Source organism: Cervus elaphus, chromosome 8 (genome assembly GCF_910594005.1).
Source record: "Cervus elaphus chromosome 8, mCerEla1.1, whole genome shotgun sequence".
Classification (NCBI taxonomy): domain Eukaryota; kingdom Metazoa; phylum Chordata; class Mammalia; order Artiodactyla; family Cervidae; genus Cervus; species Cervus elaphus.
This window is the reverse complement of record NC_057822.1, coordinates 37,541,389-37,663,284: the sequence shown is the minus strand read 5'-3', so window position 1 is coordinate 37,663,284 and position 121,896 is coordinate 37,541,389. Positions and strand designations below refer to the sequence as shown.

Below are 121,896 nucleotides of genomic sequence, written 5' to 3'. Positions count from 1 at the left end.
CACTAGGAACAATAAAAAGGATAGGAGTGAACTTTTTTTAGATATGTAGAATTAGAAATAAAAGTTATCTATTTCTAGTATTTTAGAGCTGTCCAGTCATTAGTAAGGCTCAGTGGTAAAGAATCCATCTGCCAATGCTGGAAACCCAGGAGACCTGGGTCCTATCCCTGGGTGGGGAAGATCCCTTGGAGGAGGAAATGGTAACCCGCTCCAGTATTCTTGTTTGGGAAATCCCATGGCCAGAGGCGCCTAACAGGCTGCAGTCCACGGGGTCCTAAAGACCTGGACATGACTGAGGCACTGGGCACGCAGTCATTAGCAATTTACGTTTTAAAAGCAAACTCCGTTTTCACTTCGACATTCAAATGAAAGCCAGTGGTGACAAGTCAGACGCTCATTGTCAAAAGGACATGAGCCAATTTGTGTTTCATCTATGGGAATCATTCTTTCCAAATTGTATCAGATGCTGGGAGACGATATTCTTCAATTCAATGTCTGTGAAGCAGTCTCTGGCATCTTGACGATTATGCCTCTAAGAAAAACAAAAAGGCTGTCTCAAACGAAGGTGTTTACACACAGAAAAATATTAAAGAATATTAGTATTTTTTAATGCCTGGATCCAAAAATATAAAGATCCCAAAAATTTTTGACCTAGAGATTTCTGTTGGAGTAGAATCTCTCCCCGCCCCCGCGCCCAGAGGCACGGTATTAGTACAGTGGTTAAAGAGAAGGCAATCAGAACTTCAGAGGTGCAGGTACTGGTCAGCTTAGAGTCGTCGATGGGGAATGCACCTGGCCTCCGAAACCTTTAACCACGCTGTTTGGGTCTCAGCGGCTGGTGGTCAGCCGGCGTCTGCACAGGAGGGGAAGTTCGGACACTCCCCAACGACCCAGGGTACCCCTAGAGACAGGGCATCGGAACGTGGGACAGTGGAGGCGGGCAGAGACACTGTGAGCTGCGGGCGGCGGCAGCGGCGCTCCGGAGCCGTCGCCCTCGGGTTCCCCTGGGCTGCGGGACAGACAGACTCGGAGAGGAGCGCAAGCGCCTTCCCGCCGCTCCAGCAGCCGCGCGGGGGGCGCGCGCGCGTCCACCCGGCGCGGGGCCAGCGAGTCAAGGCCGGGACTCGAGCAGCTCAGCCTGGAAGTACCGACCAAGGCGCGAGCCTCCGAGAGGCAAGACCCAACCCCAAACGCACGCGGCGCGGACAGCCTGGTCCAGGGCTTCCCGGCCGGTAGCCTCGAACCCGACTCCCGGTTGCGCCGCGTTCCCAGTCACAAGTTTGCCTCGCGCCGGCCAAGTTGCGAGTGTGGAGCTTATCCCGGGCTCCGGGAAGAATGTTCCTGCTCCTCGCTCGGGCTGGTCTGGGTATGGCCGGGCCAGGGGCCTCGCTGTATTTCTGGGGGTGGCTGTTGCTCGGCTGCTGCATTCTCGCCGGAGCCCAGGTAAGAGCCCGGGCCCCGAGGCACCTGCCTCGCGGAGCCACCCGCCGGAACCCGGCGTTAGGGCCGAACGCCGGGACTTGGCTGAGACCAAGGTGCGCGCATCCTTACACACCCAGGCACTAACGCACACAGAGGCAGACAGACAGACAGACACACACAGAGGTGCACTCGGCAAGTTTGACAGGCATTTAGTGGAGCTGCAGAGGTATGTTTCAGGCGAATGATGTCTTGGGGTGGTATTCCGACCAGCATCTTGGCATCTGCTAAGTAAGAGGATATTTCGGAACCACGACTTTCTGGATCAGTAGAGTGAGGTTGAGACGTGAGGAACTTTTCTTACTGTTAGACTTCTTGGTTCCCCGTTTAATTACATTATTTTTTGTCTGCTGGCAATTTACTGTCCGTTTTGAGAACTTAAATTTCTAGGATTGTTTGTGACCACTGTCTGAAAGGATAGCAGGATCTCGCTAATACAGAATCATGCATCATTAAAGCGAGGAAACTAGATAGAAAAATATACGTAACTTGTTAAAGCTGAGTTGTTCATTTTTAGAATAAGTGGCAATTGTCATTTTCGGACGGCTAGTATCCTTCAGAGATTTTCTGGGTGATCTTTCACAAAGGAGCCTCTCTAATGTGCATCTAAAGTCATAATTCATCCTCACATTGTTTTGAATCAAATAAAATGTAGGATTTACACTCAGGTTTTCAGATGAGCTAGAAAGAGATGCTTGTAGTGTTGAGTGGAATGCAGTTTAAGAGCCCTGAGACTGAATGACTGAAACCAACGTTATTTCTCTCTTTTGTTCGGAAGGGGGCGCATTTTGACCGTCAAATAAAGCCCCAATTAGTTGTTTTTGTTTTTGTTTTTTAAATTCTTTCCCCGTGAGAAAATTAAGGCATTAATTTATGCGCTGATACTGTCTAAACTTAATACTATGTTCTTGGCTTTCAAACGGCCAGTTTAAATTTCAGTTATTCTAAACGTGCAGTGTTTTGTTTTTTTTTTTTGCCCTGCTGATATGACCAGGATCGTTCATGTGAAGTAAATCTGTTAAAAAAAAAAAAAAAATCAAACGAGGTACATTGTCATTGAGCAATAAGATAGTCAATGAATGCTCAAAAGTAGAGTATGCTTGAACCTGAAAAATTTCACCAAGGTAACAAAAAGAATGTGAAAGAATGGAAAAAATTAAGAATTTGGTGACAGTGATAGAACTCGGGTGATCTCTAATGTTTCTGTCTCATAAGGTATTTGAATACTGTGCTTGAAAACGCAGCTTCTTTATATAAGGGCCAAATGACCTCTAACCATTTTTTTTATTCAACTTTCCAGATTACTTTTTCTAAGGAAATGGAGAGACATTGTTTAACACAACAAAAGAAAAAATCACTATGCTATCATGGGAAGGATGTTTCCTTTTAGCTTTAGAAAAATCAGGACATTGAACACTTTTTCTATAATTTTAAGTCAAAGTTTCTCAACATACTGGGCCATGTAAGTCTTTGTCATGGGAGCTGACTTGTCCTTTGTAGGATATTTAGTAGAGTCTCTGTACTCTTTACACTAGATCCAGTAGCAACCCCCTACCCCTGCCTGGCTGTGACAACCGAAAATGTCTCCAGATACTGCCCATGGTCCTTTGGGAGACAGAATCGCTTCTGGTTGAGACCCGTTGCTTAACAATGATTTCCATTTATGTTTATAGACTGAGTTATGTAAAATGACAGTTTGTGATAATATTTACATTTTTGGCACTTTAAACAAAATCTGAAGGTTACATTAAAGAGATTTGCCTAGACACATTGACATCTTGTTTGGTCTTCAGTTTCTTCATTCCCAGCCAAGACTTATATTTAAAAGTTTTAATATATTGATAGAACAACAGAGGGAACTCATCTAAGCAGAATTAGCTTGTGGCTTGTGTATAATAAATGTTTAGTATCTGGCAAACCCTGGATCGCATTACAAAAGAGATAACACAGGCCAATTTTTCAACTGTTTTGAATAACTCTGTGGTCTTTAGTTGGTGAGGTTACCCCCCACCCCTCCTTTCGCTCAGATCAGTTCAGAGGCCAGGAATTCATGCATCCAGCGTGATTGCAGGGCCCAGCAATAAATTTCCCAGTCAGATTTTCACGTGGTAATGAGGACAACTGTATTAATGTCTGTAGTTTTTCTTTACTGTTAGTGAATCCTCTGGGAAATAGAGGTTTATTGGAGGGTGATGCCTGAGAAGGATAACAGGGTGAGGAAGCAGGGTTGCACAAGAAGAGCCTCAGACTGGGATGCAAGCCTGACAAAGTCTTGGCCAACCCCATGGAGAAGTAGTAAGCAGTTTGGAATCCCCTGTGACAATTAGCACGGTGCCTTTGGGTGGTGGCTTTTCCGTAAGGTACCACCTTTGGAGTGGTATCACTCCATTGACTGAGGTAATTTGTATTTCTTTCATTCCAAGAAAACCTGTCTTTTTTGAGCCCGTAGGGAACTCAAGTCTCTAATTATTTACTCCCGTTTTAATTTTTAAAATGTCATTCTATTCTAAGGGGCAGAGGTGGCTGCTCTGGGTACGAATTATGCAGTGGAACGCACATCTGGTCACAAAGCTGGAGAGAAGAGAGCTGCTGGCAAAGCATATATCTAAAAGAGTTGGGTGTTTCTAGAACTCTCCTGTCTTAGTAACTGACAAACAGAATTCAATAAACATATTCTTTTAATCCTTTAACTGCAACTTTTTATCACTATATGAATGGAAGAGTATTATATCTTTAAAGGTCAGAGTCTTGAGAATGGGCTATCTTATATATTAATATTTTAAGTTGTAGGCAGCATTCTTTCACAAAAGGTGCAGAGCCAGCTTGACTAAGCACAGGCAACAGAGCACAGAGGTTAAAGAAAAAGAAACAGACCCACTATGGAGTTAGATGTGTTCTTCCCTATTACAAATGATCATTTGCACAGGAAACATTGCTAAAATGTATTTTTCTAAATATACTGCTTTGTTTTGGATGTAGTTGTTGCTTTTGGAGTAACAGACACTGAATATGAAAACTGCTCTTTTGGTTTAAGTACACTGTGATTTTTAATGTCCCTTTATGGTAAAGAACACGTGTTTCTATAACACAGGTGGAAGAAAAAACAATATAAAAGATGAACATTTTCTTACTTTCACTTGGTGAAATAAGTAATGATCAATTTAACAGATCATCAGTTAGCACATGCTAATCAAACTTACCTCCTGGTTAAACTGGCCACATTTTTTTTAGAACAAAATTATCTTTAGAAGCTGTAGTTTACATGATGATTATGTTCCTGAAAATGTTATCCCTGTAAAAAGGCTACATCTGTGCAAAAGGAAACAAAAGTAAATGTGTTCAGGTAAAAACAGTACACAGTGTGATTTGAAATGTTCATGTTTAATAATTGAGGTCAGATTTCTCTGAATCAAATTTATAGTTCTAAAACTTGGTCATAGGTTACCCAGTGTTTTCTGGGATTAAAGTAAAAGAAAGTAACTATTGAATTGGAAAAACAGCCAGGAAAAACAAAACAAAAAATCAAAACAATTTGAATGGTGCCTGACTGTTGTTTCTAGAGAATATTGGAAGAAATCAGATTTTCCTCCCTGCCCACTCAGGTGACTCATCTCTTTCCATTTTGTTCTCCCTTTTTGATAAGTGAGATTTTATGGCAAACTTTTAGTGTAGCTGCCTTTAACTCACAATCTGCATTGTGTCAGTCTATTAGCTGAATTTGGAGAAGGAAATGGCAACTCACTCCAGTACTCTTGTCTGGAAAATCCCATGGATGGGGGAGCCTGGTAGGCTGCAGTCCATGGGGTCGCAAAGAGTCGGACACGACTGAGTGACTTCACTATATTAACTATTAGCTAAATTATGGTGTGTATTCCAACCCCCAAAATTAGTTTTGATTATTTTCTCCTTTCACATTAAAATAAATGTGGGTTGTTTACTCGCTAAGTTGTATCCGACTCTTTGCAACCCCATGGATTTTGCTCATCAGACTCCTCTGTCCATGGGATTTCCCAGGCAAGAATACTGGAGTGGGTTGCCATTTCCTTCTCCAGGGGATCTTCCAGGCCCCAGGGTCAAACTTGTGTCTCTTGTGTTGGCAGGCAGATTCTTTACCACTAAGCCACAGGGAAGCCCATGAATACTATGCAGAAATATTTAAGACTATATACCTATTTACTGATCTACTCTGTATTACCTGATTTCAAGTTTTATTACAAAACTACAGCAATCAAAACTGCAGAATTCTGGCATAAAAACACATAGACCAATGGAGCAGAATCAAGAGCCCAGAAATAACTCTTTGACAAGAGAGCCTTGAATACCTACTGGGGAAAGGACTGTCTCCTCAATAAATGGTGTTAGGAAAACTGGGTAAACAGATGAGTAAAATTAGACCCCCATTTTATACTACTCACAAAAATTAACTCCAAATGGATTAATGACTTAAATTTAAGACTCTAAACTTACTAGAAGAAAACAGGGGTAAAGTTTCTTGACATTGATCTTGGCAGTTATTTTTTGGATATAATATCAAAATGCAAGCAACAAAACAGAAAATAAACAACTGGGATGACCTCAATCTAAAAAGCTTCTCTACAGCAAAAGAAATAATAGGTACATGAAAAGATTCTCAACATCACTAATAATGAGGGCAGTGTACCTCAAAAATCACAATGAGGTATCCACTTGCCTCACACTTGTTAGAATGGCTATCATCAAAAAGACAAGAGATAAGTTTTGGAGAGGATGAGGAGAAAAGGGAACGCTTGTGCACTATTGGTGGGAATGTAAATTCGTACAACCACTCTGGAAAAAGTATAAGTTCCTCAAAAAATAAAAAATAGAACTACTGTATGATTTAGCAGTCTCACTTCTGGATAATACCCAAAGGGAATGAAATCACTATCTCATAGTTTAGGTATCTGTACCCTCCTGTTTATTGCAGCATTGTCTACAATTGCCAAGACTTGGGAACAACCTAAGTGTCGTGAAGGGATGAACGAATAAAGAAAATGTGATGCACACACAGCGGAATATGATCCATCCATAAAGACGAGGGAAATCTTGCCTTTTGTGCAACATGGATTGACTTTAAGGCCATTATTCTTAGTGAAATAAGTAAGAGAAAGACAAATACTCTATGTCCTCATTTGTATGGAACCTAAAAAGGATGAACTCAGAGAGTAGAATAGTGGCAGCCAAGCCTTGGAGAGTGGGGGAAATGAGGGGACGTTGGTCAAAGGGTTTAAACTTCTAGCTATAAGGTGACTGAGATCTGCGGATCTAGTGTATAATATGGTGACTATAATTAACAGTACTTTATTATATACTCAAAAATTGTTGAGAGAGTAGATCTTAAATGTTATCATCACACACACGTTAAAGGTAATTATGTGGTGGGGGGAAGGAGGTGTTAGCTAATCTTATTGTGGTAGTCATTTCACAATATGTAAATGTATCAAATCACTACATAGTACACTGTAAACTTAATTTATGTTGTCTGTAAGTAATATCTCAATAAAACTGGAGGAAAAAAGGCAAAAATTAACTAGAAACCATTTGAAGTAACTCTCTTATTTCATAGATGAGTAAACCAAAACCCCCAAACATGGAATGATTTGCCCAGTTTCACTGGTAATTTTTCAGTGGAGCTAAACAGAATCTTCTAGTCCATTTCTCCTTTTTATGTGCCATAATTGACATATTGTAAGAGGACTAATGAAATGCTGGGTCTTTGTAACATTCCAGGAAAATTTCAATATGTTTATTATTTTTTCTGATTATGTTACATCTAATAGGGTTACCTAATTAAAATTTCTATAGCTTTTTAATTTATAAAAAATGGTTTTTTTTTTTCTTTAGGCTAAGCAGGTAAAATATGATTATTCTAAAATCTTATACATTGATGGATTTTGAATTTTGATTCAGATAAAGAACTACTTCTTTAGAACTAGTTCTATAAAGAACTATATCAAGGTAGCTTGATATCAAAGTAATTTTTAATTGTATTAGAAGGTGAAATAATGAAAGATTGTATCATGGCTTAAAAAAAATAGTGGTGCATTTTTCTCTGTTTGTATTTTGTTCATATCTACAGCTGGATTCTGATGGCACCATCACTATAGAGGAGCAGATTGTCCTTGTGCTGAAAGCTAAAGTACAGTGTGAACGCAACATCACAGCCCAGCTCCAGGAAGGAGGTAAAGATGCTGAAGAAACTGTTCCCCATGTGTCCCACCCAAATCCTCACAAAGATTGCAAACCTCCTCCTTATTGAGTAGTAGGGAGTTTCTCATCAGTCATTCCATGTTTGTGTGTGGAGAGGTGTGTGGCAGAATAATGCTATTTTCATCTATTTCACCATCATCTCTTCCACCATCATCTCTTCCCTCCCTGTGGATGAGTGACTTGCCTGGTTTGTGAGTTTGGGAATAGACCAGGCATGTATATGTCTCTTCCTCAGACATGTCTTTGGGATCTGTCTGTTTGCAGAGAGCACGCATATTGTTTTGCCCTTGACTGTGCAGTAAGCTTCAAGGAGCAGGCTAAGTACTTGTGGTTATCATCTGCAGTTTTAGATAGTATGTAAAATTCAAAGGAGTCAATAGGCAAGCCAACTGATGCATATCTAGACTATGTTCTCCAAAAACTTTCTTCTCAATAAAGTGATTATTTTACCTTCATCTGCAGACTCCTTATGTAATTTTTCAATTAGTTCCAAGTAGTAAGCTATAAAAACAAAGCTACAAAAGTGCTGACAAGTTTGTGGTATTGTTGGTGGTCTCAGGCGTCTCTACCGTTGCAGCTGGGGACCTGTGGCTTGTGTTCCTTGGGGTCTGGTGGTCACTCAAATTTCTCATTAGGGCCATTGGATAAAGTCATTTATTGAATTGAGTAGTATGAAAATTACAATGTTGTACATAGGGAAATGCCTTGTCTTGATAGTTGAATGTATTCAAAGACATTTTTTAAAAACAGAGAGGTGTTGTTTACCGAGTTGCCTAAATCTGTATGCAGTAGATGATGTCCTTAAAGCTGTGCTTTAAAAAAGTTGTGTTTGATTTCTCAGTTGGTTATGATCAGAGAATGTGGTCTGCATGATATTAATTTTCAAAAATGTGCTGAGACTTACTTGCTTCTATGGGGGTCAGTTTTGATAAATGTTTCATGTGGTCTTCAAAAGAATGTGTACTGTTCAGTTTCTGAGCACAGTATTTTATAGTATCCACTGCTGCTGCTGCTGCTAAGTCACTTCAGTCGTGTCTGATTCTGTGCGACCCCATAGACGGCAGCCCACCAGGCTCCCCCGTCCCTGGGATTCTCCAGGCAAGAACACTGGAGTGGGTTGCCATTTCCCTCTCCAATGCATGAAAGTGAAAAGTGAAAGTGAAGTTGCTCAGTCGTGTCTGACTCTTAGCGACCCCGTGGACTGCAGCCTACCAGGCTCCCCCATCCATGGGATTTTCCAGGCAAGAGTACTGGAGTGGGGTGCCATTGCCTTCTCCATAGTATCCACTAGGTTAAGATTATTGGTTGTGTGGCTCATGTATTCTGCTATGATTTCTCATCTATTTGACTTATTCTTTTTCTGATATATATATCTTAAAATAGCCTACAATGATGATGAATTTTTTGCTTTGTATATTTAGAAAATATGTTATTGGGTATATGCAAATTGAGAAGTGTTATATTTCCTGGTAAATCAAACCTTCCATTGATATGAAGCATCTTTCTTTGTTTCTAGTTTACTTTTGCTTTATATGATAACTAAATACTAAAATTATTATATTAAGATAATGATATTTAATAAATAACTTAGTTCTTTCTCTCTTGTTTGATATTTGCCTTGCACTTACTTTCCCATCCTTAAAAATCTTTAATTATGGTACAATGCACATAATATTAAATTAATCATCTTAAATATTTTAAGCATACAGCTCAGTAATGTTAAGTATATTCACATTGTTATGTTAAACCAATAGCCAGAAATTTTTCATTTTGCGAAACTAACACTCTAACTCCATTAAGCAATTCCTTATCTTTTCCTATTTATTTATTAAACTTCTCTGTGTGCTTATATTTTGGGAGTTTCATTTATAAACAAGACACAGGTGGAATTTTTCTTGTTATCCATTTTTATAGACTTTGTCTATAATTAAAGAATTTAGCCAATTGCATTAATTATGATTATGAATACACTGTATTTGAATTTACCATCTATTTGGGCTTTTCATTTTACCAGCTCTTCCTATGGTTCCTTTTACTCTCTACTTTCACCTTCTGTTGGCTTCTTTTGAATTGATTGAGACTTTTTTCCTTATTTCATCCTCCCTCCCCCTACTAGTTTGGAAGGTATATGTTATATTTAATTCTTTAGTGATTAGCCTAGAATTTTTCTTTTTTTGTTGTTGTTGTTTATTTATTTATTTATTTATTTATTTTTGTCATACATTGATATGAATCAGCCATAGATTTACACGTATTCCCCATCCCGATCCCCCCTCCCACCTCCCTCTCCACCCTATTCCTCTGGGTCTTCCCAGTGCACCAGGCCCGAGCACTTGTCTCATGCATCCCACCTGGGCTGGTAATCTGTTTCACCATAAATAGTATACATGCTGTTCTTTTGAAATATCCCACCCTCACATTCTCCCACAGAGTTCAAAAGTCTGTTCTGTATTTCTGTGTCTCTTTTTCCATTTTGCATATAGGGTTATCGTTACCATCTTTCTAAATTCCATATATATGTGTTAGTATGCTGTAATGTTCTTTATCTTTCTGGCTTACTTCACTCTGTATAAGGGGTTCCAGTTTCATCCATCTTATTAGGACTGATTCAAATGAATTCTTTTAAACGGCTGAGTAATATTCCATGGTGTATATGTACCACAGCTTCCTTATCCATTCATCTGCTGATGGGCATCTAGGTTGCTTCCATGTCCTGGCTATTATAAACAGTGCTGCGATGAACATTGGGGTGCATGTGTCTCTTTCAGATCTGGTTTCCTCAGTGTGTATGCCCAGAAGTGGGATTGCTGGGTCATATGGAAGTTCTATTTCCAGTTTTTTAAGAAATCTCCACACTGTTTTCCATAGCGGCTGTACTAGTTTGCATTCCCACCAACAGTGTAAGAGGGTTCCCTTTTCTCCACACCCTCTCCGCAAACACTAACGAGTATGAAAGAGGAAATTAATAGTAACACAATAATAGTGAGAGACTTTAATACCCCACTCACAACTATGGATAGATCAACTAAACAGAAAATTAACAAGGAAACACAAACCTTAAATGACACAATGGACCAGCTAGACCTAATTGATATCTATAGGACATTTCACCCCAAAACAATCAACTTCACCTTTTTCTCAAGTGCACACGGAACCTTCTCCAGAATAGATCACATCCTGGGCCATAAATCTGGTCTTGGAAAATTCAAAAAAATTGAAATCATTCCAGTCATCTTTTCTGACCACAGTGCAGTAAGATTAGATCTCAATTACAGGAAAAAAATTGTTAAAAATTCAAACATATGGAGGCTAAATAACACGCTTCTGAATAACCAACAAATCATAGAAGAAATCAAAAAAGAAGTCAAAATATGTATAGAAATGAATGAAAATGAAAACACAACAACCCAAAACCTATGGGACACTGTAAAAGCAGTGCTAAGGGGAAGGTTCATAGCATTACAGGCTTACATCGAGAAACAAGAAAAAAGCCAAATAAATAACCTAACTCTACACCTAAAGCAATTAGAGAAGGAAGAAATGAAGAACCCCAGGGTTAGCAGAAGGAAAGAAATCTTAAAAATCAGGGCAGAAATAAATGCAAAAGAAACTAAAGAGACCATAGCAAAAATCAACAAAGCTAAAAGCTGGTTTTTTGAATTTTTCATGTTATATTAAAGAAAGTTTAAAGTTACCAAAGACTTCCCTGGTGGCTCAGACGGTAAAGCGTCTGTCTATAATGAAGGAGACCTGGGTTTGATCCCTGGGTTGGGAAGATCTCCTGGAGAAGGAAATGGCAACCCACTCCAGTATTCTTGCCTGGAAAATCCCATGGATGGAGGAGGCTGGTAGGCTACAGTCCATGGGGTCACGAAGAGTCGGACACGACTGAGCGACTTCACTTTCACTTTAAAGTTATCAATAACTTCCCCCTATCAAATAGTGTAAGCGTTTTGAAATACCTTAACTGCTTCCAAATTATATGCTGTTATCATACAGTTTTATATTAAGTGTAAGTTTGTATAATTTTTCTTCTTCCTAAAATACATCTTTTTAAGAGATTTCCTTACACTGGAATCTAGTTATAGTGATATTATAAGTAGTATCACTACTTCTGGACTTCTCCAGTGGTTCAGCGGTAAAGAATCCACTGGCAGTGTGGGAGATGCAAGAGATGCAGGTTTGATCCTTGGGTCAGGAAGATCCCCTGGAGGAGGGCATGGCAGCCCACTCCGGTATTCTTGCTGGGAAAATCCTGAGGCCAAAGGAGCCTGGCGGGCTACAGTCCCCAGGACTGCAAAGAGTCGGACACGACTGGAGCGACTGAGCACGCATGCATACACAGTGAACTCTGTATTTTTATTTGTTTGACAAGGTATTAATTTCAATCTCAATCTTCAGAGATATTTTTTCTGGGCTAATGACCTTTGGATGAGAATTATTTACTTTTAGCTCCTAAAGATTTTATTTTTCCACTGTAGCTTCCATTGTTATTGTTGGAAAATTTTGTTGGTCATTCATTTTTCTTATGAGCTCCTTTTCAGAGTTTCTGTTTGAGTTTGATGTTCTGCAATTTCATTCTATGTCTAGGTATGGGTTCACTTGATTTCCAGAATCTAAGGGTCTGTGTCTTTTTTCAGTGGTGGGGATGTCTTGTTATTTTGTCTTTGAAAATTTGCTCTTCCTCCTTTTCCTATTTTCTCCTTCTGCAGCTTTAAGTAGATAAATGAGGGAGCTTCTCCCATTACCCTTTGTATCTTCGTGTCTTGCATGTTTTCCTTTTCTTTGTTTTTCTACTGCTGTTTTGGTAATTTCTTCAAATATATTTTCCAATTCATCAACTATTTTTTGAGCTATGTCTAAAGGCTCTTTAATCCATCCATTAAGTTAATTTTTATTATTCTATTTTTCAGTTTTGAAGTCTATTTAATTTTGATAGTTTTTTTAATCTTAAATATAATTTTAATCTCTTTCTTGTTTTCTCACTAGACCTATTTTATATTCTGCATTTGATATTAAGATAACCACAGACTTTGCTTGTCAATACTGACTACCACACATGGGGGCTTATTTCCTTGTGTGTCTAATGACTTATGATAAAGGATTTATGAGATCCTCATTTAATATCCATTCTTCTAGAGAAAATTTCTGTTTTCTGCAAGATGCCTAGTAGAACTATTGATCTAACTGCACTTTAAACTAAGACCATATATTAGACTACACCAAAGTGTGAGCTTGTGGTTAGAAATTTTCAAAGAACAATCTTTTTCTTACTGTCACCTGTTTAAATATAGCCAGCAGTGAAACAGCCAGTCTCTTTCTAAAGGATGCTTTTGTTTTTTGTTCACCCACTAAGTGATTCATCTTTTGGGAATCCTAACCTTACAAAGGAGTTTTCGGCATAGCTTCCTACTTCATCAGGTTTCAGACTAATTTTTGTTTTATCAGAATACCATCAAAATCCAAATTTTTAGCCAACAAGTCAGTAGAGGCCTCTATTGTAAGCCTCAATGTGGTGATTGCTGATCCTGTGGAATATTTTCTGGCCTCATATTTTTTAATTTGTAGCCGTAAACAATATTTTAAAAAAATTTAAGTGGAGGAAAATTGCTTTACAGTGTTGTGTTGGTTTTTGCCATACAACAACACAAATCAGTCATATATATATGTATCCCCCCCTCCCTCTTGAGCCTCCCTCCCTAAGCCATGTTTTAAGCAAGAACGTTTTTATATTAATTCAGCCTTTGTAGATATCTTGGACTAGGAAAGAGTTTTCTGAATGGCTAGGCTAATAATGTCAGGAAAGGGAATCACTAGTGTTATCTTTAAAGAACACTGACCCTGATGTCTCAGACATTTAGGTCTACTAATGAGGGGCAACACTGCCGTGAAGGTATTTATAAAGATTGCTATCTATGAGAGTTAAATGAATTATCTTTTATGAAGTCTCATGAAATTTTGAGCTGGAATATGTCTTAGAAATTATCTAGTCTAACATTATTATCTTTAGTGTCCCTTTAACAGTTCAACAAATATGTGCATACAGTGTGTTCCTTCTGTAGTGAGCACTGGTAAAAATGAATCCGATTCTATCCTTACTCCTTGGAAATGATTATCTAATAGTATAGGAAGTAGACAGCCCTCAGATGGTGTCTAAGTTTAACAACAGAAGTATCATAGTCTTAATGACTGTGGCTTTGTGGTAGAGTCTGAAGTCAGGCAGGTTGATTCCTCCAGTTCCATTCTTCTTTCTCAAGATTACTTTGGCTATTCAAGGTTTTTTGTATTTCCATACAAATTGTGAAATTATTTGTTCTAGTTCTGTGAAAAATATCATTGGTAGCTTGATAGGGATTGCATTGAATCTATAGATTGGCATACACACTGAGGAAACCAGATCTGAAAGAGACACATGCACCCCAATGTTCATCGCAGCACTGTTTATAATAGCCAGGACATGGAAGCAACCTAGATGCCCATCAGCAGATGAATGGATAAGGAAGCTGTGGTACATATACACCATGGAATATTACTCAGCCATTAAAAAGAATTCATTTGAATCAGTTCTAATGAGATGGATGAAACTGGAGCCCATTATACAGAGTGAAGTAAGCCAGAAAGATAAAGAACATTACAGCATACTAACACATATATATGGAATTTAGAAAGATGGTAATGATAACCCTATATGCAAAATAGAAAAAGAGACAGATGTACAGAACAGACTTTTGGACTCTGTGGGAGAAGGCGATGGTGGGATGTTTCAAGAGAACAGCATGAACATTATCTATAGTGAAATAGATCACCAGCCCAGGTTGGATGCATGAGACAAGTGCCCGGGCCTGGTGCACTGGGAAGACCCAGAGGAATCGGGTGGAGAGGGAGGTGGGAGGGGGGATCGGGATGGGGAATACATGTAACTCCATGGCTGATTCATGTCAATGTATGACAAAACCCACTGCAATGTTGTGAAATGGTTGGCCTCCAACTAATAAAAATAAATGAAAAAAAAAAAAAAGAAGTATCACAGTTGTGGAACCACTGAAAAAAGGCATCTTAATTCATCACAGAGGAATCAGAGAAAGCTTTATGGACAAGTAAAGGAGTAGGAATTAGATGTGTAAAGGAGGAAGTAAAAAGACATTCCATGTAGACAGAATAAGGTCGGTAAAGACAAGCAACTGGGAATCAGTAACACATCATGATAGTTAAACATAAAAAGAGTAAATGATCTAGATGTAAACTTTATAACATCTAAAATTTGTGAAGCTGTAACTCATGTGAAACATGTAGAGGTATAAATATTAAGAGAAAAGACATGCTCTTTGAGATCTTTCTCTATAAAATATGCTAGAATTAAATCTGGGCAAATTGGTCTACTTTCAATGAAAAATGTCTAATTGTATGTAAATTGATCCAACATTTCTTCTCCTACAACTGTAAAAAGATAAATGACATTTTGAATCCACTATCTTATTTAAGAAGTTTTCATTTTAAAATTCTCTTAAATTGAGAGATGTATATCAAAATATTTAGGAGTGAGCTGTTATACTGTCTGCACCTTACTTTAAAATACCACAGTGAAAAAAAAAAAAAAAACCAAAAAATAAAATAAAATACCACAGTGAAAAATAACTTAGATGAAATAAATTTGATAAAATATTACCAACTGTAAATTTTAAATACTGAGTATATGATAGCCTCTGTTTTATTTCTGTAAAAATTTTTATAATAAAAAGGAAGTAAAAATTTTCCTCTTTTCTATGAAAGAAAGAAAAGAAAATGTAAAAATATCTAGTTTTAAAACTATTTAAGTATTTAAAAACAAACCCCCAAATATTATGATCCCAGGTTTATTTTACAGTTGTATGGTCATATTATGCTATGGAAACTGTAGAACTGAAAAGAGTCAAAGTCCGATTCTCCAAATTTTAGAATGCTTTGTGTAAATATGGTTTGCCAAGTTTCACTAATGATCAGTTCCTCCTGGCACACACAAAAGGTTGCACAGAATGTAATTAATGGTGTTAATTTATAAAAGGACTTTGGTGACTCATTAGGCAATTAATTAGTTTCTTGCAATAATGAAAGTATTTACTCATACAGATTGTGAAATGTTGATCAAAGAGAAGATGCTAATTAAGATCTCTGTGTATTATCTGTATGAGGGCATGGCTTTCCCAGTCTTCTCAACCTTTTGTGAATATTGATTATTCTCTTTGTCAAATAGCCAGCAGAGAAATTATTACAATCTACAGAAACATTATTTTGGGGGAGTGTTGGTTTTCTCAGTTTTGGAGTATATCTCTGTGTGTATGTGTGTGGGAAGGTTTTTTTTTTTAAGAGAAATACTATTTTATTTTTAAAAATGTAAAAAAAATGAAGTATAGTTAATCTACAATGTTGTGTTAGTTTCAGGTTTATAGCAGAGTGATTCAGTTATACCTATCTGTATGTATATTTACATTATAAGTTTCCATTACAGGTTATTATAAGATATTGAGTATAAGTTTCCTGTACTATTCAAAAAGACCTAGTTGTTTACCTATTTTATATATAATAGTGTGTATATGTTAATTTCAAACTCCTAATTTATCTCTCCCTCACATCTCCTTTGATAACCATAAATTTGTTTTCTGTGTCAGGGAGTATATTTCTGTTTTGTAAATAAGTTCATTTGTATCATTTGTTTAGATTCCACACAGAAGTGATATCATATAATATTTGTCTTTCTCTGTTTGACTTATTTCACTTACTATGATCATCTCTGGGTCCATCCATGTTATTGCAAATGGCATTGTTTTATACTTTTTATAGCTGAGTACTATACCAGTGTATATATCTATATAGGTACCACAACTTTATCCATTCATTTGTTGGTGGTCATTTAGGTTGCTTCCATGTCTTGGCTTTTATAAATACTGCTGCTGTGAATATTGGGGTGCATATGTCTTTTCCAATTAGAGATTTTTTCATATTCTTTTCCATTGTAGTTTATCACAGGATATTGAATATAGTTCCTTGTGCTATACAGTTGGACCTTGTTGTATATCTATTCTGTATATACCAGTTTGCCTCTGCTAATCCCAAATGTCCAATGCACCCCTCCCTCATCCCCCTTTTCCTTTAGCAGCCGCAGGTCTATTCTCCATGTCTGAGTCTGTTCCTGTAGTATAGGTAATTTCTTTTGTGTCGTATTTTAGATTGTGTAATATAAGTGGTGTTACATGGTATTTGTCTTTCTCTTTCTGACTTACTTCACTTGGTATGATAATCTCTAGGTTGTTGCAAATGGCATTATTTCATTCTATTTTATGGTTACATAGTATTTCATTACACACATGCACACACACACACATATATACATACACACATATGTGTGTGTGTATATATATATATATATATATATATATATATGGGTTTCCCTTACTTCACTTAGTATGATAATCTCTAGGTTGTTGCAAATGGCATTATTTCATTCTATTTTATGGTTAAATAGTATTCCATTACAGACTTGCACACACACATATACATATATGTGTATGTGTGTATATACACACACACACACACACACATATATATATATATGGGTTTCCCTTGTAGCTCAGTCGGTAAAGAATCTGCCTGCAATGCAGGAGACCCTGGGTCAGGAAGATCCCCTGGAGAAAGAAATGGCAACCCACTCCAGTATTTTCACCTGGAGAATCCCATGACAGAAGAGTCTGGCAGGCTATAGTCCGTGGGGTCACAAGAGTCAGACAGGACTTAGCGACCAAACCACCACCATACATATATATATGCCACATTGTCTTTATCCATTCATCTGTTGATTGTAGCCGTGTAGATTGCTCTGATGTCCTGGCTATTGTAAGTAGTGCTGCTATGAACATACGGATGCATGTAAGTTTCTGAAATATAATTATCTGGATATATGCCCAGGAGTGGGATTGCTAGATCAAAAGGCAACTCTATTTTTATTATTTTGAGGAAAATCCATACTGTTTTACATAGTGGTTGCACCAGCTTACATTTCTAACAGTGTAGGAGGGTTCCCTCTATTCCACACCTTCTCTAGCATTTATTATTTGTAGATTTTTAAAATGATGGCCATTCTGACTGGTCTGAGGTGGTACTTTGTTGTAGTTTTGATTTGCATTTCTCTAATAATTAGTGATAATGAGCATCTTTTCATGTGCCTGCTGGCTATCCGTGTGTCTTCTGTGGGGAAATGTCTATTTAGAGCTTCTGCTCATTTAAAAAAATTATTTATTTACTTGTTGGGTCTTGGTTGCGGCATGTAGGATAGCTCCTTGACCAGGAATTGAACCTGGGCGTCCTGCTTTGGGAGCATGAAATCTTAGCCTCTGGACCACCAGGCAAGTCCCTTTCCTCATGTTTTGATTGGATTGCTGTTTTCTGGCATTAAGCTGTATGAGCTATTTGTATATTTGGGATGGCATGAAGCTCCAATACTTTGGTCACCTTTTATGAAGAACCAAATCATTGAAAAAGACCTTGATGCTGGGATAGATTGAAGGCAAAAGGAGAAGGGGATTGCAGAGGATGAGATGGTTACATAGCATCACATTTTCAATGGACATGAATTTAAGCAAACTCCAGGAGACATTGTAGGACAGAGGAGCCTGGCATCCTGCAGTCCATGGAGTGGCAAAGAGTCAGACACGACTTAGTGACTGAACACCAACAACAACCTTTTAGGGGACCAAAAACTATCCCTTTTAAAGCATGAGCAAAATAGCAACAGTTTTCTCTATTGCAGCTTAAAAACTGCATAATTATAGAATAAATTGATCATTGATTCAGACTTCTATGAAGACCTTAGTTCATCACATGACCAACTCTTGGAAAATTTCATGTGATATTGAAGCACACATTTTGAAGGACAACTAGTTACAAGAACAAAAGAATATGTGTCTGGGTCCATTTTATGTAGACTACATGACAGATATTTGGGAAAGTATTGGTTTCAGAAAAATAAGAATACATGACTTATTAAATAGAAAGTAAATGTATGGGAAACCACATTGAATGCTATCAAGACAGAAAAATATTCAGGACAAAATTGATGCTTTTGAACTGTGGTGTTGGAGAAGACTCTTAAGAGTCCTTTGACTAGCAAGGAGATCCAACCAGTCCATCCTAAAGGAAATCAGTCCTGAATATTCTTTGGAAGGACTGGTGCTGAAGCTGAAACTCCAATACTTTGGCCACCTGATGTGAAGAATTGACTCATTTGAAAAGACCCTGATGCTGGGAAAGATTGAAGGCAGGAGGAGAAGGGGACGACAGAGGATAAGATGGTTGAATGGCATCACCAACTCAATGGACATGAGTTTGAGTAAACTCAGGGAGTTGGTGATGGACAGGGAGACCTGGTGTGCTGCAGTCCATGGGGTCGCAAACAGTTGGACACGACTGAGCAACTGAACTGAACTGACTGAGCGACTGAACTGAACTGAAGCTGGTGGAAGAGATTGATTCATTATACTTTATTTAAGAAGAAAGATAAACAAAAAGTAGGTCATGGTGGAAAGAAGCAGGTAAAGCCATGTACCAAATATGGGAGCCACTGTGATGAGTTCCATGGTTACTAGCAGTATGTAAATCCAAGCTTTTGTTATGAGAGCAAAGTGAGGCTGTTTCCAAGAAAACATTCTCTTCTGCGAGAACAGTGTGGGTGAGGGAAGATATTATCATTTTCTTATTGCTTCAGCCATCCACAGAACAAATCAAGTATTTATTTTCATGTGATATGGTGGACATTAGCAAGTCAACCTCAGGTTCACACTGAATTCTTTGCTGTAGATACTGGTGTTTCTACTAGGTTCTGTTATGCTGAGTATTCAAAACCAAACAAACAACTTGGCACAATGAACACTCTGTGTGTGTGTGTCTGTGCGCTCAATATATCCGACTGTTTGTGACCCCAGGGACTGTAGCCATGGACTAGATGGTTGTAGATCGCATGGGCTGTAGCCACGGACTATAGCACAATTACACTCACCTCACACACTGGCAAAATAATGCTCAAAATTCCCCATGCTAGTCTTCAACAGTATATGAACTGAGAACTTCCAGATATTTAAGCTGTATTTAGAAAAGGCAGAGGAACCAGAGATCAAATAGCCAACATCTGCTGGATCATAGAAAAAGCAAGAGAATTCCAGAAAAACATCTGCTTTTCTTCATTGACTATGCTAAAGTCTTTGACTGTGTGGATTACAACAAACTGTGGAAAATTCTTAAAGAGATAGGAATACCAGACCACCTTACCTGCCGTCCAAGAAATCTGTATGCAGGTCAAGATGCAGCAGTTGGAACTGCATATGGAACAATGGACTGGTTCCAAATCGGGAAAGAGTACGTCAAGGTTGTATATTTTCCTGCTTATTTAACTTCTATGCAGGGTACATCATGCAAAATGCCAGGCTGGATGCAGCACAGGCTGGATTCAAGATTGCCAGGAGAAATATCAATAACCTCAGATATGCAGATGACACCACCCTTATGGCAGAAAGTGAAGAGGAACTAAAGAGCCTCTTGAGGAAAGTGAAAGAGGAGAGTGAAAAAACTGACTTAAAACTCAACACTCAAAAAACGAAGATCATGGCATCTGGTCCCCTCACTTCATGGCAAATAGATGGGGAAACAATGGAAGCAGTGAGAGACTTTATTTTCTTGGGCTCCAAAATCACTGCAGATGGTGACTGCGGCCATGGAAGTAAAAGACACATGCTCCTTGGAACAAAAGCTGTGACAAACCTAGACAGCATATTAAAAAGCAGAGACATTACTTTGCTGACAAAGGTCTGTCTAGTCAAAGCTATGGTTTTTCTAGTAGTCATGCATGGATGTGAGGGTTGGACCATTAAGAAAGCTGAGCACTGAAGGCTTGATGATTTTGAACTGTGGTGTTGGAGAAGACTGTTGAAAGTCTGTTGGACTGCAAGGAGATCAAACCAGTCAATCCTAAAGGACCTCAACCCTGAATATTCATTGAAAGGACTGATGTTGAAGCTGAAGCTCCAATACTTGGGCCATCTGATGCGAAGAACTGACTCACTGAAAAAGACCCTGATGCTGGGAAAGATTGAAGGCAGGAGGAGAAGGGAAAGACAGAGGATGAGATAGCTGGATGGCATCACTGACTCAATGGACATGAGTTTGCACAAGCTTCAGGAGTTGGTGATGGGCAGGGAAGCCTGGCGTGCTGCAGTCCTTGGGGTTGCAAAGATTCCGACACGACTGAGTGACTGAACTGAACTGAATTGGACTTTAGCCCACCAGGCTCTTCTGTCCGTGGGATTTCCAAGCAAAATTACTGAAGCAAGTTGTCATTTTTTCCTCCAGGGGATCTTCCCAACCCAGGGATTAAACCTGCATCTTGCATCTCCTGCATTGACAGGCAGCTTCTTTACCACGCTGCCACCTTAGAACAAAATTCTCAACCACAGTTAGTGTAATTGGTAACTAAAAGATTGAGAGCTATAATGGTACCTATGGTAGCAGAAATAATGTCCCCTCAAAGATATGCAAACCCTAATATCTGGTGTTCTGCCTGTGTATGTTATGTAACAAGGCAAAGCGGCATTGCAAATGGAATTAAGGTTGTCAACCTTAAAATAGGAAAATTAGCCTGGATTATTTGGATGGGACTAATGTAAATATATGGATTCTTAAAAGTGGAAGACAAAGGCAAAATAGTTGGTAAGAGAAAAGCAGAGTGGAGGAGAGATTGGAAACATGAGAAAGACTTGACCTCCCTTGTTGACTTTGAAGACAGAGGAAGGGGGCCATGAACCAAGGAATGCAAGTGGCTTCCAGAAGTTGGGAACAACCCTCAGTAACAGCCAGGAAGGAAATGAGAATCTTAGTCATCATTGCAAGGAACTAAATTCTACTAGCAACTGGAATGAGTAAGGAAATGGGTTTTTAACCCTGCCTAGTCCTTGATTCAGGTTTATGAGTCTCTAAGCAGGGGTCTGGCTGAGCTCACCAGACTTCTGACACACAGAAATAGTGAGATAATAAGCTTGGGTTATTTCAAGCTGTAAGTTTGTGGTAATTTGTTATAGTAACAAGGGAAAATGAACACAGAAATCGTCAAAAGTCTCTTTTGGGGAAGTTTGAATATGACCTGGCTGATGGGCTCTCTTCTTGGAAGTTTTATGCACAACGAATGGAGGAGAGTCCTGAAAAACCCAGAAAAGCAAAGGCGTGTAACAGAATTCCCCACCCTCAAGGTCCTTAAATCCTATGGTTTAAGAAAATTATAATAAATTAAAATTTGATAGTGGAAGAAAAAAGAGAGCTCAAGTGAAAAACATGGCATGAAAGTGGGATAAGGAGTGTAGTCTGGGATGGGAGGATGAGGGATAAGCCAGAGATGAGAGCAGATCCTGTGGGGCTTTTAGACATTGAAGAGACTTGGCTTTTCCTCAGAGTGAGATGGGAAGCCTTTGGGCTATTGCATGAGGAGAACAAGAATGGAATCAGGAAGACCAGTTGGGGGCCATTGCAATAATTAAGACTGGAGTTGTGGTGGCATGGACTGGGGGTGGGGGGTGGGTGTCAGTCGAGGTTGTGAGAAGTAATAGGGTTCTGGATTCATCTGGAGGAGAGTAGAGTTCATGAGAATTTTGTCTGAGATGATTGTTAGACTCAAATAAATTACAAATTATTTGTAAAAAGGCAAACCCCGATCTTGGAGCTTATCTGTGAAGTTCAATCTTTTTCATGTGTCATATTTTTCAACAGTAATTTGAAAAACCTAGGGTAAAAAAATGTAGCTACAACTATGACAGAATTTTACTAAAGGAAATTGTTCTCAATGAATTTTGATGTTTCTTACATATTCATTGCTATGATTCATATATATTAGAATCACTAAATAGTTTTAATTTATGGAAATCAAATATTTCTAGCAATGGGCCTTTGATGAGGCTAGGTGGATGAATTTTGAGATGTTTACATCGTATGTCCATCACATTCTAGTTTACAAAACTACCAGTTTGCTTTACATTTTGCTATAGGCAGTGACTTGAAATTTTGTATTTTGAATGCATTGACTCTCTGGTTCTAGCTGCATTTTTGTTTATCTGTTTTTTAATTTTTTCCTTATCAGAAGGAAACTGTTTTCCAGAATGGGATGGACTCATCTGTTGGCCTAGAGGAACAGTGGGGAAAATGTTGGCTGTCCCGTGTCCTCCTTATATTTACGACTTCAATCATAAAGGTATTTAATTTTTTGTGAAATGATTCATTTGGAATAGAAACTTCCTTTTTTAAAAATAATAGACTCTACAAGAACTGAGCAATCTCAGTGTTTTTCTTCACATCTTCACAGGAGTTGCTTTCCGACACTGTAACCCCAATGGAACATGGGATTTTATGCACAGTTTAAATAAAACATGGTCTAATTATTCAGACTGCCTTCGCTTTCTGCAACCAGATATCAACATAGGAAAGGTAATTATTTTTGTATTTTTGAGCCCCTAAAGGAAAACGAAATGTTTTAATGCAATTCTTGATTACCAACCACTGTACAAAAAACTCTTATATTATCTGACACAAATATTGAAAAAGATAAAAGCAAGGTTGAAAGCTTTTCAGATACCTGGTTAAGGAAAAATCTAGGACCTGAAACATTTTGGTATTTTCTTTTGGTTAGATTTACCTGGCTGAGGTATATGTATGTATACTTATGAATATGTGTCACTTATATTACATTATGTTTATATTACATTATATGATGTTATATTATGTGTAAAAATCCAAATAGGTAGTCAGCAACATAATTCATGATTTTTTTCTTGGTTACTTATGAATAGCAACATCTTGTCTCACTATATGTTCCTGGAGTAACTTTAAACTGTAGAGATGGGTTTTTCATCTCATAAGATTTGCCAGTAGGTGATTTTATCAGTGTAGGAAAAATTAAGAGTATGTAGAGTTAAAGAGGAGTAAGGGGGTGTCTTATAGATCTTCTCACATAATACCTTAATTGTACACATGTGTGTCAACTTAGAACCAGAGATGAAGGGTTGATCCAAGTGACTCAGCTCAGAGCAGGGTCCTGGTCTCCACATTCTTTATCAGTGCTATTTCTGATATGGTAATCACATGTAAACTTCAGAAACTTCTAGATAGTTACTTTTAGGTTTTATATGGTAGATAGATTAAAAGTCATGCTTAAATTCCTATCACTGAAACCTCCTCTATAAAATGCATGATGCTATAGGGATGAGCATAAGTTCACCATAGTCATATGATGGTAGGGGTGAACATAAATTGAAGTATAAATGATTTTATGAGACCCCTGAGAACAGTCATAATACATAACTCTCCTAACAGCAGACATTTTTCTTTATGCTTGGTGATCTTTTTTGGTTGTGGGGGAGGAGGAACAGTGGCAGGAGAACTGGTGAGTTGGAAAGTTCCTTGTTTGATTAGGTATTAATAGTCAGGACTTCTTTCCTTAATTTTTTCTCTAACACAAAACCCTACCACCTTAAGGACTCTTTAGTAAGTTGCTAAAAGACTTCAGTTTAGTATTTCGTTTATGAGATGCTTCTTAGATAAAATTAGTTGTTTATGTTACAGTGGAGCCAAAGCCAAGTTAATGTAAAACACTTTAAAATAATTTCAATTTCATTGAAATAGATAAACATTCACAATGTTTAGTGTTCTGTGTTATAAATTTGTGGATTAAATGACAAATTCAAGTCTTTCATAGCTTTTAAATGGCATTAAATTATATCATGATTTAATTTACATTGAACTCTAATATTACAATCATTCTTTTTGACTGCTCTGTGTTCCAAGAATCAAAATATCTAAGGATGGTAAAATATCCAAAATAAATACTATTTTATATGAATATTAGTTAAAATTTAACTGAAAATTTTGATTAATTTTATTCAGTTCAGTTCAGTTGCTCAGTCGTGTCCGACTCTTTGCGACCCCATGAACTGCAGCACGCCAGGACTCCCTGTCTATCACCAACTCCCGGAGTTTACTCAAACTCATGTCCATTGAATCGGTGATGCCATCCAGCCATCTTATCCTCTGTCGTCCGCTTCTCCTCCTGCCCACAATCCCTCCCAGCATCAGGGTCTTTTCCAATGAGTCAACTCTTCCCATGAGGTGGCCAAAGTATTGGAGTTTCAGCTTCAGCATCAGTCCTTCCAATGAACACCCAGGACTGATCTCCTTTAAGATGGACTGGTTGGATCTCCTTGCAGTCCAAGGGACTCTCAAGAGTCTTCTCCAACACCACAGTTCAAAAGCATCAATTCTTTGGCGCTCAGCTTTCTTCACAGTCCAACTCTCATATCCCTACATGACCACTGGAAAAACCGTAGTCTTGACTAGATGGGCCTTTGTTGCCAAAGTAATGTCTCTGCTTTTTAATATGCTATCTAGGTTGGTCATAACTTTCCTTCCAAGGAGTAAGTGTCTTTTGAATTTCATGGCTGCAATCACCATCTGCAGTGATTTTGGAGCCCAAAAAAATAAAGTTAGCCACTGTTTCCACTGTTTCCCCATCTATTTGACATGAAGTGATGGGACTAGATGCCATGATCTTAGTTTTCTGAATGTTGAGCTTTAAGCCAAATTTTTCACTCTCCTCTTTCACTTTCATCAAGAGGCTTTTTAGTTCCTCTTCACTTTCTGCCATAAGGGTGGTGTCATCTGCCTATCTGAGGTTATTGATATTTCTCCCGGCAATCTCGATTCCAGCCTGTGCTGCTTCCAGCCCAGTGCTTCTCATGATGTACTCTGCATATAAGTTAAATAAGCAGGGTGACAATATACAGCCTTGATGTACTCCTTTTCCTATTTGGAACCAGTCTGTTGTTCCATGTCCAGTTCTGACTGTTGCTTCCTGACCTGCATATAGGTTTTTCAAGAGTTGGGTCAGGTGGTCTGGTATTCCCATCTCTTTCAGAATTTTCCACAGTTTATTGTGATCCACACAGTCAAAGGCTTTGGCATAGTCAATAAAGCAGAAGTAGATGTTTTTCTGAACTCTCTTGCTTTTTTGATGATCCAGCAGATGTTGGCAATTTGATCTCTATTTCCTCTGCCTTTTCTAAAACCAGCTAGAATATCTGGAAGTTCATGGTTCATGTATTGCTGAAGCCTGGCTTGGAGAATTTTGAGCATTACTTTACTAGCGTGTGAGATGAGTACAATTCTGTGGTAGTTTGAGCATTCTTTGGGCTTGCCTTTCTTTGGGATTGGAATGAAAACAGACCTTTTCCAGTCTTGTGGCCACTGCTGAGTTTTCCAAATTTGCTGGCATATTGAGTGCAGCACTTTCACAGCATCATCTTTCAGGATTTGAAATAGCTCAACGGGAATTCCATCACCTCCACTAGCTTTGTTCATAGTGGTGCTTTCTAAGGCCCACCTGACTTCACATTCCAGGATGTCTGGCTGTAGGTAAATGATCACACCATTGTGATTATCTGGGTCATGAAGATCTTTTTTTGTACAGTTCTTCTGTGTATTCTTGCCACCTCTTCTTAATCTCTTCTGCTTCTGTTAGGTCCATACCATTTCTGTCCTTTATCGAACCCATCTTTGCATCAAATGTTCCCTTGGTATCTCTGATTTTCTTTTTATTTTTCTTTTTATTTTTTTCCATTTATTTTTATTAGTTGGAGGCTAATTACTTTACAATATTATAGTGGTTTTTGCCACACGTTGACATGAATCAGCCATGGATTTACATGTGTTCCCCATCCTGGAGAGATCTCTAGTCTTTCCCATTCTGTTGTTTTCCTCTATTTCTTTGCATTGATCGCTGAGGAAGGCTTTCTTATCTCTCCTTGCTATTCTTTGGAACTCTGCATTCAAATGGGAATATCTTTCCTTTTTTCCTTTGCTTTTTGCTTCTCTTCTTTTCACAGCTATTTGTAAGGCCTCCTCAGACAACCATTTTGCCTCTTTGCATTTCTTTTCCTTGGGGATGGTCTTGATCCCTGTCTCCTGTACAGTGTCACGAACCTCCGTCCATAGTTCATCAGGCGCTCTGTTTATCAGATCTAGTCCCTTAAATCTATTTCTCACTTCCACTGTATAGTCATAAGGGATTTGATTTAGGGCATACCTGAATGGTCTAGTGGTTTTCCCTACTTTCCTCAATTTAAGTCTGAATTTGGCAATAAGGAGTTCATTTTGTTAGTCATAAGTAATTTTATCTCCTTAATTAAAAGTATAGAGTATTTTCTGTTGTTTACAACCCTTAAGTAGTAATTAGAGAAACTTAAGAAATGTAAAAAATCTTTTAATAAGAAAACTGGATAGCTCCTAAAGTTTTGATATACTGTAGGGCAAAGTTATATTACTTATATATGAGATATTAATTATTGATGGTTGTAATCAGAATTTTTCTCTGCAGCTTAGAAAACCTTCAATTTTTCTAAGGTTTTTAGGTTTTATGGACAAAAACCCATATAATGGCCGCTAGAGCCTGCTGGTGTTAAGATCCCATCATCTTCAGTTCAGTTCAGTCTCTCAGTCGTGTCCGACTCTTTGCGACCCCATGGACTGCAGCACGCCAGGACTCTCTGTCCATCACCAACTCCCGGAGTCCCCCCAAACCCATGTCCATCGAGTGGTGATGCCATCCAGCCATCTTATCCTCTGTCGTCCCCTTCTCCTCCTGCCCACAATCCCTCCCAGCATCAGGGTCTTTTCCAATGAGTCAACTCTTCCCATGAGGTGGCCAAAGTATTGAAGTTTCAGCTTCAGCATCAGTCCTTCCAATGAACACCCAGGACTGATCTCCTTTAAGATGGACTGGTTGGATCTCCTTGCAGTCCAAGGGACTCTCAAGAGTCTTCTCCAACACCACAGTTCAAAAGCATCAATTCTTTGGCGCTCAGCTTTCTTCACAGTCCAACTCTCACATCTACATGACCACTGGAAAAACCATAGTCTTGACTAGATGGACCTTTGTTGGCAAAGTAATGTCTCTGCTTTTTAATATGCTATCTAGGTTGGTCATAACTTTGTTTCCAAGGAGTAAGCGTCTTTTAATTTCATGGCTGCAATCACCATCTGCAGTGATTTTGGAGCCCTCAAAAATAAAGTCTGACACTGTTTCCACTGTTTCCCCATCTATTTGACACGAAGTGATGGGACTAGATGCCATGATCTTAGTTTTCTGAATGTTGAGCTTTAAGCCAACTTTTTCACTCTCCTCTTTCACCTTCATCAAGAGGCTTTTTAGTTCCTCTTCACTTTCTGCCATAAGGGTGGTGTCATCTGCCTATTTGAGGTTATTGATATTTCTCCCGGCAATCTTGATTCCAGCTTGTGCTTCTTCCAGCCCAGTGCTTCTCATGATGTACTCTGCATATAAGTTAAATAAGCAGGGTGACTCCCCTTTGGCCTCCAACGGGCCTTTTCTGCACATATGTGGTCCAGGAGGTCTCCCAACTTCCGGAAACGAGAACTATGTGGTCTGTGGAAGGTCCAGCCCCCTCCCATAATTGCCCCTCTATTCTTGTCTTTGGGCTTCCCTGGTGGCTCAGATGGTAAAGCGTCTGCCTGCAATGTGGGAGACCCGGGTTCAATCCCTGGGTTGGGAAGATACCCTGGAGAAGGAAATGGCAACCCACTCCAGTACTCGTGCCTGGAAAATTCCATGGACAGAGGAGCCTGGTAGGCTACAGTCCATGGGGTCGCAAAGAGTCGGACATGACTGAGCGACTTCACTTTCACTTTCACTTTCATTCTTGTCTTAGAGTTTTGGTCAATAGAAAATGAATCTCCAATTTGCTTTACCTGGTGGGAGGGGGGTGCCCATCTGCCTCCTGCCTCAATATTACATGCTTCAGTTCCAACTCTTCTTTTACTTACAGTGCCCATAATGTAATAAAAAATTACAAAGTAGGGACCCCAAATCTAGAGTAAAAACAAAGCAGAAAAAATAGATGATCTAGATGTTGTAATTTCCAGGTAATGACTCATAAATATGTTAGCTGATTTAGTGAAAAAAGTGCATAAACAGATGGGAAAACTGACAAAGAAATGAAAACTTAAAAAAAAAGGAAATTCTAGAATTGAAGTATTCAATTCTAAATGAAGAATTTATTTGATATGCTCAATAGAATACTGGACACAGCATGATAAACATCAGTGAACTTGAAAAGAAGGCTACAGAAATTTTCCAAGTGAAACATTAGGAGAAAAAATAAATTTAATAAACAGAACTGTCTGAGACTGTGAGATGATATGTAATTGCCTAAGATATGTGAAATTAGGGGTAAGAAGAGAGGGAAAGAATAGGACAAATAAATATTTCAGAAGGCAATGGCCGGTAATTTTATAAAGTGGGTGAAATAAATCAATCACAGGTCCCAGGTATTCAGAAAACCCTAAGCAGATTAAATAAAAAGAAAGCCATACTTTGACAGATCATAGTTAAAATGCTATAAATCAAGGTAAGAAGAAAATCTTAAAAGCAATGAGAGGAAAAGGGCACATGATATTCAGGAGAACATAAACTAAAAGGATGCTTGTCTTTTAGTTAAACAGTAGAGGCCTGGATACAATGGAATGGCATTCTAAAAGTGATAATATGCATTAAGATAAAGGGAAATAATGATTTTTTCAGACAGAAAAAAATCTGAGAGAATTCATCTTTATCAGACTTCTGCATAAGAAATGCTCAAAAAAATTCTCTAGATGGGAGAGAAATATATCAGATGGAAGCAAAGATTGACAGGAAAGAATGAGGAGTACCAAAATAGATACATATGTGGATAAAAATGACAGACTAAAATAATAAGCAGAACTATATACCTATCCTTATTTATTGCTATGTTTACATCCATCTTTATATCTATAATTTAAGTCATTTAAAAGTCTGCTGACTGCTTAAAGCAAACACAATAACCTCTCATTAGGGTTTATAAATTATGTAGAACAAAATCTAGATGTGACAAAGACTAGGGGAGCAAAATTAGGTACATAATTGTAAATATCTGTTTATATGGTGAAATAGTTCAATATTATTAAATGTAGGTCTGATAACTTCAAGATGCATAACCAAGTCTCTATAGTAACTGCTAAAAGAAAACACAAGTGAAATACTAATAAATACCTGATTAAGTTCCCCATCCCCCAACCCCCAATAAAAGGTAAGGAAGTAGGTACAGAGGCTCAGAGAAAAGATAGACATATAGAATGCAAATAACCTATATGTTAGATCTAAACCCAGTCACAGCAATGATTGTATTTGAGGTCAGTGAACTAAACATTTCTCCTAAAAGGCAGAGATTGTTAGAATGGATAATAAAAGTATGGCTTAACTGTATGTTGTCTTTGAGAAATGTAGACATCAAGACAAAGAGCATTACCAAGACAGCAATATTTAAAATTATGAAGAATCAATTTACCAAGAGGAAATAATCCTAAATATACATGTGTTTAGGAGCTTCAAAGGCTTCCCTGATGGCTTGCTGCTGCTGCTAAGTCACGTCAGTTGTGTCCGACTCTGTGCGACCCCATAGACGGCCCACCAGGCTCCCGTCCCTGGGACTCTCCAGGCAAGAACACTGGAGGGGGGTGCCAGATGGCTTAGATGGTGATAAATAATCTACTTACAATGCAGGAGATCCAGAACTTGATCCCTGGGTCTGGAAGATCCCCTTGAGGAGGGAATGTCTACCCACTCTGGTATTCTTGACTGAAGAATCCCATGGATAGAGGAGCCTGGCGGGCTACAGTCTGTGGGTTTGCAAAGAGTCAGACACGACTGAGCGACTTTCACTTCACTTTACTTCAGTCACAATAACTGAAAAATTCATATTCTTTTAAAGTAGTTACCAAAGTTTACCAAGATAGAACATATGCTGGGGTATAAAACAAGTTTCAGTAAATCTCAAGATTAAAATCACACAGGCTATGTATGTTCTCTGACCACAAAAGAATCAATAGAAAATCAACTAAAATATGTAGAGAGGTGGGGCTTTCTCTGTCATCAGCACCAGGGAGCCTTGGGATGGCAAGGCTGGCGCGCTTCCCGTGGGAGACGACATTGACCTGAGTGACGTGGAGCTGGGTGACCTGAGAAGGATGAGTTGTGAGAGGCTCTGCAAAGACTTCAGCTTTCTTTTCTTGGGAGCTCATTTTCCTGCAGTGAAGGAACGTCCTTTCCAGTCCGAGGAACCTACCAGTGGCCTTTTTAACCGAGAAGTAACCCTTGACTGGTCATTTGAAAACACTGCAACAGTGAACTTTTGCGTCTCAAGAAAACAATGAAAAATTCTATGAATTGTCGTAGCCAGTGAAATGAGTTGTATCCTGTCAAGTAATATTTTGAAGGAAACTGATGGGCTGTTGAAGCATTTTTCCCTCCCTCTGACTTGCTGCTTGGATGTTCTTGGAGGCTGTTTCTTACATACAAGTTTTTTAATGTGATCCTTTTCATTTGAATATTAATAGCTTTTTTCCATTAAAGAATAAAACAATATTTTGGACAATGCCAATAAATGTATGAAATCAGAAAAAAAATATGTAGAGAATTCATAAATAGTTGAAAATTATGTGACCAATGGCAAAAGTTTGGATAAATATGAAAGCTCAATATATATCAAAGACTGTGGAAAACAGCAAAAGCAGATGTCTAGATAGATTTATAGCTCTCAATACTTAATTAGAAAAGAAGAAAGTTGAAAATTCAGTGATCAAATCTTCCACATTAAGTTATATAGTATAATACCTAGAGCCACCACCAAAAGCCACCACCAAAAATATACATCAAAATGGAATTCTACAAATTGTTCAAGTAATTCAGGGATGGCCAGAAAACTAAAACGCAGTAATGAAAAACATAACAGAAAATAAAAATATAGAATGGACTTAGCCTTAATATTATATCAATGTTATATTAAAAACAAATATCTTAAGATACCAATTAACAGAAATTAGAAGAGTCTATAAGAAACATGACCCAACTTTGTATGTTATCTACAAAGTCTGAAACTCATTTCAAATATAATGATGGTTAGGTACATACCATGCAGTGTGCTAAGTTACTCAGTCACGTCTGACTCTTAGTGACCCCATGGACTGTAGCCCTCCAGGCTCCTCTGTCCTTGGGATTCTCCAGGCAAGAATACTGGAGTGGGTTGCCATGCCCTCCTCCAGGGGATCTTGCTGACCCAAGGAGTGAACCTGTGTCTCTTATGTCTCCTGCATTGGCAGGCAGCTTCTCTACAGCTAGCACCACCTGGAAAGCCCTAGTTTAGCTATATCTCTTAATTATTCTAATCATTTGCCACAAACAGTGCAGCAATAAAAAAGAACAAACTTGGTATGGGTAACAACCTGAATGGATCCTGCCAGACTCAAAGTTCATGTTCTGTAGGATTTCATTTCTCCATTTATGAAATGACAGAATTGTAGAGGTAGAAAACAGATTAATGTTTGGTGGGTGATAAGGATGGTGGAGAGGAAGAGGGTAGGTATGACTGTAAAAGGAACACCAGGAGCAAGATCTTTGTTGTGATGGAATATTTCTGTAGCTCGACTGCAGAAATGTTTAAAATTTTTTCATATGTGATAAAATGACACAGAACTGTCAACACATAAATTGCACCAATGCCAAATTCCTAGTTTGGTATTTTAGTGTAATTAGACGCAAGCATTGGAGGATACTGGTGAAGGGGTACATAGGACCTTTCTTACTGTCTTTTCCTACTTCTTTTGAATCTATAGTCATTTTGAAATACAAAAGAAGAAAAAGGAATGAACTGTTGATTCATGTAATATTATCAGTGACTATCATAACAGTGTCTTGACAAAAAAGAGTGTACACTACATAATTCTAAGAAGTCCAAGAACAGTCAAGAAATATATGAAGTACATGAACAGATAAAGCCAATTTGTGATGACAGAAATTGGAACAGTAGTTAACCTGGGGGGTGGATGGTGGGTGGATTTTTGACTAGCTAGTGGCGCAAAGAAATCAGTTTGTCAAAACCCATCACACTGCTCATTTAAAATCTGCACATTATTTTGCTTTCATAGAAACTACAGCTTGGTAGAAAAGCGAAAGGAAACTAGAAATAATATTCCAAAAGTGATATATCCTTTTGACTAGTTTTAAAATCATCCTTCAGTGTGTTTTATTTACTCCAAATATCACGTTAGATATATAATTCCAACTAGTTAAAATGAACACTGCAAAAAATCCATGACGTGAATCTTGAAACATTGAGTTTGGCCTCACTTAAAGCAAGAAGAAATGCCGATTATTTTATTATATGTTAATGTTGACTTGAATTTGGGGAGTAAAAGGAAGGCCATAAAAATAATCTATATATTATATGAATGTGGCGACACATTGCCTGTCTTTTAAATGCATGCTCTTAATTTACCTCCATCAGATATGCGTTTCTGATTAAATCTATTGCCCTGCAGCAAGAGTTCTTTGAACGCCTCTTTGTCATGTACACTATCGGATACTCTGTCTCCTTTGCATCCCTGGCCGTGGCTATTCTCATCATTGGTTACTTCAGGTGAGTAATTCTCAATCACTACCTCTGTGAAGGGGCAGGTCTGTTTCTTATTCATCAAAGACAGAGACCTCTCACAATCTGTGCCTCCAGATACTTTCCCTAAACGCAAGTTTCTGAATTCAACCTCGTATTATATTATTTGACTTTGATAAGTTATTTTTCCTGAAAAATTCAGGGTTATTCTTCATTGTTTGTTTGTTTAAAGACTTAAAGCCTCAAAGCAGTATGAAACCATTAAAACAGTGGGTCTGCATTGCAGTCTATTTTTGCTAAGTGATGCAGAGTATTGTCAAAACGAGTTAGAAAAATTTTCACTCATGATGTGAAGGCTTATTTCACTTTTTCCAAATGATTTTGGTGGCATGGGACAGAAATTCATCTTAAATAATCTCTAGATGATTCGATACCATACAGGAAGAAACAGGGGCTTCTCAGGTGGCTCAGTGGTAAAGAATATGCCTGCCAATGCAGGAGATGCGGGTTTGATCTCTGGGTTGGGAAGATCCCCTAGAGAAGGAAATGGCAACCCACTCTAGTATTCTAGCCTGGGAAATCCTATGGACAGAAGAGCCTAGTGGGCTACAGTCCATGGGGTCACATAAAAGTTGAATATGACTGAAGCAACTTAGCATGCACGCACACATAATATATTATATTATATTATAATATTACACTGTAGTATAATATTTAACACTGCATAATCTGGATAAACATGGTAGCTGATCAGGATATATTTGAAATTAATTCTCAAAAAATTATATTTTAGTTTTTGACTCCAATTGTTGCTCTTTTTGTTCAGCTTTACTATATTTCTTCTTTTGGGGGGGTAGTTTGAGCTCATTTATGTATTTTCTTTCTCCATTTCTAATTTTATTCAGATCTAAATACTAAATATTTTCTCTCTGTAGACGACTGCATTGTACCAGGAACTATATCCACATGCATTTATTTGTGTCTTTCATGCTGAGGGCTGCGAGCATCTTTGTCAAGGACAGAGTGGTCCATGCTCACATAGGAGTAAAGGAGCTGCGGTCCCTGATACTGCAGGATGACCTACAAAGCTCCATAGACGTGCCTGCTGTGGACAAATCACAATATGTAAGTGTTTTCCTCATGACCCCTTGCATGGCTCACCACTTCTAAAAGTAAGAGAAAACCTACCTGCAAAACTAGAAGCTTGGGATTTAAAAATTCAGGGAATTTAGTTCCTTTATTAGGGACCCAAAGACTTGTTCCCATGTAAGATTCCATAGTACTTGATTTTGTTCTTAGATATCATAGTGTTTTTAAGTATGTAGAATTACCCAGTCATTTAATTAATGGAGAGCATTATCACCTTGAAGCAGTATATCTGGAAATTAGGTAGAGTAGATTGATTTTCTTGATGGTGTGAATTAATGCCATAGTTATCTTTGTCCTTTTCCCTGTAATTCACTATCATCTCTGCTGATTCTAATTCTTCATTGGATTTGTGACTTGTTTAAAATAAAGGATGAAGTAGGTATGATGGTATGCCAGTTGAAGGTAGACTTCTATGAGTGAACCTAGTCAAGATTACCTGAGCTTCTCTCAGATCAGTAGAATCACCTAACCAATCCATGGATTCATAAGACACATTAAACATTTAGTGTTTTAAGCCATTTAACTTCTGGAGTATAACAAAGTCCAGAATAAAATAAATTCATGGTAGAATGATAGGTAAATTTCTTCTTTATGCTTTTCTGTACTTTCCTAATTTTCTTTGATTATCAAATATTCTTTTTTGAATAAATTGAGGAAAAGTGATTTCTTGTTACTTCTAAAGGAAAAAAAAAATCTTATTTTAAAAATAAAATCAAGCCAGCAGTCTTAGAAATGCTATATTTAAATAACATTGTTCTGGCCTCTTTCAAAAGTCTTGGCTTCCCCATGTATAAGAGACATTAGATTCTAAAAAAGAAATGGAGGAACTGCTTTTTAGTGGTCTAATGTTGGAAACAGTATGATTAGGAATTCTAATATGGTGCCATGTTGGTTTATTTGTAACAGATTGGGTGCAAGATGGCTGTTGTGATGTTTATTTACTTCTTGGCTACAAACTACTATTGGATTTTGGTGGAAGGTCTCTATCTGCATAGTTTAATCTTTGTGGCATTCTTTTCGGATACCAAGTGCCTGTGGGGCTTCACCCTGATAGGCTGGGGTAAGGCATTTCTGTCTCCTTTCCTTTTCAAGTGGATTATGGGTTTCAGGGCTTGTGTCATGCCTGTCATCAGCATTCTTTCAGCTCTTTTCCTGAAATAATCTCTCCCCATACTATCTTTATCTTCCCTTTCTCTTTAATTATTTATTGAGGAAAATCATTAAAATCAAGTCTATGATTCTCCCAGTGGTAACAAACTTTTCACATTTAACTTAGGGTTACTGTTCTTAGACCAGATTCTTGAGAGGATTCTTTGGGGGAAATACCTTGTTTGCCTTACACATTTAGAACTGCCGTGCTCATCATGTCTTATGTCAGTGTCTTGATTTAACAGTAATTCCATTCTACAAATTTTGATTTTTTTGAATTTCTAATCCACAATGATGCATCTTTGATTTATAATTCTAGGTCATATGATGAGAATGCCAGAGAGGAATTTATAGAACCATCTTGGCTGTATTTAACAATACAAATTACAAGCTAATTATGTAGACTTACCATGTCTTTTGGAAGGAAATAAATAGAGTTACTTTTGGCATAAGTAATTAAAAAAAAAAAGATTCAACTCACATTCCAAAATGCCTTTTCAGTCCTAGAGGGATTACTGAACCAGACACTAGCTCAATGTGATATGGAGAAAGAATGTTGTTTGTTTGTTATAGTTTAAGAGAAATTAAAGCTCATATGTGATTACAATTAAGAAGTCTCAAGATTAACAACTGCTACTTTAATTTGTAGATGATCAGGTGGTCAGCAGAGGGGAAAAAAATAACTAAGTGGCTCAAGATTAAATTTGAAGGTTTTTTCCCCCCCTCCAAAATAAGAAAGTTTTTTGCCTGTTTTGCCTTGACATTGTCTTAACATTTGAAAATGTAAAGTAAAGGATATTGAATTTCCTGTTAGTTAATAACCTTTAAGAAGACAAAGGGTCAATTTACTGTCACCCTTTATTTATTATGAAATACTAATTATTGTAAATAAAATTTTATTTCTGAAAGCAGTTTGGTTTTAAGCTGTTCCTTATCTTTGACTACCAGTTACTAAAATAAAAAAGAGATACATTTAATATTTTGGGGGGTACTTTGGTAATTTTCTCAACAGTTTTTGGTAGTTTGCCTTCAAATCAAAATTATGTCTGGGTGCTCACATCATTAGTAGATGTTGCTAAAGTTATTGATAGAAAATTCAACAGTGACTTTGAGTTTGATTTAATTTTTTTGGCTTGCTATGACATTGGTCACACTAGTAATAAGCTTGTTTTTTCTTTATCTACGAATCGGTTTGATAGTCAGCTGCTCAGTCCCCTATCAACTCTTGTTTGGGCTGATTCACTCAGTTTGTTACTTCATAAAATCAGGGGTTTGTCTCACTGAAACCCAGGAAGTGTTAGTGGCTCTAGTTGTGTCCAGCTCTTTGCAACCCCATGAACTGTAGCCCACCAAGTTCCTCTGTTCACGGGATTTTCAAGGCAAGAATACTGGAGTGGGTTGCCACTCCCTTCTCCAGGGGATCTTTCCGACCCAGGAATTAAACCCAAGTCTTTAGCTTGTCCTGCATTGCAGGCAGATTCTTTACCATCTGAGCCACAAGGGAAGCTCTGAAACCCAGGAAACTAGTTTTCAAATCTTTCTATGAAAAAGAAAATTAAAAAAAAAAAGTAGTTAGGATTCTGGTGAGCATCTATACAAGTCTTAGTTTCTTACCTTCCTTTAAAACTTATATTAATTTCCCCAGAAACATTTTGGCATAGGAGTGACAACTATAGTAAGATAACCATCACAACTTGAAATCTTCATTTCATTGAATGGTTTAATAACATGCATGAAAACAAGTAGGATTTACATGAAAGCTCACTTTTATAAATCGTATTACATGCAATATTATGCTCACTTAATTAACCACGATTTAAAACAGTAACAACTAATCTTTTTCTATGTTGTATATTACGTCTCTAGTACTTATTTATCTTATTACTGGAAGTTTGTACCTTTTGTTGTACTTATTATTGAAAGTTTGTACTTTTTCACTGACCCCTCTTAAATATATAATTAAATGTAATTTTAAAATGTGCAGTTGGAGTCAAGAATAAAGTGCCTTATTTATGAGAAAATTGAGGCAGGGATAAGAAAAATTAAGGCTACGACTGGTTGAAAGAATAGAAACATAGTTATCATTAGAATTTGCTTTTGCTTCTCTGTACATCTTGTTTTGTGATAAAGATGTACAAAAACAGTCATTTTAAATATCAGTCTTCAATTTACAAAGGCAGATACGGCATTGTTCCTCTTTAGATGGTAATTTCCTTCCTTGCCAATTTATTTTTAAGAACCAGCAAAATCAATGTAAATAAATGCAGCTCCACACATCATTACAGTGTGAGTAATAAAGTGCTGAGTTTTACCTACCTAGAGAGAGCCTAAAGTTATAATTGGGTCTAAACAAGATTTAGACCCAAAGTAATGTACAAGATAGAAAAAAGGTTTCAATCTTGCTTCTTTATCCTTATTGAATGTGGTAATTTACCTCTGTATTAGCAGCCATTCTTAATTTTCACCTGTCAGATGAGATGCCAGAATGTATGTATTATCATATAAAAAGCACTTAACTTTGGGGATTCCCTAGTAGCTCAGCTGGTAAAGAATCTGCCTGCAATGCAGGAGACCCTGGTTCAATTCCTCGGTTGGGAAGATCCCCTGGAGGAGGGCATGGCAACCCAGTCTAGTGTTCTTGCCTGGAGAATCCCCATGGGCAGAGAAGCCTGGTGGGCTACAGTCCATGGGGTCTCAAAGAGTCAGACACAGCTAAGCGCAGCCCAGCACACGGAAGCTTCCCTGGTGGTCAGATGGTAGAGAATCTGCCTGCAATGCCGGAGCCTGAGGGCTCAATCCCTGGGTCACGGACGTTCCCTGGTGAAGGGAATGGCAGTTTACTCCAGTAGTCTTGCCTGGAAGAGTTCCATGGACAGAGGAGCCTGGTGGGCTACAGTCCATGGGGTCCCAAAGAGTGGGATATGACTGAGGGACTAACACTTTCACTTTCATTTTGACAAAAATTTCCTAAAACATAGAATTTGAGCAGATTTTTTAAAAGAGGGAGTTATATAAAAACAACAAATAAAACTGGAATGTAGAGTTATAAAATTAAACAGCCACACAGGCAGACTGAGGTTAAATTCAACTAGATCACTAAGAAAACCAAAGAAATTCCCTACTGTGGGATATCACCTTATTTTAACTTTTCTGAAATTTTTCATCTACTTCTATTTTAATGTTCCTTTGCTTAGAAAAGATATCTGAAAAATTACAAATGTGTTTTTTAACAGGTGAAAAATGTTGTTAAAAGTGTTCTGAGTTAAATTTTTTTCTCTCTTTGTAAGGTGCTTCCTGTGGCCTTTCTTTCCTTTTTTTAAAAACTTCTTTCTAAAAGGTCACATATCCATTAAATCCTTTGATCTATTGCAGAGTTCTATAAAAGTATGGTTTGTGTTTCTTTTGTGATGTCAGAGTCTAACCGAGTATAGCATGAACTGAACAGTCCATCTTTACTGGAAGCAAAGACTCATGGAAAGTCAGTATAATTAATAGATTTGACGTTGCAAGCTTATAGGTGATTGTTATTTATGAAAGACAAACATGTCATGCTCAAATCATCAAGCTAACATAGCACCATTCTTTGGTAAGTTTTCAGTACCTGCAAATGCTTCTGTCTGGAACCAATATGAACAAAAAAGAAGAGGCTAAACTGATCAAAACATCCTAATTTTGTAACTTTCAGTGTAGCTTCTCTATGCCTTCCACCTTTAGAATGAGAAAATTCGAATTTTTAAAAACAATAGCCTTCCTGTCACTTCCCCTGAGTCCCTCTTGTTGCTTCACGCTTCTTGAAAAGCATGTGGCTGTTGGAGTGGCAAGAGGTGAAGTTCTATGCACCGACCACTGCCTGTCTTTGATTCCAGGAACTTCAGTCCCCTCCTTAGATAACTTAACCTTATACCCCTCATATGAAAATAGGGCCAATCTTCTTCAGACCTTTGGGAACAAGTAACATCAGTGTACCAGCTCTCTTCTCAAATGGACAAGATGAAAATTAAGTGGAATTTTTTTGTTCACATAGTAACATTTTTCATGTCCAATTTTTCTCTCTCACCTTTTAATAGTATATTTTTTTGTGTGATGAATATAAGAAAAAGATACCTTAATCCTGGAACAAACATTGCCTCTGAATCCTCTTCTGATTGCAGGGTTCCCGGCGGCATTTGTGACAGTCTGGGCTGTAGCACGAGCAACTCTGGCTGATGCAAGGTGGGTGAAAAAGAGGTAAAGCAAGAGCCTCAGACTTTCTCAAGGCTGGCTTCCTGCTTGGAGTTCACACCGGCGGCTGTTCTCGATGACATTGCCCTTTAGGGATTACCCTGTAGCCTCTCATACATTACCAGCCAGCTATCCATTCCAGAGTCATGGGACAGAAGGACTCACAGACCCAGTTGGAATGCTTGAACCCCATGGTTTATGAAATCAGTTTGAAACATACCACGAGAAGCTGGGGGAAAGAGATGGGTTAGTTAACATACTTAGGATGTCATGCACACAGGTGAAAGGACCGCACTGCCTGAGTCCTGGGCTAGGCAATATTCTTTTCTCTTACTGTCCGCCACATCAGCATTCCCTACTGATGGTGTGGTTACGAGGGCCAGAAGCAAGGTTGCAGCAAGGAGACCCACAGACAGACGGTGCCCTGGGCCAGGGACACACACTTGCTGTCTCAGAGAGATGTAAGGGCAAGTTTATGCGGCCATGGCGCTAACTTGCCATGTAGCCTACTCAGCAGCCCTAGGTTTTACTTGCATTCTTTGGGCAAAAGATATGTGGCCATGAGTTCCACCTATTGGTGCTTAATTAAGACATCAAGAATATCAAGGACTTCCTGTGTATCAAGGGATAGTTTGTGTCTCATATATTTGGTGAACTGTGGATATTTAGTGCTCAGTTGCCCTAAATATCTAGTACCTATGCTTAACACACACGTGTTGTACTTACTACTTACATATATGTGATGTCAAGTATAGGTTTAATCCACCTCTTTGTATTCTTGTCTTGCATCATAGGTAAATATATTAAAATGATAAAACAAGTGCACATTAGAAGTGGAATCCATCCTAGGGAATCACTAGCCTCCCAGTTGCCTGTTTCTCTTTTGATGCTACATGACGCATGGATGCTGAAACATTCATTGCTTCATATTATTTCTATTTTTAGTGATGATGAGTCAAAGAAAGGAAAGGAGAACATAGAGAAATATTCAGTGCCTGCTCTTTGCTTTCACTGTCAAACTTATTGCTTGGACTGAATGTATCTCCCCCAAACTCACATGTGGGAAACCCCAACCCCCAATGTGGCCGTGTTTGGAGATAGTGCCCGTAAGGAGGTAATTAAGGTTAAATGAAGTCCTGAGGGTAGGATTCTGATATAACAGGATTAGTGTCTTCGTGAGAAGAGAAACCAGAGGGTGCCTTCTCTCTCTGCGTGTACATAAAGTGAACGTCGTATGAGCACACAGCAAGATGATGTCAGGGATACTGGTTAGTGGTTAGGTAACAGGGTGATGTTTTGGGAATCTCAATTACAAGTCTTCTGGTTTTAACCAGCCCGGGGTCTACATGCTTGTAGTCAGCATGTAGTCACCGTCCTCCACTGGGCTGGTGCTTAATTTCTGCAGAACAGTGCAAAGTTATGCATTAGATCATTATCTATATTTCTTCAGGAGAAACTAGGTGTCCTGCAACTCTGTTCATGTTGTTACTACTTTTCTTGCTTGACTGCTTTTCCTTGGTTTCTGCATTTTCTCACTTCCTTAGTAACTGTTCGAGTCTGCTCTTTGAAACTTGGGGAAGCCTTTGAAGACTGTCAACTAAAAAATATAGTCACAACCTGAAAGTAGAATTATTTCGTTTGGTGTGCATGTTTAGAACTCAGAGCCCGGGAGACAGTATCTCAGTAGCTCTGAGAAAACTGCTCCAAGGAGGCAGGAGGAGGGAGTTAGGCTTTATACAAGTTTGTAACAAAGGGAGTAGGCAGTCTGAACATCAAAGGTTCGATATCAAGTTAAGGAATTTAGCATTCTATGTACGGGAAGATGCAAGCCTCTGGGCTCACTGAGTTCATTCTTTTCATAGGCAGCTCAGCTCTCTGGTGCCAAATCCTATTTCTGTGTTCACCTTTAGGACTGGCAGGTGGCTGTTTCTTGCATTCCCCCAGTTTCTCAGCAAGGAGGGAGGGAGGCGGGTAAAGGGGGAGGTGGCAGTTTTGGGAGCCCTCATTCACATTTGGAGACCAGGCTGTGATGTTTCTTGTTTGATATGGCAGGAGATATTTTCATTTCACAAGGCTAAAGCTTTTTCCCAAATAATAAGTGGGAATGTGGAAGGGCTTATACCCAGAAGGATCCTGCAGGGTTTCATTTTTACTTACCTGTGTCTCTTTTTGCTATTTGGATTTGCTGACACTTGGGAGTTAATGAGGGCTTCCCAGGTGGTGCTAGTGGAAAGGAACCAGCCTGCCAATGCAGGAGACCTGGGGTTTGATCCCTGGGTTGGAAAGATCCCCTGGAGAAGGAAATGGCAGCCTACTCCAATATTCTTGTCTGGAGAATCCCATGGATCGAAGAGCCTGGCAGGGTACAGTCCATGGGGCCACAAAGAGTTGGACATGATCGAAGTGTCTTAACATGCACATGGGGGTTCATGTTATCTACATTGTTATCATTATTGTTATATTTACACAGCAATATTGGAAATCTCAAAGAAAACCTGCAGACTTGCTGTTTGATTTCTTGAAGGAGAGAGGGAGGTTGAGTCAGTAGAGGTACTAAATAATGCTAAATAATTTTACCCTGAGATATGTAACCAAATCACTCAGATTTGAAATTTTAGAGAAGGTAGAACCAAAGGCATTGTTTCGTCCAGTCCTCACTTGTGAGAGATGAATAGAATGAGACCTGATGGCCTATACATATCCTGGAGCACTTCGATTCATTCGTCCGTTCCATAGCTCTTCCAGGCCTTGAGCATGGAAAGAAAGCAAATATATTCATAGTACATTATATATTGAATTAAATAGGTAGTTTCCTTAGTTATCTTACATTTTTTCTTAAAAATTATAAACTAGGTATTAAGTTATTAATAATCATAAATCTTTTGCTGAAAAAATAGGAAATATGAGTTTATTATTTTGAGAAAAAATCCATTAGGTGCATAATACTTGCAAAACTACAACTGATACTAAATATTGCTCTAAAACAGATGAATTAATATAAAAATATTAACTATAAGTTAGATCATATGACTCCTCTGCATAACATATTTATTCTTACCTTACCTTAGAATAAAATCTTGAATTCTATACTGCTCTGATCTGAGTATGATAATTGGGTTAAGAGGTCATTTTACATTTATTTTGCATAGAAAATAAAACTGTGTTATCACATTCATGGCATAGTTTCATAATTGCCTGATTTGATTTCTCATGAAATTCAGCTTGTCTAAGATAAAAAGATCTTTGGATTTTCTTGAGTGTCGTCTAACCTAGGTATAGTGTCATGTCGCAAAGTTCAGGTGGAGAGAGCAGACTGGGAGCATCTCCAAAGGCCAGATAGGGTCCTGGTTCATGTCTCTTACACTTGAGATTTATCTTTTTCTGATCTGGCCTTTCAAAGCTAGAACTCTTATTTTCTCTGTATCCTGGACATTTAGAAATAAGCAGATAAGACCCAGTTTTAGAAGGTACTCTAAACTGTTGAATATACAAAAAGTTTCTTCCAGTTCTAAAGTTCTAGCGAAGTGTTGACTAAGGTAGGGTAAGATAACTGGGTCCTGTAGTTTGTCGTTGTTCGGTTGCTCAGTCATGTCCGACTCTTTGTGACTGCAGCATGCCAGGCTTCTGTGTCTTTCACCGTCTCCCAGAGCTAGCTCAAACTCATGTCCATTAAGTTGGTGATGCCATCCAACCATCTCGTTCTTTGTTGTCCCCTTCTCCTCCTGCCTTCAATCTTTCCCAGCATCAGGGTCTTTCTCAATGAGTCAGCTCTTTGCATCAGGTAGGTGGCCAAAGTATTGGAGCTTTAGTTTCAGCATCAATCCTTCCAATGAATATTCAGGGTTGATTTCCTTTAAGAAATTTCCTGCAGTTTAGATTGCACAAATGACTTAAAGAGTGAATAATTTTGTTTCTCTTTCTTTTTAACTTACAAAAGCAAAAACACCTTATGAGATACCTTATTACTGTCTCCCTGCTCACTCAAAGGAGATAAGAGATGCCAGTAGGAGCATTAAGGCTTGCAGTGGAAAGGACCAAGAAATGTTACACTCTGTGATTCTTGGGAAATCTGCATGGCTTTGAGGTTACTTCGCTTCCTCTTCTCTTATCAGAGTGTGAGTGTTGGAGACAATACAGTATTCCAATAGGGGATCCCTCTGGCAGAACGATGCATTTCCTGCTCCCAGCTTGGCTGCAGAAGGACCTGCTTCCCTGTCTATGCTCTACTATTCAAGATGACCGTGTTTCATGCTCTACCATTCAGAATTACACATTTACTGACATTTATTCCTGCATGTCCTAGGGTGTTAAAATTTATTTAAAAAAATCTGGACAGAGGGTAGTTTCTTGGCCATGTTCACAAACACAGGGTGAGCTGGGTCATTGAATAATTAATGAAAAACAAGAATCAATAGCATTTCCTTTAAAAAAAAATCTGAAACCTCAGTTGCCTCTTATCAAGGGCAAATTTAAAACTTTGACACTGAAAATGATCAAAGTCAAGTTTTTCTTGTTCTTAGAAGTAGCTGATTTGACCTACTTCCAGATACGACTATTTTGTAGAGCTGAAATTGTGTAATTGATTTCCAGTGTGTTAGGAGACATCACAATGAAATGTCATTATGGCAAAAAGAAAGAGGGTTATGAAGATATTACCAAATGTCAAAGCTGAAAAGAGAATTTATGAAATCCAAGAGTCTCATAGCTCGTGAATCAATGTTCAATTTATATTCTCACAATATGTGCCACTTTCCTTACAGTAGGAAGCCTTTTTAGGGTAGTGTGATAGACGTTTTGCATTACTCCATAACACTATCTTTTTCTTGTCTGGCTGGACAATGTGGAAAATAGGTGCATGCAGATAATATTGGGCAGTGTTCAATACTGTGTAAACAAGTAATGTATGCAAGTTACTTGTGTAAACAAGTAATGTATGTTTGATGTCCATTCTGATTCAGTCTTCAAGCCCATTGATTTTGCTGATTTCAGTGTGGCTGGATCAGAATTACACTTTGGTGTAGGAATTTGGTTGATTTAGCTGGGTACCTCCTTCCAGTGGAATGCTGGGCTACTGAGCTCTCTCAGTACTGATATGGAAAGAAATTAAAGATATGCTATAAAGAGGAAAAGGCAAATTACAAAACAGAATGTACATTGCATTTCTGTAAGATGGGGAAAATAAGATTATAATATCTGTATGTGTTTGTATATGCACAACAAAATACTGCAAGCGTGCACAATAAAGTAATTAAAGATGTTAACCTGTAAGCAGAAGCTCAAGGTCAGAGGTAGACAGGAAGATGGGGAGGACTGAAATGTCTCTTTTTATATAGGTTGATTTTTGAAATGAGAATATATTGCTTACATAAAAAATTAAAATTTTTGTTATTATATGTGTGCTGAAAATGTTTTCCTTTCAAGAAATAGTTGAAATAGCTTTTTATTATCCATAATTCGTTCATTAATTTAAAAGTAACTTCTTAATATAAGTTTATCATCTAGAATAAAAAAATTGTCATTATATCACTAAAATTTCTTCATAAGATTTTATTTACTAATGCTACAATCAATGTTAGGTCTAAGGAGAAAGGAACTGAAGGCTTTTGTTTATGTATCTTTAATTTTAAAAAACTGTTTAAAGTGCTATGTTAAAGTTTCAAGTGGAACTAGTTTTTCTCAACTCTGTTCCATTTATTCTAGTGTAAGACCTTTACCACAAACCAGATTGGGTGAAGTTCAACTTACTTTGAATTCAATTAATTCAAAACATGATTATTGGCTACCTAGATCCTGTGTATGTTCTAGGCACTTATAACAGAAAACAAAAACAACAGCAATCCCTACCTATCTAAACTTAAATTCTAGTTGGAGCGAGCAGGAAGCAGAAAATAAGTATAGCAAATAGGTAAATTATATACTGGTGGCTCGGATGGTAAAGAATTTGCTTGCAATGCAGGAGACCTGGGTTCAATTCCTGGGTCAGGAAGATCCAAGATCCTTGGAAAAGGGAATGCCAACCCACTCCAGTATTCTTGCATGGAGAATTCCATGGACAGAGGAGCCTGGTGATCTACACAGTCTGCAGGGTTGCAAAGAGTCAGACACAGCTGAGCAACTAATGCATTTTTATTAATACTGTAAAAAAATAACTCTTAAAAAAAGAAGATAAAAGTCATGATGTTATACAAATATGAAATGACTACCTGTAGAGATTTTTTGACTAACTGATTAGTAAGCTAACCAGTAAGCTTAGCTTAGTAACCAGTAAGCTATTATAACTGGTTCGAAGGAGAAATAAAAGAATCACATGTTTATATTTAGTACTGTGAATGCTGAAATGATTTTACAAATAAATGTAAACACTGGTCAATATTCACAGATCACTAGTCACTTACATTTCACCAAACAGCTAATTTTCCTTTCTAGGGATAAAAATCATTTGTATTCAGTTTTCTTCTACATTCCTATTAACAAGGATCATTTGCGTTATTGTTAGTTTTATGTTGCATGTCTATGGATAAGAATGTATTAATGTCAGTGTTTTGCAGCCAATGGAGTGAATTCTGAAAATGGGAGGACTTTCTCTATCACCTATTAAACTCTGTTTAACTGTTATGGCTCATTCCAGTGATAACAAAAGTAAAGAGTCAATGGTACCACATTTAGAAGACTAAGTTTTTGTGGCTTTAGAAACATAGTTTTGACTCTTGTTATATAAATAATACACCACTATTTATAATACTTATCCCCAAAGGGTAGCTAATAGTATAGAAAGCAGGACTCACTACATTTTTTCCCCACTGGGAGTTTTAGGAGCTTTTTTTAAAATTTTTTTTTTGGTCTACCTGTTTCTTAATCACAATCCTGGGTATGGAGTTTCTGGTAAAACTTAAAATGCTATTTAATTCTTATTGCTTATTTGCTTTGCCAGTCTATTCATGGAGGTTCTTTTTCATGTCTCAGATGCTGGGAACTTAGTGCTGGAGACATCAAGTGGATTTACCAAGCCCCAATATTAGCTGCTATCGGGGTAAGTTTAAAAGCCTGTATAGTTTTAAAAAAAGAAAAACAAGATGCATAATTAAACTTCTGCTAAAATCCAGAGAAAATTTGTTGGCCACTTTGTTTATAAAATATATTATATAACCTCATGTTATATAATAGCTATTGAGAAAGTCTGGGTTGGGAATTAGATCCTTATTCCTGGCTAACACTGAGATCCGTGAAGAAAGCACATACCCTCCCTTTAATCTGCTAGCACATAGGAAAAATTCTGGGACTTCAAAATATCTATGAGCATTTACAGGTTCAAGCAGTTGGGAGGTCTTCAAACTCTTCTCTTTTTCAGTCATTATTTTATAATGTTCTGATCACCTGGTAATAGGTCAGGAGGAGAGGTCAAGATGGAATAGCAAGAGAACAAGAATTGTAGAGAGGGAAATAGGAGAGTATAATTTATTATAACGCATTGTCTAAAGCTTTTATTTGACATACTTTCCCAAAGGAGTTAAGAGAATTCCACACTGACGTGTATCCTCTAATAGGTAATAAGAAAAAGACTAGACTTGGCAATCATATTGCATGGGACCATATCTGCCTGTAATATTTCAAGTGTATATTACAGTTGATTTTGGTCTGAAGGCTTGTCATTTGTTTGCAGATTTTGTGTGTGTCAGTTGCTCAGTTGTGTCTGACTCTTTGTGACTCTGTGAACTGTAGCCTGCCAGGCTCCTCTGTCCATGGGGATTCTCCAGGCAAGAATACTGGAGTGGGTTGCCATGCCCTCCTTCAGGGGATCTTCCCAACCCAGGGATTAAACCTGCATCTCTTACATCTCTTGCATTGGCAGGCAGGTTCTTTACCCACTAAGCCACCTTACTCACATCACCAAACGGACGAGAAGTTTACATGCTGAGTTTTCTAGATTGCAATGTGAAACAGTTAAGTTAGGTGATTATGACTGAGGGAGTTAAAAGTCGTCCAGTTGTATTTGATTCTGTGACCCCATGGACTGTAGCCCACCAGGCTCCTCTGTCCCTGGGATTTTACAGGTGAGAATGCTGCAGAAACCAGTAATCCAGAAACCAAGCACCACACTTGGAGAGTTGGAGAACCCATGTTTATTATGCTGGCGGGCCCAAAGGAGTTAACACTCTAAGCTCTGAGCCCCAAACAAAGGGATTTTATGGACAGACTATAGTGGGCAACACTAGCTGTTAATAGACTGATTTAAACTAAAGGGTTTTGTGCGTGGGAACAGCAGTTAAGATGGGGAGGGGAATGCCTGACCTTTACACGGACAGGCATGATTAAGCAGGTTTGCAGGGGCGGGCCAGTTGCAAACAGTAGGATGAGGGTGAGTGAGATAAGCTCCAGTTCCTAGTATTGTAAGTTCCCACTTTCTGAGACTATGTGACCTATGTGATCCAGACTTCGCAAGGAGCAAGCTGAGTTACAGAGGCAGAAGGAGCAGGAGGTTATGTAAAATTTTAACTTTTCCTCTTCAAGAATATTGGAGTGGGTTGCCATTCCCTTCTCTAGCCGATCTTCCTGACCAGGGATCGAATCTGCGTCTCCTGCTAATGTCTCCTGCATTGGCAGGTGGCTTCTTTACCACTAGCGCCACCTGGGAAGCCCCTAGGTGATTACAGAGATTCTGAAAGATTCACCATTGGTTAAAGGGAACCAGAAATGACGGTACAGTCAATAAATTTTGAAGGAAACTTGAGTGGGATGTCATTTTCATCTTCTAGAACTAAAATTACACAGATCAAAAATTCTTAAATCTTTTTTCCATATTAGAACATCCATTTAATTTCAAAAATCAGAGAAGAGATTCACAAGCACCTTTCTATTCACTTGAGGTTACCTTTTTGTTTCTTTATTACAATTCAGGGTTATCTCAATTCCTTTTAAGGTTTCCTCATTTTATGGTGGAAACAGCCTGAATGGGAAGAGATGCTCCTAGAGCCCAGGTCTCAGCTCCTGGAGTGCAGTGCTCCTTCTTCTGAGCTCTTCTGAAGCCTGAAAGATGATGCTAATAATAACAACATACATAGCCAAGAGCTTACCACCACTGGGCACTGTTTTATACACTTTATTTACATTGATTGCATTGATTTACATTGATCTAATCTTACCAATAACTCTAAATGAGGAAACTGCCCTAGGTCACTCAGCTAGTAAGTGGCGGAGCTCGGATTTGAACATCGGGGCCAGCGTCCCTAACTAGGGAGCTCCGTACACTTATGATGAAAGCCAGCACTCTTGATAGTTCAGAGAAGACCCTGTCCTTCATGCCCACACTCCTTTATGTGCCTGCCTTTGCCTCGTTGTTTCCCTTTCGGTTCCTTGAACTTTTCTATGTCTGCCCCTCTCAGGAGGGTTCTTCATTTTGCACTATACACCTGGAAGGCTGGGATATGCTGCCTTCTACTCCTCACTGTAAATGTCACTTCTCCATTGTGGCCTCCCTTATGGTCTCCAACTAAATTAGTTCACCTGTTATAACCCGAGGGCTTGCCTGGTGGCTCAGTGGTAAAGAATCTGCCTCAATGTAGGAGACCTGGGTTCAATCCCTGGGTCGGGTAGATCCCCTGGAGGAGGGCATGGCAACCCACTCCAGTACTCTTGCCTGGAGAATCCCATGGATAGAGGAGCCTGGCAGGCTGCAGCCCATAGGGTTGCACAGAGTCGGACATGACTGAAGCGATTTAGCAGTAGCAGTATTATATCCTGCAGAGCCTGGTGAGGTTTTTCCTTTTCAAGATCATCATCTAGTATAATGCTTTGGATTATTTGTTGAATGCTTTTCTTGCCCACTAAACTGCAAGGTTTATGTGAATAAGAACCATATTTTTCTCCATGTCTATATTCTAATGCCCAGCAATTTGCCTGAAATGGAGTGGCCACTCCATAAACACTTGCTGAAAAAATAAAACTTGTGTACAAAGTAAATAATCTGCAGAAACAGTAAGAAGTAAGAAGTGAAATAAGAGCACAAAGCCAGTATAATTGCAGAACTTTTGAGTTCATTTCACACAATCTTTTTATTTTCTTAAAAAGGAAACTAAAGTCCACACACATAAAGGTCACACAGCCAGTGTGACAAAACAAAGACTATAACCTGCATTTTTGGACCATGTTTTTTTCACTTACATATCCAAAGCATATAAAAATCTTTCTCAAAATTATGGGGAAATAATCTTTTTATTCTTATGGCTGCATTTATAGTTTTTTATATGTTAAATTTAGGGTAAAATTTTGTTTTTTAGTCTTGCATTGCACATAGTATGAATGAGGATTCATAGGTTCTGACTTGAAGAAGTCATATCAAGAGAATTGAATTTTAGAGAGAATTACAGACTTGAGTACAAGTTTGGAAGAAACCACTTGATTTTGGACTCATGAAATCTAAAACTGTTGTTGATCAGTCACTCAGTTGTGTCCAACTCTTTGTGACGCCATGGACTGCAGCATGCCAGGCTTCCCTGTCCTTCACCATCTCCCAGAGTTTGCTCAAACTCTTCTCTATTGAGTCGGTGATGTAATCCAACCATCTCATCCTTTGTCATCCCCTTCTCCTCCTGCCTCTATCTTTACCAGAATCAGGGTCTTTTCTAATAAGTTGGCTCTTCACATCAGGTGGCCAAAGTGGAGCTTCAGCTTCAGCACCAGTTCTTCCAAAGAATATTCAGGACTGATCTCCTTTAGGATGGACTGGTTGGATCTCCTTGCAGTCCAAGGGACTCTCAAGAGTCTTCTCCAACATCGCAGTTAAAAAGCATCAGTTCTTTGGTGCTCAGCCTTCTTTATGGTCCAACTCTCACATTTGTACAAGCCTACTGGAAAAACCATAGCTTTGACTAGACGGACCTTTGTTGGCAAAGTAATGTCTCTGCTTTTTAATATGCTGTCTAGGTTTGTCATAGCTTTTCTTCCAAGGATGAAAGTTCTAAAACTGTAGCACTGTGGTTTTCTGTGTTTTGTTCAAATGTGGTACAATTATGTTTGAAAGTAGTAATTTTCGTTCTGAAAATAAATGTCTCTAACCATAACTAATTATTCACCTGCAGCATCTTGATGTTGACTCAAAGACGATTTAAAAAAATTTTCTATGTAGCATTAAAGTATGAGAGGAATATTTCCTAATCAACAACAGGACTTGGAGCACTGTCTTGGTGCCCGGACTCCCAGAGCAGTCTTAGAAGGAACAGGTTGCTTGGCTGGCAGGGCAGGAGAAGCCGCGGGTGGGACAGCACCTTCTAGAAGTGGTCAAGGTGAAGTTGGCAGATGTGATAAATCCTGACCCAGCAGGGCACGGCCCCCCAAGACATGAGGACCTACATTGTCACTGGTGTCAACCAGGAGAGAGTCTGTAATGGCTGAAGGGAAATAAAACCACAGACAGAAGGACAGACTGCAAACTGAGCAGAATTGCTCTTGAGCATCTACAACTTGGTGTTGAAGATGCCCATACTATGGGATGGAGAGAGGTTTGGTCCTCACAGCAATCACATCTTGAATTTATAGGTTAGGGAAAAGGAAAACAGAAACTCTTTGGTGTTTGTCTTTACTTGTTACCTTCATCCTGTGTTAGTCGACTTCATCCCTTCATCCTCATATTCATCATCCTCTGATAAGTGATCAAATGGTCTTGTGAGTCCTTGCTCAATTTCATTTTAACAAGAAGTCTTTTCTTTTGTCCCTTGACAGAGTTAAATGTCTTACTTTCTGTTTATTTGATGAAGGAATATTTTAGGGTCTTTTTTGCTTCAGGTTTTATCACAAAACCTTTTCTTCCCTAACCCTCAAACAGCTTTGAGACTGGGATTTTCATTATTCTTAGTTTGAGTCCAAGAGCAGTTATGTAACTATTAATAGCTTAGGTTTATACATTTATAAAGTGCTGAGGCCAGAGTCAAATTCAGGCAATATATTATAGTTACAGAGCCCATAGATTTCTCTGTTTGTGGTAATTGAATTTAAGCTCAGCCAGTGTTTGCCAGATTGAGAGCACATGCCCTGGTGCATAGAGGACTGATTAAGTAGTACATGCAATATTATTAAGTAATGTCGAGACATATACTGAGAATATTGGTCCTTCTCCAACTCTTCTGAACATATCTCAGAGACAGTCTCATTTTGGTACTGGTCTTTAATACTCTTCTACTATGTGTGATATCTTCCTTTGGGGGGATGGAGGTGGGGGACAGACAACCCAGTCTACATAAAATTTTACGTGACTTGTTTCCATTGTATTTATTTTTACAGTTGCCACTTGCTTATAGCAGCTTCTACTGGATTTCCATTTATGGTAATGATATGAAATTTAAATTTTTAAACTTTAATAAAAGTAGACTGAAGAAGGGTATCAAGTAAATAATAGTGGATGAATAATACTGATACAGCAAAATCATGGTGGTGGCACTCTAAGCCACTTGGAAAATGCTGAACTAGGCAAATTCCCTTGACAATTAAATCTGAAGTGGTTGCAAAAGACTTGACAAAAGTGTAACCAGTAGTTGTGAAGACTAGTTGTTTCATGTGATCAGGGATTTTAAAAATATAGAAGGACGGGTCGTGTTTTCTGTGGCTGGCTGGCTGGGTGCGTTTGTGGAAAATGCAGGAGAGTAGACTGGAAATGGAGAGGGGTTGAATCATGATTGGCCTTGTTTTCTGTGCTAAAAGGACACTGGAATTTTCCTTAAAATTGTGATGAGACTTTGGAAGATTTTGAGCAGGTTAGTGATCAGATTAGATTTGGGTTTTGACCTAACGGGGATGGTGTCTAGGCACAGGATGCTTCTAACCCTGGAGATAACTGCAGAGGAAGTCTGCTCACCGCAGGCTTCCTATACAAAGAAGGGTGGGCTGAGTCAAGCAAGCTCAGTATTCTTTCCACGTTCACTCATCATATGCTTTAGTCCATCACCTCCAGGGCTGGAGAGAGTAAGCGGGGTGGGGAGAGAAGTGCACATCAGTTGAGCTGCCTCCCCTGCAAGGAAAGATCAAGAACAGGGGTTAAATGAACTAGTCTGGAGGTATGGACACCTGTTTAAGAGAGCTATTAGCTATTCACTTTTAAGTACATAATTCTATCTGATTAACTCTCACATCAATTATGATATTTTGAAGGTCCTCAGATTTCTCTATGAGAGGTCATTTTCTTCATGTAGCTTTCCAAAGAAAGATACAAGCATTAAAGAATTATGTTAAAATTGGAACAACCATAAATAGTGTTAAACTAAGGTGGGCAGCAAAGGGACATCAGTGCTTCAGTAGCTGGTGAACATGAGCACGGTGACAGCAATCCAAGGCTTTTTCTTCTTCTGATAGGAGTCAGACCCATCTCTTCCATTCACATAAATCCATTCCTTTGGAGACATCACAAACTCCCAAAATATTTTTCTGTACAATGTGTTGCTTCATCTTAGCAGAACCAAAATGTAAATGCAATAAGAACTATTTATTTTAAGAAACCAAGAAAAGGTAAGTGTCATTGATAAAAATTATTACTGATTTTAATGTATCACGAATTTTAATGTATCACTATTTAATAATACATCTTTTATACTTGGGAGCTTCCCAGGTGACTCAGTGGTAAAGAATCGGCCTGCCAATGCTGGAGACACAGGAAACACAGGTTCAATCTCGGGTCTGAAAGATCCCCTAGAGTAGGAAATGGCAAACTGCAGCAGTATTCTTGCCTGGAAAATCCCATGGACAGAGGAACCTGTGGACTATAGTCCGTGGAATTGCAAAGAGTCAGATATGACTGAGCACACATGCAACACAACTTTTATACTTGGAGGGTATACATTTATTCGAGTTACTTTTCTTATGGTATGTACATCTAAGCAATGTCGGAGGGGTGAAATAGAAAATCAAAAATTCAGTCTTAAAGCAACCCAAAACTTTTATTAAAGAGACAGAAATGCGAAATCAGGGCCAGCCACTTGCTGAGATATTAGAATTTATGTACTTGTTTTTCTACAAGCAGTAGTTTATTTCCTGGTAACACCCCAAAAATAAGCCATAAAATAAAAAATGTACATGTTGGAAAGCATTTTTTGGATCTCTTGCCTGATAATAATCTGTCAACACTATTTCAGAGATTTTGATCTTTAAATAATCCTACAGAAAATTGATAACTGTGAGAGCATATAGTTTGGTTTATACATGTTGATGGATTTTAGGAAATTACAGGGCAACAGTCCCTTCCTTCCTTCCTTCCTTCCTTCCCTCTCTCTCCCCTCCCCTCCCCCCTTTCTTTCTGTTATTGGTATATTTGCTTGTTTTTAGATGTCTGTCATGGATTACAGCACCATTGTGTACCCAAGCTAAGGACTAATCTCTGGTCAACAAGTAGTTTGTGATGTTTGTCATGGGCTTGCTCATCCTATGAGTAATGATCTAATTTGAGTGACTAAGTAGTAGCCCTTGAAGAGACTGCATGCTATTTAGAGTGCATTAAATGGAGAGGCTCCAGATTTTCATCTTTTTCTTATACATGTTTTGTTCATGTACCTATCAAAGGATATTTCAGGGAATTCCAGCAAATGGAATAAGATGGTACTTTTACTAATTCCTTTAAGAAGAGTTTTACAGTGATGAGTTAAAAAAAATAATACCCAGTGTACTTTATGAAATATAAAAAGAAGGGGACAGAGTACAAGCACCCCAGCTGCTGTTGAGTCAGTGATTCATTTCCGCCCAGTGGTTATTAAAGAAAGCTTAGTGATGAAGCACAAGAGGGGAGGGTGGGAGGAATGACTGATAAGGAAGGAATTTAAAGTAAAATGAATGAAATTTAATTTCTAATCTTTGATGGAGTTGCAAATACAAAAAAATTTTTTTTCCCCTAGAGGAAAATCTATGATCCATAATCCCTTTCTTCTTCTAAATAAGTCAAATATAGAACTTCAAGTGAAATTAAAGCTTAAGCATTTGCCCATAAGTTGCAAATTGAATTCCAGCTGATAAGAATTGAGTTAAATATTTTATCATCATGCCTGTTATAAAGATAATCAAGTGATAATAGTTGATAAAGATTAAGGAGTTTATTATCTATCATTAAATGTTCATTTAGAACTGATGTACATATAAACAAAGCAGACACATTTCCTATGTTCATGATACTGAAAAAGAAACCAATATATGGGGTGAGATGTGATGTATTCAGAGGATCTTTGAGGACAGCTAATACATAGCATCCCTCTTTGCTGCTCAGATTCTGAACAAGTCGAGATATAAAACAAAAGAGGAGAGAAGAGAACCAAAGCAAAATCCTCAGAGCTACTGGAGTCTGGGGTGATCTTCCATCTGTCGGTGCAGTGGGCCTGTTGAAGAAGCCCGTAATTAGGCAGCATCTGCCCACTCAGGCACAGGATGTTGAGATGCTGAGATGCTGCAGAGCAAGTCTGCTCACTGCAAGCTGCCAAAGTAAAGAAGGATGAGTTGAATTTAACAGAATTAGTATTCTTCCTGCATTCACTCATCAAATACTTCAGTCCATCTCCTCCAGGGATGGAGACAGTAAGGTGGAGCGGGGAGAACAGAAGGGCACATCATTTGAGCTATCTTCCCTGGAAGGAGAGATCAGGAATGGGGAGAAAGAGAACCCTCCCCTTTATGTATTCAAAGGCACTGACGAAAATTTTAAGTGTAAATAGACAGCTTTACAGATTCTTTAGCTCAGATGGTGAAGAATCTGCCTGCAATGCAGGAGACCTGGGTTTGATTCCTGGGTCAGGGAGATCCCCTGGAGAAGGAAATGACAGCCCACTCTAGTAATCTTGCCTGGAGAACCCAGGCAATGGACAGAGGAGTCTGACGGGCTGCAGTCCATGGGGTTACAGAGTTGGACAGGATTGCGTGACTAACAGTTTCAGTTTCAGATATTTTTAAAGATATTTTAAAACAGTGGACTTTCTTGTACATAAATTTTGACTTCTTTCTCTACTAAACTCTTTTGTGATAGACATTTAGAAGTGAAAATTCTACTCTGAAGTGGGTGTGCTAGTTTACCTCAATACAAGTAGGGTTTAGAGAGTGCCCATTTCATTCACTCATTTAACAAATCTTGGTTAAGACCAAGAACACTGCAGATGCTGTGTGAGCAATAGGGATGAGATGATGGGAAAACAGACACCAGTTTCTCCTTAAACTTATTCATAGTGGGTTAGTGCATGCAAGTGACTCATGTCTGACTCTTTGTGACCCCATGGACTATAGCCCGCCAGGCTCCTCTGTCCATGGAATTTTCTATGCAAGAATACTGGAGTGGGTTGCTATTTCCTTCTCCAGGGTATCTTCCTGAGTCAGAGGCTAAACCTTCCTCGCCTGTGTCTCCTGCACTGGCAGCCAGATTCTTTACCACTGCACTACGTGAGAAGCCCATGGGGTGAGACAAGATTTAAATGTGACAAGAGCTAGGGTGGGAATGGGGTGTCAGGAATAGCTTTTGAGAAAAAGTGACATTCAGGCTAAAGCCTGAGAATGAGCTGTCCTAGTAAGGATGGGAGAGCAGGGGGAGTGGGTAGAATGATTCCGGTAAAGGTGATTCTAAGAGCAGTCTTTGAGATGGCCTAAGGAACCACAGGTTTCATAGCTGAAATTTTGAATTTAAAATTCATCTGTGGTTCACTTTGAATAAATCTTTAAAAACATAATTGAGAGAGAATCTAACATTTATATTTGCATTTTTTAAAGCCACATTTGCACAAAATGAATTCTGTGTGCTGCTACTGGCTTATTCTGTGTGCTATAGGACTTCCTGGTGGCTCAGTCAATAAAGAATTTGTCTGCAATGCAGGAGACCCAGGTTTGATCCCAGGGTCGGGAAGATCCCCTGGAGAAGGACATAGCAACCCACTTCAGTATTCTTGCCTGGGAAATCCCTCCAGGGAATGCTCTTGTTGAATTCCTTGGAATTCTCTTTTGGGCTTCCCTGAGAGCTCAGTTGGTAAAGGATCCACCTGCAATGCAGAAGACCCCGGTTCGATTCCTGGGTGGGGAAGATCCAATGGAGAAGGGATAGGCTACCCACTCCAGTATTCTGGCCTGGAGAATTCCATGGACTATAGTCCACAGGGTGGCAAAAAGTCGGACACGACCGAGCTACTTTCACGTTCACTTTCTTTCACTGGCTTATTAATGACATTAAGCAAAATTTTCCCTTCAAGAAGGTTACTTGAGATATTCAAGGATCCTCTTGAGTGATTTTTCTCTCTCTAAATGACATTTCTTTATTTGAAAGAAATTTAAAAATCTCCCCAGAATGTGAGTTGTTGTTTTTCATTCCATTTCCCAATATATAGTGTCATTTTTCCTTCTATAGGCTCAAATCTTTCTCTATAGAGCAGGATCTTTTTCTTTTTATGTCTTTATTGGTTTGTTCTATTTATCATTTTCTTCAGAAAGAGAAATAATCTTCATAATGACTTTCAATTCTGTGCCCTCCATGGAGACATCTATCCCTCATCACAAAAGTCTTTGTTCTTCATTCCTCCATTTGAGAAGATTCTTCAAGTGTCTTCTAAATTGCTAAATCCATTTTCCTGCTCTGTTAGACCTAATGTTTGTGTTTCTAATATTGATTTTTAAAACCTGGTTAGCAAAGGAGAAAAGGAAAGATATACCCATTTGAATGCAGAGTTCCAAAGAATAGCAAGGAGAGATAAAAAAGCCTTGCTCAGTGATCAGTGCAAAGAAATAGAGGAAAACAATAGAATGGGAAAGATTAGAGATCTCTTCAAGAAACTTAGAGATACCAAGGGAACATTTCATGCAAAGATGGGCTTAATAAAGGACAGAAATGGTATGGACGTAACAGAAGCAGAAGATATTAAGAGGTGTCAAGAATATACAGGACTGTACAAAAAAGATCTTTATGACCCAGATAATCATGATGGTGTGATCACTCACCTACAGCCAGACATCCTGGAGTGTGAAGTCAAGCAGGCCTTAGGAAGCGTCACTACGAACAAAGCTAGTAGAGGTGATGGAAGTCCAGTTGAGTTATTTCAAATCCTGAAAGATGATGCTGTGAAAGTGCTGCACTCAATATGTCAGCAAATTTGGAAAACTCAGCAGTGGTCACAGGACTGGAAAAGGTCAGTTTTTGTTCCAATCCCCAAAAAAGGCAATGCCAAAGAATGCTCAAACTATCCCACAATTGCACTCATCTCACACGCTAGTAAAGTAATGCTCAAAATTCTCCAAGCCAGGCTTCAGCAATACGTGAATCATGAACTTCCAGATGTTTAAGCTGGTTTTAGAAAAGGCAGAGGAACCAGAGATCAAATTGCCAGCATCTGCTGGATCATCGAAAAAGCAAGAGAGTTCCAGAAAAACATCTATTTCTGCTTTACTGACTATGCCAAAACCTTTGACTGTGTGGATCACAATAAACTGTGGAAAATTCTGAAAGAGATGGGCATACCAGACCACCTGACCTGCCTCTTGAGAAACCTGTATGCAGGTCAGGAAGCAAGAGTTAGAACTGGACATGGAACAATAGACTGGTTCCAAATAGGAAAAAGAGTATATCAGGGTGTATATTGTCACCCTGCTTATTTATTTAGTGGCTACACCAGGCTCTTTATCCACAAACATTATTTCATTAAACCTTGTAACAGTAGAAAAAAAAATGCAGCAAACGCCCCAAAACTTGATTAAAGAAGACACCCACCAATCAGTCCATCAGTTTGATAGCTAAAATGACAATCAAGTGGAATATGGAAAGAATTAAGAAAAACTAAGATTAAAAGAACTTGCTGCCTTAAAAGACAGGTAAACAAAATATACATGTGCACATACACTCACTTAACAGTTGAATGAAATTCAAAAATAATTATTAAAAATAATTTAGGAAAGAATAGTATGTAAATTATATATGCAGAATACATCATAAGAAATGCTGGGCTGGATGAAGCACAAGCTGGAATCAAGATTGCTGGGAGAAATATCAATAACCTCAGATATGCAGATGACACCACCCTTATGGCAGAAAGTGAAGAAGAACTAAAGAGCCTTTTGATGAAAATGAAAGAAGAAAGTGAAAAAGTTGGCTTAAAGCTCAACATTCAGAAAACTAAGATCATGCCATAACTTCATGGCAAATAGATGGGGAAACAGTGGAAACAGTGACTGATTTTATTTTTCTTGGGCTCCAAAATCACTGCAGATGGTGACTGCAACCATGAAATTAAAAGACGCTTACTCCTTGGAAGGAAAGTTATGACCAACCTAGACAGCATATTCAAAAGCAGAGACATTACTTTGACAACAAAGGTCTGTCTAGTCAAGGCTATGGTTTTTCCAGTGGTCATGTATGGATATGAGAGTTGGACTATAAAGAAAGCTGAGCGCCAAAGAATTGATGCTTTTTGAACTGTGGTGTTGAAGAAGACTCTTGAGAGTCCCTTGGACTGCAAGGAGATCCAACCAGTCCATCCTAAAGGAGATCAGTCCTGGGCGTTCATTGGAAGGACTGATGTTGAAGCTGAAACTCTAATACTTTGGCCACCTGATGGGAAGAGCTGACTCATTGGAAAAGACCCTGATGCTGGGGAAGATTGAGGGCAGGAGGAGAAGGGGACGACAGAGGATGAGATGGTTGGATGGCATCACTGACTCAATGGACGTGAGTTTGGGTAGGCTCCAGGAGTTGGTGATGGACAGGGAGGCCTGTCGTGCTACAGTCCATGAGGTTGCAAATAGTCGGACACTACTTAATGACTGAACTGAACTGATAAGTTAGATTCTTTCCTTCTTTTCTTAATTCTTTCTACTCTTTAAAAAATTTCTGTACCTAAATCCATTATTAACTCTCTTTTATGGGCAGTTTGGTGCAGTGGTTAAGAGTCCATTCTATACATCTGGGCTGCATGGGTTTCATTAGGGATCTCATCTTGCCGGCTGTGTGACCATACCTAATTTGTGTAAGCTGTGACTCAGATTCCTCACCTGCAAAATGGGGACAATAATATGCCTGCTTCATAGAGCTGTTGTGAAGACTGTCAGTTCATCTGAAATACTTAGAATTGTAAGTAGTCAATAACTCAGTTTCTAATCAACCTATAGTCTATACTTTCCTAAATTATTTATAATAATTTTTTAAAAATTTCATTCAACTGTTATGTGAGTATATGTGCATGTGTGCGTGCATGTGTGTATTTTGTTTACCTGTCTTTTAAGGCAGTAAGTTCTCTTAATCTTAGTTTTTCTTAATTCTTTCCATATTCCACTTGATTATCATTTTAGCTATCAAACTGATGGACTGATTGGTGGGTATCTTCTTTAATCAAGTTTTTGGGAGTTTTCTGCATTTTTTTTTTTTTTCCACTGTTACAAGGTTTTTGGATAAAGAGCCTGGTGTATCCACTAAATAAATATTAGTTCCCTTTCAGTTCAGTTCCGTTCAGTTCAGTCGCTCAGTCGTGTCCGGCTCTTTGCGACCTCATGGACTGCAGCACACCAGGCCTCCCTGTCCATCACCAACTCCCGGAGTTTACCCAAACTCATGTTCACTGAGTCGCTGATGCCATCCAACCATCTCATCCTCTGTCATCCCCTTTTCCTCCTGCCCTCAATCTTTCCCAGCATCAGGGTCTTTTCAAATGAGTCAGCTCTTCACATCAGGTGGCCAAATTTCCCTTTCACTGTCAATGAATACAAGATCACCTACAGTTTAAATCAGTTTTGTCTAGATTATTGTTTTATTGGAGTGAAAGACAGACAAAGACTGAGTTGTTAAGCATATTACTTCATCTATTTTTAGGTCTATCATAGTGCCAGTCACTCAGAAGAGACTTAAAAACGTGCATTGCACTGTGCTTAAGTATATCACATGCTTTATTTATGGAATGTTGTGCTAACATTTATTTTCTTATTTAAGTTTTTTAAAAAAATTAATTTTAAAATTTTAATTGGAGGCTGATTAATTACTTTATTGTGGTGGTTTTGGCCATACACTGACATGAATCAGCCATGGGTGTACATGTGTTCCCCATCGTGAACCCTCCTCCCACCTTCCCATACCTCATCCCTCAGGGTTGTCCCAGTGCACCAGCTTTGAGTGCCCTGTTTCATGCATCAAACTTGGACTGGTGATCTGTTTCACATATGGTAATATACATGTTTCAATGCTATCCTCTCAAATCATCCCACCCTCGCCTTCTCCCTCAGAGTCCAAAAGTCTTTTCTTTATATCTGTGTCTCTTTTGCTGTCTTGAATATAGGGTCATTGTTACCATCTTTCTATATTCCATATATGCACGATAACATACTATATTGGTGTTTTTCTTTCTGGCTTACATCACTTTGTATAATAAGCTCCAGTTTCATCCACTTCATTAGAACTGATTCAAATGTGTTCTTTTTTAACAGCTGAGTAACATTCCATTGTGTATATGTACCACAACTTTCTTATCCATTCGTCTGCTGATGGACATCTAGGTTGCTTCCATGTCCTAGCTATTGTGAACAGTGCTGCAATGAACATTGGGGTACACATCTCTTTCAATTCTGGTTTCCTTGGTGTGTATGCCCAGCAGTGGGGTTGCTGGGTCATATGGCAGTTCTATTTTCAGTTTTTTAAGGAATCTCCACACTGTTCTCCATATGGCTGTACTAGTTTGCATTCACGCCAACAGTGTAGGAGGGTTCCCCTTTCTCCACACCCTCTCGAGCATTTATTGCTTGTAGACTTTTGGATAGCAGCCATTCTCACTGGCATATGATGGTACATCATTGTGGTTTTGATTTGCATTTCTGTGATAGTGAGTGACGTTGAACATTTTTTCATGTGTTTGTTAGCCATTTGTATGTCTTCTTTGGAGAAATGTCTGTTTAGTTCTTTGGCCTATTTTTTGATTGGATTATTTTTCTGGTATTGAGCTGCATGAGCTGTTTGTATATTTTTGAGATTAATTCTTTGTCAGTTGCTTCATTTGCTATTATTTTCTCCCATTCTGAAGGCTGTCTTTTCACCTTGTTTATAGTTTCCTTTGTTATGCAAAAGTGTTTAAGTTTAATTAGGTCTCATTTGTTTCTTTGCTTTCATTTCCATTACTCTGGGAGGGGGGATCATAGAGGATCTTGCTGTGATTTATGTCAGAGTGTTTTGCCTATGTTTTCCTCTAGGAGTTTTATAGTTTCTGATGTTACATTTAGATCTTTAATCCATTTTGAGTTTATTTTTGTGTATGGTGTTATAAAGTGTTCCAGTTTCATTCTTTTACAGGTGGTTGACCAGTTTTCCCTAAAGAGATTGTCTTTTCTCTGCTGTATATTTTTGCCTCCTTTGTCAAAGATAAGGTGTCCATAGGTGCACAGATTTATCTCTGGGCTTTCTATTCTGTTCCATTGATCTATATTTCTGTCTTTGTGCCAGTACCATACTGTCTTGATGACTGTAGCTTTGTAGTATAGTCTGAAGTCAGGCAAGTTTATTCCTCCAGTTCCATTCTTCTTTCTCAAGATTGCTTTGGCTGTTTGGAATTTTTTTATTTCCATAAAAATTGTGAAATTATTTGTTCTAGTTCTGTGAAAAATACCATTGATAGCTTGATAGGGATTGCATTGAATCTATAGATTTCTTTGGGTGGTATACTCATTTTCACTATATTGGTTTGTCCAATCCATGAACATGGTATATTTCTCGATCTGTTTGTGTCATCTTTGATTTCTTTCATCAGTGTTTTATAGTTTTCTATATATAGGTCTTTTGTTTCTTTTGGTAGATTTATTCCTAAGTATTTTATTCTTTTTGTCACAATGGTGAATGGGATTGTTTCCTTAATTTCTCTTTCTATCTTCTCAGTGTATAGGAATGCAAGGGATTTCTGTGTGTTAATTTTATATCCTGCAACTTTACTATATTCATTGATTAGCTCTATTAATTTTCTGGTGGTGTCTTTAGGGTTTTCTATGTAGAGGATCATGTCATTTGCAAACAGTGAGAGCAGTGAGAGTTTTACTTCTTCTTTTCCAATCTGGATTCCTTTTATTTCTTTTTCCTCTCTGATTGCTGTGGCTAAACCTTCCAAAACTATGTTGAATAGTAGTGGTGAGAATGGGCACCCTTGTCTTGTTCCTGACTTTAGGGGAAATGCTTTCAGTTTTTCGCCATTGATGATAATCTTTGCTGTGGGTTTATCATATATGGCTTTTATTATGTTGAGGTATGTTCCTTCTATTCCTGCTTTCTAGAGAGTTTTTATCATAAATGGGAGTTGAATTTTGTCAAAGACTTTCTCTGCATCTATTGAGATAATCATATGGTTATTACCTTTCAATTTGTTAATGTGGTGTATCACAGTGATTGATTTGCAAATATTGAAGAATCCTTGCAACCCTGGGATAAAACCCACTTGGTCATGATGTATGATCTTTTGAATATGTTGTTGGATTCTGTTTGCTGGAATTTTGTTGAGGATTTTTGCATCTATGTTCATCAATGACTTTGGCCTGTAGTTTTTTGTTTTTGTGGCATCTTTGTCTGGTTATGGTATTAGGGTGATGGTAGCCTCAGAGAATGAGTTTGGGAGTTTACCTTCCTCTGCAATTTTCTGGAAGAGTTTGAATATGATAGGTGTTAGCTCTTCTCTAAATTTTTGGTAGAATTCAGCTGTGAAGCCATCTAGTCCTTGGCTTTTGTTTGTTGGAAGATTTTTGATTACAGCTTCTATATCTATGCTTGTGATGGATCTGTTAAGATTTTCTATTTCTTCCTGGTTCAGTTTTAGAAGGTTATACTTTTCTAAGAATTTGTCCATTTCTTCCAAGTTGTCCATTTTATTGGCATATAGTTGCTGATAGTAGTCTCTTATGATCCTTTGTATTTCTGTGTTGTCTGTTGTGATTTCTCCATTTTCATTTCTAATTTTGTTGATTTGATTCTTCTGCCCTCCCCCCTCCCTTTTTTGATGAGTCTGGCTAATGGTTTGTCTATTTTATTTATCTTCTCAAAGAACCAGCTTTTAGTTTTGTTGATTTTTGCTATAGTCTCCTTCGTTTCTTTTTCATTTATTTCTGCCCTAATTTTTTATGATTTCTTTCCTTCTGCTAACCCTGGAGTTCTTCATTTATTCTTTTTCTAGTTGCTTTAGGTGTAAAATTAGGTTATTTATTTGATTTTTCTCTTGTTTCTTGAGGTAAGCTTGTATTGCTCTGAACCTTCCCCTTAGCACTTCTTTTACTGAATCCCATAGATTTGGGGTTGTTGTGTTTTCATTTTCATTTCTTTCTGTGTGTATTTTGATTTCCTTTTTGATTTCTTCCATGATTTGTTTGTTATTCAGAAGTGTGTTGTTTAGCCTCCATATGTTTGTATTTTTAATAGTTTTTTTTTTTTTTTCCTGTAGTTGACATCTAATCTTACTGCTTTGTGATCAGAAAAGATGCTTGGAATGATTTCAATTTTTTTGAATTTACCAAGGCTAGATTTGTGGCCCAGGATGTGATCTCTCCTGGAGAATGTTCTGTGTGCACTTGAAAAAAAGTTGAAATTCATTGTTTTGTGGTGAAATGTCCTATAGATATCAATTAGGTCTAACTAGTCCATTGTATCATTTAAAGTTTGTGTTTCCTCGCTAATTTCTGTTTGGTTGATCTATCCATAGGTGTGAGTGGGATATTAAAGTCTCCCCCTATTATTGTGTTATTGTTAATTTCCCCTTTCACACTTGTTAGCATTTGCCTTACATATTGTGTGCTCCTATGTTGGGTGCATTTATATTTATTCTTCTTGGATTTATTCTTCTTCTTGGATTGATCCTTTGATCATTATGTAGTGTCCTTCTTTGTCTCTTTTCACGGCCTTTATTTTAAAGTCTATTTTATCTGATATGAACATTGCTATTCCTGCTTTCTTTTGGTCTCCATTTGCATGAAATATCTTTTTCCAGCCCTTCACTTTCAGTCTGTATGTGTCTGTGCGGTGAGTCTCTTATAGACAGCATATATAGGGGCCTCGTTTTTTAGTTCATCCAGCCAGTCTTCTGGTTGGGGCATTCAACCCATTTACAGTTAACATAATTACTGATAAGTAAGATCCCATTGCCATTTACTTTGTTGTTTTGGGTTTGATTTTATAAACCTTTTCTGTGTTTCCTGTCTAGAGAAGATCCTTTAGCATTTGTTGGAAAGCTGATTTGGTGGTGCTGAATTCTCTCAGCTTTTGCTTGTCTGTAAAGCTTTTGATTTCTCCTTCATATATGAATGAGATTCTTGCTGGGTACAGTAATCTGGGCTGTAGGTTTTCCTCCTTCATCACTTTAAGTATGCCCTGCCATTCCCTTCTGGCCTGAAGAGTCTCTATTGAAAGATCAGCTGTTATCCTTATGGGGATCCCTTTGTGTGTTATTTGTTGCTTTTCCCTTGCTGCTTTTAATATTTGATCTTTGTGTTTCATCTTTAGTTTGATCAATATATGTCTTGAGGTGTTTTACCTTAGGTTTATCCTGTTTGGGACCCTCTGGGTTTCTTGGACTTGGTTAGCTATTTTCTTCCCCATTTTAGGGAAGTTTTCAACTATTATCTCCTCAAGTATTTTCTCATGCCCTTTCTTTTGGCCTTCTTCTGGGACTCCTATGATTCGAATGTTGGGGTATTTAACATTGTCCCAGAGGTCTCTGAGGTTGTCCTCATTTCTTTTCATTCTTTTTTTCCTTTCTGCTTCATTTATTTCCACCATTCTATCTTCCACCTCACTTATCCAATCCTCTGCCTTTTATCCAATCCTCTGCCACTTATCCAATCCTATTCTACTGTTGGTTCCCTCCAGAATGCTTTTGATCTCAGTTATTGCATTATTCACTACTGATTGACTCGTCTTTACTTCTTCTATCCTTGTTAAACATTTCTTGCATCTTCTCAATCCTTGTCTCCAGACTATTTATCTGTCACTCCATTTTGTTTTCAAGATTTTGGATCACCTTTACTATCATTATTCTGAATTCTTTTCCAGGTAGACTCCCTATCTCCTTCTCTTTGGTTTGGTGGGCATTTATCATGTTTCTTTACCTGCTGAATATTTCCCTGCCTTTTCATTTTGTTTAAACTGCTGTGTTTGGGGTGCCCTTTCTGTAAGCTGGAAGTTTGTGGTTCTTTTTTATTGTGGAGCATGCTCCTTGTGGGTGGGGTTGGACTAGTGGCTTGTCAAGGTTTCCTGGTTAGGGGAGCTTGTGTCTGTGTTCAGCTGGATGGAGCTGAATCTCTTCTCTCTGAAGTGCAGTGAAGTGTCCAGTAGTGAGTTTTAGGGTCTATGGGTTTGACATGGCTTTGGGCAGCCTGTCTTTTAATGCTCATGGTTGTGTTCCTCCTTTGCTGGAGAATTAGCATGGTATGTCTTGCTCTGAAACTTGTTGGCTCTTGGGTGGAGTTTGGTTTCAGTGTAGGTATGGAGGCTTTTGGATAAGCTCTTGTCTATTAATGTTACCTGGAATCATGCCTCTGGCTTTCAGTCTTATTCTTACAGTAGCCTCAAGACTTCTCCATCTGTACAGCACAGATGATAAAACATCTAGTTTAATGCTGAAATAATTCTCCACAGTGAGGGACACCCAGAGAGGTTCACAGAATTACATGGAGAAGAAAAGAGGGAGGAGAGAGATAGAGGTGACCAGGAGGAGAAGAGGGGGAATCAAAAAAGGAGCGAGCAATCTAGTCAGTAATCAATTCACTATGTGTGGTGGTCTCAAGATGGTGGAGGAATAGGATGGGGAGACTACTTTCTCCCCCACAAATTCACCATTAGATCATTTGAATGCTGAATAACTTTGACAAAACAACTTCTGAATGCTAGCAGAGGACATCAGGCACCCAGAAATGCAGGCCGTTCTCTTCAAAATGAGATAGGACAAAATATAAAAGACAAAATGAGAGACAAAAGAGTTAGGGATGAAGACCCATCCTGGGGAGGAAATCATGAACAAGGAGAAGTTTCCAAACAGCAGGAAACCCTCTCACAGGCGGGTCTGTGTGGAGTTTTGGAATCTCAGAGGGCAACATAACCAGGAGGAAAAAACCCCACAGAATATGTGCCTAACCTCAACTCCCAGCAGAGAAGTAGCCCAGACGCTCGTGTCCGCCACCAGCAAGTGGGGGTTGGACGGGGAGGCCCAGGCTGCATGCTTAGGGTAAGGACCTGGCCTGAGTGATCTGAGGACAATCTGAGGGAGCTAATCTGAGGGAGGATAGCAACCCAAACTGTGGGATAACCAGAGAGAAAAAAAAGAACTTTCCCATGAAAGGCTCTAACCTAACACGCAGCCTGGCCTGCTCACAGAGCAAAGGATTGAGTGAATACCAAAGGAGAGCTAGCCAGCTCTATGAAATTTGCTTTAAAAATAGGGTCTTTTTTTTTCAAGGAAATAGTATGTTATAAAAATGAAAATTAAAGGAGTAATAAAGAAATTATAGATAAAAAATTTTAAAAATAATAGTAGTAAAAATATTTCTAGGAATTTCTCTGGAGCTGTTGTGGGCAGTGTGGAGTCAGTTCAGTTCCTTGTTCCAGCTTGTACTTGTTCTCAAGGTCTGTAGGCCCCTTCCAGTGCTTAGTCAATGTTAACTACAGGGTTTTAATCTATTGCACTTGTCACTTCCAGAATGGTTCCCTCTTTTTTATTTTGGCTTCCTCTGTTTGCAAGTCTCTTTGGCGTCTAATTTCTGCCCTGACATAAGGGGGCAAAAGTGGTCACTTATTTAGGTTCACTTGTTCATGTGTGTTGTGGGGAGGGAGAAACACTACAAACAAATATTGTAGGTGTATATGGGGAGTGCTTGCAGGGTATGGACCACACTGGATTTGCCCCAGCTCACGGTGTGTGTGCTTTCCGGGTCTACACTGCTCAGGCTCCAGGGTGCTCTGCAGGGGTACTGTCCAAAGCAGACCCTGCATTTCATGCACTTCAGGTTCAGGTTCTTGGGTACTCTGCAAGGGCACAGACTCGGTTGGGCATGCATTTTGTGCCCTTCCTAGGTTCGAGCAGCTCAGACAACCAGGTGCTTGGAGAGTGCTCTGTCCCAGGTGGGCCGTGTGTCTTAATCACCTCCCTCATCCTGGCTTCTCGGGTTCCCGGTGCACCGCAAGAGCACCATCTCAGGTGTGCCGTGTGAATCCTCTGGGGAGCTGATCTCAGGCTGCAACCCTCCTGGCAGGTGTCAACCATCCAGGATCCCAGGAAGATGTGGCTAGCAACTGGGAGCCTGCTCACAGTTTGGTGGAGGATGCCGGTCTCTGGGGCCAAGATTGGAGCAGCCCCTTGCTTTCTGGCTCTTGCTGTTGTATGCCTGCCTCTCTGCCTCCAGCGGTGGGGAGGGACCTGTACACAGCAGGCTAGTTCTCCTTTGGTATTTGTTCAATCCTTTGTTCTGTGAGCGGGCCAGGCTGTGCATTATGTTAGAGCCTTTTGAGGGAAAGTTCTCTTTTTTTTCCTCTCTGGCGATCCCACAGTTTGGGTTGCTATCTCATGTTAGCTCCCTCAGATTGTCCTCAGGGCATTCAGGCCTGGTTCTTACCCTAAGGACCGATGATGAGCCCGTACCTCCCTGTCCAGCCGAGCGTCTGGACTACTTCTCTGCGGGCAGTTGCGGTTAGGCGCCTATTATGTGTGGGTTTTTTTTTTTTTTCTCCCAGTTATGTTGCCCTCTGGGATTCCAGAACTCCCCACAGACCCGCCTATGAGAGAGCTTCCTGCTGTTTGGAAACTCCCTCCCCAGGACAGGTCTCTGTCCCTAACTCTTTTGTCTGTCTTTTTGTCTTTTATATTTTGTCCTACCTACTTTCGAAGAGAAAAGCCTGCCTTTCTAGGTGCCTGGTGTCCTCTGCCAGCATTCAGAAGTTGTTTTGTGGAAGTTGCTCAGCATTCAAATGATCTTTTGATGAATTTGTGGGGGAGAAAATGGTCTCCCCATCCTATTCCTCCACCATCTTGGGACTGCCCCTAGGTTTGCTGCATTTACTTAATATGGTCTACTGATTTGAGTACAGAGTCCCTGGTCATGGGCATCTTAATATAGATGGAGCTAAAGACTGGCTCATCTGTAGCCATTTGTAATTATTTATTTTCTAGGAATAGGGAATGGCAAGTGACAGTACCCAGCTAGTATTGTTTGCATGGCTCTGCCTGCTTCAGCTCCTAGCACTTGGCCCTTCACACCTACACAGTATCACTTCCACCTGCATTGTATTACCAGGGAGTATAGTCTTAAGGAAAGAGGAATTAATGAAGCATGAGTAAGTTTAGCCATTCAGAAAGTAGCACTCATACAACACACATGCAGTACCTTCTCACCTTCTTTTTGAAAACGTTTCTATAGATGTGAACCAAATATTGTAGTGGGAGAGGATAAATGAAAATCCTCAACTCTCATGTTTTGCATCTTTTTATCCTCCTGAAAAGGAGGTATAAGATTGTGATTAAGCATGATATCAGCATCATTGTGGTGTATGGCACACTCTTTGCCTTTTCTTTTCAATCTACAACCAGTAAAAACATCCATAACTCAACAATGGTGCCTCTGCTCAACACAGCAGGACACCAGAGTTCCTAGGTGGCACTAGTGGTAAAAGAACCCACCTGCTAATGCAGGAGACGTAAGAGACATGGGTTTGATCCCTGGGTCGGGAATGTCCCCTGGAGGAGGGCATGGCAACCTACTCCAGTATTCTTGACTGAGAAATCCCATAGACAGAGGAGCCTGGTGGGCTATAGTCCATAGGGTCACAAAGAGTTGGACATGACTGAAGTGATTTAGCACCTTTGCAAAGGTAGGTGGACTAGAACACATGGAGGAGGCAGAACCAGGGGAATAGCAGAGGTGGTGCCTGTGATCCTGGAACCCCAGCCATGGTAGCTGAGCCTGCAGCCCCAGAGAATCTGGTAGCATCAGGGGAAGCAGAACGTATGACTCCAGCCTCCCAGTCAAAGTGGTGCCCCTGGCCACAGGGATCCAGGCAGTAGTAGCAGTGGGCCTATGACCCTGTCCCTCCAGTTATGGAGGTACTGATTACTCTGGCTCCTCCATCTGCCCCTACCCACCATGGTAGAGCCTGTGAACCTGACAACCCTAGCCATGGCAGAGGGGCTGTGACCCTGGCTCCCTGGCACCCCTGTCCCCAGGGATCATAGAGGCTGAGACCCTGGGCCTAGCAGAAGTGACCACCACCCTAACGTCCTAAGTAACAATGCCAGCAGCAACAAGGCACTAATAACCCCAAAGCCACAAGCAGTGACATGCATGACACCTCTGACAGAGCTGATGGAAGGTAGAAAAGGCTGATTCTCAAATATAACCAGAAGCAGCCCAGGTAAGAGACCAGAAACTCGTGAGGCCTCTACTAATTACTAATCCGTTGAATCCTTAGAATAAAAAACAACAAAAAACTTTACCTAAAGAAGAGTGTTCACTACTTCAAATGTGCTGGCAGAAGAACAACTCATCAAGAGCCATGAAGAACCATGGTAGCAGTGTATCACAAAAACCAAATGACAGGTCCCCAAAACCAAACTTAGAGTCACAGAATATTGTGATTTTACTGGTAGAGAATTCAAAATAGTTGTCATGAAGAAACTCAACAAGCTATAAGAAAATATAGAAAGACAGTTAAATAAGCTCAGAAATAAAACTGGTGAACAGAAGGAATATTTTACCAAGGAGAATGGAACTCTAAAAAAGAACCAAAGTGAAATTATGGACCTGAAGGACTCAATAAATAAGATGAAGAAAGCTCTGGAAATACAGCAGCCAATATGGAAGAGAGAACTAGTGAGTTTGAGGATAAAAATCTAGAAATGATAGAGACAGAAGGGAAAAGAGAATTAAGATCTTAAAGAAGACATTCTATAAGAACTATGTGACTCTGTTAGGAAGGAAAGAATTATGTTATTGGTATCCCAGCAGGAGAAGAATGGAAGAAGGGAGAAGAAAGTTTATATTAAAAAAATAATAGCTGAGAATTTCCCAAATCTGAGGAAGAACAGGGTATATTAGTCAATGAAGCTAAGAGAACACTTATGGTGACCAGAAAACATAAACCGAGAGCACAGACATGAAACATAAACAGTTTACCAATCTCTTTGGCCTGAAAAATGAAAGTGTTAGTTGCTCAGTCGTGCCAACTTTTTGTGACCCCATGGACTATAGCCAACCAGGTTCCTCTGCTCATGGGATTTTCCAAGCAGGAATAATGGAGTGGGTTGCCATTTTCTCCAGGGGCTCTTCCCTATCCAGGGATCGAACCCAGGTCTTCTGCACTGCAGGCAGATTCTTTACCCTCTTGAGCCACAAGGGAAACTCCTTTGGTATGAACCTAGAGATCAACTACAAGAAGAAAGCTGAAAAAAATAATAAACATTTTGAGACTAAAAAACATGTTATTGAATAACTGTTGGGTCAAAGAAGAAGATATTAAGAAGAGGTGGCAAGAATACAAAGAAGATCTCTACAAAAAAGATCTTAATGACGTAGATAACCATGATGGTGTGATCACTCATGTAGAGCCAGACATCATGGAGTGTGAAGTCAAGTAAGGCCTTAGGAAGCATATCTATGAACAAAGATAGTGGAAGTGATGAAATTCCAGCTGAGTGATTTCAAATCCTAAAAATGATGCTGTGCTGCACTCAGTATGCCAGCAAATTTGGAAAACTCAGCAGTGGCCACAGGACTGGAAAAGGTCAGTTTTCATTCCAATCCCAAAGAAGAGCAATGCCAAAGAATGTTCAAACTACTGCACAATTGCATTAATTTCACATGCTAGCAAAGTAACGCTCAAAATTTACCAAGCTAGGCCTCAGTGGTATGAGTACTGAGAAATTCTAGATGTTCAAGCTGGATTTAGAAACGGCAGAGGAACCAGAGATCAAATTGCCAACATCTGTTGGACCAGTGAAAAAGCAGGAGATTTCCAGAAAAACATCTGCTTCATTGACTACGTCAAATCCTTTGACTGTGTGGATCACAACAAACTATGGAAAATTCTTCAAGAATTTCCCTTTCAAGAGAAGGGAATACCAGATCACCTGACCTGCCTCCTGAGAAACCTGTTTGCAGGTCAAGAAGCAACAGTTAGAAACAGACATGGAAAAATGGACCGGTTCAAAATTGGGAAAGGAGTACGTCAAGGCTGTATGTTGTCACCCTGCTTATTTAACTTCTATGCAGAGTACATCATGCAAAATGCCAGGTTGAATAAAGCACAAGCTGGAATCAAGATTGCTGGGAGAAATATCAATAACATCATATATGCAGATGATACCACCCTTATGGCAGAAAGTGAAGAGGAACTAAAGAGCCTCTTGATGAAAGTGAAAGAGGAGAGTGAAAAGGCTGGCTTAAAACTCAACATTCAAAAAATGAAGATCATGGCATCTGGTCCCATTACTTCATGGCAAATAGGGAAACAATGGAAACAGTGACTTTATTTTCTTGGGCTCCAAAATTATTGCAGATAGTGACTTGGAGCCATGAAATTAAAAGACACTTGCTCCTTGGAAGAAAAACTATGACAAACTTAGACAGCATAATTGAAAAGCAGACACACTACTTTGCTTACAAAGGTTCATATAGTCAAAGCTATGGTTTTTCCAGTGGCCATGTATGGATATGACAGTTGGACTATAAAGAAGGTAAAGAAGGCTGAGAGCCAAAGAATTTATGCTTTTGTACTATAGTGTTGGAGAAGACCCTTGAGAGTCCCTTGGACTGCACGGAGATCCAATCTGTCAATCCTAAAGGAAATCAATCCTGAATATTCACTGGAAGGACTGATGCTGAAGCTGAAGCTCCAATACTTTGGCCACCTGATGCAAAGAGCTGACTCATTAGAAAAGACACTGATGCTGGGGAACTTGAATGCGGGAGAAGAAGGGGATGACAGAGGGCAAGATGGTTGGATGGCATCACTGACTCGATGGACGTGAGTTTGAGCAAGCTCCAGGAGTTGGTGATGGACAGGGAAGCCTGCTGTGCTGCTGTCCATGGGGTCACAAAGAGTTGGACATGACCAGTCAACTGAACAACAACAACAAAGAAGAAATCAAAGTGGAAATGAAACAAAAATTAAGATAAATGAAAATGAAAATACAACATACCAAAATTCATGTGATGCAGCAAAGGTAGTACTAAAGAGGGAAGTCTGTAGCAATACAGGCATATCTCAAACAAGAAAAATCTCAAATAGACAGCCTAACAATCTAATTTTACACCTAAATGAACTAGAAAAGAAGAACAAATGAAGCCCAATAAAATATTGCAAATACCCTCAAGAAAATATTAGCAAATTTAATACAATAATATATTAAAAGGAGCATACATTATATAAAGTGATATTCATTCCAGGGATTCAGGGATGGTTCAATGACTGCAAATCTATCATGACATACCATAATAAAAAAATGAAAGATAAAATTCATGTGATCATCTCAATTCAGTTCAGTTCAGTTCAGTCACTCAGTCGTGTCCAACTCTTTGTGACCCCATGGACTGCAGCACTCCAGGCCTCCCTGTCCATCTCAGTAGATGCATTAAAAAGTAATTGACAAGATTCAATGTCCACTGATGATAAAAAAAACTAAAAAAATGGATATCAAAAGAATATACTTCAACATAATAAAGACCATACATGATAATCACAGCTAACATCATACTGAACAATGAAAAACTGGAACCTATCCCTCTAAAATCAGGAGCAAGACAAGGATGCCCACACTTACCACTGTTATTCATCATAGTATTGGAAGCCCTAGCTAGAGCAGTTAGGCCAGAAATGGAAATAAAAAGCATCCAAATTAAAAAGGAAGAAGTCAAACTAATGCTATTTGCAGATGACATGATTTTATACATAAAAACCCCTGATGATTCCATAAAAGAACTGTTAGAACTAATAAGTTCAGTACAGTTTCAGGGTACAAAATCAATATACTAAATCGATTGCATTTCTATACACTAACAATGAACTAGTAAGAAGAAAAACTAAGAAAGCAATCCCATTTACAATTGTAGCAAAAAGAATAAAATACCTAGGAACAAATTTAACCAAGGAGGTGAATAATATCTACACTGAAAACTATAAGAGAGGGTGAAAGAAATTGAAGACTACACAAAGAAATGGAAAAACAGTCTGTGCTGATGGACTGGAAGAAATAATATTGTGAAAATGTCTACATTACCCAAAGCAATATACATATTCAATGCAATCCCCATCAAAATCCCAAGGACATTATACACAAAACTAGAACATAAAAATTTAAAAAATATTATATAGAGCCACAAAAGTTTCCTGAATAGCCAAAGACATCCTGAGAGAAAAGAACAAAGCTGGCAATATCACTCTCCCTGATTTCAAAATTATTACACAGCTATCGTAGTCACAACAGAATAGTATTGGCTGAAAATCAGACACAGTGAAGTGGAACAGAACTGAGAGACCAGCAATAAACCTACGCATATATTGACAATCAGTTTACAACAAAGGAACAAAGACCATGCAATGGAGAAAGTATAGTCTTTTCAAAAACGGTGTTGAGAAAACTGGATTGCCATTTGCAAAAGAATGAAGATGGACCACTATCTCACACAATATCCAAAAATCAACTCAGAGTGGATTAGACTTGTGTGTAAGACCTGAAACCATAAACTCCTAGGAGAAAACATAAGCAGTATGCTCTTTGGCATGGATCTTAGCAATTTCTTTCTGGGTTTGTCTCCTCAGGCAAGGGAAACAAAAACAAAAATAAACAAATGGGACTATATCAAATTAGAAAGCCTCTGCATAGCAAAGAAAGCTATCAGCAGCACAGAGGACAGCCTACCAAATGGGGGAAATATTTACAAACCATATATCATTATTCTAATAATGGGACTAATATCCAACACATATAAAGAACTTACAGAACTAAACAACAACAAAAAACAAATGGGTAGAGGAGCTGAATAGATATACAGATGACCAATAAGCACCAAAAAGATGTTCAATATCACTAATTATTAGGGAAATGCAAATCAAAACCACAGTGAGGTATCATTCCATGTCCATTAGAATGGCTATTATGAGAAATAAAAATGAGAAATAAGAAATGTTGGAGAGAACGTGGAGAATGTGAATTGGTGTAGCTACTACTATGGAAACAGTATTGAGATTCCTTAGAAAATTAAGAATAGCACTATCATATACAATCCAGTTTTTCCACTTCTGGCTATTTACTCAAAGAATGCAAAGACATTAATTCAAAAAGATATATGCACCGCTATAGTCCTAGCAGCATTTTTTCACAATAGTCAAGATATGGAAACAGCCCAGGTGCTCATTGATAGATAAATAGACATAGAAGACGTGATATCTATATATATATATTTATCTATACACACACTCAGGCACACAGAGTGGAATATGATTCAGCTATAAAAGGTGAAATCTTGCCATTTGTGACACAGATGGACCTTGAGGATATTACACCAACCAAAATAAGTCAGACAGAGAAAGACAAATATTGTATGATTTCACTTATATGTGGGATATAGAAAGAAAAAAAACACCCCCTCAAACAAAGTAAATGAGCAAACCAAACTAAATAAAACCAAACACTTAGATACAGAGTGTTTACCAGAGAGGAGGGGGGTGAGGAGGGCGAAATGGGTAAAGGCGAAGGATGGAAAATGACTTTTGGTGTTAAACATGCTGTAGTATATACCGAAATTGAAATATAACGTGGTGTACATGAAACTTATGTATTGTTATAAACTAATGTTACCTCAGTAAGTTAAAAAATTCAATTTAATTAAAAAATAAAAATAATGGTTAAGAATTCCACATTACAGACTCATATAGATCTGGTTCAAATTCCAGCTGATAGCTGGGTAGTCTAGGTTAAATCAGCTAACCTCCTTGAGCTAGAGTTTCTTTATACATAATAAATATGCCTGTCTCATATTTATGTGACCATTTAAACTAGAGAGAGTGTTCAATACTTAGTGGCTCTTATTAACCTGAAGACATCCGTATTCCACAAGTTCACAGCACAGCTCTGTCCTTTCTCTAGGATATGGGGCTCAAGACCCCCAATTCTCGTGGGAAACTGTGAAACTGGTGAGAGTTGCCTATGGAGCAGTCAGTGGTAGGATGGCAAAAATGGTGGTGGGGATTAAGGGCTGATGCAGATGATAAACTCAATTGGGTAATGGGGCACATGAATCACCCAATAACCAAAATTCTCCAAATTCCAGAAAGGACTAGACTCTTCAGGATAAGTTATCCCAGGATGCAGAGTTGACAGGTCCTCCCTTTGAGCTGTTACTCTGGCATTAACACAAATCCACTCTTGGTAACCCACATTTCCATTATTCCTAAGTACTGGTACTTCCTGGACTATGGATGTCTCCTTGAATAAAGGGACCCAAGGGGTTTGGGCTTCCACCTCTTTATGAACCCTGACCTGGATATCTTGTCTTCTTCTTCATTTTGGACCTGTTCACTAATCCTTGAGGTCCTTGGACATAAAATGTCCAATATCTTTTCCTCACTCCCTCCTTTTTATTTAATTTAAAAAAATATTTATTTATTTATTCATTTATTTTACCTGCTCCTTTTTAAAGCCAGGACTTGATTGTCTCTGGTGGTGCTCATATCTCAATTTAATTGCCAACACTGGGACCTTTTCTTATCTTATTCAGCATCTTACCTGGCTTTTTTTCCCCCCCTTAACCTTGTATATACTTCACCCAGTGCTTTTCATACATCGTAAAAGAGACAGCATCCCCAAAGCAACCCTATTATTCTCCCTAAAATAGATATAGAAACAGGTAATTCATTTCGAAAAGGCAGTCAGTTACATTTATGTAGTAATTATTATCCTTTAACCTGTCTGCCACAGAACTTCATCTGAACTTTGGCCTGGAAATCCCCCATGGACTCTGGCAGGTTATCCTCTGGTATTTCTGATTTCTAGTGTTGCTGAAATTTTCTCTGTGTTTTCATGAGGGCAAATAAGAATCACTATCTTTCTAATATCTTATCTGAGGTTTCCTCATCCACATTTACAGAAATCAGTCATTTTTAGTCTTTGAATACAAAGAAGTTCAATTTATGTAAATTTTTGGAAACAACTTGAAGACTAAGTTATAATTCTTTGTAATATTATCTTCTTTTTCAGCTGAATTTTATCCTGTTTCTGAATACCGTTAGAGTTCTGGCTACTAAAATCTGGGAGACCAATGTGGTTGGGCATGACACGAGAAAACAATACAGGTAATTCCAGGACAGACATCCATAAGAGAAAATATTTTGGTTACTATTTAGACTAAAGGACAGGTATCAATTGATCTGAAATGTCTCTAAGAGACTAAATTGTGAACATGTATTTTTGCTTGGTTTAATTGTGCTATTTATCAGAAAAATATATATATTTTAGAAAAATATAAATAACAACAAACTTTCCCATTATGCTTAAATTCTAAGTATATTTTTAAAAATATGTTCTTAGCAATTGGGATTTTACAATAAACTTTGTAACCAGGGCTTACCTGGTGGTTCAGTGGTAAAGAATCCACCTGCCAAGCAGGAGATGCAGGTTCTCTCCTTGGGTCAAGAAGATCACCTGAAGGGGGAAATGGCAACCCACTCCAATATTCTTGCCTGGGAAATCCCATGGACAGAGGAGCCTGGTGGGCTACAGTCCAGGAGGTCACAAAAAGTCAGACAGGGCTTAGCGATGGAGCACACACACACAACAAAAATCAAGAAAGTATATTAGCTATATCGGTTCCAGTCTGCCCATCAAATTGTGTCTGTTGTGTGCTCAGTCATGTCTGACTCTTTGCGACCCCATGGCCTGTAGCCCATCAGGCTTCTCTGTCCATGGGATTTTCTCAGGCAAGAATACTGGAGTGGGTTGCTGTATCCTTCTCTAGGGGATCTTCCTGACCCAGGGACTGAACTTGCATTTCCTGCTTCTTCTACACTGGGAGGCAGATTCTTTACCACTGTGCCACCTGAGAAGCCTTCCCATCAAGTTGGTACCTCCCAAATAATTGATTTTTAAGAAATTTCAAATATGCTGATTGGAGGAGGTCTATTATTCAGTCTTTGTTGGAAAAAAGGACAAATTAAGTATTTATGAATATGAAAGTGTTAGTCACTCAGTTGTATCTGACTTTTTGTGACCCCTTGGGCTGTAACCCACCAGGCTACTCTGTCCATGGGATTCTTCAGGCAAGAGTACTGGAGTGCGTTGCCATTTCCTTCTCCAGGAGTTCTTCCTGACCCGGGGACCAAACTTGGGTTTCCCACACTGCAGGCAGATTTTTTACTTTCTGAGCCACCAGGAATATCCTAAGTATTTGTAATCATTATCAAACTATTTTAAGACTATGTCTGTTTCTCCCAATGATCATTTCAGAGGTTCTAAATCATTTTGGAAGTGGCTTTTAGGCAACTGAACATATACACCCACTAGTCAGGAGCATGTGGATTAGTTTTTGCAATCCCCAAACAAGAATCTATTTCTTTCTGCCTCATGTTGTCATGAAATGCTATCTCAGACACAGAACGGAAGAAATCATAGCCAGCGTTTCCATCTTCTCTCACAAACGTTCTCTAAGTCCTCTGTGGAATCCTCCCCCCATACCATGTAGGAAGCATTTGCTGTCAGGCAGAAAAGACTACAGGTGCAGATGGACCGAGGTCTAGAATAGATGCACAGTATGAACGAATGATCAGCTGCTAGCTCCAGTTATTTTCAGTATGGTGCAAGAGGTAGTACTATAAATTGTGCCCAAGCATTTACAGTAAAGGGTCCATGCTCTACTAGTATAGCTTGTCTCATCTCACATCCCGTTGGTGAAGACAAAGGTCAAAGGATGATAGAAATGGAAAAATGTAAATAACCTTTCAATCTTCATAAAATGAAAAAGTGCACTGGTGTTTGAAAGCTGCTTATTTCTCTAGTTCTGAATAAAAGCTACTATTTCCTTTATTTCTGAATGATGTGAAATTATACTTTCAGTAGAAAGTTGCCCAAGAGACTTGAAAAACTCTGGTGAGAACAAAGAGTGGATTATCTTTGAAACTAGCTTACTTCCAAAAAGAAAAAATAAGTAGGGAAAGAAAGAAAGGAAAGAAGGAAGGACGAAAGAAAGGAAGGAAGAACACCGAAGGAAAGACTAGTGAGGGAAGGAAGAAGGTTACAATCCTTTGAGATTTTTTTAGTTAGTTCAGTCGCTCAGTTGTGTCCGACTCTTTGCGACCCCATGGATTGCAGCACGCCAGGCCTCCCTGCCCATCACCAACTCCTGGAGTTTACTCAAACTCATGTCCATTGAGTCAGTGATGCCATCCAACCATCTCATCCTCTGTCGTCCCCTTCCCCTCCTGCCTTCAATCTTTCCCAGCATCAGGGTCTTTTCCAGTGAGTCAGTTCTTCCCAACAGGTAGCCAATGTATTGGAGTTTCAGCTTCAGCATCAGTCCTTCCAATGAATATTCAGGACTGATTTCCTTTAGGATTGACTTTACTTTGAGATTACTGGGGTTTTAAATGATTCTTAGAGAAAGAGGTATATTTCTTAGAGAAAGAGCCACTTCTTACATCTAAAATGTTGAAGCTGAAGATTTAGGACATAAAAAAAAAGCGACTTTACAATTTTATGAAAATAGTGTCCTTTAAGCAAAAAGAGTAGAAATGAGATTAGAAAGATTTTGGGGATAATTGTGGTTTTCCCTGATGGCTCAGATGGTAAAGAAATCTGCCTACAAAGCAGGAGAACCGGGTTCAGTCCCTGGGTCAGGAAGACCCTCTGAAGAAGGAAATGGCAACCCACTCCAGTATTCTTGCCTGGAAAATTCCATGGACAGAGGAACCTGGCAGACTACAGTCCATGGGGTTGCAAAGAGTCAGACATGACTGGTCAACTTTCACTTCTTTCAGGGGATAGTAATCACCGGAAGTGAGAATAAACTGCCTGATTTAGAACAGAAGTGACAGGAGGAAGAGGGAGGCAGGGAAAAACTAGCAGAAGTAGTGGGTCAAAGATGGGGAAATCTGTCCCTGTTAGCTCTGCTAAGCTTTATTTTTTCCAGAAAGCTGTGTCTACAGAGGGCTTCCCCAGTGCTCAGTGGTAAAGAATCCTCCTGCAATGCAGGAAATGTGGGTTTGATCCCTGGGTCAGGAATATCCCCTGGAGGAGGAAATAGCAACCCACTCCAGTACTCTTTCCTGGAGAATCCCATGGACAGAGGAGCCTGGCTGGCTACAGCCCATAAAGTCTCCAAGAGTTGGACATGACTGAAGCAACTTAGCACGCACATGTCTACAGAAAAGTGAAGATGTGAAGTCGCTCAGTCGTGTCCAACTCTCTGCGACCACATGGACTATCCAGCCCATGGAATTCTCCAGGCCAGAATGCTGGAGTGGGTTGCCATTTCCTTCTCCAATGCCTACCGAAGGGCACTCTATACTGACTAATTAAAAGACTTGCCGTTCTCTTCCAGGAAACTCGCCAAATCCACACTGGTGCTGGTGATGGTCTTTGGTGTACATTACATCGTGTTCGTGTGTCTGCCGCATTCCTTTGCGGGGCTGGGGTGGGAGATTCGGATGCACTGTGAGCTCTTTTTCAACTCCTTTCAGGTAGAGAGTGCCATCTAGTAATGTGATTCCTATATTTTGCCCTCCTCTCCACCCCCCACTCCTCCAACCCCCTCCGACGCTACCAAATTGCAAGCTCATGTCTTTGACTCTTCTCTGGGTGGTGACCCACCCATCTCCCAGGGGCCAGGAAAGGGGCTATGTTCTGGCACCTGTGCTTTTCTACCCTGCGGAGGTCAGGTTAACCCCTTACCGCAGCAGGAGCATGGGCTGTGAGACAGGAAAGCATATTGCTGTAACATATGTGACACCTTTGGAGCAGGAATCTGTGTGTGTGTATGGAAAGTCAATGAAACAAAAGACAGGATAGGCAGGCGAGAGGGAAAAAGGGAAGGGGAGACAAGAAAGAGGAAGAGGTTGCTTCCATACAGTTGATCTCAGTAGAAAACACGATAGCATCATCCCTCATACGGACTACACACGTCTCCTAACTCTTCTTCCTGCTACTCATTTGCTGCCACCTCCTGCCTTCAAGCTAGTCTTCATAGAATAGTCTGAAGACTCTTAAAGATAAATCTGACCATGTCACTTATCAGCTGGACATATCCAGAGGCTTCGCATTGCAGTCAGAATGAAATCCAAACAGTGTTACCTTGTGTGCACAGCCCTACGTTGCAGGGATCCTGCCTGGCTGTGACCTCACCTCACACCATGTTCCCCGCTGCCCACTAAGTCTGAGCCACACTAGCTCATCCACGGTTTCTGTTCCTCAGGTTCACTTCTGCCTCAGGGGCTTGTACTTGCTGTTTTCTCTGCCTGGAATGCTCTTCCCTCTAATATTCATATGGCCTGGCTTCTTCTCACTCAAATCAGCTTAAATGTCACCCTCTCAGAGAGGTCTTCATCGAGCTCCCCCTCTGATAGATCTTCTCCACTCTTCTCTTCCAACACCACTTGTTTTGCCTGAATAGTCTTTATCTCATCATTTTATGATTTTCTCCTGTGGCTATTTGTTTATATTTTATTCATCTGTATTCTCTTCCAGAATATAAGCTGTAAGGAGAACAGGGACCTTATCTATTTTGATTAAATTGTTTATCTCTGTAAAACTGAGCATTTCACAGTGTGTAAAGTCAACAAATATTTTTGAATGAATGGGAAAAAAAAGTTTGTGTTTTCACTATAATATACCCTATGCCTATAGTTGCCAACATTCACAGTGTATAAATTTCACTTACCAGCTAGTGCATGTTCTGTGATTCTGAGTGGCAAACATGAAATTAACATGATAAAAATCAGTTATTCATGTATCCTGGAGTATTTTATTTATTTATTTGGTTAATTTGACACCAAGGAAAGATCTCAGACAAATTTCATATATATTTAAGGATTTGGAAATATTAGGAGAGAATAACTTGTATAATTTTCTGGAGGAATCATTTTAAAAAAGCTGTTTTTCAACATATGCATTTTGACACAAGATGCTTTAGTGCTATGATCTTCATAATTAAAATTAATTAATTAAAACATTCTATTTTCTCCTCCAGGGTTTCTTTGTGTCTATCATCTACTGCTATTGCAATGGAGAGGTAAGTTTGAAGGAACCCCAGACCCCCTGTAGGTCTAACTCTGAGTATAAATGGCTATCACAATATGACCTGAATCTCTTTAGAATCCCCAGGGCTTAAAAAAAAAAAAGAATCCCCAGGGCTTACAGGAAAGAATGGGCAGGGAGAAAGGATATATTTTCATCATAAATTATTTTGAGAAAGCAAGAATTGATGTAAATAAGCCAAGGTCTTCCTCTTCCAGCACTTTTCAATGTCAATTCAGTTGCAAACCTTGATGTCAGAAACCCAATTTGTTAGAATGCAAATTGATACTTGGAAGGACAGTGAACATCATATTCCAGTCAGTGCTTCAACTTACATTTAATTTCAAGTTCTATAAGAAAATCAAATATAACTCTCTGGGAATAACCCATTAGAACATTGTGACATTTTTTAAACTACCAGATGGTGATGGGATAATTTCAGTTCATTTACAAGTTGCCTGGAGAGAAAGAATGGTGCTAATCTTCTAGGTGACATCAGCTTATCAGGTTTCCACTGCTTCCCATGGAACTTTCAAAAAGCTCCCTTCTGGAAAGTTGCAGTAGCAGAACTGAATTTTCAGCAGCAAGAATGGAAATGAGAGCCCTACCCTGCTAAGAATGCCCTTGCAGTGCCCACTTTTCATAGTCCAGTCCTCTTCCCGTTCCTCTCCTTCAGTATGCTTGTGCAGAGCGATAGGGTTACAGTTCCATTTACAGATGAGCAGCGTCCATGCCCTTCCACAGCCTCAGCAGGCACTGTGTATCCACATTTCTCCTCCAACCCAGACCCCTCTTTTTCCTTTCCCATGAGTCACACATTTATAGTGGCTGTATTTCAACTTCTATTAAAGCACTAACCTTGGACAAATCCTTTTGCCTCTCTCTAAGCCTGTTTGCTCATCTCCAGTAATAACACCTCTCAGGAAGAGATTGAGAGAGAATACACAGTTGACTCTTGAACAACACAGGTTTGAACTGCATAGGTCTACTTACACATTTTCACTATATATGCACTACCGTACCACACCATCTTGGGTTGGTTGACTCCACCCATGTGAAACTCCAGATATAGGCTAACTGAGAATTCACAGGGGATTTTTCAGCTGCAGGTGGTGGGCACCCCTAATCCCTGCATTGTTGAAGTGTCAACTGTATATATAAAGTCCCTGGTACACAGTGGAAATTTAGTGATTATTACTATCAGTGAAGTCAGGGCACACATCCATCCAATAAGGCTGCAGGGCCTCTGAAGGTTTTTGATGCATGAAATGGTCCTTGTGGTGTTTAGGTTCAGTCTGAGGTGAAGAAGTTGTGGAGTCGGTGGAGTCTCTCCGTGGACTGGAAAAGGACGCCCCCGTGCGGCGGCCACAGATACGGCTCCGTACTCACCACGTTGACGCACAGCACCAGCAGCCAGTCGCAGATGGCGGCCAGCACGCGCATGGTGCTCATCTCAGGCAAAGCCTCCAAGAAGGCCAGCCGACAGCCCGACAGCCATGTGACTTTACCTGGCTACGTCTGGAGTAACTCGGAGCAGGACTGCCTACCACAACTTGGTCTCCATGAAGAGTCCAAGGAAAGTGGCGGGAGGCAGGGAGATGAGATTCTAATGGAGTCTTCCAGACCATTAGAATTTAATACAGGCCTGGAAGGAAGAAAAGGAAAAACCGAGGATGATCTGTGAATCCATATCTGTGGCTTTGAAGAGCTGGTTCCTCTGGTTGTGTCAGAGGAACTTGGCCTGCATCCCGCTGCTTAGCCCCAGAGCTGAGCGGTCAGGGCTCCAGTGTTCACAGCCCATTTTCAGGCTCCATGAATTGGCTCCTGTAAATACTAAAGCCACAAAAGGAGCAAGTCAGTGGAGCATTTTATTACTTTATTTTGGCATCAAATTCTTTTCTGAATTAATGTGCAGTACTTGCTCTGTGATGTTCATTTTTCTGCTCCTTTTGGGTAGAGAAACATTTCAGTTGCTTGGTTCTAGTTTTCTCTTGTAAATATCACTCTAAATATGATAGAGATCATTTGGTATGTGACATTTTCCTTTAAACAAATCAGTATTCTTTTTTCCACTTTAAGGGACTTCTATCATTCCATTCATTTTGTCTGTGCATAGGAACAATTAGGGTCTAAAAATGTACATTGAAAGATTAAAGATCGCAGAACAAGTACACACTAGAAGATGTCTGGATTTTGTTAAAATAATAAATGTGTGAGAAACTTGTTTCATTCTAGGAAAAAGGGAAATTAGTCAAAAAAGAATATTGCACATATTCCTCTTTTTGAATGTCCCCTCTGTGACCAGCCAAATCTCAAGTCTTCACTCTCTTGTAAACCTTAACACAAGGTTTTCTTGGTCAGTGAGCTTATGTATGCAAACAGATTTTGTTTGTAATCATTTATAGTGATGGTCACACTGAATTTATTATTTTTTCTTTGTTCTATTACTGTATTCCAAATGGCATGTGGGATAAATTAAAGTTTGTTTTAAAAATACATTTTGAGTCACTTTTTAAAATGTTCTCTTAGCATCTAACTTTGTTTCTAGGAATCAAATGTCCCTTCTTCAGATCTACAGAGATCAGCATGTAGCCCAGAACTTCGCTGAGCTTGACAAGTCAGTATATTGTAGCAGTGAAATATTTATTGTGTGCATGTTGGGTACACATATCCTGCTAGGTTTTTACACACATTAACTTGTTTAACCCTCACCACAAAGTTTATGGAGTAAGCCTTATTGCTGTCTCCTTTTTACAAATGACTGTGACTCATGGAGGTAGATTGACTTGCCCAAAGTCACACAACTAGTGATTGAGAGAACATGGTTTCAGACCCAGATCTACTGACTTTAAGCATCTTTTTCTGTCCCTGTTGACCACCTGCATATCTTCTTTGGGGAAATGTCTGTTTAGGTCCTCTGCCCCCCCCCCCTTTTTGACTGATTATTTATTTTCTGATACTGAGCTGTCTGAGCTATATTTTGGAAATTAATCCCTCGCTGGTCAAATCCTTCACAAATATTTTTCCCCATTCTGTAGGTTGTCTTTTTGCTATGGTTGTCTGTGCTGTGCAAAACTTTCATGTTTGATCAGGTCCAATTTGTTTGTTTTTGTTTCTACTGCTCTAGGAGAAATATCAAGAGAAAAAAAATTGTTGTGATTTTTGTCAGAGTGTCCTGCCTATGCCTTCCTCTAGGAGTTTAATATTATCTGGATTCACACTAAGTCTTTAATCCATTTTGAGTTTATTTTGTGTAATAGTGTTAGAGAATGTTCTGGTTTCATTCTTTTATGTGTAGCTGTCCCGTCTTCCCAGCACCACTTATTAAAGAGACTGTCTTTTCTCCATTGTACATTCTTGTCTTGTCATGGATTAACTAACCATAAGTATGTGGGTTTATTTCTTGGATTACTATCATATTCCATTGATCTATGTGTCTGTTTTTGTATGAGTTCTATACTGTTTTGATTATTGTAGCTTTGTAGTATAGTCTGAAGTCAGGGATTATGATTCCTCCAGTTCTGTTCTTTCTCAAGATTGTTTTGTCTATTTGGGGTCTTTTGTGTCTCTATACAAATTTAAAGTTTTTCTGTTCCTGTTCTGTGAAAAATACTATTGGTAATTTGATACGGATTGCATTGAATCTGTAGATTTTCTTGGGTCATATAGTCATTAGAACTCACTTTCTTACCAGCAGTTATTTTTATAATTATAAATATTTATACAGTTGAGTTTATTAAAAGACATTCTCATCATTTCTAGTTATTACGTATTTTGGTCCATGAGTTGGATTTCAGTCTTTTTCTCTCTTTAGGCCTGTTCTGTCTGTGTCCTCCACTCTTGAACCCTTTCCCTGAGACAAATAGAGAAGCAATTTCCCCCCAGGAAGTTCAATTCTGAATGGATGGACAGTTTAGAAATAACATATACAAAGAATTATATATATACACTGGCTTTGTTTTAGGTACTAAGCTCAGTATTTTCAGTATATTTTATCATATAGTCTTCATTACACACTGTGATGCAGTTATCACCATCTCAAAAATGTTGTGATAATCAGAAATAAAACAGTTTGCTCGAAATTACAGTGGCTGAGCCAAGATTTGAACCCTGAACTGGGTTTAACTCTAAAATTCCTGATTATTCTCTCACCCATGTGACACTTTTAAATTTTCTTTATCAAGAGCCTAGTGGTATGCCAAGTCAATGAGGAAATAAAAAGTAATTATTAATAGTTCCAACTATTTTAATGGTAGAATTACCAATAATCAAGGACAAGTAAAAAAGAAATAATAGCATGACAATAGTTTTTGATAAAAGCATTAAAAAATTATTTACTTATTTAATTTAATTTTGGCTGTGCTGGGTCTTCATTGCTGCATGGGCTTTTCTCTAGTTGTGAAGAGCAGGGGCTACTCTCTAGTTGTGGTCCATGGGCTTCTTATTGTGGGGGCTTCTCTTGTTGCAGAGCATGGACTCCAGGGTGCTTGGGCTTCAGTAGTAGTTGTAGTTCTCTAGAGCACAGGCTCAATAGTTGTGGCTCACGGGCTTAGTTGCTCCAAGGCATGTGGGATATTCTTGGACCAGGGATCAAACCAATGTCTTCTGCATTGGCAGGTGGATTCTCTACTACTGAGCCACCAGGGAAGCCCCAAACATTTTTATTAACCAGTGTATCATGACTATCAAAATGAAAAATAACTTTTCAGTTTATGCTCTTTTTAAAATTTCACCCAAGATATCTAACTCAAGTTTATAAAGATCTAAATCCCGTTGTGTTTTTTTTTTTTTTAAGAATGTACATATACCTTACTGACAGTTGGTAGGTAAAGGAGTATTTTGTTAACATTTTTATTTGATGTATAGTAAATGTGGTCATGTTTTCATTATGAATAGTAAGGGGGGATAAAAAAAGAAAAGATCATAAAATTAAAGGCAGAAATGTGGATGAGTTTCTTTAAAAGCATTGACTCCTAAGGAATCTGGTCATTCTTTACCAGTTAACATGTAGTGCACCAATCTTTTCATATGATCTGGTTCTTAGTTACTTATTTTACAAATGAAATCACAGTTTTCTAACAGAGGAAGTCTGCAAATTGTGTTTTCTTTCAAATTCTTCAATCCTGGAGAAATAATAGGTGCTCTTTTTATAAAGTAGTATTATTATAAAGTATTAAGTGCAACATCAATGACTTACATCTATTAGAGGTAACGTAGTTTCAGTAAATATGTAGAGGAGAATCTGCATCCCATGATGTATTTCATTTCTGAACAAAGTATTTTTAAACATAGGGAACATTACTTTTCTATTTGACACATAGATTTCCAAGCCGTTATATAAGTGTTGTTATTCTGTGTATACAGGTAAAATGTCTTGATAATCTCTAAATCCTGTTCTTAGGCTGCCTTAGGAGACTGGAAAATTTGCCTATCTCTTGTTGCAGAAATGGCTTTGAAAAACTTTGTCTTTAGATTACTCATCTTTACGGCACTCAAAGATAACTTTTATGTGGGGTTTTCATTTTTTCACTGATAAAATGGTTGTCTGAGGAGGCCTTAGAATAGCTGAGAAAAGAAAAGACACAAAAGGCAAAGGAGAAAAAGAAAGATATGTCCATTTGAATGCAGAGTTCCAAAGAATAGCCAGGAGAGATAAGAAAGCCTTCCTCAGTGATCAGTGCAAAGAAATAGAGGAAAACAATAGAATGGGAAAGACTAGCGATCTCTTCAAGAAAATTAGAGATACCAAGGGAACATTTCATGCAAAGATGGGCTCAATAAAGGACAGAAATGGTATGGACCTAACAGAAGCAGAAGATATTAAGAAGAGGTGGCAAGAATACACAGAAGAACTGTACAAAAAAGATCTTCATGACCCAGATAATCACAATGGTGTGATCACTCACCTAGAGCCAGACATGCTGTAATGTGAAGTCAAGTGGGCCTTAGGAAGCATCACTACGAACAAAGCTAGTGGAGGTGATGGAATTCCAGTTGAACTATTTCAAATTCTAAAAGATGATGCTATTAAAGTGCTGTACTCAATATGCCAACAAATTTGGAAAACTCAGCAGTGGCCACAAGACTGGAAAAGGTCAGTTTTCCTTCCAATCCCAAAGAAAGGCAATGCCAAAGAATGTTCAAACTACCACACAATTGCACTCATCTCACACGCTAGCAAAGTAATGCTCAAAATTCTCCAACTACGCTTCAACAGGACATGAACCATGAACTTCCAGATGTTCAAGCTAGATTTAGAAAAGGCAGAGGAACCAGAGATCAAATTGCCAACATCTGCTGGGTCATCAAAAAAGCAAGAGAGTGCCAGAAAAACATCTACTTCTGCTTTATTGACTACTTCAAAGCCTCTGTGGATCACAATAAACTGTGGAAAATTCTTAAAGAGATGGGTATACCGGATCGCCTTACCTGCCTCTTGAGAAATCTGTATGCAGGTCAAGAAGTAACAGTTAGAACTGGACATGGAACAACAGACTGGTTCCAAATTGGGAAAGGAGTATGTCAAGGCTGTATATTGTCACCCTGCTTATTTAACTTATATGCAGAGTACATCATGAGAAATGCTGGGCTGGATGAAGCACAAACTGGAATCAAGATTGCCAGGAGAAATGTCAATAATGTCAGATATGGAGATGATACCACCCTTATGGCAGAAAGCAAAGAAACATTGAAGAGCCTCTTAATGAAAGTGAAAGAGGAGAGTGAAAAATTTGGCTTAAAACTCAACATTCAGAAAACTAAGATCATGGCATCTGGTCCCATCATTTCAGGGCAAATAGACAGTGAAACAATGGAAACAGTGAGAGACTTTATTTTTTTGGGCTCCAAAATCACTGAAGATGATGACTGCAGCCATGAAATTAAAAGACGCTTACTTCTTGGAAGGAAAGTTATGACCAACCTAGGCAGCATATTAAAAAATAGTTTAAAATATTAAAAAATAGCATATTAAAAATAGACAGCATATTAAAAAATTACTTTGCTAACAAAGGTCTGTTTAGTCAAAGCCATGGCTTTTCCAGTAGTCATGTATGGATGTGAGAGTTGGACTATAAAGAAAGCTGAGCACTGAAGAAATGATGCTTTTGAACTGTGGTGTTGGAGAAGACTCTTGAGAGTCCCTTGGACTGCAAGGAGATCCAAGTTGTCCATCCTAAAGGAGATTGCTTCTGGGTGTTCATTGGAAGGACTGATGTTGAAGCTGAAACTTCAATACTTTGGCCACCTGATGCGAAGAGCTGACTCATTGGAAAAGACCCCGATGCTGGGAAAGATTGAGGGCAGGAGGAGAAGAGGGCAACAGAAGATGAGATGGTTGGATGGCATCACCGACTCGATGGACATGAATTCGAGTAAGCTGCAGGAGTTGGTAATGGACAGGGAAGCCTGGTGTAATGCAGTCAGTGGGGTCACAAAGAGTTGGACGAGACTGTTCGACTGAACTGAACTGAACTGAAAAGTCACTCAGAGCAATGGAAGTATCTATAATTGGTACAGAGCCAAGCAAAATGGTAAACGTCCTTCTCTCTCACCTACTCTTAATTTAATGATGTTAGTATTTAAATTCAACCCCCAACTTAGACCCTTAAACCACATTTCATTTGGGGAGCTTATGTGGCTCATTTAGTTAATGATTAAAATTGCTAAATAGGAAAACATTTCATAAATGAAGCTCTGAGTTTGTGTAACATTTTCTTTTCACCATTTTAGCATATACAGCAGATTCCTAATGACCAAGGGCTTTTCCAAAGTCTGACTTTGACCTCCTCAGAGCCTGGCAACAGAGATCAGTGCCTCAGAAAAATGCCAACCTGAGCAGGCAAGAGTCAGGCACCCCCAATTCAGCTTAATTGAGGGGCCATGGAGGCACCCCCAATTCCATCCCAACTGGCAACCAGAACATCTAATGTTTTCAAAACCAGTGTAATGTGAAAAGAATGCTTCAACAATTCTTTAAAATAAAAAATGGCAATGTATGATTTAATCTTGCTGGATCTTGTTTTGGGATCTGACTATGGGCAGAATAAACCAAGAAAATTTTCACAGGCTATTTTCACACACTAAGAAAAGGACTCCTTAAAATAGGACTCCTTAAAGAAGTGCTATTTCCCTGAAAATTTTCATTTTGCCTCAATTTAGTCATGAGAGAACAGACAAACCTCGGTTGGGGATATTTTACAGCATATTTGGCTAGTGCTTCTCAAGACTGTCAAGGTCAGGAAAAGAGAACAGACCAAGGAAACTGTCATGATCAGCGGGGACAGAGAGACAGGGCAACTAAATGCAAGGTGTCAACCCTGAACAGGATCATGGAACAGAAAGAAGAGATTAATGTCAAAACTGGTAAAATCCAAACAAAGTCTGGAGTTTTGTTACTAGTAAATGTGCCAGTGTTAGTGCCTGAGGTTTGACAAGTGTACAATGGTAATATAAAGTGTTAACAAAGAGGGAAACCCAGTGTGAGGTGAGGTGTGTACTGGAACTCTGTACTTATTTTTGCAACGTTTCTATAAATACAAAACCATTTGGAAAGAAAAGTCTTTAAAAAATTCTTGTGTTAGCAAGTTAGGAATAAATGTAAGAGATCAGTATAAACACCATAGTCTAATTTCCATTAAATTTTTAAATATAAGTTGACATATAACAAAAATCACACACCAGGATCCTTTGGCTCGTATATATATATATCTGTGCTGTGCTTCGTCACTCGGTCCTCTCTGACTCTTTCTGTCAGGCTCCTCTGTTTATGGGGATTCTCCAGGCAAGAATACTGGAGTGGGTAGCTGTTCCCTTCTCCAGGGGATCTTCCCAACCCAGGGATCAAACCCAGGTCTCCTGCATTGTAGGCAGATTCTTTACCATCTGAGACACCAGGGAAGCCCAAGAATACCGGGATGGGTAGCCTATCCCTTCTCTAGGGGATCTTCCCGACCCAGGAATCGAACCAGGTTCTCCTGCATCGCAGGTGCATTCTTTACCAGCTGAGCCACCCAGAAAGCCCATAAATATATCTAGTATTAATTAAAGAAATGTGAAGAGAATTTTCACTTTTATGAAAAAAGGCGATAAGCAAAAATAGCATTCAGGCTTTGTTTTGTAGCCAGAGGCAGCATATACCTTGAGCAGCGAGAGTGGGACCGTCACGCTACTTCCCAGGGAATTGCGCTCAGCATCTCAGCATCAAGTTGCCAGCTTTGAGCTGCATGCGAGCATCTGTGTTTTATTGCAATTTGTTTCGTGCATCCCTTAGAAAGATATGTCCTGGGGAACATGCTTCCTTGTTTTACACCACTTTGGCTTATAAAAACATTCTACTTTTGGATAGTGAGGGGGGAACCTGTACCATATCTGGAGTGTAGAAGGCAGGCAGACGTACTACTCAGGAAAGCGGGTTTGTTCAGTGTTGGGCATTCTGAACTTGAGAGCCCTTTAAGTAAGCTAGTCTGAGGATGGGAGAAGAAATAAAGAGGAAATTTCCTCCGAGGCAGAGAAATCACTGCCTGCCATGGCACTGGCCACCATTTCTCCAGAGCTTTGCAGGCTGTACCACTGAGACTTTGGTAAGTATTATCTGGTCTCAGCTCAAAGGAAAGAGTTGTGGTCCAGTAATTTAAGACTGATAAAGGGTGGAATGAGCCTCATTGGGGATGGTGATCTTGATCTCCCTCCCTGCAGAGGTGTTAGGGCAGAGTGGTAGTCAGCACAATGGCTCAGTTGGTTAAGAATGTGCCTGCAAGGCAGGAAACACAAGAGAAACAGATTTGATCCCTAGGTTGGGAAGATCCCCTGGAGGAGGAAATGGCAACCCACTCCTGTGTTCTTGCCTGAAAAATCCCAAGAGACAGAGGAGCCTGGTTGGCTACAGTCCAAAGGGTCGCAAAGAATCAGACACTACTGAGTGAGTAAGCATGCAGGAGCTATAGAAATATTCATGAACAATAAAAACAATATTAAGTAACATAGACTCAACACTCCTTTTTGTTTTCCTGATTCTGATCAGAAATAGCAGCATTGTGTAAATCTAAATAACACTCAAATAAAATGACAGGTTTGAATCTAGCTATGATGGGTGGCAATTAAGGGATTCAAAGAAAGATATTGTGAAGAGTATTTTGTGTTCACTGCCCAGTATCTGTTCTCTTTCATTTTGATAATAACATAATCAGAATTTATATTATAAAATTGAAATAATATTTCAAATTTCCTCTGGGAAATCTACCCTTCCCCATTCTCAGGCAGGTGACTTGGGTGGGATTAATACCTCTTGTGACTCCCAGGAGTCATCTGTAAGGTTTTGATTAAGCAGCTTCTTTCTTCTGGCAGGTAATCAGGTTGATGACAAGGGCATGACCAAGAAGAAATAGGTTGGGCTCTTGGGGAAAAGCAACTCATTTGCTTACTAAAGCTGCCATTACACAGAACTTGGCAATGTAGCTGTCCCCAAAGAGACAAAGCTGATGCATGCATCCTGATGATCTTGTTTTGTGGTAAGAATCTCTTCAACTCATATATAAGCTCTTTAATGATGAAACCAATACATTTAATTTTTTTCCACTTGAGGTTTTTCTACCTTTTCAGTCCAAAGAATATTGATAGAAAAAGTCATACTTTATTCAAAAGTTTATTCATTCAAAAAATATTTCACGTTGTGTTCAAGGAAATGAGATTAAAGCAATGAACAGGATAGACAAGGTTTTTGTTCTCAAAATGATTATATTCTTTGGGAAAAGAACATAGTAAACAAATGAAGTCTTTCATAGATGAGATAATTTCAGATTACATTAGCTGCTATGAAGAAAATTAAGAGTGAAAAGACAGAGTTATATTGGGGGAGATGCTTAAGATACAGTAGGTCAGGGAAGCCCTTTTTCTGAGGATGTGGCTTCTGAGTTGAGACCGAAAAGACTGCTGCGGAAATGTTTTTGAGGAAGATGGCCCAGCAAGAGCAAATTCTTCAGCAGAGAAGAGTTTTGAATATTCTAAAAATATAATGAAAATCAATATTATTTGAAGATAATGAGCAAGAAAGGAAAACTTAGTGTACCTCCCCCGAGAAAAAAATCCTACTCCTTATTTTAACTCACATGGATTTCCACTTCATTCACATACTGGTCATTCACCTAACACTTAGGTCATTTATGTGCCAGGCTCTATGATAGATACAGCAAACAAAGGGGTGAAAAACTCAGACTTCCTATTCCAGAGGCTCTCACAGTTTTTGAGAGTTCTTGTCACCCACAAATTCTAGACTCTCACGCACTCTCCCAGTTCTGCTTTGACATCTCAGTGTCCTGAGTTTGAAGTCTACCTCCAGTCCCCACATTCATCACCGGTTGAACCATGCACTGTTTTCCTACCCTGTGTCCCATCCCATCTCACCTTTCATGTTACTGTGTCAGGCTTAAACATCCTTGCCTCTGAGCACCCTACTTTCTGGGCTGTAAGCAGTTTTCTAAAGTAAAACTTTATGTGCTAGTAAGTGCATAAATGTCCTCAAATTTGGTATATAATTTACTCTTGTCTTACCACATGCATGCTTGTTAATGCAACTTCTTGTAGTATATCTTAAGACTGCCTTGTTTATAACAATAAATTCAGGAATTCTGTACAGACTCTAAGACTATTTTAATGATGTTGATGAAGATTATATGCATTTAAGGATTCCTATAAATTTTATTAAAGCCAGATTGGCAGATAGGTGATGAGAAATGACTAGAGAAGGTTGCACAGACAAAATTCTGCCATCTAAATTAGGAGGCTCAGGAGTAGAAGCAATTTTTATCATCGAGAAGATGCTTCACATATTAATAATAAACAGAATACTAGAAAAGAAATGACAAAGGCAAATAAGATCATTTTCATTGGTAAATATTTATCAATAGTTATATTACAGAAAACACTGAAGCAAGGATGACATTGGGCTATTCAGTGGGCATAATTTTGTAACTATGAAAAAAATAATATTTGAAGGCAAAATGATGAGGAATCGTGACAGTTTCAAATATTGAAAAGTTTGAAAGCTTAGACATACTAAGTTTTACTTCAGGCAGTCATTCAGAATGCTAAGACAGGTATTTCACACTATGGTCCTAGTGGGAAAATGAATATAAATTTAATTAGCGTCACCTTACTTTCCACCTGTATTATTTAATTTTCCTTAAGTTTCTAAGAAAATGCCATCAAATAGCAATATGTGTATAGATATAGGACTATGAATTTTATATGTGTAGGTAGATATAGTTAATAGCTTTTTAATTTAAATGCCACCTCCTTTATTCTTTTTCTCTTGTAGAAAACATAAGAGAATGAAAGGCATATCACAAACAGGCACATCACAATGAAAAATAGTGATGTTCAAAAGAAAGAAATAATACGTAACTCTCCAAAAGGTGATTAAGCATGAAATACAGCATATAATGAATCATGTAAATCATGGAACATGAACTAAAGTTGGATAGCTACTGAATTTGTGTATACATTAAAAATGTGTGTAAATTTAGAAAAAAGCAGAATGATAAACAAAAATATGCTGTTTCATAGCATGACCCACGTATACCCTACCACTTCAGCTGTGTGGTCTAAGACTCTAAAATCATATGCTTCTTCTTGTGGTTTGCTTGGATAGGGACATATTCTAATAGGATGAGGGAAGAATTCAGTGGTTTGAACCTGCCCATTGCTTTTTGTAAATTAATTTTTATTGGACTACAGTTGCTTTGAGGTTCCCAGGTGGCTCAGTTGTAAAGAATATGCCTGACAAGCAGGAGATGCATGAGATGAGATTTGATCCCTGGGTCAGGAAGATCTCCTGGAGAAAGAAATGACAACCCGCCCTAGTATTCTTGCCTGGAAAATCCCATGGACAGAGGAGCCTTTTGGGTTACAGTCCATTGGGTTGCAAAGCGTCGGACATGACTTAACAAACAGCCTAGTTGCTTTACAATGGTCTGCTGTCCAACAAAGTGAATCAGCCATACATATACCTTCATCCCTTTTTTTGATTTCCTTCCCATTTAGGTCACCGCAGAGTACTGAGCAGAGTTCCCTGTGCTATACAGCAGGTTCTCACTAGTTTTCTATTTTGGGTTTCCCTGGTGACTCAGACAGTAAAGAATCTGCCTGCAATATGGGAAACCTGGGTTCAATCCCTGGGTTAGGAAGATACCCTGGAGGAGGGCATGGCAACCCACTCCAGTATTCTTGCCTGGAGAATCCCATGGACAGAGGAGCCTGGTGGGCTACAATCCATGGAATTGCAAAGAGCTGGACGTGACTGAGCAACTAAGCCCACACACACAGTTATCTATTTTACACGTAGTAGTGTATATATTGGAGAAGGGAATGGCAACCCACTCCAGTTTATTCTTTCCTGGAAAATCCCATGGACAGAGGAGACTGGCAGCCTATAGTCCATGGGGTCACAAAGAGTTGGATGTGACTTAGCAACTAAACAACAAGTGTATATATGTCAACCCTGATCTCCCAATTCATCCTACTTCCCTTTGCCTCTTGGTATTCATAAGTTTGTTCTCTACATCTGTGTCTCTATTGTTGCTTTGCACGTAAGTTTAAATCTCCCCCACTATTAATGAGCTACTATAGTCTATTTTCCTTATGTTCAAATTTTTATTTTCCCTAAAGTATACCATTATGATTGTAACATCATTTTATTTAAATGCATTTGTCTTCATATTAAAATAAACAAAAGCAGACATTATTAGAAAAGTAACAGTGAAAATTCATATTTTTAATGCTAAACTTCCCAGTGACCCCACTTTAAAAAAGATATTTTTTAAAAATAAAATGTACCTATTTTATTAAAGGTGAATTAAATTCTTAAAAATTTTTATACAATTTTAAAGGTTACTTTCCATTTACAGTTATTACAAAATATTGATTATATTTCCCATGTTGCATTTATAATACATCCTTGAGCCTATCTTACATCCAATAGTTTTTAACCTCCTAATTCCCCATCCCTATATCGCCCCTCCCCCCTCACTGGTAACCATAGCTAATCCTCTGTCTGTGAGTCTGCTTTTTTTGGTCATATTCACTAGTTTGTTGATTTTTTTTAGATTCCATGTATAAGCAATAGCATACAGTATGTGTCTTTCTCTGTTGGACTTATTTCACTTAGCATAATGCCAAGTTCATCCATGTTGCTGCAAATGGCAAAATTTCATTCCTTTTCATGGCTGAGTAATATTCCATTCTCTCTCTCTCTCTCTCTATATATATATATATATGTACATACATACACCATATCTTCTTTATCCATTTATCTGTTGTTGGACTCTTAGGTTACTTCCATATCTTGGCAATTATAAATAATGCTGCTGTAAGCACTGTGGTAGATGTATCTTTTTAGATTAGTGTTTTCATTTGTTTTGCTATATTCTTACCCCATATTCCACTACAGAGTGGGATTGCTAGGTCATATAATATTTCTCTTCTTAGTTTTTAAAGAAACTTCCATACTGTTTTCCACAGTAGCTGCACCAATTTGCATTCCCACCAACAGTGCACAAGGGTTCCCTTTTCTCCACATCCCCACCAACATTTGTTATTTGTGTTCTTTTCAGTGATAGCCATTCTGTCAGGTGTGAGGTAATCTCTCATTGTAGTTTTGAGAGGCATTTCCCTGATTATTAGCTATGTTGAGCATCATTTCATATGCCTGTTGGCCATCTGTTTCCTCTTTGGAAAAAATATCTATTCAGTTCTTCTGCTCTTTTTTTAAAATTGGGTTGTTTGTTTTTTTGATGTTGAGTTGTATGAGTTGTTTATATATGTTGGATATGAATCTCTTATCAGTCATATCATTGACATTTTATGCACATATTAATGTACCTATTTTAAGTACCTATCTTAAATAGACTGTATAGAGAGTTTTGATAAAAGCATATACCTGTGTACTACCACCACACTCATGAATATTTTATCACCTCAGAAAATTCATTTGTGATCCTTCCCAGTCAATATTATGTCACTCATGGAACCAGGCAGCCACTGATTTCCTTTCAGTTACTAGAGATTAGGTGTACCTTTCTAGCATTTCATATAAATGTAATCATATACCATGAAGATTTCTTTTGTTTAGTGTAATACCTTTTGAGATTCATCTATGTTGCTTAGGTATAAGTAGCTTGTTCCTTTTATTGCTGGGTAATATTTTATTGGATGAGTCTACAATAACCAAAAAAAATTTTTTAAATCATTAAACCCCAGGTCATATAGTTTTTCTCCTCCTATGTTGTCTTCCAGGAGTTTTATACTTTTGCCTTCTACATATTGGTCAATGATCCATCTTGAGTTAATTTTTGTGAAGGGTATAAGGTCTGTATCTAGATTCATTTTTCTCTTCACATGTGGATGGCCATTCATTCCAGCACTTTTTGTTGAAAAGACTATTTTCACTTCATTGTATTGCCTATGGTTCTTTGTCAAAGATCAATTGTCTAGGTCTATTTCTGGGCTTTTATTCTGTTCCATTAACCTATTTGTGTATTCTTTCAGCAGTACTGTTCTGTTTTGATTATTATAGCTTTATGGTAAGTCTTAAATCAGGTTGCATCAGTCCTCTGACTTTCTTCTTCTTTTTCAATATTGTTTTGGTTATTCTGTCTTTTGCCTTTCTTATGAGCTTTAGAATTGGTTTGGCAACATCTACAACATAGCTGTCTATGATTTTTATTGGGATTGCATTGAATCTATTGATCAAGTTGGGAAGAACTAACATCTTAACAATATTGAGTGTTTCTATCTATGAGCATGGAACATTTCTCCATTTATTTGGTCCCTTGATTTCTTTCCTCAGAGTTTTGTAGTTTTCCTTATATAAACCTTATACAATCTCGGGTAGCATTTGCATTGATAGAAATCACATGAAGTATTTAAAAAACCCAGAGTCAGAGTAGTACTCTGGAAAAGGGGAAATTGACAGGACGTGGATATGAAGGATTTTTGGGGTGTTGTGGAAATGTTTTTATTCATGATAAGGGCATAGGTAACACAGGTCTTTACACTTGTTAAAACTGTACACATAAGATTTCTTTAAAACCTATTTGCTGGCTAAAGCACAAAATGATATATTGTAAGATTTATGACATTTGTGGAATTTTACTTAAAAAAATCTGTAAGAATGTGTTTTTTAAGAAAAATTTTCTGAACATTTGTTAAATATTTTATTTAGATTACCATATTCCACAACAGAGTTTCCAACTAATTAAACCTCAGGTGAAACTTAGAAGTTGGCACAATTAGCAACTATATCAGGTACTTCTTAGGAGAAAGTGGCACACTTTGAGAAATAATGGACAGAAAAAATTCCAAAGAGGGCTCCAGGGAAAGATGTGTTATGTTCCTAGCAGTTGGAAAGACCTTTCTGAGAGAAGCTGGATTTAAGATAGGCACTGTAGAATAGGAATAGTAAAGTAAACAGCAAGCATTTAGATACATTTTGTAGAGAAACAGCCCTTGCCTGAAAATTCCAAGTTGTGAGGTTCCATCCACTTTATAAATTTCAGTCCTATTTGGTTTATAGCAAGTTAAAAAAGAACCAGGCTAGCTACTGATCCACATGTAACCATGGTAACTTTTAAAAAAGCATACTTTTCCTGAAAAGAAAGTAGCAAAAATGGCAATGTATTGTATCTAATATCTTTCAAACATCTGAATGAAAACTAGTTTAAGAGAGGAATTGAATGTAGTGAGGCATGGAATTGTGAACCAAGAAAATACATGATAACACGGTTTGTCTGTACCAATCTCTCACACAATCTTCACTCAAAGGTAATAGACAAGATAAGGTGTGTTTTACTTTTTTCTTCAAATATACTGTCACAGCGATTGATTAGTGGTATATTAGGTATCCCGAGCTGCAGTAAAGTGAAGAATTAACCTTTGTGCTGGTTCCTTTAGAATTTGAAAGTGAACATTGATATGTAATTCATATTCACATAATGCATAATTCATATTAGAGTAAGTACATCATGTATTAAAACTGAATGGTGATTTCAATATCAATTAGGAACCTGGATGATGAAGAGGTTTTAGGAAATGTCAAGGAGCACCACTTTATTCTACACATCTAGTAATGCCACATTGTTTACATGAGTACCGTTGGATCAATATCCATACACTTATTTCTGAGAAATATAAAAAGAACACATAATCACTCTAGTAGTGGAAAGAAGTTTATGACTCTAAATGAATAAGGACTGAACTCAGATACTAAGGAAATAGGTATAAACCATTTCCTTCTTCCTCATTTTAACTGTGTATAGGTGTGTGTAAGTATCAGAGTGTGTGTCTGTATTCGTATGGTGTGCTTTTGGATAACGTCTGTGGGAGAGCTATTGGTACCTATAATAAAGTTGACATAATTTATTAAATTCAGTGTCAATTGATAAACATGGTAGATATATAATGATTTTGGCAAAAGTTGAATATTGAAAACTAACCAAAGAAAGCTCAATTAACACAGAAATATGTTGTAATGAATTAATTTAAGAGCTGTCACATTCAGTGAGAGTATTTCCATAGTGTGATTAGTTTTAAAATTGCTGCTTAGATTTAAACATCTGAATCACCTGGAGCATGTGACACTGACACTGTATTGGAAAATGACTTGTCCTCATCAAATCATGTGCATGATGGCAAATTATTGGCTTATTGAAAGATGCCATTAAAATATAGAAAGGAAACTAAAGCAGAATACTACAACATATGTGCAGGCTCATGCACAGTGACATTAATTATCTACAAAGTTGAGTCATTATCTCCAAATAATAGTAATGAAATCTAATCAAGACAATTCAGAATGATGAGGTTATAGTAAGAGCTGGTCAGTTACTTGTTTTCATGTTGCCCTTTCATTCATGTAAATGAAATCTGGATGAAATGAAATACCTGAATGCGAATAGGGAATAAAATGTAAAATATATTTAAATATAGGAGATATGGCCACTGAGTGCCTCATCCAGAAAGTCCCTAAATCAGAGAGCTTGTCTATATGGAAAGGGAAAATATTGTTTTTATCATCTTTGTTTAATCTATCTTTATTGGATCCTCTCAGTAGGTTCAGAGTTCTACACTAGACATAAAAACTCAGCTGCTGAGACGTGAAATATTGCCTTCTTTAACATCATTGTTTACATGCGTACCATTGGATCTTATCTATAGCTTGAATAAGATATTTCTTTTGTAAACAATAAATAATACCACTTATTTAGAAATTACCTTGTACCAGGTGCTTTGTGTTTTACTCATGCTAATCCTCACCACAGCTCCACTTTACCATAATGAAACTGGTGCCCACACAGTGACCAGGTAGGATTTGAAATTCATTACACCCAGGTTTGGCGTAGGAAATAGCAACCCACTCCAGTATTCTTGCCTGGAAAATTCCATGGACAGAGGAGCCTGGTGGGCTATAGTCCGTGGGGTCACAAAGAGTCAGAGACGACTGAGCATGAATGCATGCATCCACAGGTTATTAATAATTTCACATAGATCATTGATATGCTATAATCGCTAATTCTTTATTTCAATGGGAATTCAACCAGAAAAGAAAGTACTAACTTCATTTAAGTGGAAGATATTCAGGGCTGGGATTTATAAGCCTTGTTCTAATTCAGCCCTGGAGCAAGCTGGTCATGCAGCTCCCATAAGCTTGCCAGGTATTCTATTTTAAAACAGGCGAGCCAATATTCCAGCTTTCCATCTGAAATCTTTCATGCCTAAAAATCTTTTATCTGGATAATATTAATCTTTCCAATTCCATTTAGAAAACAATTTGAGAAAATCCCAAACTTAGCAGGGTGTTTCTTTGTTCAGCTTTGTTAACATACTATGTCATGACTCCTGGGAAGAATAGTCCCACTCTTCGCCCTGGTTTTCCACTACTGGTTACCACACTGGGGAACTGCTGGGTGGAACAAGAGTTCTCCCAGGGCCCAGAGCAGGCATCCCTGGGTAGCACAATCTGCTGCACACCTGGGCAGCAACCAAGGTCAGTTTGAATCTGTCAGGCAGTGGCGATCACACAATAGCATTAGAGGTTGTAAATATTTGATTTGCTTGCCTGTAGTCATTAGTCTAGATTTTAGATTACCCAAGTGCTCCATATATAAATAATAATCAGACCCTTTGTCAGAAATAGTTTGTTTCCTTAAGGTAAGAATTAATAAAATGCAAATTTAATTAGAATATTTCTTGAAACAAAGATCAATGATAAATCTTAAGGTATGAATGTGATATTATTAGTGCATAGAATTGATACATTTTCTATTGAAGCAGTGAATCTGGTTTTTTTTTTTTTATATTAACATATAGAAGAAGTGATTTCCTTTTGAAAACTCAAATACAGGGCCATCAAGATTCCATTTTGAAGCAAAGTGATCATGTTTAATATTAGGTTCAAGGGGGTGAAGATAAGCTTAGTTTCCATCTTTGTTGAAAATTTGAGTAATACTTTCAATTAACTCTTTATTTGGTCCTTGGTCAACAAAAAAGCTAGTATTTTGTAAATGGATTAATAAGACCAAGCTATATGTAATTACATGTGTTCTCTATTATAAATAAAACCATTTGTCTTCTGGTATGTTTCTCCTCAGTAACATTTTGTTGGAAATATGAAGGAATGCTAAATGTATTCTCTAGTTTTTAAAAGCTTCATATTTTAAATGCTTGTTAAATCAAGGAAGAAAGTGATTTAAAGTGTGAACAAAAATGGACAGCCTCTCATGAAATTAGGGCACATGGATATAGGCTTTTAATGCTCCTTTTTCTAAGCATCTGTTAATATTTTTCTTTTTTTTCTTACTATCAATCAATCAATCAATCAGCTAAAGGACTCTTAGAGATGATGCTATTCATTATATCATTCTCAGCAGAAATTGCCTCACAAACAGGAAGCTGTGATAGCATAAGAACTGGAAATATTCATGTTCAGCATACATCTACTCCAATATTCTATCATGCTCCTAAATGCATTTTCTCTAATGAGTAAAATTATACAATAATTCAATTTTTAGGTTGTATTTACCTTTCTGTGGGTTGGTTTGTTTTCATGCACTTTTTCTTTATCAATTTCTCTTCATGCACATGCAACAATATTACTTCCCACTACTGTGAAAGTTGATGAAACTAGAAAACATATGTTTTGGTCAGCTGCTCCTCTCTTTCAGCAGACATTTTGCCAAAAGGACAGGAATTTTGCAAACATTGCTCCCAACTAACACCCATGTGGGCAAATAAAGGCCTAATTTTGCTGTCAGTAGTACAATTTGTTGCTCCAGCAAGAATTGAAATGGTCACAACCCCTGGTACAGAAAACATTCTTTTATTTTGTATCATGGGGGTAACTCTTCCACTTCGGCTGGTTGGTCTGCTTTAGAGTGGTTGTTCTCAAGGTGTGTTCTTAGGACCACCAGAGCATCCCTAAGACTTTACTCAGTCTGTGAGGTTCAGTTTCTTTGTACACATCCAAAAAAACACAACACATTCAACAAATGTGATGCAAAAACAAATATGAAAATCCAGCTGTCTTCTGTTAAAGCAGACATTGAACAGATTTTACAAATATGTAAGATAATGCTGCTCTCTTTTTTGAAAATATATAGTTATTTTTCATTAAAATGTTTACTATTTTGCATATTAAAGAGAATACATATACTACTGTCATTTTCAATGACATAAATAAATATTTTAAAATGCGACAGTATTAATTTCTAGTATTATAAATATTGATGGATATAACTGAGACCAAAAAAGTTCCTTTGGTTTCTCAATTTTTAACAGTGTAAAGGGATCCCAAAACCAAAAGGTTTGAGAACTGAATCTCTAGAGAATGTTTCCTACCAATTAAAGCAGAGGGAAAAACTATTTTTTTCTTTAAAATAAATATCTGAGTAAATACACTTCTGGGTTTATTGGCTCATGCATAATATTTTAAAATAGTCTCCATGGCCTTAAATAGTATAAAGTTTTGAGAATATCATTGTTAAAAATCAACAAATGAAAATATTTTGAACATAAGGTATATATTTTTATTCTAGTCTAACATAAACTGCTATGTAAGTTAAATTAACACTAACATTTCCAAATTATTCCCTTGGTGTTACGTGAATTGCATAGTAAAATGTCATGAGTATTCAGAATGATGACCCAAACATAGTTTAACATGTTGTCAGTTCCACACTACCCTTATTCCTCATTTGCCACTGCTGTTGGTTATTTCTTTACTGTGTTAGGCATCCAATTTCTTTTTTGAATCAAGTTACCTTTTTAAAAATCTGTTGCATGTTAGTCAGATTTGTTCCTTCCAAAGACTAGAAATATCCGGTAGAAAGTTTTATGCTCAAATGTGTTGACCTTAAAATACAAGCTATGGTCATGCACAGTAGGTACAAAACTAGCGCTTATTAAATGAATTGTGTGCTGTGTGTTTAGTATCTCAGCTGTGCCTAACTCTTTGCGACCCCATGGACTGTAGCCCACCAGGCTCATTTGTCCATGGGGACTCTCCAGGGAAGAATGCTGTATTGGGTTGCCATACCCTCCTCCAGGTGATCTTCCCAACCCAGGGATTGAACCCAGGTCTCCTGCATTGCAGGTGGATTTTTTACAACTGAGCCACCAGGGAAGTCCTTACCAAGTATTACAAAACTTACTTTTTGCAATTAGCATTACACTGAATAAACTCCTAATTATTTGCTTTTAGGGCTTCCCAGGTGGCTCAGATGGTAAAGCGTCTGCCTGCAGTGCAGGAGACCCCGGTTTGATCCCTGGGTTGGGAAGATTCCCTAGAGAAGGAAATGGCAACCCACTCCAGTACTCTTGCCTGAAAAATTCCATGGACGGAGGAGCCTGGTAGGCTACAGTCCACGGGGTCGCAAAGAGTTGGACACGACTGAACGACTTCACTATTTTCTTTTGGGGAAGTTGCATGAACATTAATTAGATTTGTGTGACTAGATTGTTTTTGCAGTCCTCTTGCTTTCTAAACTTAATGGAAACTTGACTTTTCAGGAATTTGAGCTTTTTATTACTTCCCTCAAATTCAAGATTATGATTTCAAATTATAAGTTTGTATATATACATCTGAGTCTGTGTGTGTTATTTTGTTTTCTGTGTTCCCTTTCTCTAGATGCAGACTTGAAAACATATCTGTGAAGTATTTATTTCTTGAATTTTAAATAAGGTTATGGTGATACCACAGAGATTAGATGACTCAGTGAAATCAAGTAGTTAGCAAAACTGTTCTTTGCTTAAAATCTTGGTAAAATTGGCCAGGTCTAGATCAGTATAGAAAGACTCTTTCTCATTTTAAAGTCATCTCAAGGGGAAAAATTATTTTGGTTTAGGCAAGCTGATTATTTTTTTCCTTCAGAAGTATCTTCCAAAAAATAATTGTTCATTTTTCAAAACCATTTTGACACTGGATGTAGCCTACACAGAATTAAGAATAAAATGATTGGGAGTTAAACCTCAAACAGCGGGAGTGGGAACGTCTGTCGAAGAAGTGGCAGAGAAAGTTCCTGAGCATCCATAGTTCTGCCTAATTGGAATCATTTTGAAAGTGATTCAAGCTTGAAACTGTAAGTCTGTGGTTCAAGAAAGCAAAGCTAGTAGTTAAAGTAAAGGGAGGAGGTAAGAAATAGAGAAAGAGAAATAAGCTATAATGATGCACAGAGAGAAAGGTCATTCCTATCTCTTTAAAGTTATGTATTTCAGAATTTAAAGCAGTTTCATAAGCAGAAACTGTGACTTTTACCTGTCACTAATAAATTCTCTGATAAAAAAATGGCAGTGATTTTAGCATAGACCATGGGAGAGTAAAAGGAAGATCAGCAAAATTATCTGAAAGAAGAATATCAAGACAAATTCTTCACCCAGGTAATTCTTAGTGACATGGGAATGTCAAGCCAATATGATTTGTGAATATTCATATATAGTTGACTGATACTGTATACAATTATATTGTATTTTATAAACTATTACCAATGTTTCTCAATCTCTTTTTCATTGTCAGCCCCATAGGAAGAAAAATTAAGTTAAAATTTAATTTATCCCTAATGAGAGAAATTGAATACTAAGGAGTAAGCCCTTTGACTGTGTGGATCACAATAAACTGTGGAAAATTCTGAAAGAGATGGGAATACCAGACTACCTGACCTGCCTCCTGAGAAATTTGTATGCAGGCCAGGAAGCAACAGTTAGAACTGGACATGGAACAACAGACTGGTTCCAAAAGGAGTTTCCAAAAGGAAAAGGAGTTGGTCAAGGCAGTATATTGTCACCCTGCTTGTTTAACTTATATGCAGAGTACATCATGAGAAATGCTGGGCTGGAGGAAGCACAAGCTGGAATCAAAATTGCCAGGAGAAATATCAATAACCTCAGATATGCAGATGACACCACCCTTATGGCAGAAAGTGAAGAACTAAAGAGCCTCTTGATGAAAGTGAAAGAGGAAAAAAAAAAAAAAAAGAAAGTGAAAGAGGAGAGTGAAAAAGTTGGCTTAAAGCTCAACATTCAGAAAACTAAGATCATGGCATCCGGTCCCATCACTTCATGGCAAATAGATGGGGAAACAGTGTCAGACTTTATTTTTCTGGGCTCCAAAATCACTGCAGATGGTGACTGCAGCCATGAAATTAAAAGACGCTTACTTCTTGGAAGGAAAGTTATGACCAATCTAGACAGCATATTAAAAAGCAGAGACATTACTTTGTCAACAAAGGTCGATCTAGTCAAGGCTATGGTTTTTCCAGTGGTCATGGATGGATGTGCTGCTGCTGCTGCTGCTAAGTCACGTCAGTCGTGTCTGACTCTGTGCGTCCCCATAGACAGCAGCCCACCAGGCTCCTCTGTCCCTGGGATTTCCCAGGCAAGAGTACTGGAGTGGATTGCCATTGCCTTCTCCTGTATGGATGTGAGAGTTGGACTATAAAGAAAGCTGAGTGCCGAAGAATTGATGCTTTTGAACTGTGGTGTTGGAGAAGACTCTTGAGAGTCCCTTGGACTGCAAGGAGATCCAACCAGTCCATCCTAAAGGAGATCAGTCCTGGGTGTTCATTGGAAGGACTGATGTTGAAGCTGAAACTCCAATACTTTGGCCACTTGATGCGAAGAGCTGACTCATTGGAAAAGACCCTGATGCTGGGAAAGATTGAGGGCAGGAGGAGAAGGGGATGACAGAAGATGAGATGGTTAGATGGCATCACCAACTCGATGGACATGGGTTAGTGTGGACTCCGGCAGTTGGTGATGGACAGGGAGACCTGGCGTGCTGCGGTTCATGGAGTCGCAAAGAGTCAGACACGACTGAGTGACTGAACTGAACTGAACTGAAGGTTTTGTTGATTAAAATTGAACTTTGGAGGATTACAAACAATTGTAATATGTAAGATAAACTGGCTTCACCTCTCCCAACTTTCGCTCCTTTGGGGCAGTTATTCCCAGTTATTTTCTGGTATTAATCATTTTCAAATCTCTCCAATTACAGATAAAAGAAGTAAGATGATTTACCCTCTATAAACCTATTTTGTCACTCTTGCATGCGTGCACGCTAAGTTGCTTCAGTCATGTCCAACTCTTTGTGACCCCATGGACTATAGCCCGCCAGGCTCCTCTGTCCACGGGATTCTCCAGGCAAGAACACTGGAGTGGGTTGTCATCTCATCCTCCAGGGAATCTTCCAATCCACGAATCCAACCTGCATCTCTTAGGTCTCCTGCATTGAAAGGCAGGTTCCTTACCACTAGCACCACCTGGAAGCCCTTTATCACTCTTAAAAGGAATTATCTGCCTGCACTTGCTCCTCTTTGGATAGGAGCTGAGCTATGTCTGGAAGGAAACCCAAGAAAGGAGAAGTGGGCCTCTTCCCATAGATATTGTCTGGGAGAAAGCCAACCAATAGATCCCAGGAGAAAAGTACTGATATGGGCAGTGTCTAAGTTGGGAAATAGTATAAACACTAGGTGATCAAATCTAAGTGGTCATCTGAGATGTGGAACCAAGCAGCAAACCCTCACTCATTCTAGAGATATTAACTATGTGGAGGGTTGGAAGTCCTTCACACTTCAACACATCATATATTTTAAGAACAATTATGATCAACTTTTCTTTCAGATCTTGTTCTTTTTTGGTGGTTTGATAGCTCATTTATTTGTTTATTGATTTATATATTTTGTGCATATTTCAGGTAGTCTTTCATTGAGGTAACACTGGTTTATGACATTATATAAGTTGCGTGTGTACAACATTCTATTTCTATTTCTGTATACCCTATAGTGTGCTGACCGCACTTTGGGTAATCTGTCACCATATCTTTGTCCCCTTTACCCGTTTAGTGTTCCTGCCTCTGTCCCTTTTCCTCTGGTAACTACTTCTCTGTGCTCTAGATCTACATGTCTGCTTTTGCTTGTTTCGGTTTGTTCATTTATTTTGTTTTGTTTATCTGCCATGTATGGGTGAGACCACACAATATTTGTCTCTTTCAGCCTGACTTATTTCACTTAGCACAATACACTCAAGGTGCGTCCATATTGCTGCAAATGGCAAGATTTCATCTTTTATCAAATAGCTGAATAGTAAATATTTCGTTGTATATAGATGCCACATCTTCTCTATCCATTTGAATCCAAGTCTATGCCCTGACCAGTAATGCTGAAGAAGCTGAAATGGAATGGTTCTAGGAAGACCTACAAGATCTTTTATAACTAACACCCAAAAAAGATGTCCTTTGCATTATAGGGGACTGGAATGCAAAAGTAGGAAGTCAAGAAACACCTGGAGTAACAGGCAAATTTGGCCTTGGAGTTACAGAATGAAGCAGGGCAAAAGCTAATAGAGTTCTGCCAAAGAACTCATTGGTCATAGCAAACACCCTCTTCCAACAACACAAGAGAAGACTCTACACGTGGATATCACCAGATGGCTAACACTGAAATCTGATTGATTGTATTCTTTGCAATCAAAGATGGAGAAGCTCTATACAGTCAGCAAAAACAAGACCATTAGCTGACTGTTGCTCAGATCATGAACTCTTTATTGCCAAATTCAGACTTAAGTTGTAGAAAGAGGGGAAAACCCCTAGACCATTCAGGTATGACCTAAATCAAATCCCTTATGATTATACAGTGGAAGTGAGAAATAGATTTTAGAGACTAGATTTGATAGACAGAGTGTCTGATGAACTATGGATGGAGGTTCATGACATTATACAGGAGATAGGGATCAAGACCAGCCCCACAAAAAAGAAATGCAAAAAGCAAAACGTCTGTCTGAGGAGGCCTTACAAATAGCTGTGAAAAGAAGAGAAGCCAAAAGCAAAGGAGAAAAGGAAAGATATACCCATTTGAATGCAGAATTCTAAAGAATAGCCAGGAGAGATAAGAAAGACTTCCTCAGCAATCAATGCAAAGAAATAGAGGAAAACAACAGAATGGGAAAGCCTAGAAATCTCTTCAAGAAAATTAGAGATAACAAGGGAACATTTCATGCAAAGATGGGCTCAATAAAGGACAGAAATGGTATGAACCTAACAGAAGCAGAAGATATTAAGAAGAGATGGCAAGAATACACAGAAAAACTATACAAAAAAATCTTCATGACCCAGATAATCACGATGGTGTGATCACTCACCTAGAGCCAGACATCCTGGAATGTGAAGTCAAATGGGCCTTAGGAAGCATCACTATGAACAAAGCTAGTGGAGGTGATGGAATCCCAGTTGAGCTATTTCAAACCTTCAAAGATGATGCTGTGAAAGTCCTGCACTCAATATGCCAGCAAATTTGGAAAAATCAGCAGTGACCACAGGACTGGAAAAGGTCCGTTTTCGTTCCAATTCCCAAGAAAGGCAATGCCAAAGAATGCTACCACATGATTGCACTCATCTCACACGCTAGTAAAGTAATGCTCAAAATTCTCCAAGCCAGGCTTCAGCAATACATGAACTGTGAATGTCCAGATGTTCAAGTTGGTTTTAGAAAAGGCAGAGGGACCAGAGATCAAATTGCCAACATCCATTGGATTATCGAAAAAGCAAGAGAGTTCCAGAAAAACATCTATTTCTGCTTTATTTACTACACCAAAGCCTTTGACTGTGTGGATCACAATAAACTGTGGAAAATTCTGAAAGAGATGGGAATATCAGACCACCTGACCTGCCTCTTGAGAAATTTGTATGCAAGCCAGGAAGCAACAGTTAGAACTGGACATGGAACAACAGACTGGTTCCAAATAGGAAAAGGAGTACGTCAAAGCTCTATATTGTCACCCTGCTTCTTTGACTTATATGCAGAGTACATCATGAGAAACGCTGGGCTGGAGGAAGCACAGGCTGGAATCAAGATTGCTGGGAGAAATATCAATAATCTCAGATATGCAGATAACAGCACCCTTATGGCAGAAAGTGAAGAAGAACTAAAGAGCCTCTTGATGACGGGAAAGAGGAGAGTAAAAAATTTTGCTTAAAGCTCAACATTCAGAAAACTAAGATCATGGCATCCGGGCCCATCACTTCATGGCAAATAGATGGGGAAACAGTGGAAACAGTGGCTGACTATTTTTCTGGGCTCCAAAATCACTGCAGATGGTGATTGCAGCCATGAAGTTCAAAGACACTTACTCCTTGGAAGGAAAGTTATGACAAACCTAGACAGCTTATTAAAAAGCAGAGACGTTACTTTGTCAACAAAGGTCCATCTAGTCAAGGCTATGGTTTTTCCAGGGCTCATGTATGGATCTGACAGTTGGATTTTAAAGAAAGCTGAGTGTGGAAGAATGGATGCTTTTGAACTGTGGTGTTGGAGAAGACTCTTGAGATTCCGTTGGACTGCAAGGAGATCCAACCAGTCCATCCTAAAGGAGATCAGTCCTGGGTGTTCATTGGAAGGACTGATGTTGAAGCTGAAACTCCAATACTTTGGCCACTTGATGCGAAGAGCTGACTCATTGGAAAAGACCCTGATGCTGGGAAAGATTGAGGGCAGGAGGAGAAGGGGCAGACAGGGAATGAAATAGATGGTTGGATGGCATCACTGACTCAATGGACATGAGTTTGAATAAACTCCAGAAGTTGGTGATGGACAGGAAGGCCTGGTGTGCTGCAGTGCATGGGGTCGCAAAGAATCAGATATGACTGAGCAAGTGAACTGAACTGATTGTAAGTGATACTGTAATGAACATAGAGTGCAAAAATCTTTTCAAATTAGTGTTTTGAATTCTTCAGATAAATACCAGAAGCAGAATTGCTGGGTTATATAGTAGTTCTATTTTTAATTCTTTGAGGAATCTCCACACTATCTTCCATAGAGGCTTCATCAATTTACATTCCCACCAACAGTGTATAAGGGTTTCCTTTTCACCAGATCCATGCCAACACTGGTTATTTCTTGCCTTTTTGATAACAGCCATTCTAATGGCATAACCGGATACCTCAGTGCTATTCTCTTTAGGTCTTGTAGTTTCTTGAAAACTGTCATATTTTTGGTCCCATTTTCTTTTGGGAACAGATGCTATGGCTCTTCCCTTCATTTGTCTCCTTTCTTATTTTCCTTGAATTTCCTTATTTTCGTCAAAATTGCCAGTCTATGCTTGCAAAGGGCTTCCCTAGTGGCTCAGATGGTAAATAATCTGCCCGCAATGCGGGTAGAGCCGGGTTCAATCCCTGGGTCGGGAAGATCCCCTGGAGAAGGAGAATGGCAACCTACTCCACTATTCTTGCTTGGACAAGAATTCTTGGACAAGAATTCCATGGACAGAGGAACCTAGCAAGCTATGGTACACGGGGTTGCACAAGAGTAGGCACGACTGAGCGACTGACACAACCACAACAATACTTGTGAGATGTTTACTGTGTTTCTAAGTCTTCTCTGTCATCTGAGATTCAGTTGCGATCTCCTTAGCAACAGAAAAATTTCATTCTTCCTCATGAGAATCATTTCTTGTCAAACTCATCGAATGAGTTTGTCAAAGAAAAGTGTAAGCACTTGAATCAATGCTGTTATCACCAAAATGCAAACTTCTAACTCTACACTAATTATAAATAGATTTTATCCCATTTTGTAAGAAGCAGAGGGACATTTTCAAGTATGTTAATGGATTTCCTGCTATTGATGAAAAACACTTTGGACTGCTTATTTCTCCAGAGAAAATGTTTAAACTACATTAATAATTTCTGGATTACTAAAGATCTGATTAAAAAATATGTTTTTAGAAATTTGCTTGAACTTCTATGACTTCTATGAATAATTTCTCACGATTGAATGGTGGTACACCCCCATGAGTAGTTTCTTATAACATGGGCACATAGTGTAGTCTAATTCTTTATGTTTACTTATTTTTATGTTTAGTTTTTTTGCTAGCATAGAAAAACACTTTTGAAGAAAAGGATATAATTTAATTCAAACCCACTGATTAAATTCCATGGGATGTGGTTGTCCAGAAAAATAATTTGGAAGAAGATGAATTTTGAATTTTGTATAGAAAGTGGAACCAACAAAAGGATCTCAGTAGAAAACCCCTGACTCCACCTCTACTGGAAGATGAAATTGAGAACCACTCTCTCATTCCCTCCCTCACTCTCACTCTTTCTCTCTTTGAGTTGGCAGGGTTATTTAAGGATTTGATCTGTGTTATTGCATGAGCCAAAGTGGTTTAATTTCCTTATAAAGTTGTCTTCTATAGGGTGAGAGGATAAATGGCAAAATTGATCTCAAGGTGGAATTAAAAACATGTGGGGACCATCTCAGAATTTCAAACTCTAAACTTAACATGGAGATGAAACATCCCAGAAGCAATGCTCAGGGGAACTGATTGAGCTCTAGATATAAGAACTGGGGGTCAGTAACACTGAAGGAAGTAGTCCTGAAGCATTCTCCTTGGTGGGAGACAAGTGATAACTCAGGACATCCATAGTTTGGTTGGTGTAAGAAGTGCCTTCACTCAACCATTAGATGTGCCATCTTTAGAGAAATGCATGAAACGCAGTCCTATCTAGTATAGAGGAATCAATAATGAGTTTTGTTGCACTGCACCTACAGTCAATTTTAAATATTTTCAGATGTACTTTAAAACTATTAATATTATGAAAAGATATAAATCATATATATATTATCTCATGTACATATAATTTTTCTCTTTTTGTATGACCCTAATTAACATTATTCAATAATGCCCCTAAATTACCTTTCTTTCTTTGCCCAAGTGACATTTCATCTTTCATGAACAAGCATTTCAAATTATAATACTGGTAGCACATCTTCCAGGGAACAGTTCAGTTGTGGCAGCATTGCCATGTTGATAGAATACTGTCCAAGCAATATTTTTGAATATTTTATCTCATATTCCCCTTAGTGTTTAGTGAAAACGAATGATTGGAAAATGGAAAAAAATGATTACTATTTCTAATAATTTGTTGCATAGATCTCATAATCAACATTGTTGAGGCAAAGATGGAGGGAGCATTAAAGATTTGAAATTTTAGGATGAGTAACTGTATATTTAACTATCAAAAAAAGAATAAAAATTTAAAGCTCTGAGTCTGGATAATGCTAAGAACATACGATTCCTACATTATATGGGTTACTATCTCATATGTTATCATCTCATCATAGGGCTTCCCTGGTGGTTCAGCTGGTAAAGAATCTGCCTGTAATGCAGGAGACCTGGGCTCAATCCCTGAGTTGAGGATCTTCCCTTGGAGAAGGGTATGGCTACCCACTCCAGTATCCTGGCCTGGAGAATTTCATGCACTGTTATAGTCCACAGGGTTGCAGAGAGTCAGACACAACTGAACAACTTTCAGTTTTATATCATATGTTACACTGGGATAAATTCAAAATTGATAAGATATTTTTAAAAATTAAAACATAAGAGAAGTGGAAGAAATTATGAGAAAAATTCTGTTATCACACCAGAGTGAGAAAAGTCTTTTTGACATGAAAACCAGATGCTTCAAAGAAAAGATTGATTATTATAGAAACTGCAATGCAAAATCAACCATAAACAAATTAAACAAATATTTTAATTCACATAAAAGCAAAAGAACTATTATATCTAGTTAGTTTTATGTCCCTAATATGTGTAAAAACTCCAACAATTGACAAGAAAAAGATAAAAGTAGTCATACAAAAATAGGCAAAGAATAAGAGGAATGCTCTCTACTACATTTTTTTTCCAAAGATTTTTTTGATGTGGATTATTCTTAAAGTCTTTAATGAATTTGTTACAATATTGCTTCTGTTTTAAGTTTTGAGATTTTGGCCAGGAGGTATATGGGGTCTTAGCTCTCCAACCAGGGATGGAACACATAGCCCCTGCATTGGAAGTTGAAGTCTTAACCACTGGACCACCAGGGAAGTCCCTCCACTACTTCTTAAGAGTGAGGAAATACTTTTCAGAAGCCTCCTGCAGACTTTCCTTCACCTTAGCCCTGATTGGATTATGTACCTATATTATCAATAGAAGGGGAAAAGTGTGTGTCATTATGGGTTTAATTAGATCAGCTAATGGATTTTGGACAGTTAGCCATAGTGAGCACTGCATTGGCTGACACGTAAGTTAGAGATGTAAAACAAACAATGATGTGTATTCTGCCTCCCCATTTGTTTGAAGAAAAAGAACCTATTTTGATAGAAAAGAACTTAAGATCGGTATGATTAAAAGCTGATTCTCAGTGTGGCTGGCCTTGAAGCTCAGGATCCTAAAACTCCTTCATCAAGAAGGGAAACTAAAATCCCTACATCTCTTGATTAACAATCTAGGGATTCTTTAGTATTACCCTCAATCTTTTTCTGAAGCAAAGTATATTTTGAAGAACTAAGATGCTAATGCTTTTCACAAAAGTAAGTTATCAGTAATCAAAATACCAAAAAGCTGGATCTTCTTAGCATTTCATTATTAGATGTCCTATGTTTTCCGTTTTCTCCAAGATTTTGAAATCAAAATATTTCTACCATTGTTATCGTTGACCTCTCTTTCTAATAAAGCACTTCACTATTTCAGATGTTGTGTCCATTAGATAGCATTGCAATTATACATTGACATTAGTTACTTGCTCTCCTGCTGCAATAATTTAAAAACCTGTTATTTAATTTTGTGTTGATCAAGCACAATTTATGTCAGCCCACTCATGAATGTGACATTGTAGAATGTTTTCCCTTGATTTTTGTTACTAATTACTTTTATGATATATAAAGTCAAAATTATAGGAAATTGGAAAGATACATTTTTCATTGGATACATCCCTAGAAGAGATAGGAGAAGTATAGCCATTTCCTGGTGAACTTTAAGAGAATCTAAATAATTATATGTTTACATGGTACCTTGAATAGGATTGAAACTTATATTTAACTATTTTGTATTTCTTAAATTGTTTTTTGTATTAGTATAATATATTGAATAGTTAAAGCAGATTCATATGAAACTTGAAACTAACCAACGTCAAACCTTACAAATGGTTAACTAGATGCAGGCAAGAATAGGGCACAGGTGAAATTTATTTTCCCTAGAGGCATTTGGAACCATCAGATTCAGCTCCCCAAAATATCCCTTTTCTCTACATTAATATGTATTTGTTTCAAAAATTTTGAGCAATGTATATAGAACCATTGTTTGTCAGAGGAGTCATTATAAAAGTCTCCATTTTATACTTCATTAATAACATAGCTTATGTGACTACTACATCCTCCAATCAGACATGCTCCCTGAATCCATAAATTCAAGGTTTATTTATGTGAAGAAATTTAGGAATATCTTGTTTAAAAGAAATTTTATAGGTAGAAACTTTCCATTAGGAATATCATTAATGGTTTATAAAGGGCATTGGTCCAGGCCATTCATTCACAATGGAGTATAGATAGGGAAGTCCAGTCATGGTTAGTTAATGAGCCAGTTTTGAAATAAAAGTAAGGCTATCATTCCCATCAGTCTTTAGAAATGAATTTTCTGGTACATTTGTTTCCTTTTTTAAAAAAAGTATTTACTAACAAAGCAGAGATGCTGCTATTACTTATCATTCTTTAAGAAGGAAAGCCAGGCTATACATCTCAAGACATTAATATCTACTTTGACTCTTGAGAATTTTACACCCACAATGTCAGTGAGTTTTTATGCCAAAGAGATGATTTTTCACTAACTGATTCCACTTTCATTTGCAATTTGATTCAAAGTTCTGTGTACTTTTTTTGTCCTTCAGAGAAAAAAGAGAAGTGGGTCATTCAGAGTCCGGAGAAAGGAAATATTATATTTCACTATGTATAATACAATAGATTATTGAAGTCAAGAGTTTTAGAATCTTTGTGCTTTTAACAGTCAACAATAGCTTAATTTATTGACTCAATATTTAGTTATGAGTATAGTCAAATATGAGTAAACAAAATCACTTTCTTGAATTATGTCATCAACATCTTTTCCATTACCTAGAGAATAAAGTTCCTCTGTTATATTCTTTTGGTCTTGGAAAGTACAATTCAGTTCAGCTCAGTCGCTTAGTCGTGTACGACTCTTTGCGACCCCATGAACTGCAGCACGCCAGGACTCCCTGTCCATTACCAACTCCTGGAGTCCACCCAAACCCATGTCCATTGAGTCGGTGATGCCATCCAACCATCTCATCTTCTGTTGTCCCCTTTTCTTCCTGCCCTCAATCTTTCTCAGCATCAGGGTCTTTTCCAATGAGTCAGCTCTTCTCATCAAGTGGCCAAATTATTGGAGTTTCAGCTTCAACATCAGTCCTTCCAATGAACACCCAGGACTGATCTCCTTTAAGATGGATTGGTTGGATCTCCTTGCAGTCCAAGGGACTCTCAAGAGTCTTCTCCAACACCACAGTTCAAAAGCATCAATTCTTTGGCACTCAGCTTTCTTTATAGTCCAACTCTCACATCCATACATGAGCCCTGGAAAAACCATAGCCTTGACTAGATGGACCTTTGTTGGCAAAGTAATGTCTCTGCTTTTTAATATGCTGTCTAGGTTGGTCATAACTTTCCTTCCAAGGAGTAAGCATCTTTTAACTTCATGGCTGCAATCACCATCTGCAGTGATTTTGGGTCCCAGAAAAATAAAGTCTGCCACTGCTTCCACTGTTTCCCCATCTATTTGCCATGAAGTGATGGGCCCAGATGCCATGATCTTAGTTTTCTGAATGTTGAGCTTTAAGCCAACTTTTTCACTCTCCTCTTTCACTTTCATCAAGAGGCTCTTTAGTTCTTCACTTTCTGCCATAAGGGTGGTGTCATCTGCATATCTGAGGTTATTGATATTTCTCCCAGCAATCTTGGCAGACCAAATGCACATAGTGGAGAATACAGTCTAAAAGGAACTGCAAAATCATATGGCAAAAGGAGTGGATATAAATTGGGGCCATCATTGTGATATATGAGTCCCTATGAATGTTTGTTCTTATTTGGTAGTTATCCTTTATAATGCCTTATAATTATAATTCTTTATCATTATAATACATAATTTATAGTGAAAAATTCCTTCTCATCAGATTTAACTTACTTTTTTTCTGTTCACCTCCCATTATTCTGTCTCCTATTTATAAACTAATTTCAATCCTTCATTTAGGTGATAGAGTGCTTTCATATAAACTATCTCAAGACAGGTATCCTTGCCATTTTGCAAATGAGAAAAGAGTCCAGTAAAGTTCTGCGAGCTGTCCGTGGTGACACAGTGAGTAAGTGGTAGACCTGAGAATGGGCTCTGGGCTCATGTCACCTCACCATGATGTCCCTCCAAAGGACCAGTAACATTTTAATTCAAGTATTTGGTGTCTAGGTTCCAGGAAGGAAGAGCTGCAGCATTTTAGTCAAGTAGACAAACTTGACTTCTTGTTTCTGAAAGAGGATGATTTTAGACCCCAGTTAAATTTCCTATGCTATTAGTTGGTTTTGCTTATATCAAGTATTTTCTCTATTTGTGTCTGAATAGAGAATTAGAGTCTAGGCTAGTAGAGAGTTCTATATCAGCATCTTTTCTTTCCTCTTTTCTTGTCATTATCATCCAGTATACTCTAATTGACAGCCTAATACTGTTTCAAATATCTCAAAACAAGATTAATCAAAGTGAATTGAAAGTGATGGCTTATTTTGTTTATAAGCATTTCTGAATCAAATATTATGATAGTGTGGTGAGGTTAACATGTTAGAGGGAAAGTCTGAAAAATTCAAAAGGACCTTTTTCTCTATTGCACATAATTATAATACCAAGCTAGTTTTCCTGGAGAGATGTTGTAACTACCTGTTTTTTCCCCCCTACTCTAATAAATTATCTTCACAAGGGGTAAAGTGGTTCAGATTATGATTTTTTCCCCTTTCTTTTTCCAATGAAAAATAATAGAATTCTTATTAACCATAATTGCATAGTCCCATGTACTTGAACTATATCTATACTACTTTAGCATCTTGGAAGTTAGTATGTTTTGTGGCATATTTTCCTCTTCTCATGGTAGATGGTTAAATCACTATGCCCCTTCCTGAGATTACTGTGTCCAGTGCAACTCACCTTCTGCTCATCAAGGCACTTCAAACCATGCAAGAAAAGACTGTAGTGGTAGGAGCTTAGACTCATTCGACTCATCCTGAGCAAACTCTGCATAAATTCTTCCTTTCCTGGCCATGTTGTCTTTTGCTTTGTTAAACTGTCATCTCTAATTTTCTATCCATTGATAATATGAGATGTAACTAAATCCCCAGATGTGTAGTAATAAAATAACTCTAGCCTTCTGACAGCTGGCTTGAGAAGTAGTCAAGGTTTGTCCAGCAGACATGCCCCAGGTAAATAACTGATGGGTGAATTGAGCTGAAAGCTGTATAAATCAAGCTGCCCTTCAGACACAGATTTGAGAAGGGAATATATTTAAGCCTATAATTTGATGATGGAGGGAGTTGAGAGCAAGGTGCTCAGCTTTTCTAATCTCAAATACTGACCCTGGATAGAGCTCTCCTCTCTCAAGAATATATAAATAGAATCATTTAGAAAATCTCTATCTTTGAGAGGACTTTCATATGATAAACAAAAGAGAATTTTAGAAAACATTTTTAGGTCCTTACAAATGCACAGAATAGATGGCTTAAGTGCGATAGGAGTGGGAACCTCAAGATATAAGATATGGAAAGTGACTTTCCACATATAGGAAAAGAATGCAATGACTTCTTTTTATGGCAATGATGTCAATTAAATAAGCTATCAGGCATCTAGAAATGCTGGAAACCATAGTTTTAAGATCAGGGGCTTCCTAAGTGGCACAGTGCTAAAGAAACCACCTGTCAAAGCAGGGGGCACAAGAGACACAGATTTGATCCTGGGGTTGGGAAGATCCCCTGGAGGAGGAAATGGCAACCTGTTCCAGTATTCTTGCCTGGAAAATTTCATGGGCAGAAGAGCCTGGCAGGCTATAGTCCATGGGGTTGCAAAGAGTCAGACATGACTAACCAACTGAGCAAACACACACAGCTCGGATCCTTAAATACTAAGCTGATTCATAAGAGAGTAAAGAAAATTGTGGCAAATATGATTAATGAATTCATACTATGTCATCTGCTTTATTCTCCCCACTTAGCATTTGGCACTATGACTTATTTTTAAGTTATAATTAATTTACGAAATAATTTAGGAAGTGGAAGACTGACAAAAGAAGAGCAAAAGAAACTGGAAACAAATTGTGGTTAATCATACTAACGTTTTAATTTTTAGTTGGTTTGTTGATTCTGCATTCAATAAAATTATATCTTTAAGTATTTTTCAAATTATTATATGCTATCATAAATTAATAGTCTAATTGTCAGGATGACTGGATTTTCTTTATAAAATGTTCCTTGCTAGAAAATATGTAGTCTTTGGTGCTTTTTAAAATCCACTTTAGATCTGTTTCTTTAAAGTTCTTCAAGGAAATGTTTACTTTCAAGCTAATATAATGGCTCTGTTGTAGGATATTTCACTAGTGTGGTAGACTTTGTCAACTTTGGCCTTGAACAACTAATTTCAATAAAAAAGGAGAGGGTTGAATAGATAAAACATGGAATTTGTTAGGATGGTGAATTTATTCTGTATGGTATTCTTGTAGGGTACATGACATTATGAGTTTATTAAAATGTATAGAATTTTATGGGTTTTTATGGTGGTTCAGGAGTAAAGAATCCATCTGCAATGCAGGAGACACAGGAGATGGTTTCAGTCCCTAGATCAGGAAGATCCCTTAAAGGGGAAAATGACAACCCACTCCAGTAGCCTTGCCTGGAAAATCCCATGGACAGAGGAGCCTGGTGGTTACAGTCCATGGGCTCAGAAAGAGTCGGACACAACTGAGTGAGCACACATGCATGCATAGAGTATTGTAACAGAAAGAATGACCATAATGTATGCATTTTAAAGTGGCCTCTAGCTTTCAAGTGACAAGAAGCAGAATCAGAAATTACAGAGCTGAAAATATGGACCATTTCTTATGGAAAAGAACATGTAACTCAGAATTCAGAGCCAAAAGCCCAGAAGGCCAAGCAAAAAGCCATGGCAACTTTCTGTTAGGAAACAGAACTGGTTCCATTCTAGGGACTGGTGATATGCCCATATAGATTTCAGAACTGCTATGAAACAGTGATTGTTATATGACTTCTGTTCCATATTTTGAAAAACAACTCTCTATTGACTCCTGATAATTAAGCCCTGTATAACTCCCTCCACTCAAATCTAAGTTAACTCTATGATTCCCTTTTGGCCAATAGAATACAAGAGCAGTTACAACCGGTGAATTCTTTTTTTTTTTTTTTTTTGACATTTCTTTTTATTTATTTTTATTTTTTCCCTTTTATTTTAATTAGTTGGAGGCTAATTACTTTACAATATTGTGGTGTTTTTTGCCATACATTGACATGAATCAGCCATGGATTTGCATGTGTTCCCCTTCCCGATCCCCCCTCCCGCCTCCCTCTCCATCCCATCCCCCTGGGTCTTCCCAGTGCACCAGCCCTGAGCACTTGTCTCATGCATCCAACCTGGGCTGGTGATCTGTTTCACCCTTGATAGTATACTTGTTTCAGTGCTATTCTCTCAGAACATCCCACCCTCACCTTCTCCCACAGAGTCTAAAAGTCTGTTCTGTACATCTGTGTCTGTTTTTCTGTTTGGCATATAGGGTTATCATTACCATCTTTCTAAATTCCATATATATGCATTAGTATACTGTATTGGTCTTGATCTTTCTGGCTTATTTCACTCTGTATAATGGGCTCCAGTTTCATCCATTTCATTAGAACCTGATTCAAATGAATTCTTTTTAATGGCTAAGTAATATGCCATGGTGTATATGTACCACAGCTTCCTTATCCATTCATCTGCTGATGGGCATCTAGGTTGCTTCCATGTCCTGGCTATCATAAACAATGCTGTGATGAACATTGGGGTGCACGTGTCTCTTTCAGATCTGGTTTCCTCGGTGTGGATGCCCAGAAGTGGGATTGCTGGGTCATATGGCAGTTCTATTTCCAGTTTTTTAAGAAATCTCCACACTGTTCTCCATAGCGGCTGTACTAGTTTGCATTCCCACCAATAGTGTAAGAGGGTTCCCTTTTCTCCACACCCTCTCCAGCATTTATTGTTTGTAGACTTTTGGATAGCAGCCATTCTGACTGGCGTGTAATGGTACCTCATTGAGGTTTTGATTTGCATTTCTCTGATAATGAGTGATGTTGAGCATCTTTTCATGTGTTTGTTAGCCATCTGTATGTCTTCTTTGGAGAAATGTCTGTTATTACTTGAATTTAATCTAACCTAGGGGTGATGTTTACTTTTTGCTTCTGGTTTTTCTCACCCTTTTGTTAAAATAGAAGGACTAGTTTCTTCAGTAAATGAGGACATGACCTAGAATGTTAGGCTTGTGACTCCAGAATTTCAGCATGACAGTTTACAATAGAAATTCCATTACAAATGGCATCAGTGTTTGATTCTTACTTATGGTTCTTTTCAATCAAGCAGAGAATAAAAAGCAGCCTCATGAAATGCAGCAAAACTGCATGTTAGAGGTCAAGATGATAAAGAGGATTTCTATCCCCTCTCCATTCAAGAAAACTCATCAGAACAACAAAAATACCATAAACTTTCTAATGCCTAAGAAATGACCAAGGAATAAGAATTTAGAGCAGCCTGATACCTCTACTATGAAGTACAGTCCCAGAGATTGTGTTGGCACCGTTAATTATTATGGACCAAATACTATTCCTAAGGCTGTCTGCAATATTTAAATCACTGGTTAAACTATACCTTTTCCTTCCGAGTGTTCCTAAAGGTAGGGCTTCCCTGGTGGCTCAGTGGTAAAGAAACTGCCTGCCAATGCAGGACACATGGGTTCAATCTCCATGCTGGAAAGATCCCCTGAAGAAGGAAATGGCAACCCACTCCAATATTCTTGCCTGGGAAATCCCATGGACAGAGGAGCCCGGCGGGCTACTGTCCATGGAGTCACAAAATAGTCAGACACGATTTAACGGCTGAGTGCCCAGAAACATGCATCCTATTCATAATATAATTATTTTTAAATGTCATCATGGGGCTCCACAAAATAGAACCTTTTAGTATAGAATCCCAGCACAGGCTTACTGCTGTGGAACTCTTAAATATGACTGCTGAGCAATCTTTTCTTTCTGTGCCAGTAGCCAGATTTTCCTTTGCAGACTCAACTTTCTCATCCTTAGTCCATGTGACCGCTTTGAATAATACCACCCAGCTTAAGGAATAGCCATACTAGCCTAGAAAATCAGAATTATAGTAATTGGTTCAGGAATTGGCAGGTGCTCCAATTATAACCAATGAAAATGATAACATCTGGCCTTCGTGACACCATTTTGTAAGAGATGTTTCTTTCCCCTAGCAAGGTACAGCTGGTAGAATGCAAGCCTGGAGCTTCTGGTGGC

At 38.4% G+C, this 121,896-nt stretch overlaps 1 protein-coding gene across 1 annotated transcript; it reads left to right on the top strand.

Moving 5' to 3' along the window:
- Window positions 1-1,151: 1,151 nt before the first annotated feature.
- Window positions 1,152-84,432, top strand: PTH2R (parathyroid hormone 2 receptor). Its single transcript, XM_043910224.1, has 13 exons — window positions 1,152-1,443; window positions 7,577-7,679; window positions 22,853-22,963; window positions 23,075-23,196; window positions 33,172-33,269; window positions 34,178-34,367; window positions 35,298-35,451; window positions 39,692-39,752; window positions 46,725-46,791; window positions 76,925-77,019; window positions 80,259-80,397; window positions 81,903-81,944; window positions 83,238-84,432. The coding sequence occupies exons 1-13, from the start codon at window positions 1,336-1,338 to the stop codon at window positions 83,631-83,633; spliced, it is 1,686 nt and encodes a 561-aa protein (XP_043766159.1). The 5' UTR covers window positions 1,152-1,335; the 3' UTR covers window positions 83,634-84,432.
- Window positions 84,433-121,896: the final 37,464 nt, after the last annotated feature.

Bases quoted from the DNA above. Each gene is read 5' to 3' on its own strand.
- PTH2R (XM_043910224.1), top strand. From the start codon at position 1,336: ATGTTCCTGCTCCTCGCTCGGGCTGGTCTGGGTATGGCCGGGCCAGGG. The intron at 1,444-7,576 runs GTAAGAGCCCGG...TCATATCTACAG, and splicing joins GCATTCTCGCCGGAGCCCAG to CTGGATTCTGATGGCACCAT. The intron at 23,197-33,171 runs GTAATTATTTTT...ATTGCCCTGCAG, and splicing joins CAGATATCAACATAGGAAAG to CAAGAGTTCTTTGAACGCCT.